Genomic DNA, 140,064 nt, shown 5'->3' with positions numbered 1-140,064 from the left:
GCACTTTTGATGTTTTTAATATGCTCCCCTTAATAAATATATTTCAGCTACACGTCCCTCTGTATCCTTCTTTCTTCCTAGGCACGTTGCACTTTAGTAGTTTTCACTACTATCCGCGACCCTTGCACATCACACCCTATGATATGATGTTTATTGCATTATATGCTTGCCTGGATGTATCATTTACTATTAACTGTTATATTCAGGGTCCATATTAACAAAGGTCCCTGTTTTTGTGTTTTGGGTTGTTTTTTTTATTAACATCATTGAATATTTATGTCTGGTTGTTATGCCCCCTAGATAGTACATCATATTAATTAACATATGCTATTTCCATGTGAATTGTCTATATGGGACGTGGGCACTTATTTCTGGCCAAGTGTATTTCATCTTATTATGATTAACTTTGTACTGCACGACATTATCCCCTTCTTCTCATGTATACACTTAGTTTAGTGCCCGCACACGTTATGTGCAATTACAGTCTATATTTGGGGTTCTTGCCTCCCGTTGTGCATCTTTTTTCCGTGACACTTTCATCTTTTCAGCTTGTCTAGCGTTAGCACGCATGCTCTGGGTCCGAATCCTCCGCGACTTCCGGAAGTGCTCGATCACGTGACCGCTGTGCGTTCCACATGCGGTTCACGGACCGCGATTCCGGAAGTCCCTTTCGCTGGGAGGAGGGACAGAGCTGCATGACGTCAATGATGACGCTGGACAATGATACACATACTCCCGCCTCTTGTAGGATCTCATTGGCCAGATGGGTGGGCTTTTCCTCTATCCCCATTGGCTATATCACGGCATTTATACCCCACACACACCCTCCCCTGGTATGACACGCCCCCGGAAGAAGCGACATTTCGAAACGGCGTCCGTCGGGTGTAGGGGGAGGACACGTTGGTCTCTGCTTGCCAGGATCCACTTCCTGAATCAGGTAATCATGTTTTCCTACTAGGTTCCTGCGTTGCTTCAGTATTTTTGCTTTGGCTTTACAGTCTGGACCTATGATAAGGTTTAAATAGAGCAAAGCAACAGCGAGCTTATTGAGATCTGAGATGCATTTAGTAATGACTTACTTCCCTTGTCGCACATGCGCTATACTAGGACACTGTAGTCCTCTTATAAGTTTATCTCTTTATTGCCTGGATTCTACCACATGAGGTGTGTTATCATGTAAACATATTCATGTATTATATATGCTAGCAGTGGACCTTTTAGTGTTTTCCATTCCCCCATTTTTTGGAGGTTTTCCCTTGTCTAATTTTAATGTATCTTTTATTCTTGAACTGAATAAATATTGGTTTTATTTTTTCATATCTTGTCAGAATCTCTTCTTGTCTGGCGGTTATGTGCCGCGGCAGACCTCTTTTGTGTTATTGTCCTGCATTCGGAGGAACCCAGGGCCAACTGCACCAGCATATGGTCTCACAAGGGGTCTGAGGATCTCATCCCGGTACCTAATGGCAGTCAGGCTACCTCTGGCGAGCATATGGAGGGCTGTGTGGCCCTCCAAACAAATGCCACCCCACACCATTACTGACCCACTGCCAAACCGGTCATGCTGAAGGATGTTGCAGACAGCAGATCGCTCTCCACGGCGTCTCCAGACTCTGTCACATGTGCTCAGTGTGAACCTGCTTTAATCTGTGAAGAGCACAGGGTGCCAGTGGCGACTTTGCCAATTCTGGTGTGCTGTGGCAAATGCCAAGCGTACTGCACAGTGTTGGACTGTGAGCACAACCCCCAGCTGTGGACGTCGGGCCCTCATACCACCCTCATGGAGTCGGTTTCTAACAGTTTGTGTAGACACTTAATGAGTTCAAGAGAGGCCTGGACGCCTTTCTTGAGAACAATAAAATTACATCTTATGCTTAGTGATAGTTAATTAATCCAGGGATTTAATCTGACTGCCAGATTGGAGTCGGGAAGTGAATTTTTCCTGAATGATGTAAATTGGCCTATACTGCATGGTTTTTTTTTGCCTTCCCCTGGATCAACGCTGCGGAATAGCTGCAGTGCACAAGAAATAGGCTGAACTGGATGGACGCTTGTCTTTTTTCGGCCTTATAAACTATGTAACTATATGACACATGCACATTTGTGGCCTGCTGGAGGTCATTTTGCAGGGCTCTGGCAGTGCTCCTCCTGCTCCTCCTTGCACAAAGGTGGAGGTAGCGGTCCTGCTGCTGGGCTGTTGCCTTCCTATGGCCCCTTCCACATATCCTGGTGTACTGGCGTGTCTCCTGGTAACGTCTCCAGCCTCTGGACACTACGCTGACAGAAACAGCAAACCTTCTTGTCACAGCTCGCATTGATGTGCCATCCTGGATGAGCTGCACTACCTGAGCAACTTCTGTGGGTGGTAGAGTCCGTCTCATGCTACCACGAGTGTGAAAGCACAACCAACATTCAAAAGTGACCAAAACATCAGCCAGAAAGCATTGGTACTGAGATGTGGTCTGTGGTCCCCATCTGCAGAACCACTCCTTTATTGAGGGTGTCTTGATAATTGCCAATAATTTCCATCTATTGTCTGTTCCATTTGCACAACATCATGTGAAATTGATTGTCAATCAGTGATGCTTCCTACGTGGACAGTTTGATTTCACAGAAGTTTGATTTACTTGGAGTTATATTCTGTTGTTTAAGTGTTCCCTTTATTTTTTTGAGCAGTGTATATTCTAAATATTCTCCAATTTACTACGACTGTCAAGTTTATTTTCAATTGTTTAAAAGGGATAGGATCCTACTTGTGCACAATATATAGGAGTGCCGATGGTACTCCTTTACTGACTTGTGCAAACTTGGACCTGAGGCTTAGTGGATCCACCTCACAAGGTGAGCCTAGACACTAAGGTTTACCTGCCTGACCAATTTTCATGTTTTCTTAGTATTGCACAGGTGATGGAATTATTATTAAGTCATCAGAAACTGCCACAGATTCTCTCACCTGTGAAATACTAAGGAAACCCTGAAAACATGATGTGTTGGGAGGCCGTGAGGACGGGGTTTAGGAAACACTGCTTTAGAGAAATCTAAAGGGGGGGAGGGGGGAGAAAAGGGGAGGGAGAGGATGAGAAAAGGGGAGGAGGAGAAAAGGGGAGGAGGAGGAGGGGAGAGGGAAGAGGAAAGGAGGAGAGGGAGGAGGAAAGGGGGAGGAGGAGTAGATGGCAAGAAAAGGTAAGAAAAGAAGGGACAAGGAAAAAGGACAAGGGAAGGGAAAAAAGGCTCAGAAGATCTTCCTAATTATATAACCGCAGGTAAAACTTATACTAGCAATAATTAAAAAATAGAAAAAAGCTTAAAATTATAATTATGTCTGGTGTGGTCGATCGACTCACTTGGCTTCTTAAAGAGGCAGACAAAGGAACCATTTCTAAGTGTGGCTGGTTTATTGCAGTCCTCATAAATCACGTCACCAGAAAAACGTGAATACAGCTTTTGTCCGGCAGAAGTTAAAACATAAAATAAGTCCATACAATAGTGCTGGTGAGCCCACCTGGCTTAGAGTCCAGCTTCCATATCCTTTAACAAAAGGATTCCAACCAGGAGACCTGCAATATCCATACATCCAGCATGTGTGAAACAAACAGTTAATAAAGTTCTTGAATGTGGTTTTGAGCACCTTGAGGGGTGCAGTTTTTAGAATGGTGTCACTTTTGGGTATTTTCTGTCATATAGACACCTCAAAGTCACTTCAAATGTGATGTGGTCCCTAAAAAAATGGTTTTGTAAATTTTGTTGGAAAAATAAGTAATCGCTGGTCAACTTTTAACCCTTATAACTTCCTAACAATTTTATTTTTCCAAAATTGCGATGATATAAAAGTAGACATGTGTGAAATGTTATTTATTAACTGTGTTGGGTGACATATCTCTCTGATTTCAGGAAATAACAATTCAAAGTTTTTAAATTGCAACATTTTTGCAAAATTTCCATTTTTTTTTAATTTTTTTACAAAAACACAAGTCATATTGAAGAAATGTTACCACTACCATGAAGTACAATATGTCACAAAAAAACAATCTCAGAATCAGGGGGATCCGTTGAAGTGTTCCAGAGTTATTACCTCAAAGTGACAATGGTCAGAATTGAAAAAATTGGCCCGGTCATTAACCTACAACGTGGCTTGGTCCTTAAGGGGTTAATGCAGCTTCAAGCTTTCGGCAGTGGGAGCCTGCGGTTGGTGCAGCAGCTATCTGTTGGGCTCGCACATTCTTTCCAGTGTTTTGCACGGTGACCACAATCTCGTTAGGTGAGCACCACTCACATTGTTATAATTCACTTGGTTGATCGGTAAACACATGGAGTGCTTTTCCTATTAGTTTAAAGTATGAGATCTTGAGACAATATACAAGATCTTGTATTTTGGCAAAATGGGCTGCTGTGAAGGGTTATGGCTCTTACTCAAGGTGCCGTGCTGTAAAGTCAGGTCCTTCAGAGGCTGTTTAAGGACTGTAAAGTTTTTCTTTAAATATAAAATTGTTTTCTTAAATAACAAAGGATAGCCACACATGGATGATAGCCACTCTTAACCCCTTTTTGACATACCTCCCTGTGGCCTGGTACTTATTGATCAGGGACGTATGGATACGTCTCATCTTTACTGCGGCACTTCGCAGTGATCGCATTAAAATTCCGGCGCCATCTTACCTCAGGGTAGATGGCATCGTTGTCCAGGGGGGTGGCGACGCCCCCCCCCCCCCGCAACTACGAACATTTTGATTGGCAGCGTTTCTCAGTGTTTCAGGTAATCTGATTGCCAGTAACACTGATGTCCAGCCTAGGGTCGGTGCTGTAAGAGCACTGATCATAGGCTGGTGCCATGACATCGATCGCACCAATCAGCGCACACACGCGCTGTGACCTGGCGGTGATGACCCTGTACTTCCACATTGTAGCTGCGGATTTGTACAGGGCAGTGACTCTGGCCCACTGTTCGCCATTCTGGGCCTTGTGGTGTCACAGAATCCTGTGATACCACAATCGCTGCTCCTGCTGCTGAAGAAAAAAGACAGACAATAAGATTTCTTGATCCCTGATCCTTGCCTGATCTCTCTTCATCCACCCCAATTCCCCTCTCCCCTCTTCCCCCCATGTCCCCTTTCTGCCACCAAGCGCTCATCAGTGCTTGATCGCTCGATTTTTGGCAGGTTTTTTTTTTCGTGCATCCTGCAGCGGCCAAGCGCTGATCAGTGACGCAAATCACTGATCAACGTCCGTGCTCGCTGTTTTCCAGCACTTTTTTTTGTCCCTGTCCATTCCCCCCCCCCTCTTTTGCATCATCTCCAGTTGTGCATCCAACAGCCGCCAAGCGTTGATCAGTGACGTAAATCACTGATCTGCACGTGTGCTCGCTGTTTTTTTTTCACTACTTTTTCTCCACCCACCCCTTTTCACCACTCCGTGTGTGCGTCCTGCAGCCGCCGACCAGACTTACACCACTGATTAGAACCGGTGCTTGTTTTTGCAAGGACTTTTTTTCCCTTTTTTTTTTTCTCATTCTTTTTTTGCACTACATCCGTGCAGCCATCTTACAGCCTTCGAGCGCTAATTACTGACGCACATCAGTGATCAACCTTCGGTTCTTGCTTTTTTTCTTTTAGCTTTTTCTTTTCAAAATAAAAAAAAAAAAGTTTACACCAAGCACTCTCACCCCCCCCCCCCCACACACACACACAACTAAATAAAATTTGTAAAATTTGGTACTCACAGAAACACCACATACATATAAAAAAATGTTGTCCCGCTCGTCCCAAACCCAGTTTTCAGCGGAGGAGGCATACGCTTTCCTTGTCTCCGACACTGACAGTGAGAGAGAGGATGCCACCTTCCTTTATTTTTCCGACTGACTCCTCTTCGTCCTCCTCCTCTTTCTACTGAGGTGATACCAAACCGCCACGCAGACATCCCAGGACAAAAACAGAACCAGCACCCACCATTACTGACCCTGTATGGACCTCACCCCCTGAAGATTATGAGCCACTGATTCCTGATTTTGTGATGCAATCAGAAATCAAATTTGACACCAGTGGCATCACAGAAATGGACTTTTTGAAAAAAAAATTGTGAGGATTTTGTAATCCTCATGGTGGGCCAAACAAATTTGTACGCCTTGCAATTTTTGGCACATAACTTGTGAAAAAAAAAAATTTGTGTCTAAATACATTTTTAGTGAAAAAAAGTTAAAATGTTAATTTTTTCATTTCACATTCCATTAATTTCTGTGAAGCACCTGAAGGGTTAATAAACCCTCTGCCATATAGTTGTGACACTGAGTCACTTCTCAAGGACAAGCCAATAGTCAGGGTAGCCAAAGAGTCCAAGGGCAAAAGCAAGGAGGGTACGTCATAAAACAAAGGAAAAGACAAAGGCGTAGTCAGGTAACGGTCTGCGGTCAGAGTACCAGGAGGAAAGCGGATCAGAGCAAAGGGAGTAGGCAAAACGGATGTCTGAAACATGTTCAAGGTCAGGCAGCAAAAAGATCCACAAGCAGAACACAAGGCACAAAAAGAAACCACACAGAGCTGAATGTACTTCTTGCAGAGATCTATGATAGACCGCCCAGCTAAGCAGCTGGGCAATCAACTGGGACCAGGTACATCTGAAGGCAACGCACCTCCTAGTCTCAGATTGGCTGACCAAGTCGTCAATCAACACACTGACAACTCAGCACGCCCCTGCACCAGACTGGGCGACTGAGCTGTCAAAGTATTGACAGCTTCAGCACGCCCATGCACCAGATTGGACAGCTGAGCTGTTAGTAACTGCATCCCACATTGAGGGTTGGAATCGTGACAATAGTACACTGCTGCCAAGAAGTGATGAATTGGTTAGCCACAATGCTTAGCTAAGCCTTAATATATATATGCAAAAAAAAAAGAGCATGGACCGCACCTCCAAAAATCATACCTTGATCTAATGCCTCTCGGCAAAAATTTACAAACTGAACAGGAGGTTCTTAGTTTAACATTCTGATCAGACTGTACAAAGCCCACTGCCACGTCACGGCGAACCTCTTAGTGGGTCCTAACTTTTGTCGTCTTAAAGAAGCGGCGCCGTGCACTGGCCACCATCGCAGCGGGGCGGACGGTCTGGTGCCTCACAGCACCCCTGCTGCAAGACTGAGTCCCCAAGACTCCAGACCACACCGCCCTACAAGCACAAAACCACAGCAATAATGGCCAACACACTACACCAACTCCACATGAAAGGAGCATTGTGACTCACCTTCCTCAAGCTCTCAAGTGAGAGTGAAAATAGGCTTGACCCTCTTTGAAGTCCCCTGCTAGTTAAAATCACGGGGCCAAATGGGAGGAGTACTGGTCCAAGAAAGGGGAAAGAATATGCAATGCAAAAAAAAGAGCATGTACCACACCTCCAAAAATCATACATTGTATATTTTTGCCAAGGCATTGTATATATATATATATATATATATATATATATATATATATATATACACACACACACACATATATATTTATTAATGTTTAACCACATAGTTCAGAGGACTCACTGAATGTCAAGAAAACATTCCATACAACCTTGCTACACCTCTATTGTTGACACTCACTTGACAGGGTGGATTTAATAATTCATCGGTTTTCAAGTTCTGGCTCTTGCATCAGCATGGTATGACAGAAATCTAGATTCACCTGAGAAGGCAAAATATTTCCACTGTTCGGACATCCAATTTTTGCCCACTTGGGTTTTGGCTTTTTTTTTTCGCTTTCTGGCATTAAACGCTGGTCATCTCCTGTTATAGCCTACAGTTGTGCTCAAAAGTTTACATACCCCGGCAGAATTTTTCCTTTCCTGGCCTTGTTTCAGAGAATATGAATGATAACAAAAAAACTTTTTCTCCTTTCATGGTTATAGGTTGGGTGAAGCCATAGATTGTCAAACTACTGTGTTTTCTCTTTTTAAATTTTAATGACAACTAAAAACATCCAAATGACCCTGATCAAAAGTTCACATACCCCAGTTCTTAATACCGTGTATTGTCCCCTCTAACAGCAATGACAGCTTGAAGTCTTTTGTGTAGTTGTGGATGAGGTCTTTATTTTCTCAGATGATAAAGCTGGCCATTCTTCTTGGCAAAAAGCCTCCAGTTCCTGTAAATTCCTGGGCTGTCTAGCAATTCCGCTGCAGAAACGCTTAAAAAACGCTTGGTAGAAGGTCTGCGGAATTGCGGAAAAATCCGCAGCACTACCAATTATTTTGTGGAATCGCGGCGTTTTCGCAGCCACTGACTCGCATTAGACCGCCTGACATCCGCATCACTGCATCTGCAGATGCGGATACCATGCGGTTCAATGTGCGGATGGTACCCGTGTTTGAAAAAGAGGAGACTCTCCTCTGGACCCAGGTACCATAGTACCTGTGAAAAAAAAGAATAAAATAAAAAATATACATTATACTTACCATCTGATGGCCCCCGGACTCCATAGCGATCCATCCTGGCTTGCCGGCAGCTCGCAATGGTCTAAAAAGGACCTGCCATGACGTCATTTAGTCATGTGACGTCGGCGGTCGCGTGACCCATCACATGACTAAATGACGTCATTTAGTCATGTGACGTCGGCGGTCGCGTGACCCATCACATGACTAACTGATGTGATGGCAGGTCCTTTTAGACCACCGCGAGCTGCCGGCAAGCCAAGACGCATCGCTAAGGACACCGGGGGCCATCAGAAGGTAAGTATAATATTTATTTTTTACCATTCTTTTACGATCACACTATATAAATCCATGCCGTTTGCATGGATTTATATAGTGTGACCAAGTTGTCAAGCACTTTCCAGGTGATGCTAAAATCGCTTGGAAAGCGGTTGACAACCCGCATGCGGAAAAGCATGCAAAAACGCTTCACATCCGCATGTCCCTGGCAGGAAAAACGCATGTAAAATCCGCATGTGTTTTTTCTGCCAGGGAGATGCAGAAACGCTCAGGAAAAATCCGGAGCATTTCAGCATCTTGGGCACATTGCCTGAAACTAATCTTTGGAAAATATACTCTTATCAGGGTCACATTTCTAATTTGTAAAGAGGGAAGCTCCAATGGTGTCTTTAATAAATTGGTCATCCAGTAAAAAGTAATAAGTTGTAGTAATTTGTTTTGTCCAAAAAGATGGAGGTAGGTGGTTTGCTATTCATCATGATGTACCCCTAGTTTTTCTGCTTCAAAATGAGCCCAGAATTGCTGTTATAGTTGGGAAATTGTCTTGAAATATCAGGGTTAAGCTGGCAGCATTTGACTGCAGCTGTCACTCCTGACTCATTTTCATTTGTCATATGGCGAGCTAAAACTACAAAACTTTATAATTCAAAACTACAACTCGTCCTTCAAAAAATAAGTTCTCATACAGTACCATCAATAGAAAAATAAAAAAGGTTATGTCTCCCAAAATATGGCAACAAAAACAACAAAAAAATATTTTTCTCTCATCCATGATAGCACCAAGGAGAGAGGGGATCTGCCCTTCAAGGACAGGAAACATACGGAATAAAAGGGCAGTACCTCTCCTTCGCATTAGTTTGTTTCATGTCCTTGATGAAGGGGAACCTGTCATCGGGCCATACCTGAAGAAAAGAAAACACGGCGCAGCATTCCTTCCCAGGCCTGGCCGGTCGGCTCAGGCAGCGATATTTTCCCTGCCTTGGCAGATGCTGGGGTCCTCAGATGCGCCATAATGGGTCTGGTGGGGCTTTCACGTGTGAGTGGGCGCAAGCAGCGGCACCACACTCAGTGGATTGCCGGTTTCTGCGCATCTCCAGCAACGTATGTGCGGGGACATGCCAGGAGGCGCACTCTAATAACGCGCATGCTGGAGACATGTGATCGGAAGTGACTTCCGGGAGATGCGACCGGAAGAGGCACCTTGAGGGACGCACGGGCTGGCTGGTCCTGCTTTAAAAAGCGGTTATACTGTCAGAAGAGCGGTTCCCTTTGCTCAGGCGGTCTCTCCAGGAAGTATGGAGCCACGGAAGCCAGAATAGCAGGTGCAACAGCATGGGAGTTCCCAGACAGTTCAGTGATGTCGTGGACATGGCAGCGGCGGAAGTGGCCTCTCGGACGGAAGGAGAAGCAGAACCACTCAGCAGAGTCAGGGCTCCAGCAAGGTGGATGAATCCTCAGTCTTCAGTTTGGGGATCTATGAGCTGATATGGTTCCTCCTCCGAATCTGGTAACCGTGATTACCTCTGAGTGCTAAGTTATCTTTGTAAAAGTTCACTTTGTAATGGGGTCCCCTTTCTTGACATTTTATTGTCAGGGAACAAAGTGCTTAGCGAAGTCCAAGCACAGGAATTGTGCGATTTGTAAAGAAGGGTTGCCAAATACCTGGGAGACTGTCAGTTTTGTATTGAACAGATGTTTTCATGAAAATCGGTGGTAGTATAATGATTTTATAACGTTTTATATACTTTGTCCTACCTGCTCGTATTCAGTCATAGGGGTGGGATTCTCAGATTCAGTCATGGGCGGGCACTGCGTTCAGTTAGTGCTGGCGCCACCCATGACATTTGAATACTGCTCCTGGCAGCGCTATGTTTGTGGGGCTCATGCGCATTTGCACACGTTGGGCCGCTGGTCCGGCGCGTGCGCACTGAGGCTGTGTGATCACCAACTTCAATGCGCATGCGCTGTGATCTGTGGCTGCCGGCGCGTGTGCAGTCAATGTGTCTTGCAGTCACCGCTGCAGTGTCACTGCGCATGCACAGGAGCTGCTGTGCATCGCAGTGGCACAGTGTTAGGAGAGGAGTGCATGTAATTATATGTGCGCACAGTACATTTGGCGCTATAATTACATGCACTCCTCTCCTAATACTGTGCCACTGCGACGCGCAGCAGCTCCTGTGCATGCGCAGTGACACTGCAGCGTTGACCGCAAGATACATTGACTGTGCACGCGCCGGCAGCCACAGATCACAGCGCGTGCGCATTGAAGTTGGTGATCACACGGCCTCAGTGCGCACGCTCCGGACCAGCGGCCAGACATGTGCAAATGCGCATGCGTCCCTCAAACCTAGCGCTTGCCAGGAGCAGTATTCAAATGTCATGGGCGGCGCCAGCACCGACTGAACGCGGCGACCGCCATGACTGAATGTGAGAATCACAGTCCTATGACTGAATATGAGCAGGTAAGACAAAGTATATAAAACATTATAAAATCATTATACTACCACCAATTTTCATGAAAACAGCTTGTTAGTGATGCACATTACATCACTAACAAACCAATGGGGGCAGTGTACATAGCAACTAGGACGTGACTGGTTCCCTTTAAGAAGTTGTCTACTACTATAGAACATGCCCCCCATCGATGTAAACGGTGGAAATAAGACTTTTAGCAAATACCTTGCACTGTCAATATTGCCTGTGAGCGGTGCTATTGCTGACCGCTCACAGGCATCACGGGACCCCTGGCTGCAGCCTCGTCTGGCATCCGCTGATGTTATGTCAAGTCAGATGTGACCCAGTGACTCGCTCCCCGCTGAATGATGGGCTGAGTTTCCCCGCGCGTCACACCCAGCATCCACTGCGCGCTTTTCCTCGCCTGCATTCTTTGGAAAGCACACAATGGATGCTGGGTGTGACGCGCGGGGAAACCCTGCCCACAGCCCATCATTCAGCGGGGAGTGCGTCACTGGGTCACATCCGACTTGACATGACATCAGCGGATGCCAGAGGAGGCTGCAGCCGGGGGTCTCGTGATGCCTGTGAGCGGCCAGCAATAGCACCGCTCACAGGGAATATTGACAGTGCAAGGTATTTGCTAAAAGTCTTATTTCCTCCATTTAGATCGATGGGGGCATGTTCTATAGTAGTGGAAAACTTCTTTAAGGGTATGTGCCCACGTAGCGTTTTACAAGCGTATTTGATGCGGAATTTCCGCAGCGGAAACGCTTGTAAAACGCTTGGTAATCCGCACCCCATGGTCCTCAATGAGAATCCGCAAGTTCTAACCCCATGCTGCGGATTTTTCTGCAGCGTTTTTGATGCGCATAAAAATCCACAGCATGTCAATTAATCTTGCGTTTCCGCATGCGGAATTGCCTTTCCAATGCAATAAAAAACGCAAGGCAATTCCGCATGTCGAAAACGAGCGAAAAACACGCGATAAACGCTTGCGGAATTCCGCAAGGGCTTTTCCGGGAAAGGATATGCAGAAATGAAGCAGAAATTTTCTGCTTCATTTCCGCAACGTGGGCACATAGCCTAAGGGTGTAATGGTGTTTGGATTGTTGTAATAACTATTGGAGGTCCTCTCGTGCTCTGTAATCTAACTGATGCGAGGGAGAGGTACCACCCTTTTATCATGTAGGTTTCCTGTCCTTGAAGGGTGGATCCACTCTCTCCGTGGTGCTGTTATTGGTTCTGAAAAATCCAATTACCGGTAAGTAATTACGTTTTTTTTTTCCCCCGAAGAATTTTTATTGTGCAAATATAGGAAAACATAAATAAAACTACATACATTTGAAATTCTGTTAAATTTTTACTTTGTGGGTCAGTACAATTAAGAACATAAACTGCAATTGAGAAAAAAGTGAAATGATCACCTTTTTTGCTATCTACCGCACATTTATTTCTTGGAGACACTTTTAGGATTAAAATAGTTGCTACCCCTTTTGATAAAATAGGGTCACTTTTGGTGGGTTTCCTTTCCTCTGTACTAATAATAACTTACATGCTCTGCAAATGCAACATATATGGTATTGCTGTACTTGAGAGAAATTAAATTATTTTCTACTCTTACTCCTTTTGAAAATGAAAAATTTTGGGCTAAAATTTCATTTTAATTGAAAAAAATCCAGCAAGTAGAAAACGCATGTGCGATTTTAGTGTGTTTCCACTGCAGAAATGCACTGAAAAAGCATGTAATATGTACATTACTATTCAATAAAGTTTTGCCACAACGAAATACCAGAAAGTATCCAACACAAAAAGAACGTTTTGTAAAAACACGTCACAAAAAAAAAAAAAAAAAACGCATGTAAAAAAAATGCATTCAAAAACACAATGAAAAAAAAACAACTGCAAGTTGGAACCTAACCTTAAAGCTATGTTCGCACGTAGTATTTTTGCTGCGTTTTTTGGGAAGCGTTTTTTTTTTGGGCAAATAAGGAAATTTTATGAGCTCAGAAATATTATTGCACACACATTTTTTTTTACCTAACTGGATTTGAGAACGGCAGCGTTTTTGAAATCTGCAGCAAATCACTTCAGGGGTTTTGTCACCGACAGGAATGCATTTTTTTCTGCCAAGAGAGTAGATTTTGGTTACAGGAAAAAACAAAACAAAAAAAAACACACACTACAAAAACGCTGCATGTGAACATAGCCTCGGTATTCTTACGCTGACTTGGCACTGTCAACAAAAAGAAATTTTACTGTTTGTACTCTGCACATTAAACACTTATTTTAAAGTGCTGTGGTGTATCTAATTTTTGGGGGACCATACTTTTAGACACAAGCATATATTTTTTTACAAAAAAATTAAAAGATTTCATTTTGATAAAAGATTACAAAAGTTGCCTGAGTGGCATTTTGACGATGTGCCAGGTGTCTACTGTACTTTCAGAAGTTATATTGATATTGGGGGGGGTTAATACGAGATCACTATTTAGTAACTTTGGTTTTATTTGTCCTGGCTGTAGAGGAGCAAATTGTCAAGAAACCATTGGCAGGGAATTGGGTTAAATGACATAACTTCATGAAAAATATCTTTACCTGATGGACACCTGAGTACACTCCAAAGCCTGCCATTTGTTACCATCTTTTTCGTTAGCTATTAAAAGGTATTAAGCACTGAGGAGTCTCACTTTTTAATATCTTCATGATAAATTCCAAAAGCGACCACAAGGTGGACCTCACCTAATACAGATTCCAACAGCTCCAATGCTATCTATCTACAGTGCCTACAAGTAGTATTCAACCCCTTGCCGATTTAGCTGGTTGACACATGCGGAATTAACTTGGCATTGTGACATTTGTACTGTAGATCAGCCTGGAAGTGGGAAATGCACTGCAGCAAATTTTTTTTTTGTTTTTTTGTTTTTGTTTTTAAAAACGTAAAAAGTTAATTCAGAGTGTCATTTATTATTCAACCCCTCAAACCACAAGAATTCTGTTTGGTCCCCCTAAAGTATTAAGAAGTAGTTCAGGCACCAAGAATAATGAGCTTCACATGTGTAGATTAAAGATCTCTTTTGCCAGCCTTTTCTGACTATTTAAGACCCTCCCCAAACTTGTGAACAGCACTCAGACATGGTCAACATGGGAAAGACAAAGGAGCATTCCAAGGCCATCAGAGACAAGATCGTGGAGGGTCACAAGGCTGGCAAGGGGTACAAAACCCTTTCCAAGGAGTTGGGCCTACCTGTCTCCACTGTTGGGAGCATCATCCGTAAGTGGAAGGCTTATGGAACTACTGTTAGCCTTCCACGGCCAGGACAGCCTTTGAAAGTGTCCTCCCGTGCCGAGGCCAGGCTTGTCCGAAGAGTCAAGGCTAACCCAAGGACAACAAGGAAGGAGCTCCGGGAAGATCTCATGGCAGTGGGGACATTGGTTTCAGTCAATACCATAAGTAACGTACTCCACCGCAATGGTCTCCGTTCCAGACGAGCCCGTAAGGTACCTTTACTTTCAAAGCGTCATGTCAAGGCTCGTCTACAGTTTGCTCATGATCACTTGGAGGACTCTGAGACAGACTGGTTCAAGGTTCTATGGTCTGATGAGACCAAGATCGAGATCTTTGGTGCCAACCACACACGTGACGTTTGGAGACTGGATGGCACTGCATACGACCCCAAGAATACCATCCCTACAGTCAAGCATGGTGGTGGCAGCATCATGCTGTGGGGCTGTTTCTCTGCCAAGGGGCCTGGCCATCTGGTCCGCATCCATGGGAAGATGGATAGCACGGCCTACCTGGAGATTTTGGCCAAGAACCTCCGCTCCTCCATCAAGGATCTTAAGATGGGTCGGAATTTCATCTTCCAACAAGACAACGACCCAAAGCACACAGCCAAGAAAACCAAGGCCTGGTTCAATAGGGAAAAAGTCAAGGTGTTGGAGTGGCCTAGTCAGTCTCCTGACCTTAACCCAATTGAAAACTTGTGGAAGGAGCTCAAGAATAAAGTCCACATGAGACACCCAAAGAACCTAGATAACTTGGAGAAGATCTGCATGGAGGAGTGGGCCAAGATAACTCCACAGACCTGTGCCGGCCTGATCAGGTCTTATAAAAGACGATTATTAGCTGTAATTGCAAACAAGGGTTATTCCACAAAATATTAAACATAGGGGTTGTATAATAATTGACCCACACTTTTATGTTTAAAATTTAATAAAATTCAACTGAGCAACATAACTTTTTGGTTTGTAAGATTTATGCTTCTGTTCATAAAACCTACTCTCATTTGCAGTTTGAAGGCTCTAACTTATTTGCATCTTATCAAACCAGCTAAATCTGCAGGGGGTTGAATACTACTTGTAGGCACTGTATATAATTGTCTTATCCCGTCTGTCTGTCTGTCCAGGAAATCCCGCGTTGCTGATTGGTCCGGCCGCGGGCAATCAGCGAGCGGCATTTTACAAAAAGATGGCGGCCGTTAGCGGCTGATCTGCCGCACGGAGGTGAGCGGCGATGAAGCCGGCTGCTCGCAGCATACGTCCCCCGACCGGAGGCGCCGCTGACCCCCATGCGGCAACTGTCGGGAGATCAGCGGCTACGGCCGCTTATCTCCGGACGGTAAAAGTGACGCCCCTCCCCTCTCCTCTCCTCCTGTCCCTCCCCCCGCTCGCTCAGGACCCCGGCACCCGGCGCCATACTTACCCCTCCCCTCCTCTCCTCCTCTCCCCTCCCCCCCCCCGCTCACTCTGGACCCCGACACCCGGGGTCATTCTTACCCCTCCCCGTGCCTGCACAGCAGCTCCTGTGCCTTCCGCTGCTGCTGTGTGACGTGTCAGGTCAGAGGGCACGGTGACGTCTTTACACTGCGCTCTCTCCTGACCGGTCACAGCGCACAGCAGGAACATGCCGGCTACACTGGAGTCCAGAGGAGCAGCTGACAAGTGAGGTGAGTATTGGATTTTTTTTTATTGTATGGGGCCATAGGGCATTAAATGGTGGGGTGGGGAAGTGTGACATCGTGGAGGGGCCATTATAAGGGAAGGGGGATGTGACATCCTCCATGGGGCACCATGGGGGGGATGTGACATCCTGCATGGGGCATTATAAGGGAGGGGGGGGATGTCACATCCTGCATGGGGCATTATAACGGACGGGGGATGTGACATCCTGCATGGGGCACTATAAGGGAGGGGGGGGGGGGGTGTCACATCCAGCATGGGGCATTATAACGGACAGGGGATGTGACATCCTGCATGGCGCATTATATGGGGGGGGGGGGGGGAAGGGGAGGGAGTCACATCCTGCATGGGGCATATTCTAGAATACCCGATGCGTTAGAATCGGGCAACCATCTAGTACCATAATAATTGTTTAGGTCAGTACTAAACAGGGTACAAACTGCTCATTGAGCCAAAAAGATGGCTGGGTCCTTAGCTACTAAGAAAGAAATAATACAGCATACTCACAGTAAGGCCTAATTTATACTTGTGTTGTTGTACTTATTCAATCCTTTTTTCACAAACCCATTATAGTCTATGGAGCTGCACACATGTCCATTTTTTGTTTTGGAAGCATTGGTCTCCCCTAAAAAGTTACATATCCAATTTTGATCCAATTTGCAGATCAAAATTGCCAACTCAAGTCAATGAGTCTGGAAAAAAATGGACAGCACACGGATGTTATACGAGTATCCTAGCGTGATCTGTTTTTCACTGTCTAATGCAGTGGTAGGGAAACTATTTTTTGCCAAGGGTCATTTGGATATTTTTTCCATCCTTCAGGGGCCGTACAAAATTATCAACTTGAAAATTACCCTGCTATATTTGGTCAAACATTTATTTAACTCACCCCGAATGTGATAGCTGGAAGTGGTTCTCTTTGGCGCGCCTGTCATGTTAGGTATTATGGATGATGTTGCTACTCGTAACTGATTTTCCATATTTGCGTTGGTCTAGAGCGCAGGCGACTATTTGCAATGATAAGTTTTGTAAAGAACTCACAGCAGTAAGTCTTACCGAACACAGATGTATATTACACTGCAGGTCTCCTCACAGTGGGAATTTCATCACTGCTCACATTACATTTATAGAACTCAAGCAGTGACTGATGTACATAAATCACAATGGATACACTGGGACTGGAGTATATCCATCACACAGGATACACTGGGACTGGAGTATATACATGACACAGGACACACTGGGACTGGAGTATATACATCACCCAGGACACACTGGGACTGGAGTATATACATCACACAGGATACACTGCGGCTGGAGTATATCCATCACACAGGATACACTGCGGCTGGAGTATATCCATCACACAGGATACACTGCGGCTGGAGTATATCCATCACACAGGATACACTGCGGCTGGAGTATATACATCACACAGGATACACTGGGACTGGATGTAACATACCTGGCTGCGTCCTTGCATAGTGGTCCATCTCCCACTGTGCAAGAGCGCGCACTTGATTTCCAGTCCAGACTATCACTTTGGCTTCTTTCCATATGGTCTGCTTTGCTCTGCTCTGTCTGCTTAGGGCGACGCCCGCTGAACTTCCTGTTTCTTGTAGCTGCTGCAGACACACCCCTGATGCTTCTTCAGCCTATTGGTGTCTGTCACCTGGTATTTAACCCAGCTCCTCCCTGGAATCCTTGCCTGAGCATCTTGTTCTATCAGTTGGCGTCTAGTCACTGATGTGCCAGGTCCTGTCTATGTTTCCTGCCTTGCGGTATCAGTTCCCGTGTCTGAACTGTGTCCTGACTGTGTACTCTAGCCAGCTGCCTTTCCTGGAGGCTGTAATTCCAGGCCCGTGTGAACACGCTCTTAGCCTGTTCCTTCTGCCCTCTAGGGGCCGCATACCTAGATCTGTTGTCTGTGTCCTTTCCCAGTGTCTGTTCCTGCCCTAACCATCTTCCAGCCTGTTTCCCATTTCTCTCTACGCCCATATCTTTCCTTTTTCTGTAGAGTCTGAACTCGTACCTAACTCTTGCTCGTTGTCACTGTACTTCCGTTTGTGAGTTTGTGGTCCACTCGCTACTTCACTGCAAGTACCCTGTGGGTATCTGGTTCTGCCTTTCCCTTCCTGTCTGCTCCGTGTTAACAGAGCCCTGTCCCCTCTGCTCTGCCTTGCTCACCGCTCCAGCGGTTCTTGCCTGCTCTGCCTTTGCTCGCCGCTCCAGGCGGTCTCGCTCTGCTCTGACCCTTTGCTCGCCGCTCCGGCAGTCTCGCTCTGCTCTGACCCTTTGCTCGCCGCTCCGGCAGTCTCGCTCTGCTCTGACCCTTTGCTCGCCGCCCCGGCAGTCTCGCTCTGCTCTGACCCTTTGCTCGCCGCCCCGGCAGTCTCGCTCTGCTCTGACCCTTTGCTCGCCGCCCCGGCAGTCTCGCTCTGCTCTGACCCTTTGCTCGCCGCCCCGGCAGTCTCGCTCTGCTCTGACCCTTTGCTCGCCGCCCCGGCAGTCTCGCTCTGCTCTGACCCTTTGCTCGCCGCCCCGGCAGTCTCGCTCTGCTCTGACCCTTTGCTCGCCGCCCCGGCAGTCTCGCTCTGCTCTGACCCTTTGCTCGCCGCCCCGGCAGTCTCGCTCTGCTCTGACCCTTTGCTCGCCGCCCCGGCAGTCTCGCTCTGCTCTGACCCTTTGCTCGCCGCTCCGGCAGTCTCGCTCTGCTCTGACCCTTTGCTCGCCGCCCCGGCAGTCTCGCTCTGCTCTGACCCTTTGCTCGCCGCCCCGGCAGTCTCGCTCTGCTCTGACCCTTTGCTCGCCGCCCCGGCAGTCTCGCTCTGCTCTGACCCTTTGCTCGCCGCCCCGGCAGTCTCGCTCTGCTCTGACCCTTTGCTCGCCGCCCCGGCAGTCTCGCTCTGCTCTGACCCTTTGCTCGCCGCCCCGGCAGTCTCGCTCTGCTCTGACCCTTTGCTCGCCGCCCCGGCAGTCTCGCTCTGCTCTGACCCTTTGCTCGCCGCCCCGGCAGTCTCGCTCTGCTCTGACCCTTTGCTCGCCGCCCCGGCAGTCTCGCTCTGCTCTGACCCTTTGCTCGCCGCCCCGGCAGTCTCGCTCTGCTCTGACCCTTTGCTCGCCGCCCCGGCAGTCTCGCTCTGCTCTGACCCTTTGCTCGCCGCCCCGGCAGTCTCGCTCTGCTCTGACCCTTTGCTCGCCGCCCCGGCAGTCTCGCTCTGCTCTGACCCTTTGCTCGCCGCCCCGGCAGTCTCGCTCTGCTCTGACCCTTTGCTCGCCGCCCCGGCAGTCTCGCTCTGCTCTGACCCTTTGCTCGCCGCCCCGGCAGTCTCGCTCTGCTCTGACCCTTTGCTCGCCGCCCCGGCAGTCTCGCTCTGCTCTGACCCTTTGCTCGCCGCCCCGGCAGTCTCGCTCTGCTCTGACCCTTTGCTCGCCGCCCCGGCAGTCTCGCTCTGCTCTGACCCTTTGCTCGCCGCCCCGGCAGTCTCGCTCTGCTCTGACCCTTTGCTCGCCGCCCCGGCAGTCTCGCTCTGCTCTGACCCTTTGCTCGCCGCCCCGGCAGTCTCGCTCTGCTCTGACCCTTTGCTCGCCGCCCCGGCAGTCTCGCTCTGCTCTGACCCTTTGCTCGCCGCCCCGGCAGTCTCGCTCTGCTCTGACCCTTTGCTCGCCGCCCCGGCAGTCTCGCTCTGCTCTGACCCTTTGCTCGCCGCCCCGGCAGTCTCGCTCTGCTCTGACCCTTTGCTCGCCGCCCCGGCAGTCTCGCTCTGCTCTGACCCTTTGCTCGCCGCCCCGGCAGTCTCGCTCTGCTCTGACCCTTTGCTCGCCGCTCCGGCAGTCTCGCTCTGCTCTGACCCTTTGCTCGCCGCTCCGGCAGTCTCGCTCTGCTCTGACCCTTTGCTCGCCGCTCCGGCAGTCTCGCTCTGCTCTGACCCTTTGCTCGCCGCTCCGGCAGTCTCGCTCTGCTCTGACCCTTTGCTCGCCGCTCCGGCAGTCTCGCTCTGCTCTGACCCTTTGCTCGCCGCTCCGGCAGTCTCGCTCTGCTCTGACCCTTTGCTCGCCGCTCCGGCAGTCTCGCTCTGCTCTGACCCTTTGCTCGCCGCTCCGGCAGTCTCGCTCTGCTCTGACCCTTTGCTCGCCGCTCCGGCAGTCTCGCTCTGCTCTGACCGTTTGCTCGCCGCTCCGGCAGTCTCGCTCTGCTCTGACCCTTTGCTCGCCGCTCCGGCAGTCTCGCTCTGCTCTGACCCTTTGCTCGCCGCTCCGGCAGTCTCGCTCTGCTCTGACCCTTTGCTCGCTGCTCCAGGTGGCCTCGTCTTGCTCTGCTCTTGCTCACCGCTCCGGACGGCCTCCCTCTGGTGTTTGTCCACCGCATCTGCGGTTCTCTCCCTGAGTCCCAGTCTGTACTGTGTCCTATCCACTCTGTGCTCCAACCTGTCGTACCTGCCAGTACCTCCCTGCCTGCATACCAGTAATGCTTACCAACATCAACCTGCCTGCATACCTGCCAGTACCTCCCTGTTTGCATAACAGTCGTGCTTGCCAGCATCCACCCGTCTGCATACCTGCCGTGTCTGCATGTACCCACCAGTCTGTGTGCCAGCCTAACCTGCCTGTTCCTGTATTCCCCGGTGTGGGTCAACAGCCGTGTCCAGGGACTGACCTGGAGTAGCACCTGGTCCCTCTGCTCGGTCCCTCCTTGGTGCACTGGCGTCGTATGCCGTCGTGCGACCTTGGTCAAATCGGGTGGATACTTAGTTACGCCCCTCCAGGCATTCAATCTCCGGTACGGTCCATTGGAATCACTACATATACACGCACACGCCAGTCAGTCCGGGCGTGTGCATTACACATCACACAGGATACACTGGGGCTGGAGTATATACATCACACAGGATACACTGGGCCTGGAGTATATACAGTACAGACCAAAAGTTTGGACACACCTTCTCATTTAAAGATTTTTCAGTATTTTCATGACTTTGAAAATTGTACATTCACACTGAAGGCATCAAAACTATGAATTAACACATGTGGAATTATATACTTAACAAAAAAGTGTGAAACAACTGAAAATATGTCTCATATTCTAGGTTCTTCAAAGTAGCCACCTTTTGCTTTGATGACTGCTTTGCACAGTCTTGGCATTCTCTTGATGAGCTTCAAGAGGTAGTCACCAGAAATGGTTTTCACTTCACAGCTGTGCCCTGTCAGGTTTAATAAGTGGGATTTCTTGCCTTACAAATGGGGTTGGGACCATCAGTTGTGTTGTGCAGAAGTCTGGTGGATACCCAGCTGATAGTCCTACTGAATAGACTGTTAGAATTTGTATTATGGCAAGAAAAAAGCAGCTAAGTAAAAAAAAACAAGTGGCCATCATTACTTTAAGAAATGAAGGTCAGTCAGTCTGAAAAATTGGGAAAACTTTGAAAGTGTCCCCAAGTACAGTTGCAAAAACCATCAAGCGCTACAAAGAAACTGGCTCACATGAGGACCGCCCCAGGAAAGGAAGACCAAGAGTCACCTCTGCTTCTGAGGAGAAGTTTATCCGAGTCATCAGCCTCAGAAATCGCAGGTTAACAGCAGCTCAGATTAGAGACCAGGTCAATGCCACACAGAGTTCTAGCAGCAGACACATCTATTCAACAACTGTTAAGAGGAGACTTTGTGCAGCAGGCCTTCATGGCAAAATAGCTGCTAGGAAACCACTGCTAATGACAGGCAACAAGCAGAAGAGACTTGTTTGGGCTAAAGAACACAAGGAATGGACATTAGACCAGTGGAAATCTGTGCTTTGGTCTGATGAGTCCAAATTTGAGATCTTTGGTTCCAACCACCGTGTCTTTGTGCGACGCAGAAAAGGTGAACGGATGGACTCTACATGCCTGGTTCCCACCGTGAAGCATGGAGGAGGAGGTGTGATGGTGTGGGGGTGCTTTGCTGTTGACACTGTTGGGGATTTATTCAAAATTGAAGGCATACTGAACCAGCATGGCTACCACAGCATCATGCAGCGGCATGCTATTCTATCCGATTTGCGTTTAGATGGACCATCATTTATTTTTCAAAAGGACAATGACCCCAAACACACCTCCAGGCTGTGTAAGGGCTATTTGACCAAGAAGGAGAGTGATGGGGTGCTACGCCAGATGACCTGGCCTCCACAGTCACCAGACCTGAACCCAATCGAGATGGTTTGGGGTGAGCTGGACCGCAGAGTGAAGGCAAAAGGGCTAACAAGTGCTAAGCATCTCTGGGAACTCCTTCAAGATTGTTGGAAGACCATTTCCGATGACTACCTCTTGAAGCTCATCAAGAGAATGCCAAGAGTGTGCAAAGCAGTCATCAAAGCAAAAGGTGGCTACTTTGAAGAACCTAGAATATAAGACATATTTTCAGTTGTTTCACACTTTTTTGTTAAGTATATAATTCCACATGTGTTAATTCATAGTTTTGATGCCTTCAGTGTGAATGTACAATTTTCATAGTCATGAAAATACAGAAAAATCTTTAAATGAGAAGGTGTTTCCAAACTTTTTGTCTGTACTGTACATTACACAGGATACACTGGGGCTGGAGTATATCCATCACACAGGATACACTGGCGCTGGAGTATATCCATCACACAGGATACACTGGGCCTGGAGTATATCCATCACACAGGATACACTGGGGCTGGAGTATATCCATCACACAGGATACACTGGGGCTGGAGTATATCCATCACACAGGATACACTGGGGCTGGAGTATATACATCACACAGGATGCGCTGGGGCTGGAGTATATACATCGCAATGGATACACTGGGACTGGAGTATATACATCGCAATGGATACACTGGGACTGGAGTATATACATCACATTGGATACAATGGGACTGGAGTATATAAATCACATTGGATACAATGGGACTGGAGTATATAAATCACATTGATTACACTGGGACTGGAGTATATCCATCACACAGGATACACTGGGACTGGAGTATATCCATCACACAGGATACACTGGGACTGGAGTATATCCATCACACAGGATACACTGGGACTGGAGTATATCCATCACACAGGATACACTGGGACTGGAGTATATCCATCACACAGGATACACTGGGACTGGAGTATATCCATCACACAGGATACACTGGGACTGGAGTATATCCATCACACAGGATACACTGGGACTGGAGTATATCCATCACACAGGATACACTGGGACTGGAGTATATCCATCACACAGGATACACTGGGGCTGGAGTATATACATCGCAATGGATACACTGGGACTGGAGTATATCCATCACACAGGATACACTGGGGCTGGAGTATATACATCACATTGGATACACTGGGACTGGAGTATGTGCATTATAGGAGGAGATGGGGCTGCGGTATATACATTATAGGAGGAGATGGGGCTGCGGTATATACATTATAGGAGGAGACATAGGGTTTGCAGTATATACATTATAGGAGGAGATATAGGGTCTGCAGTATATACATTATAGGAGGAGACATAGGGTTTGCAGTATATACATTATAGGAGGAGATATAGGGTCTGCAGTATATACATTATAGGAGGAGACATAGGGGCTGCGGTATATACATTATAGGAGGAGACATAGGGGCTGAGGTATATACATTATAGGAGGAGACATAGGGGCTGCGGTATATACATTATAGGAGGAGACATAGGGGTTGCAGTATATACATCACAGGAAGAGACGCTAGGGCTGCCGCTGCTGTGTTCTTCTGAGGGATGGGAGCGCATCACACGCTAACTCTGCCCACAAAATACATCCAGGCCAGGACGTAATATTTCACTGCGAGCGCTGCAAAGTTCAATAGTGAACGCTGCGTGCTTGTAAGAAAGTCCTTCCCGAGACCTGCTCACAGTGCAAGAATAAATTAAAGGGCTGGCAGCTGTCAAAACGCCACTCTGCAATTATAGGTTAACCTACCACTAAAAATCACAGTCAACTCTGTAAACAAAAATGTATAATATACTTGCCTTTTTAGTTCTTCACCATTCCATAGTTACTGGTGATCATGTCCCCCTTTTGCTTCCCAATGTCATTGCATAACGCAGAGTGTCGTTCAGCCACACAATTTTTTACATTATGGGCCAATTAACTGTGCTTTAAGGGATTGATAAACCACTTTAAAGTGAACCTGAGATACTTGCTGCCTGATCCATGAGCAGCATGCATCAGACACTGGCTGTATGATTTCTGCCCTGCGGTGTTTAAAGAGAAAGCCATACTTGGAAAGTCCTCTGACCCAACAGCACTTTTCTAAAACCAATAGGAGATGCAAGGGTTGAGGCCCGGATACACAGACTAATGTCGGCTGAACATAGCGATGTCGAGTCTAATATGTATGGGGTAGTCAGGAGAGGTACCTGTATCCTGATGATCGGCCAGTAATCTATTGGGTATGTGGAGTCCTTGCATCAGCGTGCCAGGGGGGTTGTTCCATGTAAATGCTGGTGTAATTGACTCTACCATTTAAGGAGAATGAAGATAACCTATCAGCTGATTCATGCTGTCCAATGGATGAGATGCTGGCTACGTTATGGCAGTCATGTATGTTTTACTCTAAAACATTGCAGCAATTCAGAGAAAATTTGGCTGGGGATTATGTGTCTCGGATGACTATTACAAGGGAGGTCCCCAGCAGCTTCTTTCCGCCCGGCTCCCATACACTGACAGGTCTCTCCTTGTGTATATACGGAGAGACCTGTCACTCATAAGTAGCAGGGCCACGTGAAGACTCCAAGGTTCGGTCTTGGGCTAGTCATCTGAAGTGCATATACCCCGGCTGACTTTTCAACGTATATTTTTTCTGAAATGTGGCAATGTTTCAGAGTAAAACATTCACAGCAGCAGTCATTCAGCCAGACTGATTCAGGCTGCCTGTGGGTTTGCCAGAAAGAATTGTAAAGGACATAGTGATACTCATGCTATAGCAACTCCATTTTGTCTGCCTGATTCAAAATCATGTTATTATACTCTTTGCATAACATACATTCTTTCCTTCTTTTCTCATGCATCTTTTCCCACACTAACCTTTTCTCACAAGAACATTCTGTGAGACACCCTGCTCCCGTTATCTGACTAGTCTGAGCCAGGATGGGTAACCTTGTAAATTTCCATCATGCGCCGAACTAGCGATGATACATGACCATATGTGTGTTTCCGTAATAATTGCACTAACATTGGCCTAAGCCTGTAATACTGTAGTACGGCTGTAGGTGACTGGCTATCGATATATTCAAAACAATATAAAATGCTAAGTAGAAATAAACGGGATTAGAGATTCTCTGAATCCTCCCATACAGAGCACTGTCTCCGTTTGGTTTTCTGTGGATTGCAATCAACCTTATAACATAATAATTTGACACTCACTTGGTCAACCGTGAAGGGCCATTGCCCTCCCTCAACAGAATCAGTTGCAGAGTTCCGTTTAAAAAGCAGCGATAGACGCTTGATCCATTCACTGATGTAGTGGTGGATGCTGGCTGTGTAACCTAGCCAGCGCCTGCTATGTGTGCAGCTGGCTGAGTACCTGAGCCTACTCCAGACCCCTGCACTCAGCATGTGTTATACATGTATGTTGGGTATCAAAACGAGTTTAAAAGGTTTTTTTTGGGCATAGGGATTTGATTACCTATCCTGTGGATGGGTTATCAGAAACACATCGGTGGGGGTCTGACTCCCCACCAATCAGCCAAATGGAATTCCTAAACGCAGTTCAGTACAAAGTGTAGCGGCCTTTGCTCGGTGCTGCAGCACTGCTACTGAGAATAGTACATAGAAGCTGCGCTGCAGTAACTGGAAGCAGCCAGTGCAGTACACTATGAATGGAGCAGCGCAGGAGTTCCGTCCAAAGTGTTTCCATTTGACAGCCGTCAGAGCAAATAACAGTTAAATAGGCGGACGTGCTGGATGTTGGACTTCCATCAATCTTCTATGGATGATCTATCCTGTAGAGTGGGCATACAGATTTGATGACCTGACAACACCATAGAAAATAACAGACACACCAATACCCACCCATGTCTTTGCTGCTGCCCTGGTCTTTGTTGTCATGACTACAGCATGTGTGACCACTGCAGCCAATTACTTGCCTTAGAGATATAATACACAGGAATGCTGTAGCCAGTAATCAGAAATATGGACCAAACAGGGAATAATGGGGGAGAACATCTTCATTCACACATCTGCATGACTGTTTCAATCTGAGAGAAAATAATTGATCATTTTTTACTCATGTATCATCTTATTTGCAGCAGTCTATTCCTTCACAGAAGCAGGTAGACTGAACGTTTTTTATCCCTTAGCGGAGTCTGATCCACAAACGGATGAGAACAAGACATTGTCTAAGTCTCATGGGCCGGAGACAAGAATCTGTTTTTAAAACTGATGCGTGAATGGCTTTATGACACTCTATGGGTCAGTATCTGTCCGAAAAAACAAAACAGACAGCACTAGGATGTGTCACACAGATTCCCTTGTATTGCGAGAAGCCGGGTGATGAGACTAATTGGCACATGATCACAAGAATGCAAATGGCATAAATACGGCCATGTAGCAGCACACTCACACAGAGCATACAGGGGAGTCATGACAGTGCGCACATCGCACACCATCATAATTCACAAAAAAAAGGGCCAAAAGAATACTGATTTAATCCTGGACAACCATTTAAAAAGCAAAGTAGTGAGATCAAGATATAGCTTTTCAAAACCTGCTTCCTTTTTGGTCGCTGATCACAAGCGATCTTTCCAGGATAAAATTCAATGTAAGTCACGTACATTCAGCAACATATATAACATATCATTTAATATTAGTCAATGGGGAGGTCATTGATTCCACAGACTTCAACGCATGTTGCACATGACCTGTCTGCAGTTTGGCAGCTTTTTGGTTTTGTGCCAAATTGCAATTCCAAAATAGTCGCAGACAATGTCTTCTTTTTTTTTATTTTTTTAAATTCTTAAAAACAGAAATTGTGCAGTGGTGTAGTATGATTTCTAATACATGCATTTGAACAAGAGAAGAAGGGCATGACATAACTTACAAATACATCGGTGAGTAGATACTGCCTCTTATGTACTTTAGAAGGCACTATTGATAACACTTGGGTACACTCTTTAATTACCAACACAGACTACAGATTTCCTTGCAGGATGCCAACTAGTCCGCATGAGGAGTAACTGCATCACTACAAGTGCAAAGCTCGTATGGCTTGGAGTCCAGCACTAGCAGCGACTGCAGGGCTGACAGCAGCAACTCCTCGAGCAACTGCTCGAGCTTGTACATACCGCACAATCCAGTTATCAATGATGTCCTTAAGTGGCACAGTATGGTTCTGCAAAACTTTATACTGTCTCAAAGCCATGTTACCACCAACCTGGATTGTTAGTTGAATGGCAGCATATAGGCTATTAACAAAGCTGGAGATCTTCATGTGGCCTTGGGGACGCTCTCTCTGAATCAATTCCCACCCTGCCCAGTGACCTCCAGGAGGAGCATCAGTAACAGCTGTGCTGACTGGCTGGGGTGCTGATGGAGGGGTGGCTATATATGCCCCATACTGCTGAATAGGTCCCAATTCATCAGTCCCTGTTTGAAGAACTATCAAATCAAAGAGTTCTTGCCATGGGAAGTCTTGGAAATCTTTGATCGCTCGAACAGTTGTCACAATCGGAGTTAACATCTTGAGCTCAGTTTGTTGGCACAAAGATGCTAGACACAGGGAAATTGGTCGGGCGGTAGCTTCAAGCAGTTGGAACAATTGTCTGAAGTCATCTCCTGTTGTCATCCCATGCAAACAATGCATGGAGAAAAAGTCCCATCCCTTCAGGACCATCTCTCGGGTGAAGTCAACTGTATCTACATTAGATTGTTTAATAATCTTCCGAATTTGTCCATTTGTGATATGCCCACCACTGGTCACAATTGTAATCCCTAACACTATTAAGTTGATGATCTGACCATGACGTGCAGCCGATCGACGGGAAAAGAGAGCAATGATCAATAACAATTCCAAGATGGCCAAGTCATCCTCAACGCGTTGTTTCATAGCTGCCCCAGTCACGATGTTAACATCAATGTACATTGCCACTGCCCAAGGATGAAGTTCCCCGTTGACAGGCACTGGTTTAATTCCGGCTGGAGCATTAGAGGCTTGACATGTGGCCACTAATCCAGTACTTCCAGGCACAAGAGTCAGTAACCAAGCAGCCCAGTGGGCAGGGTCAAATGAAATGATGTTGCTAACTGGTTGCACAGGGAAGTCTGCAGGCCAGGCATTTGTGATGGTGCAAATATCTACCTCCACGGGGACACTTATGTCATCTAATGCGACTGCGGCAGCACCTGCTGACTGTCTGATCAGCTCATTCACTGACACTTGGTTAAGGTACTTAGTGGGGTCCATCTTTAGCGCCCCTCCTACAGCACTGATGGCCATAATGCCTTCACGCACGTCTCCATCACGAATCATTCCCTCTCGCTGTAATTCTCGCCCAATCTGTAGAGACAACAGGCCACGGAGCCATGCATTAATGGGAGCGCCTCCTGGTAACGGGCTACATTGTGGAAGAATTCGGGACCAGCGACTGCACTCTACAACTAGTAGGTCTGCTATGCCAACAAGGTTGAATGGGTTTTTCCTCGCCATTATGCAGTTCACACTGGATGAGAATTCTGCGGGATTAGATAGACAACAAAGTAATATGGCTGCGGGATTAGATAGACAATAACACAGTAATACGGCTGCGGGATTAGATAGACAATAACACAGTAATACGGCTGCGGGATTAGATAGACAATAACACAGTAATACGGCTGCGGGATTAGATAGACAATAACACAGTAATACGGCTGCGGGGTTATAGACCATAACACAGTAATACGGCTGCGGGTTATAGACCACAACACAGTAATACGGTTGCGGGGTTATAGACCATAACACAGTAATACGGCTGCGGGGTTATAGACAATAACACAGTAATACGGCTGCGGGGTTATAGACAATAACACAGTAATACGGCTGCGGGGTTATAGACAATAACACAGTAATACGGCTGCGGGGTTATAGACAATAACACAGTAATACGGCTGCGGGTTATAGACAATAACACAGTAATACGGCTGCGGGGTTATAGACAATAACATAGTAATACAGCTGCGGGGTTATAGACAATAACACAGTAATACGGCTGCGGGGTTATAGACAATAACACAGTAATACGGCTGCGGGGTTAGATAGACAATAACACAGTAATACGGCTGCGGGGTTAGATAGACAATAACACAGTAATACGGCTGCGGGGTTATAGACAATAACACAGTAATACGGCTGCGGGGTTAGATAGACAATAACACAGTAATACGGCTGCGGGGTTAGATAGACAATAACACAGTAATACGGCTGCGGGGTTAGATAGACAATAACACAGTAATACGGCTGCGGGGTTAGATAGACAATAACACAGTAATACGGCTGCGGGGTTATAGACAATAACACAGTAATACGGCTGCGGGGTTATAGACAATAACAGTAATACGGCTTCGGGATTAGATAGACAATAACACAGTAATACGGCTGCGGGGTTATAGACAATAACACAGTAATATATAATATAAAAAGATTACACATAGCTCTGATTGTTCACTTTTGATAGAATTCACCTTTTCGTGTCTATACACAAGTCTCAGCCAGCTCCACCAGTTTGAAGAGCGGGCGGTGCCAGTGACGGAGCAGCCGACAGAATCATCATATTTATGCCACTTTTGTGATGTAAATTATACCCCGGACATCTGTAATAATTTATAGCACTTCTGTGTTATACATTATGGTGACTGTCGGGGGCGCTCTTTTAAATCTCTCCCCACGACGCTCCGCCCACTCTTCTGAGTGTTGGTGCTGCGAACAGGACTGGTGCAAAACTGGGCAATTCCCTAAAAAGGCATTAAGAAAAACATTAAAAAGCCATGAAATCATCATAAAGCTGGTATCTATATATATATATATATATATATATATATATATATATATCTCTATCTATATATACAGTATATAACGTAATTACTACTAAAGAAAACAAACCAGCTGTATTCTCAGTTATACCTGGGCCTCGTTATCCCCCTCACTGCAGTAATTCCATTCCAGTGACTAGTTACTAGTGGGGCTCTCCTGAGAATTGCCGTAGAGCGACACATGTCGCTATGTGACCGACTGTCCCGCAGCCCTCACCTACCTGGACACTACTGAGAGGAGCTACAGGACCACAGCCGTGTGTTGTACAGAGAGGTCATGTGACACAAGTCTGCACCCTACACGTCACCGCCACGTCCTCCGCGCATGCGCTAGTCGCCGACCGCTTCCTGGTCTCATTCCTGGATGCCCACGTCATCACTCCTCAGCCGTGTACCCTGACATCACCCTCCGCCCCTTCTTCACCCTTCACCCCGCCGCGTCTTCACAGCACCGGGGCCTGAGTGTCCAGTGCTGGGGCTCTGTATTCCCGATCCTCCGGCACGTTCTCACCTGACAGCAGCCTTCACCATGAATTTCCTGAGGGGAGTGATGGGAGGTCAGCAGAGCTCCGGGGTGCAGCCGTCTGGAGCCGAGACTGTGAGTGCTGCAGCCTGTGGCTGCTTCCTATACATTACATGACGTCACGGAGGTGTCCGATCTCGGCTTTATGAGGTGTGTGGCCGCCATGTTTTGTCCTGGCACTGCACTGAGGGGGCTGCACTCTGCCTCTGTCAGAGACCCCATGTATTCGCCTGGGTGGCTGGTACATGGGTCTGCATAGCTTCACCCACACTGCGGATGCCTTGGCACGGTGTCATTCATCATAGGGGCGGGGAATCAAGCACATACATGGGGGATCCCTCACTACCTGGGGGCCTAGGGTTGGGGCTATGCCAGAGTGTTCCACTGTAAAGTGAGGAGAGGGGGCCCCTGTGCCGGCAATAAGTATAAGGGGTTGTTCAGGACTACGATATCGATGTCCTGCCTTTAGGATAGGTCATCATTATCAGACCTGAGGGGTTCCACACCTTGCCCCCACCGAGCACTAGCCATCAGCTCTGGATGTGTGCAGAGTAGAAGACCCCGCTTCGGTCACTGCTGTGGCTGATCCCAGGTGCTGGATATGGGATCTGTTCTGTTCACTGTGTACATCTGGCCACCACCGGAGCTGAGAGCAGGTGATCATAGGGGTCTGGGTTTTGGACCCTCTCTTATCTGATATGGATCACCTCTTCCAAGAATAGCTTGATAAAGAAAAACTAACCGGCCAACCTGATTTTGTGGCGTCTCTGTGAGTGATGAAGAATCGCCACTCACGTATATATTATAAGTTCCTATTTTTTATGGTTCTTTGCTATGTTTTCCATCTTTTTAGTGTGATCAGCAGCGCCCTATAAAAGCCTGTTCATTCTCCTTTTTGCATGTTATACTATGACTTGGTCATTGATATCATGGTTTTGAACAACCCCTTTAAGGCCTCCCACTCACTGTCGTATTGCGCTTCCATTGTGTACCAAAGCCATGTTTTGTCTCTCTATAGGGCGCTGTATGTATATAGAGCTTTTCTTCATCAGAGCATTGCTTACATAGGAGATTGGCTCTGTACATATGGCAGCGCACAGAAGTAACCCAGCTTCAGATAGACCTGCACAGACGACTCTGCACAACACTTTTTGCCCTCATCGGACAGGATCAATATACAATTGTACTATATTCCCCAAGATAAGCAGTGTTGCTTGTGAGAGCGATTAAAGGAAACCTATCACTAGATTTGTCCTGTATGAGGTAAGGCTGATTTACAGCAATCTATAATGCTGTTTATATGCCCCCAATCCAGCCTGCAAGACAAGAAAAAGTCCTTTTAGTATGCTGATCTACGGGGCAGTCGGGTCTGATGGGTGTCGCTGGTCCTGGCTCTCTTCTTGCAATGCCATCCTCCTCTGCTTCATGTGGATGATGCATCCTATGTCATCCACACAGAGTCCTGCATCGTGCTCCTGCGCACTTCTCTGCCCTGTTGCGGGCAGAGTAAAGTACCGCTGTGCGCATGCGCCAGGTCTCTGTGGCCTTTTTCTGCACATGTGCACTGCAGTACTTTGCTCTGCCCCTTACAAGGCAGAGAAGTGTGCCTGTGCAGGAGGGCAATGCAGGACGAGGTAGGGAGCATCACCTACGCGAAGCAAGAAGAGCGGAGGCGCCGGATCAAGACGCCCATCGGACCAGGTGAGTATAATAAAAGAACTTTCTCTTGTCTTGCAGGCCACATTGGGGGCTTATATACAGCATTATAGAATGCTGTATATGAGGGTTTGCAGGTACTGGCCTTACTTCATACAGGACAAACCTCGTGATAAGGTTTCCTTTTAAGGTAAATATTTTAGACTGGTATCATACATTAAAGGGCATCTGTCAGTAGGATCACCCCTTCTAAGCCATCTATATGGGCATGTAGGTCATAGGAAGCTGAATAAAGTGATACCTTGAAATCTGCGATCCAATGTCTTATTCTAGAGAAATCTACGCCTTTTCTTATATTTCTGAAGCAGATTCTCAGGATCTATGTTTGGCCTATTGATCTTAACACCTTACTTACAATAAGAAAAACGTGGATTTCTCTGAAATAAGACATCGGATTACAGATACCAAGATATCCTTTTATTCAGCTTCCTACATGACCATATAGACGGCTTAGGAGGGTTGATCCTACTGACAGATGCCCTTTCATGTTTAACCCACCAACCATTTCATGCGTATAGTGATGTCCTTGATGGCTTTGGTAGGAAGGATCGGGTGGTGGATTATGGCTCTAATAAGATGATCAGTGGATGCCAGAAAACAAAAAAAACTAGATGACCTGCTTTTCTTCTGTATATTCCTGGCCATTATATGACTTGTATGCGAAATTTCTAACAATCGGGTATCGCTCAGAGGCTAATTTTTTTTATCATACTTGAAAAACTGATTTTTATTTTTTTCAGTGCACATTTTCTGTTGCAGAGGCTCGGTGATGGGGGAGGGAGCTGACTGATCCCTGTTCCATCATTGTATTCATTGGTATCTGCATTCCCAGGATGGAGATACCAGTGAAAGTGACACACTGAGCAGGGGCGGCGCATGGTGTGTGGCACTCCTGAATTCAGCCCTTTTACTGTCCCGTCTGCGGGCCGCATCGGAACATCCTTAGGGCCACATGTTACCCATGGGCTGTACTTTGTCCGAGTTTGCTACAGGTACGTCTTATATCTGTGACAAACACTGATGGAACACATGAAAGAATAATGGACATTCGTATGAGGTCTTATTCCCTCTGTATTAAAAGTCATAGCAGTTTCTTCTTGTGACTTCTGTCTACAGCCAGCTTCTCCTTTCCATAGATTTTTATAGCCAGCCAGTGTAATCTGATTCTTTATTGCAGACAGATTTGTAGACAGATTTGAGTAGTTTTAGAGAGTGAATCAGTGCTAGAGACAAAATGTGACAGTTAAGAGGAGAAAGAGACATTTTCTTTTAGTAGTAAATATCAACACTTCTACTGTTGTATAAAAAAAAAGTGTGGTTACTATTTAAACATCAATGTATATGTACCAAAAAATGGTTCCTATAGTGCATCTTGAGTATAACTGTCAGAATGGAAAGAGGAAAAAGGAAAAAAAATGTCCGTAGGGCCAAAATATTCTCTGCCTCAAAAGGCCCTCTTACACTTGTCAGCCAATCTTGCCGATCTTGATGGAATCAGCTGACCGTCTATAATATATCAATAGGTGATATGGGGTGGGAAGGGAAAAGGATCCAGACTCGTTGATTTTCTGCTGGACGATCCGTTTGTTCTTCAGGACATAAGCCACCGTCAAAGGTAACGACGCTCTCATAGAGGACACAGGAGGTCTCTGCCGAGAATTCCGGGGTCAGAAGAGAGAGCCCTTGGCGGAGCAATCAGCTTATTGTGTATGGGCATAAGGCGTTAGCTTTTGGCTAAGTGTGAATAAAAAAAAAAGCTTCTTGGACTTAAAATAGAAAAATAATAATTGCTATAGTAGAGTGATTGCGGAGTGCTGGAGCTTTTCCCCTATTTATACAGTAGGAGACGGTTATTGATTCTGATGCCAAATGCCATCATTCCTTAGCCTTCGTTCAGTAAAGAAAGCTTTTTCTGGCAGGATTGCATTATGTAATTGTATTTATAGTCTGTAATGTTATTCTGCTTGGTACAAATTAAAAAAAGAGCTGTAGACCTTTCTCGGCATAGTGAAGGGCTGTGTGCTTGTGCTTGCAGCTGTTGGGACAAGTGAAACCTTTCACTGGAGGATCACAGAAGGTTATGGCTGAAGTGCAGCCACTACACTGACTGGAGCTGCGCATTCAATGTTTGGGTGCACGCTCTAGTCCTAGCCGAGTATCTTCGGAGTGCTCGGAATATATGTTCGAATCACGAACTTGGAAGGATTGCCTAACAAACAGGCAATCCCTTCGTGTGTTGCGGCTGGCGAGCAGCTGCGAGACATGCAGCCGTAGCGACGCAAACATATTTTCCGAGCATTCTGAAGATACTCTGTTAGGAATTGAGCCTGCTCGGATAACACCTTATCCAAGCACGTTCGCTCATCACTAGTGCAGAGTGATCAGGTGGGTGGGTGCTGGGTGTTGGACCTCCACCAATCTGATATTGATAACCTATCCTACAAATAGATCATCAATGTCTTACCCTTGGAGAACACCTTTTAGTGTGATAGATGCCACTCTTAGACATCAATAACAGGCATTGACAACCCATACGATCAAATGCTATCCATTTAACACCATGAAAACGCATACCCATTGACTCAATATGAAAAAAAAGTATACCTTTGCTTTCTAAGTGAGTCCTATGGATGGCATAGCACAATCTACTACACTATTCCATGCCTTTTATTTTTTGTAATACGCTGACCTCCTCCAGTCAGATGGAGGTCTGAAGAACACTCTTTTGGTCTCCATTTGACTAATGAGGCTCCTCAGGCATGTTTATCGTGTACTTTTTGGCGTATACGCTAAACCTAAATGTATAACCTGATATGAATCCATATACATTAATTAGCTGCTGGCTGTGTCCCAACTCTGCCATAAACGGCCACAATGGACTCAGCCTAGTGTGTATGTGTTCTTAGCAGGAAGAGGTGAGTAAATTACTGACAGGCATCGGCAACATTTAGTTGATGTTTCATGTGTATGGTCACCACCTTTAAGTATTCCTGTGAGTATAAGATCCATATCGTGTCAGGTTTTGTTTTTCTAGTTCTCCTTGCATGGCTGGTGAAAACATTAAAATATGGCATAAGGCATAAAAAATGTCCTACACTGGTGTTTGTCATAATGAAGATTTCTGCACCGCTTTCTTTGCTAACTATATGGTCATTTTTACCTAACTAATCTATGGTTCATGTTTTCTATTGTACTTATAGGTATTAATGATCTCCCTATTAATCCGCAGATCCAGAAGCTTTGTGATCGAGTTGCCTCATCAACCTTACTTGATGACCGAAGAGATGCCGTACGAGCCCTCAAATCCTTATCCAAGGTATGTTATTGGCTAGGAACATGGATCATGTGGCTATGCTGGGTACTATATGCATATAGGCAAACTCCTCATGATGTAAAAAGTGAGCTGTTCCTGTAATTTATTAGCAATCCGATCTGTGTCTTCCTGTCTGCATGTTACTTCTCGTGTGACCACAGACAATACTAGAAATAGTGTCTGAAATTTGCGTAGTGCCGAAGAAAGAGGCATTAATTAAAAGTAACGTCGGAAAGTGCAGCCATATTGTCACTCATGAATGCGCTGTCACATATTCTGACTACTTCTGATTGTCACTATTCCAAACTTTGACAACTGTCTGATCTCTGACTTCCTAAACACATAGTAATTTTAACTTTTTGGTCCAAATCCTTTTTCACTGGTCAATTATATAAATAAACACCAATAAATCATTTGGGCCCAGTTAAGAATCAACAGCACCAATGTACCTAAAGCAAAGATTAACTACATGGCCTGAGTTAAAAATTCCCAAGACTTTATTGAAAACATATAAAGGACAAAAATGCACAAGATAAAAACAAGGCGCAACACAGATGACAGAGAGGTGGAGCACCTGGACCTATACAATGTATAGAGAATAACCAAAATATTATTCACATAGCTCCAACAGGTAGATGTACAACATCAAGTATATGGTATGATAGACATTTACATATAAAAGTGATTAAACAGCATTGAATACATAAATGGTAAGCCACATATAAAGAGAAAATATATATAAATACATAGAATAGTTCCATCGAGACCTGAATATGGGTAAGTAACTACTTTGTACATAATATCCAAGTGGAGCTGCCTATATACATAAGAAAGCCCATATTGGAACTACCCAATATAAACATAAAGTGGTCAATTATATGTGAAAAGTATTGATTGGCGCAGATCCAGATGCTCATAGCCTTTCTTTTGACCCTGTCTTGGATGAGAGCAGCACTCCTTTGTTTTAGTTAGCGGCAGGGGTCTCGGCATACAGACACTCATTGATCAAAACTTCTGACGTTACCTTTTATCATGTTTTGGACTTTTCTAATGGTAAAAAATAAATAAAAAGCACCATTGTTTTCACTTTCAACCTATTTTTTTGTAACAGAGGAATTAAAAGGAATGTGTCAACATGTTTTGCTATGTACTCTAAGAGCAGCATAATGTAGAGGCAAAGACCCTGATTCTGGCGATGTCACTTATTGGGTTGTGTTTTGCTGTTTCAATAAATTCAATGTTTTATTAGCAGGAGATTATCACTAGAGGACTAGCTGCCTTGTGCTTCTTGTCAACTGCTTTGTGTAACCCGCCCTCATCTCTGATTAGCAGCTTTCTGTCAATGTACAGAGTACACAGAAAGCTGCCAATCAGTGGTGTGGGCGGGGATATACAGAGCTCAGCATTCAGAGCACTCTAGGTCTTTTAAAGCTCTCTTTTGAGATATTTATCAACTGTTGAAGATCTGCTACATGAGATCTGGTAACATCGTGGACCCCCTCCAGAGTGTCCATTTGGCCTGCGAGGTGCTTTCTCAAGCATGCAATTTCAGATCTACAAGCTTCTTTTAAAGTTTTAAAGTCCTCCTTAGAGGGCAAATGACTTGGGTACTTCTTCCAAGTAGAGGAGGATGAAGGAGTCTCATGTTCCATCCATTCGTCATCTGATGAGGCAGGGGACGAGTTCCATTCCTCTGTGTCCTTAGTGTGGCCTAGTTTCAGGGGGGTTTCTCCCAGGTATGTGACCTTCCCATAGCCTGAATATGTGTGGGCCTTTTTAGAAAATGATCTCCCTGGTCTGGTGGGCTGCTGGGTGCGAGGACCAGAGTGCTGTGGGGTGGACTCAGGAAGGCCCTTGTATGCTCTATGCCCAGGTCCATTGTGAGCTGGCAGGCCTCTGTTCTGGGAGCTAGGCCCAGGGGCACACAACCCCACCTCACGATGCATCTGCAGGGAGTCGGATTCGGAGCTGGGACCAGGATTCCCAGCCAGGTCCTCCCTCTCCATTTTCGAAGGGACCGGAGCCTCTCCTGCAAAAGTCACCATAGTGTGGAATGCAGGCCATCTCCGTCATAGGCCAGGATGGCGCCGAGATGCCGTAGCCGGTGCAGCTGCGGTGGTGCATGCGGTCACAGGGGTCTTTGCCTTCCAGGGCCCATTCAGGTAGATCTGCTGGCCAGTGCTTTAGTGGGAAAGCCGTTATTTTAGCAGCACCTGGTGGGTGCTCCTATCACCAGGGCTGTGGAGTCGGTAAGCCAAACCTCCGACTCCTCAATTTCCATGACACCGACTCCACGACTCCGACTCCCTCATACATGGCTCATGTTTAAGTGATAAATTTACTGTAGCACAGATTCATCTCAGCTAAAAGTCTAGACCCTTAGATCAGGAATAGGACAGACATTTATAGGACATTTCATAACTTTCCCAAATTCTTATGAAAAAATATTCCCCACAAACTGCATTGAACTGCTGTACCCAATTTATTATATATTTTAGGAGTTGGAGTCTGTCCATTTTATACCGACTCCACCAAAATGGACTCCAACTCCACAGCCCTGCATCTCACATGCGTCCTCTCAGGTTGGCATCCCGGACACCTTTGTTTTTATATTGAAGCACATACAGTACAGACCAAAAGTTTGGACACACTTCATTTAAAGATTTTTCTGTATTTTCATGGCTATGAAAATTGTACATTTACACTGAAGGCATCAAAACTATGAATTAACACATGTGGAATTATATACTTAACAAAAAAGTGTGAAACAACTGAAAATATGTTTTATATTCTAGGATCTTCAAAGTAGCCACCTTTTGCTTTGATGACTGCTTTGCACACTCTTGGCATTCTCTTGATGAGCTTCAAGAGGTAGTCACCGGAAATGGTTTTCACTTCACAGGTGTGCCCTGTCAGGTTTAATAAGTGGGATTTCTTGCCTTGTAAATGGGGTTGGGACCATCAGTTGTGTTGTGCAGAAGTCTGGTAGATATACAGCTGATAGTCCTACTGAATAGACTGTTAGAATTTGTATTATGGCAAGAAAAAAGCAGCTAATTAAGAAAATCGAGTGGCCATCATTACTTTAAGAAATGAAGGTCAGTCAGTCCGAAAAAATGGGCAAACTTTGAAAGTGTCCCCATGTGCAGTTGCAAAAACCATCAAACGCTACAAAGAAACTGGCTCACATGAGGACCGCCCCAGGAAAGGAAGACCAAGAGTCACCTCTGCTTCTGAGGATAAGTTTATCCGAGTCACCAGCCTCAGAAATCGCAGGTTAACAGCAGCTCTGATTAGAGACCAGGTCAATGCCACACAGAGTTCTAGCAGCAGACACATCTCTTCAACAACTGTTAAGAGGAGACTTTGTGCAGCAGGCCTTCATGGTAAAATAGCTGCTAGGAAAGCACTGCTAAGGACAGGCAACAAGCAGAAGAGACTTGTTTGGGCTAAAGAACACAAGGAATGGACATTAGACCAGTGGAAATCTGTGCTTTGGTCTGATGAGTCCAAATTTGAGATCCTTGGTTCCAACCACCGTGTCTTTGTGCGACGCAGAAAAGGTGAACGGATGGACTCTACATGCCTGGTTCCCACCGTGAAGCATGGAGGAGGAGGTGTGATGGTGTGGGGGTGCTTTGCTGGTGACACTGTTGGAGATTTATTCAAAATTGAAGGCATACTGAACCAGCAAGGCTACCACAGCATCTTGCAGTGGCATGCTATTCCATCGGGATTGCGTTTAGTTGGACCATCATTTATTTTTCAACAGGACAATGACCCCAAACACACCTACAGGCTGTGTAAGGGCTATTTGACCAAGAGGGAGAGTGATGGGGTGCTACGCCAGATGACCTGGCCTCCACAGTCACCATACCTGAACCCAATCGAGATGGTTTGGGGTGAGCTGGACCGCAGAGTGAAGGCAAAAGGGCCAACAAGTGCTAAGCATCTCTGGGAACTCCTTCAAGATTGTTGGAAGACCATTTCCGGTGACTACCTCTTGAAGCTCATCAAGAGAATGCCAAGAGTGTTCAAAGCAGTCATCAAAGCAAAAGGTGGCTACTTTGAAGTACCTAGAATATAAGACATATTTTCAGTTGATTCACACTTTTTTGTTAAGTATATAATTCCACATGTGTTAATTCATAGTTTTGATGCCTTCAGTGTGAATGTACAATTTTCATAGTCATGAAAATACAGAAAAATCTAAATGAGAAGGTGTGTCCAAACTTTTGGTCTGTACTGTATAGTTTAACAAGACAACAAAAACATTTCTTTTCTCTTTCTATGACCAGAAATACCGTCTTGAGGTTGGCACCCAGGCAATGGACCATCTGCTGAGTGTATTACAGACTGACCGGTAAGGGACAATTACTTTTTTTTTATAAAATTAGAGTTGAAAAAAGGCGTTTGTTCATCATATTTTAACCTTTTTATTCTTCCATTACTACCAGAAACCTTGAACTTTATAGCTCTATTCAAATTATTAATGCCCATTTTTTCCATTTATTTGTCTTAGTGCACATGGGTAGAAAACAATGCAACAAACATGAAGTGAATGTTTTGGCTTTAATTTAGCAAAAGGCAGAGATCTCAATGGGCGACACCATTCTCTTTTCTGCTATCATTCTTCTAAATAGACACTTCTGTATATACTGTAGTGTTGACTCCTCAATCAGTGGCTATACCTCCACTTGTGTATCTAAGTTGCTGATGTCACACAAATTAACATTGTTTTCAGAAATTTTTTTTGAAGTATCAAATCAGTTCTTCTCCATATTATTTTATGTGTGAATTCTTCATGGAGATGTGTTCATAACATGGATATTTATCACCTATTTATAGGCTAGGAAATGTCTGATCGCTATCCTTGGTTTTCATGAATAGCACTCATACACATGTTATTCTCCTCTAAGTGGTCAGAGGAAAAAAATCAGTGACATGTCCGATTTTGATCCAAGTGTCGAATCAAGATTGGCAATGCAAGTCTATGGGACCATGGAAAACATTGGACCGCACTCGGATGACATCCAAGTGTGGTCTGATTATCACAAACTGACAGAATGGAGAAGATGGAGAATTTTTTTTTTCTCCACCTCTGAGAAAAACTGATCCCACTCTGATCAAAGTCTGATCAGCGTAATCCGACCATTTTTCTCGGATGGAGAGAAGAACGGCCGTGTGCACCTGCCCTTGGAGTGGTTGTGCAGAACCTCTTTTCTGGCAAGGAGACTTTCTATACGTATCTTCAGTTCTCCTGCGGAGGCAAAAGTGCCTTGAGAAGAGAGGAAAAGCATAAAAAAAAGATTTTATGTGCTCACACTGTGTCTTTTTCCAGCAGTCAAACATGTCTATTTTCCAAGCAGAAGACTCCTCAGGAAACTCTCCTCTTCTCAAGGACTTTTATAAACTTGAAGTATCTCTTGGTAGTTTCCTGAGCTTTTTCTGGCATGTTTTTTTCCTGAGCTTTTTCTGGCATGTTTATTTCAACTCCATCAATGAAAAAAACTGTAGCGTTATTTGCGACAGAAACGCCAAAATGCTTGGCGTCTTTTGAAGGCCAAAAGCGTTTGAAAGAAGCTCAAACATATAACTTAATATATACAGCAAGTTTTTTTTCCATAGAAATTAATATGTTCATTCTTTTGTGTAATTTTTTTGCTGTGTTTTCCACAAAACCGGCTGAAAAAGACGCAGTGTGAACACACCCTTACGCTTCTTGCACTTTAACCGATCATAATACTGAACGTTTTTTTCAATGAACATTGTATCTTTCAGTGCTGATTCTGAAATAATCGGCTATGCTCTGGATACACTTTACAATATCATGTCTAACGATGCAGAAGAGGCAGGTAAGTCACCAGTCTCTCATAGACGCTCCCTTATTACTCTCCTCTCTTGCACTTACCATTTGTGAATCTGAATGACGTTTTCACAGAAATAACATCATCATCCATTGAAATGTTTTCACATTATTCAGCTAACAGTAAGCGCCTGTCTTACAGCCAGAAGTTCTCTTTATATATTGTGCAATTATTAGTCTTGTGGTTGCCATCCCTTGTACAGAAAACACCGGGAATGTTCTCAATGAACATGACATCAGTGTGAAAAATGCCTAATGTACACAAGTAGTTACCTTTTAGGGTATGTGAACACATTGCAGATTTGGTGCGTTTTTGTTGCTTTTTTTTTCCTGCGCGTGTTTGTGACAAAACCTGATGCCAGCAAAGTGAGAAACCTGAAGTGTCATGCACACGTGGAGTATTTTTGACTTGCAAATTTGGTGCAGAAAATAATCTGCAGTATGTCAGTTCTCTGTGCGTTTTTTCCTGCGTTTTTCACCCATTAATTGCACTGAATAAACACAGGCAAAACATGCAGCAAAAAGGCAATGTTTTTTTGAGGCTGCGTATTTCTGCAATCAAATACTCAAGGTGTGCACATACCCTTAAACTGCCATTACCATAGTCTTTTAGTTACCTGTGCTGCTATTATTAAGTTATCCAGTGCATCTAAAATGAAAACATTAAGCAACTTAGCAAATAGTCTTAGCTGAAAGCATCCTACCGTTTTTTGCATAGCGTTCCTTCACAGATCGAAGTATCCACTATGATTGCATACCAGGGGTGGGTAATTAATTTTCCCGAGGGGCTGCATAAGAGACTGTGACTGTTGTGGAGGTCCAAACCAATAGGCTGAATTTTAATTCTTAATTCTGCTCAATATTAACATATTAATTGTAATTATTTATATTAATGTTAATTGTATCACTTAATATTGAGCAGAATTAAGTATGCTGACATCCCCCTATACATTGTTTGAGCCCTCACATAGCCTCTCTATATACAATGTGAGCCCTCACATAGCCTCTGTATATAGTGTGAACCCCACATAACCACAATATATACACTGTGAGCCACACGTAGCCTCCATATACACAGTGTGAGCCCCACATAGCCTCCATATGTACATACAAATATCCCATACACCTGAAGAAAAAAACAACACATACTCACCTCTCTCTCGCTTCCCCGGTGTTCTGCTCCTGTTTCTTGTGCACGGAGTTTCAGCAGCAGCGTGATGAGATTATGTCATCACGTCTGCTGTCTCACACACTGAATGGTGGAAGATGGGAGCGGTTGGCCCTGTCCTCCACCAATGTATTCACTGCTGTCTGCATCCTGAGGATGCAGATAACAGTGACAATGGGCGGCAGCATCGGATGAATGGCGTGCGGGTGAGTCCATGGACTTGAGCAGCCAGAGGGCAGGATGTGGCCTGCAGGCCGCAGGTTGCCCAGGTCTGTTACAGACTAGCTACCTAATTGCATAGCATAATCCTGTGTCCTTTTTTCTTGCACACCTAGTTTTCCAGGATGCCAAATCTGTTAAACAATTTAGAAAGTAATAAAGAAACAAGTATAATCAGCAGGTTTATGTTTCTGGGGGTCTGCCACAATAAGTTGATAACCTGTAATGGCTGCCACATTCTGTTGCCAATTTTAGAAATCAATGAAAATGATCAAATAGTTATAACTAAGTAACTGATGAATAGAATTACAAATAAAATAAAACCTTGAGTATCAAATATCACAGGCTGGGAAGTCGTACAGATCCACCCACTGTTATCTCTTTGTCACTAACAGCTCTCTGCTGCCCCCGATCGTCCAGACAATTACACGATTGACCGACTATTAAAGGAGGAGGTCGCAGGCAGTCTCCACTAATAGGCCTGTTATTGGGAAACTAACAGTGAGCGTATGGTATATACACCTCCGATTTCAACTCGTGGAATAGATATATACCCCGTTACTGTCACTGCTATCTCCACGATAACCCAAGAACTACTCGCTGCCACCACCAGTCATTTTTATACAGGCTGACTGGGCGCTTAATTTCTGGTAGCATATGACTTTTGGGTGCAATTTACAGAACAAAAGGAACAGAACTATTACATTTTATATTTAATCCAGAACACGATGGACAGTGTTTACAAAAAGTCTACAAAAGATTTTAAGATTTCAAATGAGAGGTTCCTTTTGAGCATTGTAAAATGTCTAATTCACAAACTGTTGGCCTGTTTCTGAATAGTTACCTTGAATGACTGTTAGGACAGGGTGCACATAAAGGCTATGGACATCCAGCTTATGAAAGATACTAGTGCATGCTTTTTTACAGACAGATTTGGTCAGTGAAAAGAAACACTCATCTGCACTTCCTCATTGAATAACATTGATCCTCGTGCTGTTTGTTTTTTTTACGGATAGCTCTCGGGTTGAAAATACAGTCGTGTGAACAAGCCCTGAAACTGATGGCACAATTGATCTTACAGTTTCCTATAGGAGCGCCTATGTTCCCTGCAGTATCAGTTGTGCTGTTGGCACCAGGCTGAGCTGGACCGAAAAACGGTTGCATAAAGTGTTTCTCTGCCTGGCTTTGTGCGCTAGACCATTGCACAAGGATTGTCATCAGTTGTATCCTGCTCAGATGGAAAAACAACTAGCAGAACACAACTCATGTGAAACTAGCCTGACAATATAAATTAGAAGTTGCGCTAAAAATATAGGTTTGTTGGACCGATAAACGTGAAATCTATTTGAGGACTTACTATATATATTTCGATACATACCAGTGATGCTGCTCTTGGAGCCAATTTTGTGTTCGCGACAATATTGACTTCCATACACATTAATAAGTAGAATTGGTCCATCCCTGAGTATTACATTGGGTTCACAGACTTGAATGTTCTTTAGGATATCTCCAAAAGAAGGAATAGATTATGACATTCCAAATTCCTAAAAGTAAAGCTTTCCCCAAACACTTGAGACCTTTTGGGTGTTGAAACATTGCACTTGATTTTTGAGTAAATATTCACTTGTAGAATGTGGCTGCTGCAGTCAGTTACCCCTTGTGATAATATATTCCCGAGCGACCAGGACTTTAGCCACCTGTTATCAACTACTGTATGGACTTTGCATCTGCTGATGGTTTAGTTTGTATACTTTGGGATATGTCATAAATGTCTGATAATTCCAGGTCGCTGCAGGAATTCATTACCGTAGCACAATGGGGTCACTTATCCCCTGATTGAGTGTGGCAGTACCTGGGCGGAAGGTGGAGGAGAAGCGGAGAAAAGTTGTTAGGCTGTTGTAGGATTGACCCACAGAGATTACAGTGGCGGTTTATGATTTTCTTCCCATTGTGGCCAGGCCTTATTGTTATTTATTATTATAGCGCCATTAGTTCCATGGCGCTTTACATGTGAAAGGGATATACATAGCACCAACAATTACAATAATTTTGAACAATAGAAGTCAGTGACTGGTACAGGAGGAGCGAGGACCCTGCCCACGAGTGCTCACACTCTACAAGGGATGGGTGAGGATACAGTAGGTGAGGATACAGCTAGTCGTGCAGCGGTATGGTGGAGCAATGGTTACTGCTGGTTGTTGGCTTGTCAGAAGAGGTGGGTCTTCAGGTTCCTTTTGAAGGTTCCCACAGAAGGCGAGAGCCTGATATGTTGGGGTAGAGATTTCCAGAGTAGGGGGGATGCACGGGAGAAATCTTGTATGCGATTGTGGGAGGAGGAGATAAGAGGGGAGTAGAGAAGGAGATCTTGTGAGGATTGGAGGTTGCATGCAGGTAAGTACCGGGAAACTAGGTCACAGATGTATGGGGGAGACAGGTTTGGATGGCTTTGTATCCCAAGGTTAGGGTCTTGAACTGGAGTCTCTGGGCAATGGGGAGCCAGTGAAGGGATTGACAGCGAGGAGAGGCTGGGGAATAGAGGAGTGACCAGTGGATTAGTCCGGCAGCAGAGTTTAGGATAGATTGGAGGGGTGCGAGAGTGTTGGCAGGGAGGCCACAGAGCAGGAGGTTGCAGTAGTCGAGGCGGGAGATGATGAGGGCGTGTACTAGTGTTTTTGCAGATTTGTGGGTGAGGAATGTGCGGATCCGGGAGATATTTTTGAGTTGGAGTCGGCAGGAAGTGGAAAGGGCTTGGATATGTGGTTTGAAGGAGAGCTCAGAGTCCAGGGTTACCCCGAGGCAGCGAGCTTGTGGGACTGGGGTGAGTGAGCAGCCATTGACTTTGATAGATGGGTCAGGTGGGGGGGTTGAGTGAGATGGTGGAAAGATGATGAATTCGGCTTTTTCCATATTAAGTTTTAGGAATCTAGCAGAGAAGAAGGATGAAATAGCGGACAGACATTGTGGGATTTTTGTTAGTAGGGAGGAGATATCAGGTCCAGAGAGGTAGATCTGTGTGTCATCAGCATAGAGGTGATAATGAAAGCCATGAGACTCTATGAGCTGTCCCAGGCCGAAGGTGTAGAAGGAAAAGAGCAGGGGTCCTAGAACTGAACCTTGGGGTACACCAACAGATAGGGGGCGAAATGAGGAGGTGGTGTGTGAGTGGGAGACGCTCTGTGGTATATGACATTGTTGCTTTATGGACTTTTGGACTATATGAGAACAGAAACCCGTATTCTGTTAGTCGGGGGTCGTAGATAATGCTTTGCCTTGAGTAATTGCAGTAGGTTGATCTTTTTAGTTGGGGCCTTAAGCACAGATTACATCTCTTAGGCTTTGTTCACACATGGCACTTATGCCTCAGGGTGACAGTAAAACAGTTTGATGTGGTTTCTTGGCAATCACTAGTGGAGTACATGTTTTTGGTTGTTCTACTTCACTGTTACTCACGATAGCAGTTGTTGGAGAACGGTGTGTGGTTTTTTTTTTTGTTTGTTTTTTTTCTTCCCACCCCAGCTTTGCTACTTTTGAACACACACGTAGGACATCTTCGAGTCGCTAATCGTTTACATTAGACCTGATAAGGATGTATGACTTATTTCGTTATGTCAGTCTTCATTAATTCAGGAATTAACCTCTCACTCCCTGCTACTCTGATTTTGCTCCCTTGCGAAATTGTTCATGCAGTTGGTCGATCCCCTTCGTGGAGCCTCCTCCCCAGAGATACAGGTGAACTAGCACCTATGGAAACACTGCTTCTGGCAAACAGACAGGCTGCTTTTGTTGGTGCAGTGACCCACCACGCATGCGCGTTTCGCTGACCGCAGCTGCATCGTGTCGGACATTGGATTTATCACATTTGCTGTGCGTGAATATTGTCATGTTGCTGTAACCCAGGAGCTCCGCCGTTGCAGTTCTGCGATACTCTGTCGTATATGACAGTGTTGCTTTATTAACATGGCATGCTCCCATCACCACTGATGTATGCCTTGTAAATTCTAGCCTTCATTTATCTGTCTTGTGTTGTAAACTTCTCTTTCTTTCTTTCATGTCTTTGCAGCCGAATCTGAAGGTAAAAATTGGTGTCTGCATGATGTTGACTTCTCATCCCGCATACTCCTCACTGGTGTTGGTTCAGCTCTGTCCGTTCCCATGTACTGTAGATCCCCACTGAACTAATCATGAAAATAATCAGTAGTTCCATGCAATTTTTCATTTTCACTCATGGTCGTGTATTAGAATCAAGGATTTCCTTTTTCTTTCCTCTAGTCTTGGTTCTGTCTGTCTATCATTGCTTTTTAACTCCTATTAAAGTCAATGCAATACCAGTCACAGCCTACGAACATAAGTGGCAATGGTTCTGGGAAAAAAAACAGACTTTTCTTGCTAATATCACTCACCCCTGTTCAAGGGGATATCCGGGACTTGCTACCTACCTGCCTGTTGTGCCCGGCGGCGTCCTTCCCCGGCACAGAGCAGTTACAGACCGCTCCTGCCCGTGATTCAGCTGCCTCTGCTGACGTCACTTCGACAGAGCAGCCGCTTCTTTTCCGCCCTGCCCTGTCGATGGGGCGGGACTGCAAACATCACGCTGATTGACAGTCGGCTCCCCCCAGTTAGGCAGCAGGGAGTCGGCTCCCCCCAGTTAGGCAGCAGGGAGTCGGCTCCCCCCAGTTAGGCAGCAGGGAGTCGGCCATCAATCAGAATGATGTTGGCAGTCTCACCCTGTCAACAGAGCAGAGCGGAAAAAAGGCCCCCGCTGTGTCGACGTGACATCAGCAGAGGCAGCTGAGTCTGTCTGTGACCGCTCTGTGCCGGGGAAGAACATCGCCAAGCACAACTGGCAGGTAAGTAGCAATTACCTGCCTGTAAGGGCTTAGACTCCTTTATTTACTTTTACAAAGTCCCAGATATCCTCTTTAAAGAGGACCTGTCACCAGATCAAAAGTGACCAATTTTTGCTATTATATTATTCCCACTGTTAACCTTAATATTCCAGTTTCTTCTTTCCACCATACAGTTCCAGAGATATAGGCTTTTTTAATTAATGCCAATTTTTATGATCTTTAGAAAGGGGGCGTGGCTCACGGGGGTAATGCGGAGCAGCGTAAAGCCCCACCCCCAGAGAAGTATGTGAGCCACGCCCTCTTGCAAAGACAATAAAAATGAGCACTAAATAAAAAGACCCGTATCTATGGAACGTTATAGCAGATTTTAAAATTAAAAACGTGGAATATTCATGGGAACAGCAGTGATGAAATAAGTGGAAAAATGACAACATTTCACCTAGTGACAGGTCCTCTTTAATTAAATAAGATCTAATTCTAGCATCTCCAAAAGGACCAATAACCAGATAATACTGAATGTGGGACATATTTGATCTATACTAACATACTACTACTAATAATAGCAATGCCTAATTTATACTTTTATGTGAACACATTCCTAGAACTATACTGAAATGTCCACTCTGTAGCTTTACGAAAAAATCAGCAGAATAGAATCTGTTGTTAATGGCGCCATTGTGTTCCTTTTAAAGTAAGCAATTCAGAGCATAAAAGTATACTGTAAGATTGCAGCTAATTCAGACACACATACACGATTGCCTAATTTTACTACATGGGAATGTCTTTAATTTGTCAAATGACTGTTTTTTGGATGATCGGGTGGCAGATTAAAAGCAAGCTCCAAAGTCATGCTTCACTAAAAATCATGAATTTAGTAACCTCACATTTGCAATACTAAGAACAAAGAGAGGCTGTTTCATAGATTAAATTGGGCCTATCTAGTGCCCACAAAGTGATACTAGAAGGTTAAAGGGACTCTGCCGGCACAGAATGACTGTTCAAACTAAGTATAGCCACTCGGTGCATCACAGCAGGGTCACACATTTAAATGGGATCTGTCAGCTGGTTTTTGCTACCTTATCTGAGAGCAAAGAGGAAAAAAACACTGGAAAACTATACAGATATGGAAATGTATGAATCCAGTCTCTGGCATAAAATCCAAGCTGTGGAGATCAGCGCAAGGACCGTAGAATGGCGGACCATTCGGTATAAATACATAGAGAAGGAGAACAACCGAACATACAGTCCATGGATCAATAGAGAATAGCAGAACAATTGATAAAATGAAAAAATACCTTTTATTAAATAGCACAAATGGTACACCATACACAAAAAGAGAAACACGTGCGCAGAACCTGGCATATTAATTAATTCATAATTTGGGCACATAGAACAATTGACCAGACGAAAGAGTGTATAAATAACATAATACGTCCCTTATCTACATATTCCTCATAAATAAAGAGGGATATATGCAATAACAATAAATACCAAATAGAAGTATATATATCAATATCACATGTAATATATGTGAAACATACAGGGTACTCCACAAGTGTGTGCAGTCATATTCCCCAAAACTAATGGTGCCAGAGCCACAACATGTCCTAGGCATGAGGAGGAGTGGACAGGGGTCAACAATCAATATGTCAGTTTAATCGTGCCCTATCATACCTGAAGGTAAAAGCCAGCCGTGTAGCGTATACCCCTTCTACCATGCGTTTTTTAAGCGTTTCTGCTGCGTTTTTGCCATTGCGGAAACGCTTAAAAAACGCATCGTGGGCACACAGCCTAATACTTTTTAATGACGCTGCCATTGTACAGTAAGGCTGTGTGCCCACGATGCGTTTTTTAAGCGTTTCCGTAGCGGCAGAAACGCTTAAACGCATGGTAGAAGGCCTGCCATGTTCCCCAATGATAATCCGCATGTGCTGTGCACATGCTGCGGAAATTTCCGCTGCGGATTATCATTGCGGAAAAAAACGCAGCACTACCAATTATTTTGCTGAAGTGCTGCGTTTTCGCTGCCATTGACTTGCATTAGACCGCATGACATCCGCATCACTAGATAAGCACATGCGGAATCCATGTGTTCTAATGTGCGGATGGTACCCGGGCCTGGAGAAGAGGAGACTCTCCTCTGGATCCGGGTACCATAGAAACTGTGAAAAAAAGAATAAAATAAAAAATAAAGATTATATTTACCTTCTGACGGCCCCCGGTGCGCTCTTCCTCCCTTGCCGGCAGCTCGCGATGGACTGAAGGACCTTTTCTGATGTCATAGTCATGTGCCGGCAGCCTGGACGGAGGGAAACAAGACACCGGGGGCCATCAGAAGGTAAGTATATATTTATTTTTTACCATTCTTTCGGTCACAGTACATAAATCCATGCCGTTTGCATGGATTTATATAGAGTGACCAAGTTGTCAAGCACTTTCCAAGTGATGCTAAAATCGCTTGGAAAGCACTTGTCAACCCGCATGTGAAGAACGCTTGACAAACTCTTCTACCTGGCAGGAAAACGCATGTACAATCCACATGTACAATCCGCATGCGTTTTTTCTGCCAGGGAGATGCAGAAACGCTCAGGAAAAATCTGGAGCATTTCTGCATCTTGGGCACATAGCCTCAGGGACTGATATTGCCAAATTTTGTGTCTTGACAATGGACACACCTTCCCATAAATTAGTGCCTAATCTGAGACATCAGCAGTCTATTAAATTAGACTAGGAGCTATGACATGTCACATGAGTCTGCTTAACGAAACCATGCTGGAGAAGAGGAGCTGCACAAGATATAGAAGACATAGTGCTGTGCCAAACTAAATACATTATATAATTTTTTTCTTTTCAAATGCAGACCTACTTGTCTCCAGTTTTGGAGGCTGGCGTTCCACCTTGGGTATTTTCAAGATTTTTGTTTTTACATGTCCAGGATCTGATTGTAGGGTAAAACCACTGAGGGCATTTTCAGGTTCACCATCTCTACCATTAACACAGATAACAAAACATTCTAGTCCTCTACCATTTTACTTCTAAAATGTTTCTGATTCATTTTACAGAGGAGAACCAGCAAGTGCAGACAGACGATCTGGGAGTCCAGTTCACAGAAATGTTCATTAAACAACAGGAAAATGTCACAATGGTACTATCTATTTTAGAGGTTAGTCTTTTTTTTTTTTTCTTCTTTTTGTCTCCAACAAGAGGCACTGTGGTAAAAAAATAAATAAAAAAAAGTAAGCTCTCTTTTTATTTCTAGATACCATATATCTGCAGATAAAATCTTTATATTTTTTATGGTGCCGGCCCAGCCCCTCTTTATACATTTTTTTTTCCTCCGGGGTGGGTGTTTTCCCTGGTTAGAAGAGCTTTGCTTTCTTATCCTTCTTCATTCAGTCTAGTATCTTGCTTCTTCCTGACAGTACTTGTCTTTCAGAAAATAAATCTTCCTTTTTTTTGATGATGTTCTCATAGAGGACCCTCAGTGACAGTCTTAGTGAGGAGATCCTGCTCATGTTATGTTATTGCAGGGGTAGAAACAGGCAGACAAGAGCGCAGACCCTCACACAGGCGGAAAAAGAAGCAGCTACTTCCACCATAAATTATACTCTAAATGGATAAGTGGTGAATGTGAAAATAATTGCATTAATGCATACATTATATGCATACATTGTGTCACATTGAGGCATTTAGACTGCTCCTGGATACTTCTTAAAGCGGATCTGTCATCCAATTTCACAATACAAACTACATATGTTGAACAAAGATCTGTTGGTTCTGATGAGACTATGGCAAAAGCCAGATCGGAACAGCTGTATAATTTAGTTTAAACTCAATCGCCACCTATCTTTCCTAATTGACAGCTCCTCAGTGTCCCTCCTGCTGAGCTCTCACACTGCTCAGTACAAGCTGCCGCTGTGTTGTCAGTCAGGTGGGTGGAAAATGAATACACTGGACTTCTGAGCTCTCAGTCTTTAGCCGGACTCCTAAAAATGCTCATTTTTAATATTCCGTCACGCAGTTATTCTGCGCATGTTCCTGCAATCTGCAAGTGATGTTACGTTTCAGCGTATGGTGGCTTTTTAAGAACCAAAAGATGTACACTTTTTGGAGACATGCGGTTATCCTTCATCAGGTCGTAGTTCCTCACAGGACTAGATCTTATGAGCGCTGCAGCTGGCACATGGGCAGATTGCATGGAAACTCTGGACTGGTTGTGTAACTGATGACTGTTAACTACTAAATGTGAGCAGTGTTTGTGTTAACAATGAACACATGTTAAAATTGCATTCAAATACACGATATTTAAATATTACAAAAGATAAAATAAACATTTCTTGTGCACATTATTAATTCCTCAAAAACAAAGTTTTTGCCACATAATCTGAGAGCAGCATAATTTAGAGACAGAGACTGTGATTCCAGCGATCTCCCTTACTACAATAGATTTGGCATGTTTTAATCGCTCAGTGGTTAGCACTGTTGCTTTGTAACGCTGGGGTCCTCGGGTCAAATCCCACCAAGGACAACATCTGTAAGGAGTTTGTATGTTCTCCCCGTGTTTGCGTGGGTTTCCTCTGGGTTCTCCGGTTTCCTCCCACACTCCAAACACATACTGATAGGGAATCTAGATTGTGAGCCCCAATGGCCCATAATGTCTGTAATGCGCTACGGAATATGATGGCGCTATATAAGTAGGCATAATAAATAAATACAAAGTTGGGCCCTTTACTTTATGCCAGCTCCAGGTTGGCTTACTAGAGACCAGGATTTTTCACCTTCTAGCAACATTTCATGACTCCACTAAGAAACTTTTTGAAAAGTGTCTAACAATGCAAGTGTCTACCTAGAGCAGGTAGTAAATGTGGTTTATGGCACTTGCTCCAATTCTGTGGTGCAGTACAAGCTTGGATTATGGCGCTGGTCTCCATAAATCTGCTCCATTATTTCTCTTTGCGTCATTTACTTTTACAGGAATTTGATTTCCATGTACGTTGGCCGGGTGTGAAACTACTGACAAGTCTTCTGAAACAACAGGGACCGCAAGTTCAGCAGATTATTTTGGTCAGCCCCATGGGTAAGGGTCATCCGCCACAATGACTGGTCTTTTATTTATACTTTTTGCATGCTATATATTTTATAGATCTTTTAAAATCATTAGATTTTTTTTTGAGTTTTACAATTTGTTACTATGATTGACTACATAAGTATAGTACTCCACTGGAGCGAGAACATTGACTGTAGTGGCATTTACTAAATAGCCCTCAAAGTGCCAAATAGGAAAGCTGAAACCAAAGATGTCTGTCATAGTGACAGATGCTTCATTTTGGGCATAGCTGTAACGTAATATCTATATATACTATAATGATGAAATCGTATTTTTCAGGGGTTTCCAGACTAATGGATTTGCTAGATGACTCCAGAGAGGTGATCCGTAATGATGTAAGTCAAAGACTAGGCTGTTCGATGAAAATATATAATCTACTGATATACATATGTAGCAAAGTTTTAATGCACTATATCTGTTTTATATGCGTTTTAGTTTGATTTAACCTGTCTATGTACAGATGCTTTTGTTAGGCCACCTTCACACATCTGTTTAAAAAAACTGACCACCTCACGCTTACGTTTTTTTAATCTGTGTAGTTTTCAGTTGGCTTTACGTGTGTACTCTCCGTGTGCCGTCCATGTAACGTGTACCAGAATAGAAATGACAGATTTTTAGGTGTTCATGATGTGCAAAAATATAGATAGATAAACAGGTGCCTTGCGTGTTTAGCTTACTGTACATGTATTAACCTGATAAATAAATAAATGAAAAAAATCACATGGGATGCCCCCTATTTTTGGTAACCAGTAAAGGTAAAGCAGACAGCTGCAGGCTGATATTATCAGGCTGGGAAGGTCCCTGGTTATTGGGCCATTCCCTGTCTAAAAATACCAGCCCGTAGCCGCTCCAGAAGTGGAGCATCACATGAGATGACATCAAGCCCTGCTGCTAGTAATGGAGAGGTGTATATCAGACACCCCATTACTAACCCAGTAATAAAAAGAAAAAAACACACACAAAAACACTTTATTTTCTCTGATGAAGACCCCTTCAGGCTGTTTGGCACACCTGGAAAAATGAATGTCTGGAGAAGTTAAGGTGAGCAATACCATGAGTCATCTGTCATGTCAACATTAAAGCATCCTGAGACTATTCATGTGTGAGGTTGCTTTTCATCCATTCACTATTATGCCTAAAAACACTGCCAGGAATAAAGAATGGCATCCAGTCCTCCTCCAAAAGCAACTTCTCCCAACCATCAAGGAGCAATTTGCTGATGAACAATGCTTTTTTTCCAGCACGATAGAGACATTGAAATTTTGTGTCCACGGCCAGAAAACAACCGAAATCTCAATCCCATTGAGAACCTTTGGTCAATTGTCAAAAAGCGGAATGCAGAAAGTGTGATGAACTCCAAGCACTGATTAGACAAGAATGGGTGGTTATCAGTCAGGATTTGGCCCAGAAATCCAACTGCCAGGACGAATGGCAGAAGCCTTGAAAATTAAGGGTCAACACTAAATATTGAGTCTTTGCAAAAACTTAATGTATTTGTCAATAAAAGTGTAAAAAGTTCTGAAATGCAGTAAAAAAATGTAGCAAACTTTTGGCCACAACTGTACAGACCTACATGCTTGACATATATCATGACTTGAACTTAATGAGTATTGTTCTCCGTCTAATTAGCTCTGAGTTTTCGCAGTCATTAAAATAATTTAGCGTTAGGGCAATGATGACCTGGCATGAACGTGCTCTTCTCTTATGTCCTGCAGGGCCTTTTGTTGCTTCAGCAATTGACAAAAAGCAACGCCGCCATACAGAAGATTGTAGCTTTTGAAAATGCTTTTGAGAGACTCCTCGACATCATTACAGAGGAAGGGAGCAGCGATGGTGGTAAGTGAGTGTGGCGTGGTGAATTACTAACTTTCTTTAACCTGATAACTTGGCTAATATAGCTCTGTGCGCTCCGTAAAGTGGACCTTCAGAGTGGTTGGTTTACTCCTAGGACCCCACATGTAGTTCACGCATCATAGTGTGAACCATTTTATTATGTGGATTGTGTTATTGAGTTTCAATATTACTTTCTTAGCATTTATGATGATGAATATGTTTCTGAAGCTGAGCAGACGTTCACAGTTCCATGCATTATATTAGTATTATTATTAATAATAATAAACTCTTGTTAATGGGTTATTCCCATACCCTGTCTTTACTTTTCAGCCTTCCTAATTGCTGGGGGAAAGTATTCTATATTAATAGTTCAGGCAATAGCATTGTGTTGCTGCTAGCCTAAACTGTGCGCTCTTGATACATCAGACAATATCAGAGGCTCCGGGACACTGAAGCTGGCCCGGGAACGGTGACCCCAGTGATCCCAGCAAGCCTTAGTTCAGTTCTTTCAAACTCGCTATGAAAGAGCTTGTAAGCACTGCACACTTTTAGCCACCGCTGCTAGACCACAGTGCTGGCCAGACCCCTTGGCCATGAGCAGCAAACAAAATAAGAGCATTTGAACAGTAAACACTAATTTCCTTAATAGTTAAATTGCAAAGTTGGTGGTCTTTACAAGCACGTTACATATGTCCCTATGTTTGTAGACGGGATTAACCTTTTAAAACTTCCTTTTCATCCTTTTATTGTAGGAATTGTAGTAGAAGATTGCCTACTGCTGCTCCAGAACCTGCTGAAGTATAACAACTCCAATCAGAACTTCTTTAAAGAGGGCTCCTACATCCAACGTATGAAGCCATGGTTTGAAGTCGGGGATGACAACTCTGGATGGTCTGCACAGAAAGTAACAAATCTTCATTTGATGCTGCAGGTAAATATCCTAAATTAAAGGGAATCTGTCACCAAGTTATTGCCAGCTAATCGGAGAGCATCATAATGTAGAGACATAGACCTTGATTCCAGCGATATATCGCTTACTGGGCTGCTTGCTGAGGTTTTGATAAAATCATTATTATATCAGTAGTTTATAACTAAAGGTTTAGAAGACCTGCTGCCGTGTAGTCCTCCATATTCATGAGCTCTTTATAATCCTGCCCCCATCACTGATTGGCAGCTTTATGTGAGTACTGTGCATAGGCAGAAAGCTGCCAATCATTGGTGTGAGCGGGGTTATACAGAGCTCAGCATTCAGAGTGCGGATAGATCTGCAGTACTTTAAATGGTGATTTTATGCAAACTGCAGCAAGCCGCTCAGTAAATAATTCATCACTGGAATTAGGGCATCTGTCCCTAAATCATGCTGATCTCAGATGGGGTAATGAAAACCTGGTGATTAAATAAGTAAGATTAACTGCAGTATATTATCCTTGGTAGTCAGCACTGACTAACATAGTTTCTGCAGAGCGGAGTTCTATGTAGTTCTTTACGGTGGTCCATTCAGCACCTTTTTTTCAATAAACAACTGATAGTCTGTTACATTTATGTGTCACTACTGTAAATATGCCCTAAACAATCGTCATTGACCTGCAGATTATTCTAGACATAATTTGAGCTTTGTATATTCTCATCCTGTCTAACCCCACAAATGTGATGGGAGTGGGACTCTTTTTCTTTTCTGACATGCTACATTTTTCTAACCATACGTACATTTGAGGAATGATGTCTGCCTGACAAGTCATGTGCTCCTGCTTGCAGTTGGTCCGGGTTCTGGTGTCTCCAGGGAATCCTCCAGGGGCGACCAGCAGTTGCCAAAAGTTCATGTACCAGTGTGGTTTACTGCAACAGCTCTGTATCATCTTGATGGCAACGGGGGTCCCTGCAGACATTTTAACAGAAGTAAGTCTCTTCGTGCCCAGGCTTTAAGCTGGTAATATGCCTAGCAATCTGAAACAATCCTGCTGTGCCATATAAGATACCTGGTGAGGGTATCTGTATGAAAATGGGCGAATGCAGGCTTCCAATTATGTAAATCTAAGGTAATCTGTCACCCGTAGAGATGAGCTAATCGATTTGCAGGAACATGGTCCAGCAACCATTTAAGTAGTTCATTGCCGCTGGTCAGGAGCCCTGCAGACCGCTTCCAGCATGACAACGCTCCCAGCGTCTTTTCTGATTGGAAGAGGAGCCAAGGATTCTGCAGGTGGGAAGCAGTTCATAGGGCTCCCGTCCAGTGGCCACAAATTACTGATCTGGCCTCAAGATCAGGGTCCTGTGAATCGATTCACTCTTCTATAGTTACCAGATTTTGCATTAGAAACTGCATATATTACTAACTAGATCTAATGGACTTGTTGAGGCTGGTGCACTTACTTTGAAAACATGTGCATGATGTCAAGAGGAGCATTAATATCAGGAGGGAATTCTTTCAGAAAAGATTATACAGTCATTCTGACTTGGGATTTACATAGTAAGTACACCATCCTCTTCTGGTCTAAGAGATCTATTTAAGGCTACGACCCCACTATCAGTGTTTGGTCAGTATTCAGTCAGTATTTTTTCTCAGTGAGAGCCAAAACCAGGTGAGGAACAATCAGAGAAAAGGTATAATAGAAACAAGTCACCAATTCTGTATTTATCACCCACTCCTGGTTTTGTCTCTGATAGTGGGGCTGTGGTCTAATAAGTGAAATCTGATGACAGACTTACTTTACAGAACTTATCTGCATAAAAAATCTGTATAATTTAGGATTGTACGCATCGCTAGGTCGGGGATCTCTACTCCTCTATGCTCTTCTGACATCATAACTTGGATCTCTAATTTTAGTGATAATCGAGTAATAAATGTTAGAAGTGGGAGGCTCTCAAGGCATTTTCTAGTCTCTTTTCATAGTACTTTTGTGCGTTTACCGCTTGAGCCTGGAAATCTTTTGGCGGTTACAGTAAACGACACCTCTGTAGACTCCTGTTCACACAGAGGACCTGCGTTCTAGTGGGAGAAGTATGAATTTCAGTCTTTGTACTGTATAGAATAGTGCATGAAACTGTATTATTCCATAGAGTTGCATCCAGTTGTTAAAAAAATAAAACTTTTTATTTTTTATATAATAAAATTAAAATGCAGGGCTGAGGAATTTCCCTGACTCCCGACTCCTTGCCTCACTACTGAGCATTTGCATAATGGGCAGCACAGATTCATCTCAACTAAAAGTCTAGACCCTCTGATCAGGAATAGGACAGACATTTATAGGACATTTCATAACTTTCCCAAATTCTTATGAAAAAATATTCCCCACAAACTGCATTGAACTACTGTACCCAATTTATTATATATTTTAGGAGTCGGAGTCGGTCCATTTTATACCAACTCCAACGAAAAGGACACCAACTCCACGACTCTGACTCTACAGCCCTGAAAAAATGTGCACCCATCACAGGCTTCTGTTAAACATAGACTTTTTTTCATATACATTTAACAGAAGCCAAAAAATCAATATGAAAATCGTCATATAGAACTTTTACTGTATCATGGTTTTTACCTTTGTCCTGACTGTAATTCTTACCTTGGTGCCACCCGGAGGCTTGGAACTGTGCAGGCCTCTCCCTGCTGCTGCACTGTCCTAATGGGGAACCTGAAAGCTGATAAACGCTGCCTGATCCAGGGGCAGCATATATCAGACACTGGATGTATGATCCCAGACAGGTATGTTTGAGAAAAACGTGCGCTGGGTAGCGTGCCTCACCAGAGACTAGTTGGACAAGCTGGTCCTCGGCGGCTTCTCCCTTCTGCTGCCAGTTCTTTCCCTATACACACGCAGAAAGAGATCTGTCAGTTGAAGGGAGCGGGCGGGAAGAAGCCACCGGGGACTGGCATTCCCGACTAGTCTCCTGTGTGTCTTGGCCCCTGCGGCTTGTAACATATGTTCATCTCTGAAACACCGCACTGTTCCAGGGTCAAACATACCTGGTCTAGATCATACAGCCAGTGTCTCATACCTGCTGCCTACAGATCGGGCGGCATCTATCAGCTGTCAGGTTCCCTTTAAGACTAAATATTATGAGCCTGATTTCCATATTCCACACACATTATGTTGTGTATATAGCGATTTCATTACGTATACCGTGCAATGATTTTTCTTTGCTGACTTTGCACATTTAATTGAAGTATTAATATGTTTCTTTGCATTTAAAAGACCATCAACACCGTCTCGGAGGTCATCAGAGGCAGCCAGGTGAATCAGGACTACTTCGCGTCTGTAAATGCTCCATCAAATCCTCCAAGGTAATCTTTATATTCTGATTACTGTTGCTGCTTAGCTCCTAAACTGAAGCACATGAAGAGGTGACCCCTTTTAGATTCCGTCTGAGATAAAAACACCTTCAGTGCCACATTCATTCCAGAAACTCTCCAGTGTGAACAGGACAACCTGCATCGAATTCTTATATTAGACTCGCTCAGCAGTAGCTGTGTGCAAAGAGGCGTCTCGTTTGCCTGATAACCTTAGTCATGTTTCAAGGCTTTTTAATGGGTCAGACATTGACTTACTGGATAGGTACCTGTAGGGGGCACTAGAGAGACAGTTTTCTGCTTTCTGTAGAAGATCTAATTTGCATACTTAATCCCAGGAGGCATTGCCAGTAAAGGTATGATCACACAACGTTTTTTTCACGCAAGTGAATCTGATAAGGTTTTCAAGCAGAAACTGCTGTAAGATATGCTGGAGGTTTTTTTGTACTTTTTTTCAGCGTTTCCTAAAGCGATTTGTAAACCTTTTTGGCTTTGCATTTTTGTGAGGGCTGTTTTTTGAGCATTATTTTTTTTCTCCTAGCATCTTTTGGGGCCATTTTTGTACATCTTTTTAAGTCCATTAAGCAATGATTAAAACTCCTGCTTATTTTTTACGCAAAAAGGCTCACAAAATGTTCCAAATGAGTCCCAGACATATATTCTGGGCGTTTTGTTTTTGTTTTTTTAAGAATTTTTAATATAGAAACAATTATGAAGATACTTATAAGCAGTTTCTGAGCGCTTTTTCTGGCAGATTTTAGAGCATCTGCTCAAATCCCACCTGAAAAAACGTTATGTGGAAATGCCCTAAGACATGATTACACACCCCAAAGTCCACAGCAAGATAACAGTTCAAACCCTCTTGCAACGAGCTTCTCATTTATAGTGCACTTTCCGCGTATCAACACGAGAGAGAGAAATTTGAATCCTTTGATACATTTTTCCCATTCATAAATAATTGCAAATTGTGCAATTTTTGATGCATTTTTTTGAGTGAGGTTTTTGCCAAGGAAATACAAAAAAAGCAGAAGCTATTGCAACACCCCAGTTTGTAATTAAAGAGGCCTAAAAAACCACATGCCAAAAAACGCCATGCCAAAAAACACCTCAAAACCGTGTTAAAAACCACATGTCACTAAAAACGTAGCAAAAAAACACGTTTATTAGAAAAGGTTTTTTTAAATGGATTTTTGAGCCTGAAAAATCTGTCAAAAGACATAGATCCATGTAAAAAAAAAAACATATCTTTACATTATAAGTCATCCTTTTAGAGAAATCAGCCAGTCATCAAGAGATGGAAAAACACAAAATAAGTCTAAAAATAATCATTCAAAATTCCTTATGAATTTCCTAAAGATTTTAAATTGCAGAAAATCTGAAATTTTAGGGATTTGTTTCATATGAATCCACAAAAATGGTGGCTTTTTTGTTGGATTCGTTTGACTGTTGAGAAGGGGTTGCTGCATTCCTTGACTGTTGCGAAGGGGAAAGGGGTTGCTGGATTCCTTGACTGTTGGGAAGGGGAAAGGGGTTGCTGGATTCCTTGACTGTTGGGAAGGGGTTGCTGGATTCCTTGACTGTTGGGAAGGGGTTGCTGGATTCCTTGACTGTTGGGAAGGCGTTGCTGGATTCCTTGACTGTTGGGAAGGCGTTGCTGGATTCCTTGACTGTTGGGTAGGGGAAAGGGGTTGCTGGATTCCTTGACTGTTGGGAAGGGGAAAGGGGTTGCTGGATTCCTTGACTGTTGGGAAGGGGAAAGGGGTTGCTGGATTCCTTGACTGTTGGGAAGGGGGAAGGCGTTGCTGGCTTCCTTGACTGTTGGGAAGGCGTTGCTGGCTTCCTTGACTGTTGGGAAGGGGGAAGGGGTTGCTGGATTCCTTGACTGTTGGGAAGAGGAAAGGGGTTGCTGGATTCCTTGACTGTTGGGAAGGGGAAAGGGGTTGCTGGATTCCTTGACTGTTGGGAAGGGGAAAGGGGTTGCTGGATTCCTTGACTGTTGGGAAGGGGTTGCTGGATTCCTTGACTGTTGGGAAGGGTTGCTGGATTCCTTGACTGTTGGGAAGGGGTTGCTGGATTCCTTGACTGTTGGGAAGGGGTTGCTGGATTCCTTGACTGTTGGGGAGGGGGTTGCTGGATTCCTTGACTGTTGGGAAGGGGTTGCTGGATTCCTTGACTGTTGGGAAGGGGTTGCTGGATTCCTTGACTGTTGGGAAGGGGTTGCTGGATTCCTTGACTGTTGGGAAGGGGTTGCTGGATTCCTTGACTGTTGGGAAGGGGTTGCTGGATTCCTTGACTGTTGGGAAGGGGTTGCTGGATTCCTTGACTGTTGAGAAGGGGTTGCTGGATTCCTTGACTGTTGAGAAGGGGTTGCTGGATTCCTTGACTGTTGGGAAGGGGTTGCTGGATTCCTTGACTGTTGGGAAGGGGTTGCTGGATTCCTTGACTGTTGGGAAGGGTTGCTGGATTCCTTGACTGTTGCGAAGGGGTTGCTGGATTCCTTGACTGTTGCGAAGGGGTTGCTGGATTCCTTGACTGTTGAGAAGGGGTTGCTGGATTCCTTGACCGTTGCGAAGGGGTTGCTGGATTCCTTGACCGTTGGGAAGGGGTTGCTGGATTCCTTGACCGTTGGGAAGGGGTTGCTGGATTCCTTGACCGTTGAGAAGGGGTTGCTGGATTCCTTGACTGTTGGGAAGGGGTTGCTGGATTCCTTGACTGTTGGGAAGGGGTTGCTGGATTCCTTGACTGTTGGGAAGGGGTTGCTGGATTCCTTGACTGTTGGGAAGGGGTTGCTGGATTCCTTGACTGTTGAGAAGGGGTTGCTGGATTCCTTGACTGTTGAGAAGGGGTTGCTGGATTCCTTGACTGTTGAGAAGGGGTTGCTGGATTCCTTGACTGTTGGGAAGGGGAAAGGGGTTGCTGGATTCCTTGACTGTTGGGAAGGGGAAAGGGGTTGCTGGATTCCTTGACTGTTGGGAAGGGGAAAGGGGTTGCTGGATTCCTTGACTGTTGGGAAGGGGAAAGGGGTTGCTGGATTCCTTGACTGTTGGGAAGGGGTTGCTGGATTCCTTGACTGTTGGGAAGGGGAAAGGGGTTGCTGGATTCCTTGACTGTTGGGAAGGGGTTGCTGGATTCCTTGACTGTTGGGAAGGAGTTGCTGGATTCCTTGACCGTTGGGAAGGGGTTGCTGGATTCCTTGACCGTTGGGAAGGGGTTGCTGGATTCCTTGACTGTTGAGAAGGGGTTGCTGGATTCCTTGACTGTTGGGAAGGGGTTGCTGGATTCCTTGACTGTTGGGAAGGGGTTGCTGGATTCCTTGACTGTTGAGAAGGGGTTGCTGGATTCCTTGACTGTTGGGAAGGGGTTGCTGGATTCCTTGACTGTTGGGAAGGGGTTGCTGGATTCCTTGACTGTTGGGAAGGGGTTGCTGGATTCCTTGACTGTTGGGAAGGGGTTGCTGGATCCCTTGACTGTTGGGAAGGGGTTGCTGGATCCCTTGACTGTTGGGAAGGGGTTGCTGGATCCCTTGACTGTTGGGAAGGGGTTGCTGGATTCCTTGACTGTTGGGTAGGGGAAAGGGGTTGCTGGATTCCTTGACTGTTGGGAGGGGGAAAGGGGTTGCTGGATTCCTTGACTGTTGGGAAGGGGAAAGGGGTTGCTCTGATTCCTTGACTGTTGGGAAGGGGAAAGGGGTTGCTGGATTCCTTGACTGTTGGGAAGGGGAAAGGGGTTGCTGGATTCCTTGACTGTTGGGAAGGGGAAAGGGGTTGCTGGATTCCTTGACTGTTGGGAAGGGGAAAGGGGTTGCTGGATTCCTTGACTGTTGGGAAGGGGAAAGGGGTTGCTGGATTCCTTGACTGTTGGAAAGGGGTTGCTGGATTCCTTGACTGTTGGGAAGGGGTTGCTGGATTCCTTGACTGTTGGGAAGGGGTTGCTGGATTCCTTGACTGTTGGGAAGGGGTTGCTGGATTCCTTGACTGTTGGGAAGGGGTTGCTGGATTCCTTGACTGTTGGGAAGGGGTTGCTGGATTCCTTGACTGTTGGGAAGGGGTTGCTGGATTCCTTGACTGTTGGGAAGGGGTTGCTGGATTCCTTGACTGTTGGGAAGGCGTTGCTGGATTCCTTGACTGTTGGGAAGGCGTTGCTGGATTCCTTGACTGTTGGGAAGGCGTTGCTGGATTCCTTGACTGTTGGGAAGGGGTTGCTGGATTCCTTGACTGTTGGGAAGGGGTTTCTGGATTCCTTGACTGTTGGGTAGGGGAAAGGGGTTGCTGGATTCCTTGACTGTTGGGAAGGGGAAAGGGGTTGCTGGATTCCTTGACTGTTGGGAAGGGGAAAGGGGTTGCTGGATTCCTTGACTGTTGGGAAGGGGAAAGGGGTTGCTGGATTCCTTGACTGTTGGGAAGGGGGAAGGCGTTGCTGGCTTCCTTGACTGTTGGGAATTCGGAATGGGTTGCTGCATTCCTTGACTGTTGGGAAGGGGTTGCTGCATTCCTTGACTGTTGGGAAGGGGAAAGGGGTTGCTGGATTCATTGACTGTTGGGAAGGGGAAAGGGGTTGCTGGATTCCTTGACTGTTGGGAAGGGGAAAGGGGTTGCTGGATTCCTTGACTGTATGGAAGGGGTAAGGGGTTGCTGGATTCCTTGACTGTTGGGAAGGGGAAAGGGGTTGCTGGATTCCTTGACTGTTGGGAAGGGGAAAGGGGTTGCTGGATTCCTTGACTGTTGGGAAGGGGAAAGGGGTTGCTGGATTCCTTGACTGTTGGGAAGGGGGCATGAGGGCATCTTCCTGATTTGTATTTTGGGAGATTCACTCATCTCTAGTGACAAAGTTAACAGCCCTTAGTAATCACAGAGAGCAGCATTGCTGTGACATTTGAAATAGAACAGCATTATTTTTTTAAATTTCCCAAAAAATTGAATTTGGGGTAAATATTGTGTTCCTTTTTGCCTGATATTTCCTTTTCCTTCCTCTCGTTTCTCTGAAGGCCAGCCATCGTGGTGCTTCTAATGTCCATGGTGAATGAAAGGCAGCCCTTCGTCCTGAGATGTGCTGTTCTCTACTGTTTCCAGTGCTTCCTTTACAAGAATCAGAAGGGACAAGGGGAGATTGTAGCAACTCTTCTCCCTTCCACCATTGATGGTAGCGCCTGTTTTATGTGTCGAGATAGTCTATATAGATATGATACCTGGCAAGGTGGCTGCACATACGTGGACTCTCTATGGTATAACTGGAGCTTTTCATATGTCTCTAAATTAAGAGGGTCCATTTATACCCCAGAGACAGGACCATTTTTCCAGATTGGTGGATGTCTTATTGGCAGTCTAGCAATTGGGTGATTGTCCTATCTATCCACTCTGAATAATCATTACTCTGTCATCCTCATGTATTTTGAGAATTGGTTACTGTATGAATTTTAGAAGGGTCCGCTTCCAATAGTTAGTATAAAACCAGGTCCATTTCATATTATCCAATTATTCGAATATCATAAGTTAATTTTTTTTGTCTAGTTTTATATTTAAGCCAACCATCAAATTCCAAATTGCTGGTTTTTAAATGTTCAGTCAATGTGATGTCCATGTGTGCAACTTTCTGCACATGACCAAAGGCGCGTGTATAACAAATGGTGCATGTAATGGCCGGCAGCTCCTGTACCCATCCATGGTGCGGATGAGCCTAAGCAGCTGAATACGGACCCAGTTATATTGGCTATTTGTGAACACAATCGGTCCGATTAATTTAATTGTACAACACTACTCCTAAACGTATGGTGATTAAGGTTATGGATTTATGGTGAATTAACTGCAGCCGTCACAGGGAATGGATGCATATTAATGTCTGCCCCTTCCCACAGCGACTTCATTGTCTGCCGGACAGCTACTCTGCGGAGGTCTCTTTTCTACAGATTCCCTCTCAAACTGGTGTGCGGCAGTGGCGCTGGCTCATGCATTGCTGGACAACTCTACACAGAAAGAACAACTGCTCAGAGTCCAGCTGGCTACAAGTATCGGCAACCCACCTGTATCTCTGCTGCAGCAATGTACCAACATCTTGGCACAGGTACCAGCATTCACTTGTCATGTGAAATAAGCCAACTCTTTTGTGGGGATTTCACAGTACTTCTAGAAAACTTTTAATAAATCGCCCTCTTTCCAGTGTTTCATCAATGGGAAGCTGTAAAGTAGATTACAGTTTGGGAAACCCATGTAGTGCTCGTGCTCAAATCCATCCAGATATTGTCAGGTTTAGTTCTTTTCAGTTTTAGGAAGTGAAGTAAGAGGGTATGCAACTGTACTAGGGTTACTGAGAAATATAGGGCCGGGAATGGTACATGGTATAAGAATTAGATGGGAGAATCGATTTGCAGGACTCCAGTCCATCAGCCAAGTTACTAATCTGTGACAGCTGGATGGAAGATCTGCGGATCTCCTTACCGCCCGGATCTTCTATTGATTAGGCAACAGAGCTGGGAATGCCAGGACATAAGGACATCTTGCAGACCTCCCATCCAGCGATCACAGATTACTGACCTGGCCAGTAATAGTGCAAATTTTTTGTAATTTGGAATGAATTCCATTACAAAGCTTAAAAGTGTCATAATAATAATTCTAATAACTACATTTATGACATAATTTACAGGGGGATAAGATCGACAGACGGGTATGTATATGTTGGCACTGCTTTCTGACACTGCAGGGCTTCTTTTACTTGCTTTTTCCGTATGGGTCTGGTTTTTTCCCCCCATTTAACCTTTTAATACCTGCTCTGAAGTGACTCCTACTCACTTGTTCTTTCCTCTGCTGGGGTATTCCCATTAGAGGGTGCTGGGCTCATCACTGGTGCTTTCAGTAAGCGGCATGACTGCTCCTTGATTCTAGAGTCCATGTCTGCTAGAATCAGGAGAGATGGACGAGGCACTTAATTCCTTATTTTAAGATGCATTCTGTATTACCAAAAAGATTGGCACAGAAGGTTTTCTATTTGTTATATTCATATTATTACATTTAATACATTATTTCTTGGACAGAACATCAGTTCTGGGTTGAATGCTGCAGTTGCATCTTTAAAGTGTTAAGCCAAATCTTATTTAAATGTCCTTCGCACCTTCCTTTTACTTAAGGGTGAGTTTCATTTTCTACATTCGTTTTTTCTGTCTTATTCCTCTTGTACCCCATGCAGATCCTTGCTTGTATGCGAGTAAAACCTTTGTCTAAAGTTGTCACTGTCCCAACATTTCATGAAAATGAACAGTTTGAATTGACCCCAGAGCCATTGCTGTTACCCACAGGTAGAGATGAGCGAATCAATTCGCAGGACCGTCATCAGCCTTACCGGAGCCCTGCAAACCGCTTCCTACCTGCTGGAGTCTCTTCTGATTAGTAAGCATTGCATGACGTCATATGTGCATCACTTTGCAACAATGATGTCACACCAGACCTACAAGTCAGAAGAGACTTCATAGATGTCAGCAGGTAGAGGCAGTTATCAGGGCTCTCGTCTGGCAGCCACAGAGTAAGTTGTGACCCCTGGACCAAGGTCCTGCGAATAGATTCCCTCACCTCTACCCACAAGTAATTCTTCATGTGCATGACCATTCCATGCCATCCAAAAATCTTCCAAAAAATCATTCATCTTTTAACTAAATTAATTTAGTTATTAAATTAATCCACAGTCCAAAATGTTTCCCTATGTCATTATTTTGTGGAAGGAAAATTTTATTTTTCCAGTCTCCCTTCCTTCAAAACAAATGGGTATTATTTGCCCCTCTTTTCCAATGACCTTTGCAGTCAGAATGGCTCATACTCGGCAGGCTAAGGCTAGGTTCACATTCTACAGTGCTCGCTGGCAGGCACTATGTTGGGGTTTATGTTGGAGTCCTCAAAAAAATCAATTTCAACGTGAAATGGACAGATCTATTATGTAGCCAATGACTGAAATGGAGCCGACAGAGTAAGTGTGGACACTGTCTGGCCTCCATCTTGTCTTTTTCAGACATTCACAAAACCAAGCAAGTTATGTTTTTGTGCATGTTGGAAAAAGGCAGATACTGCCAGGACGGAGAGGTTGGAGTAGCTCCATCAGCATCATTCAAGTGAATGGCTCTGTCATGGCAAGCACCAGAGTACAGATATTCAGTGATTCCTACAGAAACCCCCAATGCATTGCTTGGTGGAGAGCACTGTATGAGTGTGAACCTAGCTGAAACCAGTTCCTTATCAGACCGATATTTCTCTGGAAGCCCTTGTAAATTGAGAATCTCATAATCTTTGGGAGGCTACTGTATGTAGATGTAATTAAAGACGGTAGGAGATCCTTTGTACAAATAACAGGACATGCTGGCGGGTCTCCTGACATTTTGCATGAAAAATAAAAAAAAATTTCCCCCAAAAAAGTCTGTATTCTGCTTTTCCTCTGTTAATCCTTCTGAGAATTATTTAAAGGGGTTTTCCCATGAACAAAAGTACATTTTAATCAATAGATCTTGGCATAATAATAAGTTCCACAATTGGATGTGAATAAATAAAATGTTCCTGTGCTGAGATAATCTTATAAATGTGCCCCTGCTGTGTACTGTGTAATGGCTGTGTCTGACCCTACAGGAACATGGTCTAATCATACCACATCTCCTGGGCAGGGGAGGAAGCAAAAGAGTATACAGATATTACAACATGGGATCACAGCTGATTCTTTCTGTGAGGTAAAGCATTTCCCTGCCTGTTTTTAAACTATGTTTTACTTCAAAGAAAGAATCAACTTTGATCCCCTGCTGTAATGTCTGTATACTCTTTTGCTTCCTGCATGTCCAGGAGATGTGGTATGATCAGACCATGTTCCTGTACGGTCAGACACAGCCATTACACAGTACACAGCACGGACACATTTATAAGATTATCTCAGCACAGGAATATTTTATTTAAATACATTCAGTTGTGGAAATTATTATTATTCCAAGATCTATTCATTAAAATGAGCTTTTGTTTGTGGGAAAACCTCTTGAAAGCACCACTCCAGCGTTTTTTTTTTCAGCACTGGAGTGGCACTTAAAATGTAAGCCCCCTTGCCTTTGTTCTTGTACTCACCTTCTGGCGGCTTCACCTTTTACCAACGCCGCTCCAGTTCCACTGCGCCATCTTGTGCCCATAACTTCTGACTGGCTGGAAGTCAGAAGTTACATCACAAAAGATCAGTGCAACTTTATGAGAGCCAGAACGAGGCCATAATGAAGCTCTCATGGAGATGTATTGAAAAGTGACCTCTGGCGCGCTCTATGAAATACTGGCGCTGCCGGTAGGTTACTTTTCACCGGAGATCGTCGGGAGTTACGATGGAAAAGGTTTGAAGATGGCAGAGGCAGGTAAGTATGAGACAGGGGGCAGGGGACTTGCATGTAAAACACCACTCTGGCGGTGCAGTAAATAAAATGCTGCAGTGGTGCTTTAAATAAATGGATTCGTTGGCGGACAAGCAGTTCATGTTGTCAGTGGGTTGTCTTTCTACACAGTCTGACACGGTCAGCGCTGACTAGACAGTATCAGCGGGTGTACGGACACAGCCACTCTCCAGGAAAGGTGACAGATTCCATTTGTGCTCCTCTCCCAGTGGAGACTAAGTGACTCCCACCTGTTCATCCATATTGTTAGTATGCAAATGTTTGCAGTGTATTTTGTGGTTTAAGTTTCAAACAAGTGGTGCTAATCCTCTGTAGGACTAAATTACTGCCATTTTTCTTGTTGGTTTTGATAAAGGGGTTGTCCTTCCTTGGGCTACAAGTCTGCAGTTATTCTATATGGCTGCAGATTTGTGAATCTTTACATCAGGCACATTGCACGCAGTGAGAACTCTCAAGCGCCAGGAGCGGGTAAGTGATTTTAATAAATGCTATGATCACATGATGGCTAGATGGACACTGCCTTGCTCAATGCAAGTGTATTGAGGGAGGCCAGAAGAGTCTAGTCGGAATGTGGCTGGAAGTATGAAAATTGCCTACTTGCGGGCACAGGACTGCCCTGCGCTGGCACTAAAGAATCCTCACAGCATACATTGTGCACGATTTGAGGATTCATAAGTCTACAGTCACGTAGAGTGACTGACTGCAGACTTGTAGCCTAAGACCGGACACGCCTTTTAATATGAACAGTTTTAAGGTGGCCATAAATGTCTAATGTATGATGGAGAAGACCGGTAGATGGTGGAGGGGAGAAGGGTCAGGTATGTGCGATCTGATCTCAACTTGCCCGATCCTTTAATTTTCATGGAAGATAATGTCTTGCAGTGGCTAATACTCCTCTCCCCAATTAAAATACATTCATGCTCAACTGAGCATGAATCTGTAGGGGGATCGGGAGGAGTCGTTCTGACGACAAGTATATGGCCACCTTGAATAAATTTATAAAATTGACTTGCACTAACCTTATCCTAATAGTTTTGCTATTGCATTATGGAGTTACCTGAACAACCTACTAACTTTGTTACTGTCGGTACAATGACTGACCTAGGACCCGTGACTAATAGTCCTGGCATGCTGGGAATGGTTTCTATACCCCATTGTGTGCACAGAGAAGTCTTTTTCTAGCCCCTTTTTCTCATCTTTTTTTTTTTTTTTTATAAACAATTCGACAAATAACAATTGCTAGAAGAGGGACGCATAACTGTGCACAAATCTCTGTAAAACCATTGTCTTCTTTTATTTGCTCACGCATATTCTATATATACAGGTACGTTCAGAATTGGTCCAAATGATTTTCTGATGTCCTGTATAGATGGACGCAGATGGCGTTGGGAAAACTTATGGCTACCATGTATTTCCAGAATGGTGAACATATAGTATAATCCTATCCTAAGCCTATGGCTTTTGGGACTCATGTAGTGATAGCTGCTAGGCCTCCCACAGTCTGCAAAAAGCATCTGTAAAATGTAAAGGAAATGCCTCATCTGAAAATAACCTATTGGTTTATGTTAAATATATTTACATAGTTTTAGAGTGTTCATTTACATTTTCCATACACAATTTAAAAAAATAAAATCTGAAATTTTGCAGTTTTGTCACTGGCCACTAGGCTTTTTGCTATGCTCATCATACTCCTTGTTCTGCACAGATGATTTTTCAGCAGTCTCATTATCATCACAGACAGGATTATAATGATATATAACATCTCTGTGTACAAGAACAAGAGAGTAGGAGTCCAATTTTAGGCCTAGTGGCCAGTGCGGAAATTGTAAGATTTTTTTTTTCTTTCTTACGAATATGAAAATACACATCAATAATAAAAACATAAAAAAAACTAATTTAAACATTGTTATTTTTCTATTTTTTCATTGGTATTTATTGAATTCTTTTTTTTTTTTCATACATGCATGTGGATGGTCCTGTCCAAAGTGTTTACTTGACCCCAATAGACCCGTTGCTTCAGGACCTAAAATATGCAGTTCAGATATTTAACTCCTTAACAACATACAAGGTACATTTTTATCATGAGTTCCTAAGGAAAGTGGTGGTTGAACTCAAAATTGATGGACCGGAGTCTTTTTTTTAACCTATGTAACTATGTGTTAAACGCCAAAAACAACAAAAAAATAATCAGAATTGTAGAATTGCCATTTTCCAGTTGACACACTTCCTAAAAATGCAATTTAAGGCAATAAAATCTCATATTAACTCTAATAAAATGTCAGCTCCAGGTGCGATAAACGAGCCATCACACAGCTCCATCAATAGTAAAAAAAAAGTAAAAAAAGTTACAGGTGTCATAAAATGGCGACCAAAAAAATGATTATTTTTTTTAAATTTCAGAATTCGTTTTCATTGCTACAAAAATCTGGATGAGTTTAGTGTCTGCTTAACTGTACTGACCTGCAAAATCATGATGCCAGGTTGTTGTTATCACACAGTTAAGGCTGTAAAAAACAAGAGTCAATAATAAAGCAATGGTGGAATTGCTTTTTTTTTTTAAACTCCGTTTCAGTGCACTTGGAGTTTTTCCCGTTTTCCAGTACCTTTTTATATGGTAAAATGAATGGTGTAATTGAAAACTACCTCTCGTTCTGCAAAAAACAAGCCCTCATATGGATATGTCAAAAATAAAAAAAGTTATGGCTCTTTAGAACAGGGGGAGAAAACAAGAAAGCCCAAAAAAAGGAAGGTGGGTAAAAAGCTACTGGAGCAGTTCCAAAATCCAGAATGAGCTCCTGTGTCGACAGGAAATTCATGGCTGATACAATCATGGATCAGTCTCAAATCGCGTAGATTGGATGAATGAATGGGACAGTTAAAGGGGTTATCCAGAACTTTTAGTAATTTGTGTATGGGGCAAGTTGACAACTACCTGCCTGCTCTGCACAGGGACTATCTTTGCTGGCTTAGCCAGCGATTAACTTAACCTCTCGTCAGCAGAGCAGCATCTTCTCTTCTGGTCTGCTCTGTCAACGGAGCGTAACTGCAGATGCCTTGCTTATTGACAGCCGGCTCCTCCCAGTTAGGCAGCGGAACAGAAGATGCTGCTCTGTCGATGTGATGACAGCGGAAATCGCAGAATCACCAGCCGGAGAGGTCAGAGATTGGCAGGGACGTCTATGGACTCTGATCAATCACATGTTGTTGGCCTATCCTAAGGACAGTTTCCATAGTCTAATAATTATATTTTAGTTATCCTATTCAGTATAACAGGCTAGACCAGTAACAGCCGGGGGTCCCGTCTACGTGTCAGTCTGCCTTGCTGCTTCACATCACTTGACATTGTGGCCTAATCTCATAAGTGCTTGTGTATTGTCTCCTTTCTGCAGGGTAGTAAGGTGCAGACCAGAGTCGGACTGTTAATGCTGCTGTGCACTTGGTTGACCAACTGTCCCATTGCTGTTACACATTTCCTACACAATGCGGCTAATGTGCCTTTTGTATCCTTTTATATTCTGAGTATTTACTGTCCATATTCCAAATGCTGTTATAATTTTATACCAATGCAATAACCATACTGAAAAGAGAATATCAACGTTATATCCTTTGTTTAAAAGGTTATTCCCATCATTCACAAGGGCCATGTGTCACTAGATATGGCAAAAATAAGCAACTCGCCCATTGAAATGATTTCCTCAAAGTCTTCCATACTCCTGGTATTGTATCTCACCCACTTCGTTGTTTACAACTTGTCGTCAGGGATTACGGCCACCCCCTTTATCTAGCAGCGGTGGCCACACATCTGCTTCTCAGTCTGTTATTGCTATGTGGTCTGCCTGGTGTCTGGAGCGTACATTTCTGCGATGTCTCTCGTCCCTACCCACCTCTTACCTTTCCCATTCAGGCCCGTAAGATAGGTACTATGCATGTGCAATAGCTCAGATACCGTTCTGTAAAAGTGCCGACTTCCCTGCTGTCACAGTCTCTGAGCTTCTGATTTTTCAGAGGCTGCCTTATATAGCAACATCGCGGGCATGGTGTTTGGAGCGTACATTTCTGCGGTATATCTCGTCCCTAGCCACCTCTTTCCATTCCCATTCAGGCCCGTAGGATAGGTACTGTGCATGTGCAATAGCCCAGCTACCGTTCTGTAAAGGTGCCGACTTCCCTGCTGTCACAATCTCTGAGCTTCCGATTTTCAGAGGCTGCCTTATATAGCAACATCGCAGGCGTTTATGTTCAGCCTAGCTGCTGCCCTGGTGTGTCGAGCAGGAGTACGCGCCACCCACCAAACAGGTTGACGGTAGGCTGGGCAGCAAGACACTCCTGGGTTGGAATAACCCTTTAAGGCTGCGTGCGCACAAAGCATTTTCCAAGCGTTTATGCTTCAAAATTTACGCAGCGTAAACGCTTGGTAATCCGTCCCCCATGGTCCCCAATGACAAGCCGCAATGTCAATGCCCATGCTGCGCTCAAAAATCTGCAGCATGTCCATTAATTTTGCGGACACACAGCGTAATCTCCGCCATTGACTTGCATTGGACCGCGTGACATCCGCATCACTACATGTGCACAAGCGGATATCACACGGTTCAATGTGCTTATGGTACCCAGGTCTGGAGGAGAGGAGACTCTCATCCAGACCTAGGTACCATAGAAACTGTAAAAAAAAGAATTTAAAATAAAAAATAAAGATTATACTTACCTTCTGATGTCCTCCTGGTGTTTTCTCCCCTCCGTCTGGTCTGCTGTATGGGTCACGGTGTTGTGAAGGACCTGCCATGATGTCATTGAGTCGTCACTGCACGTCCTTCACACCACAGCAAGTAGTGCAAGAGACTGGACGCGGCGGAGAGAACACCGGGAGGACATCGGAAGGTAAGTAGAATCTTTTTTTTTTATTTTTTACCATTCTTAATCTTTTTTTTTTTTTAACTAACTTGGTCACACTATATAAATCCATGCCGGTTGCATGGATTTATATAGTGTGAACAACTTGTCAAGCACTTTTCCAAGTGATGCTAAAATCGCTTGGAAAAGCGCTTGATAACCCGCATGCAAAAATGCTTGACAAATGCTTCTATCTTCGTGGGCACATAGCCTTAGTCTACAATTGGAATAGTTGGGGGGGGGGGGGAGGAGTGATGGGTGTATGTGGACCTCTCAATTCACACAGGGATGTACTTCGAAATGATAGTGACTTACAGTCAAATTCCCAACTATGGTCTTTCCCCAAACCTTTCTTCACATGATCCATCTTAAAACTCAATTTTGACCTTGTACTTTAAAATACTACAAAAAGCTAGTGATATATAAATATTTTTTTTAGATTTTTTTTCTTCCTTAATGAATTTACAGCTCACAGGGCAGATATCCGAGAACCTTGGAGAAGAGGAGCAGCTTGTTCAGGGCTTGTGTGCTCTCCTTCTAGGAATTTGCATTTACTATAATGATAACTCATTTGAAAACAATACCAAGTATGTGATCGTATAGCATAGAGGTCTTACTCACTTTGATGTCACAGCACAGAGATAATCTGCTTAGTGATGTCACTGCACAGAGTTCTTGCACACAATGATGTCACAGTACAGGGATAATATGCAAATAATGTTACAGCACAGATGTATTACAGTGATGTCACAGAATAGGGATAATAATCTTAGTGATGTCACAGCACAGAGGTATTACACACTGTGATGTCACAGAATAGGGATCATCTACTTAGTGATGTCACAGCACAGAGGTATTGCACACAGTGATGTCACAGCACAGAGGTATTGCACACAATGATGTCACAGCACAGAGGTATTGCACACAATGATGTCACAGCACAGAGGTATTGCACACAATGATGTCACAGCACAGAGGTATTGCACACAATGATGTCACAGCACAGAGGTCTTGCACACAATGATGTCACAGCACAGAGGTATTGCACACAATGATGTCACAGCACAGAGGTATTGCACACAATGATGTCACAGCACAGAGGTCTTGCACACAATGATGTCACAGCACAGAGGTATTACACACTGTTGTCACATCAGAGAGGTATTACACACAGTGATGTCACAGAATAGGGATAATTTACTTTGTGATGTCACAGCACAGAGGTCTTGCACACAATGATGTCACAGCACAGAGGTCTTGCACACAATGATGTCACAGCACAGAGGTCTTGCACACAATGATGTCACAGCACAGAGGTCTTGCACACAATGATGTCACAGCACAGAGGTCTTGCACACAGTGATGTCACAGTACAGGGATAGTCTGCTTAGTGATGTAACAGCACAGGAAGTTTACAAAAAGTGATGTCACAGTACAGGGATAATTCACAAAATAAAGTCACAATATAGGGATAATTTACACTGTAATGTGACACAGGAAATACACAAGTAAAGATGATGTCATAGTACAGGGCTAATCTTCTCAGGAATGTTACATCACAGGAAATCTGTGTTTGTGTCTTTTTTCCAAGTGAGATTTTTCTTATGGCCCTTTGGGCTTTAGTTACAAGGCAAATATTTGTGAAATGTAAAGGGCTCACATTCTGTCCTGATGCATAATAAAAATGTGTTCACATTTTGTTTTTTGTTAAATGGGTTTTCTAGGATTCTGATATTAGGCATTAGGTCAGTTGTGGTTTGACACCCCCGCACCCCCACCAATTAGCTGTTATTAGCGCCACCAGTGACCATATGTAGACTGTGAACACGGCTCCATTTACTGTGACATGGCCGTTCACTGGTCCAGCAGCTCCGCTTCTATTCACTCAATGGAATGGCACCAGCTTCTTTCACTGTTTACATCCAGCTAACTGCTGATCATTGCTGGTGCCAAGTGTCGGACCCCCATCCATCTAATAGTAAGGATCTATGCAAAGGAGAAGCCATCAATACTGGAGACCTGGAGAACCCCTTTAACTTGAATAACTTGGTTCTTTTACTGCAGAGAGAAGTTGAAGCAATTAATAGAAAAGAGAATAGGGAAGGAAATCTTCACTGAAAAGCTGGGCTTTATCACAAAGCATGAATTTTATTCAAAGGCTGCTCAGAAACCTCAACCAATTTTCCACACTCCCGACCACATGATGTTTGATCACGAGTTCACCAAATTAGTGAAGGAACTAGAGGGTAAGACTCCTATCCATTTTAGTTTAGTGCCATGTAGATTATTTGTTACGTCATACGCCCAGTGATCCACTTGAAAGCTGTCTAAGATATCCACTCCAATGTGTAAAATCAAGTTTGTAATCTAGAATGAAAAATGATCTGCCTTATGATTGCTCACTAAGCTTTCCAAATCGGAAGAGTATGGGACGCATAGGGAACCTGTCAGTTGGTTTTAGGCCCACAAACTGCCATTAACCGGTTTTCTAGGAAAATAACTGGTGGACAAATGAGGTCATTCTAGATTCTGGTTGATGAAGCATAGGACATGGCTTGTGATGATGTACCAGGCCTGTGGGACAACAGTCAAGCCAAGAGAACCCGGCAGGGGAGAGAGCGGATCCACCTCTATGACTCCACTAAATCGATAAATTTACACATGCTGTTTTCAATCTTTTTCTTTTAGGCTGCATTGGCCAGAATATAGAAGGACACTTTGTCAACTTGGTACCATGCTAGATGAAGAATTAGTGGCGGTCTTGGGGCCTGAAACCTTCTGTCAATTTTAAAAACCCGCAGCCTCTTATTTCCTTCTGGCTGAGAGATGGCTAGCTAACTTCATATATAAAGAATGCAAAAATTACTGTTGAAATAAAATAAAAACCTTACCCAAGGAGGGATGGGCATGTAGGCTGACTGTGGAGAGGAATACTTGCTGGCTATTTAATTCCTGGGATCATAGCCATCATGGCAGACAGGCTGTTTTTGCCTCTAACTTTAGTGTGAGAGGTAAAGGAGGAATAGAAGGAAGTGTAATGTGAATGTAGACAGTGACCATGACTGTGCTGCCGCTCCACTGTATCTGTAACATGCCAAATAATATGAAAGAGAGGTCTGAAGCATGGCCGAAGTTTAAAGGGAATCTGACAGCAGTTTTTTGCTCTGTAATCTGAGGGCAGCATGAGGTAGGGGCTGAGACACTGATTTCAGCAATGTGTCACTTATTAGGCTGTGTACTGTTGTTTCAATACAATCCAGTGTTTTATCATCAGGAGATAATCCCTACCAGATCAGTGCCCGCATACATCCTGCTCCAACTCTGCCCCCACCACTGAATTATCAGCGTACTGTCAATATACAGTGTACATAGAAAGCTGTGGTGGGGGGCTGGGGCAGTTTTCTGAGCTCTGCTGCATGCTGCATCTAAAAACTCTGGGTCACAATTGATGCACCCAGTAATCTAAGTGATCCATTGCTGGAATCAGGGTCTCTTTTCCTACATTCTGCTGCTCCCAGACGAGGTTGCAAAAACCTGGTGTCAGATTCCCAAACCTACTGTGTCTGGGGATCTAAGAGCATTGTGAAGTTTTCACTTTTAACTACAGAAGCTCTTTTAACTACATTTAACTACATTTGCATTCACATAGAGAAATAACAGAAAATGCTGGTTTATACGCACCTTTATTTTTAGGGTTAGAGCCAACTTCAGCTGATGATGATCATTGTTAGATGAGTGGTAAAGACCATCTAAAATTTGATGGTCTGACAGGTGGTAGTGTGAGGAACACATTGTGCTTTTGAAGGCTATGAACATATATCTGACACTCTTACAAACACATGACCAAACTCTGATAACCATGCAGGTCCTATAAAAGGATTGTTCTCAATATTTCTGTAATGCTTTGCAAGTCACTATTTATTAATCTTCTGATAACATGTTTGTATGTTTGGATTTATTTGCAAATTGCCTCTTCAGAGAAAAAGAGGACTTGAACTCTATAGCGCCACCTATTGGAAGCAGCAATCCTACAAGTCACAATCAACCCTTTAACGAGTCGTGCAATATGACTTAGGATAAGTTGTGCATATTGCTATGCTGAGAAAATACTAGCCAGTGAAATAGATGGATTATTAACTCTTCCAATCTTTTTGGCTCCAGCGGTCATTATTAAAGCTATCTACAAATCTAGTGAAGAAGACAAGAAGGAAGAAGAAGTGAAGAAATCCCTTGAGCAGCACGATAACATTATATCTCACTACAAAAGTGTCATCCGAGAGCAGGTAAAGGAGAATAAGGGAAAATAAATGGTTCCTAAAATACAGCAGAACTTCAAGTTTTCCATTACACTTGATGAAATAATGGTACAAATGCCAAATTAAACCAAACAACTTCTTTTAATTTTGTAACTTTCCATAGGTAAGGGAAAACTATTATGGGGTTGGTTTGCTCACTATGACATTTGTTATATTTACATTGTTACATTTACATTCTTTTTTTGTGACTTAAAGGGGTTGTCCAGTCCAAATCGATAAATCCGCAGTACTGTGCGCTGTGGGGTTTTGCCCTTTTCTGACCCAGGACTGGAGGGTATGTATGAGTTATACATACTGCCCACCATAGCCCGTCTAGTGGGCGCAGCCTCGCTCCATACACTTGTATCGTGCGAGGCCATGCCAGTCTATAGGGCATTGCCTCACTCCGTACAAGTGTATGGAAGCAAGGCCGTATAATCCATACATACCCTCCGGTCCTGACTCAGAAACCGGCGAATCTCCACAATGCACAGTGCTGGGTTTTCTTAAGTCTCCAGTCACACAAGAGTTACTACCGACTTATTGATTTGGACCGGACAACCCCATTAATATTGACATTCAGTTTCTTGAGTTTCAAGTCAAGCCATGGTTAGAAATGATCACATGTCAGATGGACCAGGCACTCTTCATTCTCATGATATGTAAGTAGACATTTAGACGTCTGATATTTGTGTAAGAGTGCTATCTGTGGTTTTCCACGATACCATTCATACCTGTAATAGTCTATGGGGCCATTCACATGTCCGGCATTTTTCGAGGACCGTGCGGTCCGAGGACAATCGTGGAGACCTGTTCAATTTGGATCCAAGGGTCGGATCAAAATCGGCAATGCAAGTCTAATGGGTCCAAGAAAAAAATCATAGCATGTCAGAAAGGAGAAGTTGGAGAGAGGTTTTTGTTTTCTTCCAATTTCTCCACGTACGAAAAAAACGGATAAAGCACAGATCACACTCTGATCATACCCTGACCAGAATAAGCAGTCAGTTTTTATCGTACGTGGAAAATTCGGACGTGTGAATGAGCCCGATCGGTGTGCTGACACAAAAAATCTGAAAGACTTCACCAAATCGTGCTGTTTTTGGAACAGACATCACTGAGGAAATGCTGCAGGTTAGCGACGCAAAAGGTAAAGTCCACGGTGAAAATCCACAGCACAGATAATTTTCTCCTGCAGACTTTATCCACAGTGTGTTCATGACGTTTCTTAACATCTTTTCTGGTGCCGTAACATGGAGCAAAGTTACCACATGCAAATCAGCTTTGAAAAATCTGCCCCTTATTCACTATATGGCAACTAACCCTAAAGCTGAGAATGGGTGCAGATTTCTATAGGTCCCACCACAAGATTTGCTCAGTCTGTCTTAATTCTTCTGAAAGTGATCATGTTGGTTGAGAATGGGGTTCACAAGAAAAAGTCCATTATTATTCTAGAAGCAGTGACTCGCTTGTCTATGGGCTGTGCCTAATATTGTACCTTTGCTTCTTGTTAGTGAATGGTACTGATGAACAGACTGGACATGGCTAATAGACAAGAGGGACCTTGTTTCTGGGAAACTGCAGATCAATTTTGTGATTCCTATAAAACTCTTTTACATGGCAATGTTATGAAAAACTTTCCTTTTCTCTATCTTGCTACTCTACATCATAGCACATATGGCATATACTAGTGTCTCCACCAGCTTGTATAAAACTAAAATGACACAGGTCATCTTTCGGGATGGTTGGTCCTCCTCTCTGCAATCACTTATTGCCTTATGATGTACATATTCTAGTAAGCAGTGGATAGGATGAGTTAAATCCTTTGATTAAATAGGTTGGCCATTACTTTTTTTTTATTGATGGTCTATCCTTACAGTAGGCAATCAATATCTGGTCGGTGGCGGTGCAACAACCGTTGACAGTGCCGGCTGTGTTCCGGCAGCATCGGAGAACTTCCGACCTGCGCCGTTAACAGCTGATTGACGTGGGTGCCGGTTGTTCCCCCCGCCACCTATCAGATATTGATTGCCTACTGTGCCATCCATAAAAAAGTAGTTGCCAACCCCTTTAAGGTCAAATATTTAACTTTTCAGTATTTTATTCTATAGGACATACAACTGGAAGATCTGAAACAGTCAGTCTCTTCTTTACAAGTGAAAAATGAACAGTTCCAGACTACGATCTCCCAACAGCTTGCCCAGATTCAGCAACACAAAGACCAGTACAATCTTCTCAAGGTGCAGCTAGGTAAGATTCCCATAGTCCTATGTTCAGTAAATGGAATTACTCAGATCATAAATGTATAGAGGATCTTTTTTTTTTTCCTATCTGAATAAAACCATACTTTACTCTGTCGCCTCATTGGGGGACACAGGACCATGGGTGTTATGCTGCTGTCCACTAGGAGGCGACACTATGCATAATCTGAAAAAGATTAACCTTGGCACCTCCTCTGCAGTATACACCCCTGGACAGCGTCAGCCTTCTCCAGTTTTTGCTTAGTGTCGCATAGGAGGCACACCTAAAACTTTTACTCCGATTTCATCGACAGGATTACAGATGAAGAAAAGTGGGTCTCTGCGAGACTCCCGGCATGGCTCCTTCCTCGGCCCCTTATTACAGGGTGCACGGTTGAAGTCGAGATGGCTATTCCCCATGTCGCTTCTTCCCCAGCCCCTCGTGTGCTGGTTCGAAGTCGAGACCCCCCTCCTTCCCCAATTCCTTTTGGTTTCTGGGTTGAGGTTGAGGCGAGGATATAGCCCCCTGATGGTGACAGCAGCACCTCCCTAATCACCGTCTGGGGGTATTAGGTTAAAACGCCTCAGGTAGGGCCTGTACAGGCAGCACTCTGCAGCTCCCAGCAGCCAGCACACTGCGCCTGAATCCAGGGACCCCAGCCCTGCTGCGGGCTCCTGTTGGGGCCGGGGGGAGTGCAGGCAGGCATAACAACACAGGCCCCAGCGCCCTGTCTCTGCGGCAGCACCAGCTCTATGGTGCTTCAGGGGGACTCTTCACAGGGCCCCCCTTCCGCTTATACCCCACCGCTATCCTGCCTTTAAATCCGGGGGGGTCCGGTTCAGATCCGGCTCCCTCCCGGACTTCCTCGCCGGCTTGGAACCCCTTTTCGCATCAGGCATCTAATTTAGGCCGCGGCCTCCTCTCCGCCCCCCAATGACAAATATGACACTCTACAGTGTCATAGAGGGGGCCGATCGAGACTGAAAGGGCGCGATTTCACACAGCTCTGCCGCCCTTTTCAGCTCTCCGCCCCCCTTCTTTCTTAACCCTACTCCGGCGGCCATTATCTGCTGCAGGATAAGGGATTAACCCTGCAGCTACCGATCGGCCACAGACCAGGCCAGCCAGTCTCCGGGGGGCACAGGACTGTGGATCTTCGGCGCTGGACTCAGGGACACACTGGAGGATAGGCTCTTCTGCATAGCCACCCCAGTGCACTATGCCAGGCTCAAGGTCCAAGAGAACCAGGCAGGACTGCTATTATGCACTCTGTACAGCCTGCAGTAATACTCTCCCCAGTGGCAGCACGTAACCGCACTGCCAGGACTGCACCCAGACTACTGTGCCAGAGCCCCAAGAAGCCCCTGCCAATACCTTGGTGTCTAATGCCACGCCGGAATGGGTCACTCAGATGTCACAATCTATGATGCAGTTTATAGATAACCTAACCTCCACATTGCTTCAGGCTCTGCAGAGTCATGCCTCGGCTATAAACGCTACCCAGCAAAGGGAAAGCTCGACTCGGGGACATGACGACCCGGGCACATCCACGTCTAGGTCAGGACGCAAGCGGACCCACAAGTCACGTTCATCTGCGTCATCCCATAGCACACGGTCATCCCCTTCTAGGGAGAGACACCATAGTTCCAGGTCATCTAGACCGTCCCCTACCAGGGACAGACAATGCAGATATCCACAGCAATCCCCGACCAGAGAATCACCCAGCAGGAGTTACCTTAGCGATACACAGGATTCGGAAGGCATCTGTGATTCCGACTCAGACAAGGAAACTGAAGGGTCCCTGATCCCAATTCCCCCTAGCGATACAGCGCTAGTTGAGGACGTAATCTCGTCCATCCATCGGGTGCTGGACATTTCTGATCCGCCCCTGGAGGCACCACAACACAAGATTTCCTTTGAAGGAGTTCTGAAGCCGCCTAAGGTCTTCTTTGACCACCCAGAGTTTAAGTTGATCCTTAAAAAGCAGTTCTCACAGCCTGAGAAGAAGTTTACCAATCGCAAATATCTGGAGGCACAGTACCCCTTCCCACAGGAGGTCACCAAGGAATGGACAGATCCACCCGAAGTGGATCCCCCAGTCTCTAGGCTAGCAGCACAGTCACTCCTTTCACTGCCAGATAGCTCAACCCTTAGAGACACAGCAGACCAGCAGGTGGAACGCATGGCTCGTTCAATTTTCGAGGCCGCAGGGGCCTCCCTGGCTCCCGCGTTCGCTTCAGTTTGGGCTGCCAAGGCCATCCTGGCTTGGGCCCAAAGTTTACAAGCTGGCCTCCCAGTATCTGCTCCTGAGCTGTCGGACCAAGCTTTTCAAATAGCAGTTGTAGCAGATTACATGCTTCATGCAGCTATGGATTCTGCAAGGGGTACAGTGGGGATAGCATCAAACGCCATCACGATCCGGCGTATCCTCTGGCTGCGGGAATGGAAAGCAGACGCAGCCTCAAAGAAGTCCCTCACGCACCTCCCGTACCTCAGTGGTCGACTTTTTGGTGAACAGTTGGACACAATGATATCCAATGCCACCGGGGGTAAGACTACCTGTCTCCCCCAACTGAAGCCCAAACGCACTTACAAGAAGCGTAACCAAACTCGATTCCGATCCTTTCGGAACTCTTCGGGCTGCTCCGTCTCGCGGCCAGCACAAAATGGCAACCGCGCCCCACGCAGGGACAACTCGCGGTTGACGCAAAAGTTGGACAAGACCTGGCAGTCAAAAGCAGGCCAGTCAAAGTTCAAAGGAGGAAAATCTCAGACTTCCCCCTCATCATGACTCACGGACTCCGGAAGACACCCCACCTGTAGGCGGCCATCTTTTGCTCTTTCATCAAGTCTGGCTGCCTATTACAGAAGACAGGTGGGTCAGGGAACTAGTGTCTTCAGGATACAAAATAGAGTTCACTTCCAACCCACCAAACAGACTCTTTCTTTCTGTTCCCCCAAAACCGCCAGCCAAGGCTCGTGCCTTCCGCCAAGCGGTTTCCTCGCTTCTTCAAGCAGGAGTCATAGTACCGGTCCCCGCGCAGCCGAGCACTTCCGAGGGTTCTACTCAAATTTATTCGTAGTCCCCAAGAAAGGAGGCGGCGTACGGCCCATATTGAACCTAAAACAGCTCAATAAGTATGTACGGGTACGTCACTTCCTCATGGAGTCCCCTAGGTCCATCATTGCGTCCATGGAGAAGGGAGAATTTCTCGCCTCCATAGACATACAAGACGCATACCTGCATATACCAATTGCACCCGCCCATCAGAGATTTCTCACGTTCGCAATCGACCAGGACCACTACCAGTTCGTAGCTCTCCCGTTCGGACTCGCCACGGCTCCCAGAGTGTTTACCAAAGTCATGGCAGCCACCATGGACGTCCTGCACTCCAGAGGCATAGTAGTCATTCCATACCTGGACGATCTCCTTATCAAGGCTCCCACCTTCAAGGACTGCGAGTTCAGCGTCTCAATCACAATCGACACTCTGAGTCGCCTGGGCTGGTTAGTCAACCTACAAAAGTCCTCACCAACCCCGAGTCAGTCTCTGACCTTCCTGGGAATGCTATTCAACACCTTCAGGGGTCTAGTGCTCCTTCCCAAGGACAAGGCACTGCCTCTCCATCTAGGAGTTCGCACCCTCCTCAGCAAACTCCCTCGATCTCTCCGGTTTGCCAAGAGAGTCCTTGGCAGGATGGTGGTAGCAATAGAAGCGGTCCCATTTGCCCAGCTTCACCTCAAGCCTCTGCAACTAGCCATCCTCAAGTCATGGGACAGGAACCCTTTTTCTCTCGATAGGGAGTTCCAGCTGACGTCGTCAACCAGGAGGTCCCTGCACTGGTGGCTCAAGCCAACCTCACTAACAAAGGGGAAATCCTTTCTCACAGGTCAATGGAAGGTTCTGACCACCGACGCGAGCCTGACGGGTTGGGGTGCGGTGCACCTACACCACAGTGCACAGGGCAAGTGGTCCTCAGCGGAAGCGGCCATGCCCATCAACATCTTGGAAATTCGTGCCATCCTCCTGGCATTGAGAGCCTTCCATCACTTACTGGCAGCCTCTCACATCAGAGTACAGTCGGACAATGCCACGGCTGTGGCATATGTGAATCACCAAGGGGGGACCTGCAGTGCCCAGGCGATGCGAGAAATGACACACATTCTCCACTGGGCGGAAGACACAGGTTCGGTTCTCTCTGCGGTCCACATTCCGGGTGTGGACAACTGGGAAGCAGACTTCCTCAGCCGGCAAGGAATGGACTCGGAAGAGTGGTCTCTCCATCCCGAAGTTTTTCGCCAGATCTGCCATCTCTGGGGGACTCCGGACGTGGACCTAATGGCATCCCACTTCAATGCCAAGGTCTCCAACTTCATGGCCAGAACACACGACCCGCGGACGCTAGGAGCGGACGCCCTGGTTCAGGACTGGACCCAGTTCCAGCTCCTGTACATTTTTCCACCTCTCCGCCTGATATCCAGAGTGGTGAGGAAGATCAAGCAAGGGGGAGTTCCAACCATCCTAATCGCACCGGACTGGCCCAGACGTACATGGTACGCCGACATCGTACAGCTCACAGCAGACGTCCCCTGGTGTCTCCCCGACCGCCCAGGTCTTCTGTCACAAGGCCCGTTCTACCACCAGAACTCAGGGGCCCTCAATTTGACGGCGTGGCCATTGAGACCTGGGTTCTAACCCAGTAAGGGTTCTCGCCGGATGTTATTGGAACCATGATCAGGGCACGGAAGCCAACCTCTGCTAAGATTTATTACCGTACCTGGAAAGCCTTCTTTACCTGGTGCAAATCTCGTGGCCGAGTCTGGCCATTCCCTTATTCCCTCCCCAGGGTACTTGGATTTCTCCAATCGGGTCTGGAGGCCAGACTGTCCCAGGCCTCCCTTAAGAGCCAGGTGTCAGCTCTCTCAGTGCTTTTTCAGAGGTGCATTGCTAACAAGCCGCAAGTAAGGACATTTCTTCAGGGGGTTTCCCGATTTCTTCCCCCCTACAGACGACCACTAGAAACTTGGGACCTCAACCTCGTGCTAACAGCATTGCAGGAAACACCTTTTGAACCCCTTACGGAAGTCCCAGTCCGCCTTCTATCCCAGAAAGTGGTTTTCCTGGTGCCAATCACCTCGCTACGCAGGGTGTCTGAACTGACAGCACTCTCCTGCAGACTACCCTTCCTGGCTTTTTACCAGGACAAGGTAGTTCTCCGTACTGTCCCATCCTTCCTTCCGAAGGTTGTGTCCAACTTCCACCTCAATGAGGAAATTTCACTGCCATCCCTCTGTCTGGTCCCGGTTCATAGAGTGGAGAAGAGTCTGCATACGCTTGACCTTGTCAGGGCATTACGTATCTATGTGTCTAGGACTGCGCCCTTCCGGAAGTCTGATTCTCTTTTCCTTCTTCTGGAAGGCGGCCGCAAGGGTCTATCAGCTTCCAAAGCTACCCTTGCCTGGTGGATCAAATCCACCATAAAAGAGGCCTACCGCTTCAAAAATTCTCCTCTTCCAGCAGGTATTACGGCACACTCTACACGTGCGGTAGGGGCCTCCTGGGCCATTCGGCACCAGGCCTCGGCACAACAAGTGTGTAAGGCAGCCACCTGGACTAGCCTACACACGTTTACCAAACACTACAGGGTTCATACCCAGTCCTCAGCAGACGCGAGCCTGGGTAGACGTATTCTGCAGGCAGCGGTGCCCCAATTGTAGGGGCCTGTCTACACAATATTCGTCCATTGCTTCCCACCCAGGGACTGCTTTGGGACGTCCCATGGTCCTGTGTCCCCCAATGAGGCAACAGAGTAAAGGAGATTTTTGTGTACTCACCGTAAAATCTCTTTCTCTTAGCCTCTAATTGGGGGACACAGCTCCCACCCTGTTGCCCGTTCCGGGCCGTTGTTATGTTGAGTTCTCATATTGTTTTTTTTTTTCTTGAGCTCGTACACAGTTGCCTTCTTATAGGCTTGGTTATGTTAACCATGTTACGTTCCTCGTAATGCCTTTGCACAAAACTGGAAAAGGCTGACGACGTCCAGGGGTGTATACTGCAGAGGAGGAGCCACAGTTAATCTTTTTCAGATTATGCATAGTGTCGCCTCCTAGTGGACAGCAGCATAACACCCATGGTCCTGTGTCCCCCAATTAGAGGCTAAGAGAAAGAGATTTTACGGTGAGTACACAAAAATCTCCTTTTTGCTGTCAGTCTCATATTATTCTCCTTGTATATTGTTTTTTTTTTTTTTTTTTACTTTTGTACTACATTCATTCTCTCCTCTTTGTCGGTGACCATAATATATTTATAGGAAAGGATAGCCAGCACCACAATTCACATAACAGCAATGTACAGATGAATGGGTTCCAGTCGGAAGAGGTCAGCCGGTTAAAAGAGGAAATAGAAGAATTGACGAAACAGCATGGATTACTACAAGGGGAGCTTTCTGAAAAGAATGTTCTTCTAGAAAACTTGGTAAGATTTTCTAGACTATCCTGTATTCCTGGGCTAGAGTGTACAAAATAACATCGTGATTTATCAATCTAATATTCTGGCCAAAATCTACCTGTGATCTTCATCAAGGCATATGCATCTTGAACATTTTAATTGCTTCTTTGTGGTTTTGTCTACAGAAATACAGTCAAGCCGGAGGTCAGGCAGAGCAAAGCACCGGGGTATCGGAGCAAGTCTGTGAGCTCCAGAAGGTACGTCCTACTAACAAGAACAGGCATCTGCTGACCACACGGTTTGATCACAAAATCATTTGCAGATCTTCCACATGCACGTAACACCCATGCACAGTCTTAAAAAAAAATAGCAAAACTAATAAAATGTTTAAATTATTGTAAAACTTGATACTTTTTTTTACATAGTATCAAAATCAATATATATACTTTTTTGTTCTATTTATGTACAGGAAATGGAAACACTGAAATCTCAGCTCCTTGTTCAGTCTACAGAAATTAACCGACTACAAGCGGAAAGAATGGAATTGGTCCAAAAATTAGAATCCAACGTAAGTTGCTTTTGTATATTCATCATGGTGCAGTTGTTTGTAGCTGAAAGTGAATGTATCATTAGTAAGTAACCTTATTGAAAAAATCTTTTTAATAGAGGTTTAGATGTTATTTTTTTTTAATTCACTGTCCACATAACAAGCTTAAAATATTACAAATCCCCACTGTAGGAAACAAACTAGGTTGAGACTTTCTGAACCTTCTCAACTTTGCAGAATAGACTTCAGCAGAATGAACAGAGCCATCTCATTAACATTACAGGGTGGGTTTAATAACAGCTCTTTTGTACTGCTGAAGGCCTAGGAGGGGTTGAAAGACTCAAACCAGAAACAAAATTGTGTGCTTCTACAGATAACTTCAAGTACTTCAGATTGAATAAATTTGGCACAATTCTCACCAAGTAATGTTGGCCATTATTTCTCCTACATATTTACATCTAATTAATTAAACTTCAATGAAATACCTTAGACATTCCACTCCGCAATAACTGCAGGAAAAAATATCTGCCACCACCAATTATTTATACAGGCCGATTGGACACCCATTTCTGGTAATGTGGGGCTTCATGGGTGCGGTTTATAGAACAGAAGGAACTAGGCTAATAAATTTAATCCGAAAAGTTAGGCAGTGTTTTTAAAAATATACAAAAGTTATTACAAAGGGAACAAGACAATACAGTATATACAATCACATGAAATTAAAAAGGGATAAAAAAAAGAAAATGACTAGACCTGTTGTCACGGGAATGGCACAGATCTTTGCGGAGGGTAGCGCAGTGCATTCATACAGCAAGCTGTATCTCCCAGCACTAAACAATGACAGTAATTCAGAATCTTCTTTTATCAGGTACAGGCCACTCCCTTTGTTGACCTAATCTTAAGGTTATCAGGTCCCAGGTGAAAGATATTAATGCCATATTTCCTATCTCGATTTTAGCTTTGTATAGGTAGGAAACATGGCATATCCAACTTTATCCATCTGGCCGATATTAATTCGGTGCTGATGTGCAGACCGTACAGTTATGTAAAGAAAGGGAAAGTTGTCACCTCATGACCTGTTGTACAGACTTCACATCTGCTCTCCATCAGGTAACCTACTTCAATTACCTGTTCACAGCAACGGGTCGTAGAGCTACGGGTCAGATGGAGTGTTAGCTCTTTTTCCATTTATAATTTATGATAAAGCCATGCTTCTATGCTCAATGTGAGGGTGACAACACCCAACATAAAGGACCCGATTCTTTAAGACTAATGTTTATACACCAGTTCTAATGATGGAGGTGTAGCAGTAAGATGCGTCTAATTCATTAAGGAACATGCACCGCTTAATGAAGTAGGCATATCTTATCACTTGCATTTGCCTCGTCAGAAATACCACTGAAGTCAGGGACTGGAGTAACATTTCTGCTGTACCTTACACCACAACTTTTGATGAATTTATCGGGCGTGCTTCACCATGCCCTCGTACACCCCTGTACGGAACTGGTGTGAAAACGTCAGAAGTCCCAGTATTCTGGCGATAACTCCTTACTGAATCGGGCCCAAAGTTTCTTGTACCTTTTTTATGTTTTTTTTTTTTTAACCTTCTTCTTCCCCTCTGCATTCAATTTAACAGAGTTTAAAGGGTAGTCCTATCTTTGCTAAAACTACATTTCCCAGCAGCACATTGCTCTCGTGTGCTCCAGATAAAGATACATAGATCTCACAATGAGCAATTATTATTTTTTTTATAAAAGGACCATTGGTAGTTTACAGTCTCCACATTTCATTGGTGGTGGCATAGCAGTGTGAGCAAAGCATAGCTGAGCTGTGCTACAACATGGCTGTTAGGGCAGTGAAGATGCCGTGACAAGGTCTGGGGGATGTTTTTAGACAGGCTATAAATGCATCGGTTTTTCGTGAATTAGACAAGGTCATGAGATGCAGATGCAGCTGGTATCAGTGGGATCGTCAGCTTAGCTGTCAGATGCTTTATTGCACAGGGTTGTTAGTTGTATCTGAGCATGCTCCACCGACAGTATAAGAACTACTGGAGGACAGATCCTGTGGCAATGTCGTGTAAAGTCATCATTACGGGGGTGACAGCTACAAATAAGTACCATATTATTACCATACTAAGACCATATTATTACCATTTTAATGTGTGGCGCTACCAGAATGCTTGATTCAGAGATTTACCCAAAACAATGAGCTCAAATGGCCATATTGATGCATAGATTCTTTGTTTAAACACCATTAAATTAAAAAGTCATTACTTACCTTAGACATTTGTATATTTATTCAAAATTAGGGATGTTAATCACATGTATATTTTCCTATGTAAACCACAGGCCGCACTTACAGCTTCGGGTGACAGTTCTACTGTTGTTTCTAAAAATGAAGACTATGAACAGAAAATAGCAAATTTGCTGAAGGAGCTCAGCTCTTTAAAGGTTTGTCAATCCGTTTCCGTTTCTTATTGTTCTCCACGTTACTAAAAAAATACAATTAAAATTGAGGTTGACGTCAAGTGCATACTACAACTGTATATTAAGAACAGTAACAAGATTGGACTGTTGGGGCCCATTTAAACATGCGGCTAATCCTAGGAACACTTATTTACTGATTGCCAGCTTGTTTAGGCAAACTTATAGTCCCCTGACGCCATGGTGACTTTTATGCTTTATGCTACTCTGCGTTCAGTGACCCCGGTCTGTAACTTTACGTGGTAAATCTATAGTGGTCATCTATTTTTCCAGCTGTATGTTATTGTGGGATTGCAATATTTAGTAACGGAAAGACGGGCAAGTGCATTTGAAAATAACATTTGTCAAAAGTCCTGTAAAAAAAAAAATTGCAATTACCAGATTTCTTTTATTTTAGGATGAACATAAGGCGCTATCTGAAGAGACGTCTTCTTTAAAGCGGGAACTAGATGCATCTCAAAGCACAGCGGCCATTTTACAGGACGAGAGACAGAAACTGACGCAAGAAGTTTCTGAGTCCAAGAAGGAACAAGATGATCTTTTGATACTTTTAGCTGATCAAGACCAAAAAATCCTCAGTCTGAAAAATAAACTGAAAGATCTTGGAGAACAGGTTAGGCAGCTTGAGAGTAAAAGGCACATTGTCAGCACAGACATATGGCAAGTTATATAGAGGCGCCAGCAGAGTCATCAGTGAGGCTCCTGACTACAGACAGATGTCACGAGGCGTTTTACCTTGTGCCACTAGTCTGAGCTGCTCCATATGGAAATGTCATTTCTCATTTGTCATTCCCATATTGTGCAGTGTAGTAAAGGGAAATTCTTACCTATCTGGCCAGTAGCGTACAGGGAGACAAGTAATGTGTTTGATAAATTATGTGATGGACTAAGAGAGTGTCCAGCTAAAAAAAAATGTTACAATATGTGAAAAAAAGGATGAAACTTGCTAATCTGCTTGATTTAACAAAGTTGCCCCAAGATATCCAACGCTGCTTCTGGCACCTCCACCCGTTCCTCGCTCCTCCCGTGTCATTGACGTGTATACAAGTTACTGGCTGTCCAGCTAATTTCAGTAGCTGACCCAGCCCCCATCTCTTCGTTCATCAGCCGTGAAGGTTGAGAGGGTTGGCTTAGCTATTTTGATGAGCAGTGTGCCCGCCTGTAATCTATATGTTACTGACTCGGAGAGTTGGAGGAAGCTTTCTACTGAGTTGGGACAAAACCAGCAATGGAGCCTCTGGGACCAACACTGATATATGGAGGTCAAGTCAGCTTTCCTAATTCAGGTATATTAAAGGAGTTGTCCTCGACCTTTATACTGATGGCCTATTTTTAGGATGGGTCATCAGTATCTGATCAATGGGGATGCTTTTGAAGGACAGTAATGTCAAGCAGCAGGTATTCTGCAGTTAGTGGTGCCTCAGGAATGGTTTAGCACCCAGATTGGAGGGGTAATGCTCAATGTCAAGGCATTACACCTACCTTTTAGTGGTTCAACCATTTTCTCCACCAACCAATGAGATTTGTTGAACATTATTAGCTTTAACGCAACATCTCTACTCTTTAGGTGGAGGATGAAGATGACTTGGAGTCGGGAGATGCCGGTGATGATGATGATCTGGATGAAGAAGATAGTCGAGATGACGACATTTAGAGACATTCGTTGTGCAAACGGATATCTTAATTTCTTTTTTACAGTAATAAAATATTCTAGTAATCCCCCTAATTGAACCTATAACAAGTTATGAAGGCAATGTGAAGGTGAAAACTAAGCAAGTCATAAAGGTTCTCGTGCTGTTGCCATACACCTTCCATACTTCCATAGCATTCAAACATCATCATGCCTTTTATTTCATGACGAATATGGCTTGGAAAAGTGGTCTTTTATTGCTCTGCCAGTGTTATAAGCGCACCTTCTCTTCCGCGGTGCTCCCCTTTAACCTTGCCAAGTACAAAACATTGCTATGCAATGTCAGATGGTCCCCAGCCCTTGTGCATCTAGTTGACTCTGCTGAAATTTGCTGCTACGGCCTCTTCACAGCTCACACTGATTTCTCTCTTCATATAGAGACTGGAATAATAAGGGATGGGGTTGGATCAGTCCCTTCTTGTCTTTTGATACAAGTGTAGTAGGCATGAAATTGTAAGTCTAGTGCCTTCATGCCTGGAATAACTGCGTTCCTCAGTGGTCGTGTTCGGCGTAACCTGTGGAGGCATTCTGGTAGTTCACCCTTTCTTTTATTTTACACCAAAATATCTTTTTAATATGGAGGGAGAGTTACTTAAAAGACTTTTTCCACTTTAGAGGACCATTTTTTTTTCTTTTACTTAAATGCATGTATTTTTGGCTAAAAAATCATTTTTGCAATTTGGTTTAATTAAAAATGTTTGTTTTCTGTAGCTGCTCTGTTGTACTGCTTTGTTGCTGGCTGCAGAATGAGTTGTCTGAGAATCCATCAGTGAGCTTGTTTTGACTGACAAGGGAGTTTGTTACTCTTATCTGTCTTTTCTTAGCTCCTGTCAGCTGATGTATGACCAGACCACATAAAAATTGAATGTGCAGGGAAACCAAATGCCTGTAAAAGCCAAACAATGTAAAAATTTTCATAAAACCCAATTCCAAAAAAAGATTTTTAGCTCTAAATGCATCCAAGTTAAAAAAAAAAAAAAGAAAAAAAAAAAGAGAAGGGTCCCCATAGGTGGACAACCCACTCAACACAGTGATACCTATTTTCAAACTTGTTGCCATTGCCGCTAGTTCACTATACTGGTTATTTCCGACAAAGGTATATAATTTATTGGCTTAAGTCAGGCCATAGAGATTTAGCTGCAGAACGATGTTTTAAAGGAGTGAAAATATGAATTACATTAATTTCATGTTTTACAAATAAAATAATGCATTTACTTATCAATTTGTTTAGTGATTGATTCTGGAAATATCTAATGCACAAATCACATGACACTTCTGCATTTTTTTTATCTCCTGATTTTAGACTACAATTGTTTTTTCTTGTAATAACAACAAAAACATGTGATTATGATGGATCTATTGGTAAAATTATGTTCCTACCATCATTTATATAAACGGGTATTCTCAAGTTCTTAAATTGCTTTAATTAGTTACAGTATGAATATAAGCAAGTTTGCAATTTACTTTTTTTCCTATCACCACGATAGCACCCACTGAGAGAGGGGATCCGCCCATAGGGGCAGGAAACCTACAGATAATAATGGGCGGTCCCCCTCTCCTCTTCAGTTGCCTTCCTGTCCCTACAGGAAACTGCAGCATGGAAAATATTACCTTGGTCCTGATGCCTCAGTGCGGTGCCTGTGGGGATGGCAGAGTCCGAGTCTCCAGTTGCAGCGTCGAGGGAGCCCTGCCTGTCAGAGAGATTATTAGAATCCTCCCAATCATCGTCCTCATCCGATGAGGAATGAAGATGGTGTTTCCCTATTCAGGACATAGACTCCCTAGTAAAATCTGTCCATTCTCCTTAAGGACCCATCGGACCAAAAAACTGATACGTTACTAAAGCGAGCCTGGGAATCATCTGCAGGTGCTTTCAAGCGAGCAATAACCAGTATCTGCATTGCAAGATCTATGCTGGTATGGGTTGACCAACTGGAGGATCAGATTAAGGCAGGAACACCCAGAGATAGACTGTTAGCCTCTGTTCCCCAACTCCCCAGTGGTGCGGCCTATTTGGCGGATGCTTCGGCTGATTCGCTCAGGTTAGCAGCCAGAACTTCTGGCTTATCCAACGCTGCTCGTCGGGCCCTATGGTTAAAGGAATGGAAGGGGGGTGCGCACGCTAAAACCAAATTGTGCGCCATTCCATGCCAGGGTGAGTACCTGTTTGGCCCTCTGCTTGATGACATTCTGGCAAAGGTAGGTGATGTCAAAAAAGGCTTCCCTAAACCATCTGCTCCTAATTATAGGAAGGCTTTCAGGAAGCGGTCGTTTGCACGAAAAAAGCCAGACTCCAGATGGGAGCCCACCGAGCAGAAGCAGAAAGGTGCCTACTTCAGTGGTCCCTCCTCGTCAAAACGCAAACACAAGTTCCATTAATCCAGACCCCCCGGTTGGTAGTAGATTGAAATATTTCTATGATAAATGGAATCCAGTTACATCCAGTAAGTGGGTTCTCAACCTAATTTCATCTAGGTTGAAAATGGATTTTCAGAGAATCCCTAGGGATTCCTTTCTTCAAACTACTGTATCTAATCTTGTCCAGCAACGGGCTTTAGAAGCAGAGGTTAGGGATCTGTTAAAAAAACAGGTTCTGGTAGAGGTTTCTGGGGGTCAGGAAGGGGGGGGTGGGTTTATTCCCCGGGGGGGGGGGGGGGGGGGTGAGTTATTCCCCACTATTCCTGGTTCCCAAACCCGATGGTTCCTTTAGAACTATTATTAATTTACGGAAATTGAACTCCTTCCTTATATTCCAAACCTTTAAAATGGAATCCATAAAGTCTACTATTCGGCTTCTGTTTCCCAGTTGTTTCATGGCCTTCCTGGATCTAAAGGACACATTATCATCTTCCTATTCATCAAGACCACCAACAATTTCTAAGAGTTGCAGTGCATCTGGACGGCCAGGTCAGGCACTTCCAGTTCACTGCAATGCCATTTGGCCTATCCATGGCTCCACATATCTTCACAAAGGTGATTGCAGAAGTAATGGCCCATTTGCGAGAAAGGGATAATCTGGTTATCCAATATCTGGATGACTGGTAGTGGGAAAATCTGCAGCTCAATGTACTTCCTGACTAAACCATATTATATCGTTCTTCCAGGATCTGGGTTGGATCATAAACCTGCAAAAATCAAGACGGTCTCCATCAACCTTGCAGAGTTTTCTAGGTCTCAACCTAGATTCAGTGACTCGGCAGTGTTTTCTGCCGGAAGACAAACTTCAGAATATTATAAGCAAGGTCCGCAGGGTAGTGCACAACCCAGAACTGTCTCTGAGAGACGCCATGTCCCTGATGGGATCCCTAACCTACTGTATCCCGGCAGTCCAGTGGGCGCAATTCCACTCCAGGGATCTACAATACGATATTCTCAGGGCAGACAAGATTTTACAGGGTCATCTAGAAGGAAAGATGCGTCTGTCAGCTTCCACAGTAGACTCTCTATGTTGGTGGCTAGATCCAGCTCATTTGTCCAAGGGGGTCCCATGGGTCAGAACACCGGACAGCATAGTGACGACAGATGCCAGCCCTTCGGGGTGGGGGGCTCATATAGACGACCACATAGTCCAGGGACGGTGGACGACAAGCGATGCAATAAGCTCCTCAAATCTGAAGGAGTCAAAGGCAGTGAAATATACCCTCTTCAGATTCCTGCCCATCTTTCAGAATTCCCATATGCGAATATACACCGACAATACCACGGTAGTTGCCTATTTGAATCACTAGGGAGGTTCACGGTCACCTCTGATATCCGCTGCGGAAGAGATTTTCGTGCTGGCAGAAAAACATCTCTCCCTCTCAGCCCTACTCATCAGGGGGTTAGACAATATCAGAGCAGACTTCCTCAGTTGTCATTTTCTACACCAGGGGAGTGGGCTCTAAACAGACAGATTTTCCAGCAAATAGTTTGACTATGGGGGGTTCAGGACATAGACCTCTTTTCAACCAGAAGCAATAGACAGGTCAGACTGTTTGTTTCACTACAGCCATCAGATCTCCCAGAAGTAGTGGATGCTCTACAGACTCTGTGGTCTTACGATCTAGCCTATGCCTTTCCCCCGCTGTGTCTGATCCCAATAGTCCTCAGGATCACCCTCACTCCTTCCTCCCTGATCTTTATAATTGTTCCTTTCTGGCCCAGGAGGCCTTGGTTTTCGTGGCTGAAAGCCATGTCAGTAACCGACCCATGGATCCTGCCATCGGGTCCGGAGCTGCTCTCTCAGGGTCCATTCCGTCACCCTCAAGTGGAGGGTCTCCATCTGACGGCGTGGAATTTGAGAGGCTGCTTCTAAGGCAGAGAGGATTTTCTGAAACCGTAGTGTCATCTCTTCTTCAAAGTAGAAAAGAAGTTACTACAAAAATCTACTGTAGTGTGGAAGAAATTCCTACAATTCTATTCAGGCCACCTTACTACCCAGGCGCCTATCCCAGCTATCCTAGAATTTTTAAAGAAGGGTCGTGAGCTGGATCTATCCATCAGCACTTTAAAAGTGCAAATCTCGGCTCTGTGCACATTGTACAACTGCAATATAGCGGGGGATAGATGGGTCTCTAGGTTTATACAGGCTTGTGAGCATAGTGACCCTGTACACATAGCCGGACTTACACCCTGGGAACTAAACTTTGTACTGGATGCTTTGATGGGTCCCCCCTTTGAACCCCTGACTTCTGCCTCCATCAAAAATCTGACTATGATGACAGCCTTACTGGTAGCCTTAACGTCAGCCAGAAGGGTGGGCGATATACTGGCTCATTCAATAGATGCCCCCTACCTTTTAGTTTTTCACGACAAGCTAATCCTAAAACCAGATCCAGCTTATCTACCAAAGGTTTCCTCCAGATTTCATAGGAGTCAGGAGATATGTCTACCTTCCTTTTATGAAAACCCGTCTACACCAGAGGAACACAGGTTCCATACATTAGACGTCAGGAGAATAGTGCTAGAATACATAGCTAGAACTCAGTCCTGGAGGAAGAGTAGGGTCTTGTTTGTCTCGTTTCAGGGCCACAGAAAGGGGTCTGGTATCACAAAGAACACACTATCCCGATGGATACGGGACGTGATCTGCACAGCCTACTCGGCCAAAGGTGAGAGCCCTCCGGACGGCATAAGAACCTATTATACTCGGGCCATGGCTTCCTCCTGGGCTGAGAGAGCTGATGTCCCTATAGATTTAATTTGTAAAGCGGCAACCTCGGCCTCACCTTCCACCTTTTTCAGACACTATCGTCTTGATTTGTCTTCTTCCTCGGACCTTCAATTTGGGAGATCAGTTCTGAATACGGTGGTCCCTCCCAGATGGTCTCTGAAAGTCAGTGGGTGCTGTCGTGGCAATAGGAAAATCCGAGATTACTTACCGGTAATCGTATTTTACGGAGACCACGAAAGCACCCCCTCCCCCCCCCTCCCCCGTTATTGTTTACTCACCGGTTTCTGCACTTGGAAAAGGTGTTTGTTTGCTTTTTCACACTTATGGTGATAGTGTTCTGATATACTGGTTAGGATGTTCATGTATTCATCCTGTTATGGCGGTTCCTCCTAATTCTCTGTAACCAACTCAGGAGGCGAGGGGGAACGCCCCTTTTTATCTGTAGATTTCCTGTCCCTATGGGTGGATCCCCTCTCTCAGTAGGTACTGTCGTGGTCTCCTTAAAATACGATTACTGGTAAGTAATCTTGGATTTCTATCTGCTGTAATTTTCCTTACATGTTTTATCTTTTATAGTGTACAGCTCTTTTCCATGGAGCTTGGACTCGCGACCAAGTGCATGCAGTTTCTACATTACAGTAGACGGGTTAACTCCTTACATACCAGCCACCTCTTTCCAGCCCATTGAATTTTATACTGCATTTAGCTGCTCACTTACCTCCCCCTCCCTCTCATCTTCTTCAGCAGCTTTCAGAACATGTCTGGTAATATTGGTTCTGCTCTCTGTCCTGAGTGTGCTTCTTCAAATGCCCTTTTAGCTCTATACGTAACCATAGTGATAACAGTGTAGACTCCAGAATAAGCCACTGATAGGAGAACATGTTCCAGCAGGACTTGTGCTGAGCTTTATAATTCTACTAATACTACAGCTCTGCTACTCACCAGAGCTGTCGCTCAAGAAGGAGAGCCCGCCCTACGAGAAACCAGAAAGTAAGGAAACTGTAAGGAGACAGCATAGCTCTGAGCTGCTCAAGAGACAACTTGGGAATACCCCTATATTTACATCTGTCAGTTTCTGTCTTGATGGAGGAATTGAGAAACTAGTGGATCAATTTGATAGTCTCAACTAGGACTGATCAATTAATCAAATTAATTAGATTTATTTGTCAGCATGCACATCGATTCTCATTTTTTGAAAACTGAAAAAATCTAATTTTGCCCCTCACACACATCAACACTGTTTATCATTGATGTGAGTGGGGCTGCTGAGCTATTGATTAAACAGAGGAGCTGTCTGTCTTTAGTGGGGGCCGCCCGTGAAGCAGTGACGTGTACGGAGCTACTGCACATAACTAGGAAGCAGACAGCTCGCTGGTACTGGAGGAGATTCATCTGTAGACAGTGGTGTGCCAGGCTGTCATCTGTTGACTTAGTGCACACTAACTTAATGGGGTTGTCTCAGCCTGTATGTTTCCTCCTAGTAAAATAAGAACACTTTTACTCCCCTCCAGAACCAGCGCCATTCCAGTGATGTCGGCAATGGCCTTCGGCGATTGTGTGACACTGTTTGGACATATCACATACATCCGAACGCAACAGCACTGACTTCCTCCGAATGTATGTGATTTTGTCTGGAGACGGGCTGAGTGAAACCAGCACTGATTGTTACCTCACATGATCCCTGTGGCCAATGTCACGCCATACCCAGGAGTCGGTGCCGACACCACTGGAACGGCATCGGAGAGGAGTATAAGGCCACATTCCCATGTTCTGTAATTGGTCAGTATTTTACCTCAGTATTTGAAAGGCATTGGGTCATAAATACAGAAGTGGTGAAGTGTTTCTATTATACTTTTCCTCTGATTGTTCCACACCTGGTTTGGTTTACAAGTACTGAGGTAAAATATTGAATGTGTGAACGTGGCCTAAGAGTTATTATTTTTCAGGGGGCAAACCTACAGATTGAGAAGGGGTTGTCTGAGTAGAGGACAACACCTTTATCTCGCTAGCAGCTGGATCACAGCTCGGACGGGTGTTCGCGTGCAGGGAGAGAATATAATCAGTAGCTGCTGCATTTCTTTCCAGCAATTCTCTTCTCTCAACTCAGAAAATAGAATGATGCGCAGCTTGAACAAAGAAATTCTAAAATGCTCGGGTACTCGTTCCTCGGGTCGAGTAAATTGAAATGCTCGAGTGCTCGGTCCGAGCAACGAGACCAATGTAAGTCTATGGGAAACTCTAGCATTTTTCCGGCAGTCTGCAGAGGGCCTAAAAATTGCCCAAATAGATGGGAAAAGTGCTGAAATGACATGGGAACAGCATGGGGAAGACCCCTGGAAGCATTTTTGACTCCCAGGTCACTGCTGTCAACAGTGCTGTCAGAGGTATTTCGCCACTTTTACTGACTCACAATAAAACATACAAAAACGAAACCAAAATGAATTTTCCTGGGAAATATGTTAAGGAAGATCCTTTCCAGGGTAATGACTTGTATATAAGGCAAAATAAATATACCAAAACGAAAATGCTCCTCCACACCTTGATCTATGTTTACATGTAGTGTTTTTGATGCGTTTTTGCTCTTTTGCATTGCTTTCAACGGTAAAAAATGCATTCACCGGGAAATGTCATTTTAACATTTTACTACCTATCTGGCCATGTGGTGTGTGAGACATCATCAGACACATTCGGTTTCATTTATGAAGAAGGGACTCTGAAAGTCACAAAAAAACACTTTTTATAGGGCCATCAGGTGGCCCTTACTAATCTTAAAGGCCAGTCGGCTATGCTTTGTTGTTCCCATTATTATAGAGTGGGTCTCCTATACTGTTATTGCGTATGCAGTGACTGCAAGGGCTACGAAAAATTTGGGCGCACCCCAATACCCCTTTGAAGAGACATAGAGGAGGGTCTCATTAAAAAAAAAATGTTCCCATTATAAAGAAGTGGGTCTCCTATAGTGGTAATGCCCATGCAGCGAGTCCAACAGCTGTCAAAATTTAGGAAAAACCCCACTAACAATTTAAAGACACATAGAGCTGGGCCACAGTAACGAGTATGATATGTTCCCATTAAAAAGGAGAGGATCTGCTATACAGTTATAGGGTATGCAGTGAGTCCAACGGCTGCCAAAATTTAGGAAAAACCCCAATAACAATTTAAAGACACACAGAGCTGGGCCACAGTAACGACATGTTCCCATTAAAAAGGAGTGGGTCTCCCATACTGTTCTTGCATATGCTGTGAATACAACGGCTGCCAAAAATTTGGAGAAACTCCAATGCCCCTTGCAAGAGTCGTAGATATGGTGGTGGTGGATGGGGAGAAGGAGGACAAGAGCAAATAGACAAAATCAGGAAGCACATACCCATGTCTGGGTTTGAAGACAGAGGTGTATGGGAATAGTTAGACCTCCCAAAAAATACACTGTATTTGAGTTTGTTACGCTGCTATCATTCGGTGGTATTAAGAAGTCTGGCCCAATACAGTCCTTGTTCATTTTTATAAGAGTCAGCCTGTCCGCATTTTCAGTTGACAGGCGGATGCGCCTATCTGTTATAATTCCACCAGCGGCACTAAAAACCCGCTCTGGCAAAACGCTAGTGGCAGGGCAGGCCAGGACCTCCAAGGCGTAGAGATCCTGTTTATGCCACGTGTCTAGCTTGGATACCCAGTAACTATAAGGCACAGAGGAATCATGGAGGACATTGGTACAGTCGGCAAGGTACTCCTTCACCATCTTCCAAAACTTGTTCCCCGCTTGTGAGAGTACCCCGTGCATCAGGGCCTGTGCGATGGGAGGATCTGAGAAAACTGTCCCAGAACTTTGACAGTTTTCCCCTGCCTCTGCTGGATTGGATTTGTCTCTCTCTCGCCTGTACTCCTTGGTTGTCTAATAAACTGTGACCTCTGCCGCCAGCATTTTCAGATGGGAATTTTTTTTAATAATTCCGCAACAAGGGCATTCTGGTACTGCCCCATTTTATTAGGTTGTCCTATGCGGGAATAAGAGGCAGAAAATTCTCCTTGTAGTGTGGGTCTAGAAGTGTCACCAACAAATAATGACTCACCCAAAATTTGGGCAACGCGAGAATCACGGGAAAGGCAGTGTAACCAACTCAGTTGTATGTGCCAGACTGTTAACAGGCAAGACTTCCGTGTCCTCACCAAGAGGACAACTAACCATGCTCTCCTCATGCTCGCTCTCCTCTTCATCCTCCTCCCTGTCCTCAGGTCATCTATGCTGAACAGACAGTATGACAGTTGTGCAGGTAGTACTGTCTATAGCACAGGAAACTAACTCCTGTTCTTTCACCTCCTCCTCATTGTCACCCAATCCACATTGGAATGAGATGAGGCTGGGCTGTGTGGAGTCACCCTGTATGGTTCCTTGCTCCATCTGCAATGCATCCTCTTTAATTGTGAGCGGAGAGTGTTTCAGAAGACAGAGAAGTGGGATGGTGATGCTAATTATGGCTTTATCATCGCTCACCATCTTGGTGGAGTCATCAAAGTTTTGGAGGATAGTACAGAGGTCTTACATCCATGTCCACTTCTGAGGTCTTGTGTGTGGAATCTGACCTGAATACCGACGGCCTTGTTGATGCTGTTAGTCAACAACTGCCCTCTTCTGCTCAAATCCTTTCCAACATCTGCAATGTAGAGTTCCAACGCGTGGGGCCATCACACACCAGTCGGTGAGCTGAAAGCTGCAAACGCTGCTGAAGCACAGCAAGGGCGGCGGAAGCTATAGCTGACTTTCTAAAATGGGCACACAGGCGACGTACTTTGAGAAGCAGATCCGGGTAGGTTTTGAGAAACCGGTGAACCATGAGGTTAAGCACATGGGCCAGGCATGGTACGTGTGTGAGCTCGCCTAGCTTCAGAGCCGCCACCAGATTCCGGCCATTGTCACACACGACCATGCCTGGCTGTAGGGTCAGCGGTGTCGGCCACAGATCTGCCTGCTCTTTCAGAACTGTCCACAACTCTTCAGCATTGTCCGGTTTGTCAAGTAAGCATATTAGCTTCAGCATAGCCTGTTGCGCTTGGTCTAGGCAGTGCTGCAGTGCTTCCAGCTTGTTACTGATGTCATTTCGGAGATGGAGGCTGAAGAGGAGGAGGAGGAGGTGCAGGAGCTGTAGAACGTGGGAGCACCCCTGATTGACCCAGGGCCCGCAATCCTCTGTGTCAGGAGGACTTGTTCCGTCCCAAGGTCTGACTCGGTCCCGGCTTCCACTATATTAACCCAGTGTGCCGTCAGCGAGATGTACCGGCCCTGCCCACAAACACTTGTCCACGTGTCCGTGGTTAGGTGGACTTTCCCAATAACTGCGTTGTTGAGGGCACGGCTAATGTTGTGGGACACGTGCTCTTGTAAAGCGGGGACGGCACATCGGGAGAAATAGTGGTGGCTGGGGACCGAGTACCGAGGGACGGCCGCCGCCATCAGATTGCGAAAAGTTTCCGATTCCACGAGCCTAAAAAGCAACCTTTCGAGTGCAAGCATTTGTAAAATGTGTGAATTTAGTAGTGTGACCTGTGGGGCGTTGGCTGCGTATGTGCTTGCGTTCCAAGGACTGGGGTAGGGACAACTGAAAACTGCACTGAGACAAGGATGGTTGAGAGTGTTCAGGGCGTGAGAGATCATGGCATGTGCCATGGACAGGGGATTGGTGTGCATGCACAACAGCGGAAGAAGCAGTGGTGTCACCCGCAGACACTGTTGCTGGACCCTGCGGTTCGGCCCACAAAGTCGGGTGCTTTGCTGCCATGTGCCTGATCATGCTGTTAGTTTTGCTAACCCTGCTGATAGTGGCCTGGCAGGTGGTGCAAATGGCCTTTTTGGGGTTATCTGCAGAGTCTTTGAAAAATAACCAGACTCGGAAAGACCTAACAGTTGTACTGGCAACTTCCGTCATGTTGGCGTTACAGGGAACGCTTTCCCGCCTTGTGTCCGCGGCCACCAAACTGCTGCATCCTGCATGTTGTGGTGCTATGCCTCCCTCCCCCTGTGTGCTGCTGTCCTCGCTCTGCATGTCCCCCTGCCAGGTTGAGTTAGTTGCTAATATCATCCACCAGCTCGTCTTTCACTTCCGCACCCTGGTCCTCCTCCTGACTTTCTGGCAATTGTGTCTCATCATGATCATCCACCTCTTGCGACAGTAATTGCACTTTCCCACCGTTGCCTTCGTGTGACCGTGGTTGCTCAAATATTTGGGCATCACTACACGTGTTCTCCTCTTGACTCACTTGAAGCTGGCTGGGCAAGAGGTACCTGAATCTACAAATGAAAAAGTGAACAGCTCTTCTGAGTGTCCAAGTGTGGGATCAGTTGTCTCCGGGCTTTCAGCATGGTGGGAGGAAGGAGGATCAGGGTGAAGAATATGCGGTCCAGACTCACGGCTACTGAGACTTGACTGTGTGGAAGACAGGGTGGTGGTGGTGGTGGTGGCAGAGTGACTGGAAGCATTATCTGCTATCCAACCAACAACTTTTTGACACTGCTCTGTGTTCAATAGTGGTGTGCTGCAGGCCCCTAGTAATTGGGACAGGAAGGTCGAGCGACAAGATGTGGGTGTTTGTTGTGGCACAATTTCAGCATGGCCATGGCCATGTCCTTGGCCTCAGCCTCTGCATGCACCATCAGGTTCACTTCCCCGTTCCTTGCCATGCACCTTGTCCATTTTAAATGGAGGACAATATTTTCAATGTTCACTAGAAATGGCTGATTTTTTTATCGCAGTTATATGTGATACGTCTGACAGAGAACCACAGTTTTAAATAGCAGGCCTGTAGTTTACTAATACTATTCTTCACAGATACCTAGTGTGAATAGCTTGACTGACACACTGCAACAAAATGGAAAAGGAGGCCAATATTTTCCACGTTTAGTTCAAATTTCTGGATTTTTATCGCTGTAATATGGAAAAGATCTGGCTGTGTTCTGCAGTGCTAACAAGAAAATGGAGCAGAAAGTGGTGTACTCTGGATTGCTTTTTGAGCAAATAACCATAATTAAGATAAAAAATTGTCCTGGCCCCTGATATCTGGGTCCATGTCTACAAATATCTGTAAGAACAGCAGCAGCAGTAACATTCAATGGACCCTCTTGCAGTATATGCACTGCAGTCTGCCACATACACTGCCTGCCTAACTCCTGCTATCACAACTGAATATATGCAGCTGGATTAGTCCTCAGAAGGACTGTTAGTTCAGATGGAGGTACAGACCAAAAGTTTGGTCACACCTCATTTAAAGATGTTTCTGTATTTTCATGACTTAACACTGAAGGCATCAAAACTATGAATTAACACATGTGGAATTATATACTTAACAAAAAAGTGTGAAACAACTGAAAATATGTCTTATATTCTAGGTTCTTCAAAGTAGCCACCTTTTGCTTTGATGACTGCTTTGCACACTCTTGGCATTCTCTTGATGAGCTTCAAGAGGTAGTCACCGGAAATGGTTTTCACTTCACAGGTGTGCCCTGTCAGGTTTAATAAGTGGGATTTCTTGACTTATAAATGGGGTTGGGACCATCAGTTGTGTTGAGCAGAAGTCAGGTGGATACACAGCTCATAGTCCTACTGAATAGACTGTTAGAATTTGTATGATGGCAAGAAAGAAGCAGCTAAGTTAAAAAAAAAAAAAAAAAAAAAAAAAAAAAAAACGAGTGGCCATCATTACTTTAAGAAATTGAGGTCAGTCAGTCCGAAAAAATGGGCAAACTTTGAAAGTGTCCACAAGTGCAGTTGCAAAAACCATCAAACGCTGCAAAGAAACTGGCTCACATGAGGACCGCCCCAGGAAAGGAAGACCAAGAGTCACCTCTGCTTCTGAGGATAAGTTTATCCGAGTCACCAGCCTCAGAAATCACAGGTTAACAGCAGCTCAGATTGGAGACCAGGTCAATGCCACACCGAGTTCTAGCAGCGGACACATCTCTTCAACAACTGTTAAGAGGAGACTTTGTGCAGCAGGCCTTCATGGTAAAATAGCTGCTAGGAAACCACTGCTAAGGACAGGCAACAAGCAGAAGAGACTTGTTTGGGCTAAAGAACACAATGAATGGACATTAGACCAGTGGAAATCTGTGCTTTGGTCTGATGAGTCCAAATTTGAGATCTTTGGTTCCAACCACCGTGTCTTTGTGCGACGCAGAAAAGGTGAACAGATGGACTCTACATGCCTGGTTCCCACCGTGAAGCATGGAGGAGGAGGTGTGATGGTGTGGGGGTGCTTTGCTGGTGACACTGTTGGGGATTTATTCAAAACAGAAGGCATACTGAACCAGCACGGCTACCACAGCATCTTGCAGCGGCATGCTATTCCATCCGATTTGCGTTTAGTTGGACCATTATTTATATTTCAACAGGACTATGACCACAAACACACCTCCAGGCTGTGTAATGGCTATTTGACCAAGGAGGAGAGTGATGGGGTGCTACGCCAGATGACTTGGCCTCCACAGTCACCAGATCTGAACCCAATCGAGATGGTTTGGGGTGAGCTGGACCGCAGAGTGAAGGCAAAAGGGCCAACAAGTGCTAAGCATCTCTGGGAACTGCTTCAAGATTGTTGGAAGACCATTTCCGGTGACTACCTCTTGAAGCTCATCAAGAGAATGCCAAGAGTGTGCAAAGCAGTCATCAAAGTCAAAAGGTGGCTACTTTGAAGAACCTAGAATATAAGACATATTTTCAGTTGTTTCACACTTTTTTGTTAAGTATATAATTCCACATGTGTTAATTCATAGTTTTGATGCCTTCAGTGTGAATAGTCATGAAAATACAGAAACATCTTTAAATGAGGTAGTATGTCCAAACTTTTGGTCTGTACTGTGTATGTATGTGTGTGTATATATATATATACAGTGCTGGCCAAAAGTATTGGCACCCCTGCAATTCTGTCAGATAATACTCAGTTTCTTCCTGAAAATGATTGCAATCACAAATTCTTTGGTATTATTCTCTTCATTTAATTTGCTTGCAAGGAAAAAAACACAAAAGAGAATGAAGCAAAAATCAAATCATTGATCATTTCACACAAAACTCCAAAAAAGGGCCGGACAAAAGTATTGGCACCCTCAGCCTAATACTTGGTTGCACAACCTTTAGCCAAAATAACTGCGAACAACCGCTTCGGGTAACCATCAATGAGTTTCTTACAATGCTCTGCTGGAATTGTAGACCATTCTTCTTTGGCAAACTGCTCCAGGTCCCTGATATTTGAAGGAAGCCTTCTCCAAACTGCCATTTTGAGATCTTTCCACAGGTGTTCTATGGGATTCAGGTCTGGACTCATTGCTGGCCACCTTAGAAGTCTCCAGTGCTTTCTCTCAAACCATTTTATAGTGCTTTTGGAAGTGTATTTTGGGTCATTGTCCTGCTGGAAGACCCATGACCTCTGAGAGAGACCAAGTTTTCTCACACTGGGCCCTACATTATGCTGCAAAATTTGTTGGTAGTCTTCAGACTTCATAAGGCCATGCACTCGGTCAAGCAGTCCAGTGCCAGAGGCAGCAAAGCAACCCCAAAACATCAGGGAACCTCCGCCATGTTTGACTGTAGGGACCGTGTTCTTTTCTTTGAATGCCTCTTTTTTTTTCCTGTACACTCTATGTTGATGCTTTTTCCCAAAAAGCTCTACTTTTGTCTCATCTGACCAGAGAACATTCTTCCAAAACGTTTTAGGCTTTCTCAGGTAAGTTTTGGCAAACTCCAGCCTGGCTTTTTTATGTCTCGGGGTAAGAAGTGGGGTCTTCCTGGGTATCCTACCATACAGTCCCTTTTCATTCAGACGTCGACGGATAGTACGGGTTGACACTGTTGTACCCTCGGACTGCAGGGCAGCTTGAACTTGTTTGGATGTTAGTCGAGGTTCTTTATCCACCATCCGCACAATCTTGCGTTTAAATCTCTCGTCAATTTTTCTTTTCCATCCACATCTAGGGAGGTTAGCCACAGTGCCATGGGCTTTAATTTCTTGAAGACACTGCGCACGGAAGACACAGGAACATTCAGGTCTTTGGAGATGGACTTGTAGCCTTGAGATTCCTCATGCTTCCTCACAATTTGGTTTCTCAAGTCCTCAGACCGTTCTTTGGTCTTCTTTCTTTTTTCCATGCTCAATGTGGTACACACAAGGACACAGGACAGAAGTTGAGTCAACTTTAATCCTTGTTAACTGGCTGCAAGTGTGATTTAGTTATTGCCAACACCTGTTAGGTGCCACAGGTAAGTTACAGGTGCTGTTAATTACACGAATTAGAGAAGCATTACATGATTTTTCAAACAGTGCCAATACTTTTGTCCACCCCCTTTTTTAGGTTTGGTGTGGAATTATATCCAATTTGGCTTTAGGACAATTCTTTTTGTGTTTTTTTCATTGAAAACAAATTAAATGAAGAGAATAATACCAAAGAATTTGTGATTGCAATCATTTTCAGGAAGAAACTGAGTATTATCTGACAGAATTGCAGGGGTGCCAATACTTTTGGCCAGCACTGTGTGTGTGTATATATATATATATACATATACATGTGTGTGTATGTATGTATATATATATATCTATCTCACACACACACACACACACACACACACTGCTCAAAAAAATAAAGGGAACACTCGAATAACACATCCTAGATATGAATGAATTAAATATTCTCATTGAGTACATTGTTCTGTACAAAGTTGAATGTGCTGACAACAAAATCACACAAAAATCATCAATGGAAATCAAATTTATTAACCAATGGAGGCCTGGATTTGGAGTCACCCCCAAAATTAAAGTGGAAAAACACACTACAGGCTGATCCAACTTTGATGTAATGTCCATAAAACAAGTCAAAATGAGGCTCAGTATTGTGTATGGCCTCCATGTGCCTATATGACCTCCCTACAATGCCTGGGCATGCTCCGGATGAGGTTGTGGATGGTCTCCTGTGGGATCTCCTCCCAGACCTGGACTAAAGCATCCGCCAACTCCTGGACAGTGTGTGGTGCAACGTGACGTTGGTGGATGGAGCGAGACATGATGTCCCAGATGTGTTCAATCAGATTCAGGTCTGGGGAACGGGCGGGCCAGTCCAAAGCTTCAATGCCTTCATCTTGCAAGAACTGCTGACACACTCCAGCCACATGAGGCCTGGCATTGTCCTGCATTAGGAGGAACCCAGGGCCTACCGCACCAGCATATGGTCTCACAAGGGATCGGAGGATCTCATCTCGGTACCTAATGGCAGTCAGGCTACCTCTGGAGAGCACATGGAGGGCTGTGCGGTCCTCCAAAGAAATGCCACCCCACACCATTACTGACCCACTGCCAAACCGGTCATGCTGAAGGATGTTGCAGGCAGCAGATCGCTCTCCATGGCGTCTCCAGACTCTGTCACGTCTGTCACATGTGCTCAGTGTGAACCTGCTTTCATCTGTGAAGAGCACAGGGCGCCAGTGGCGACTTTGCCAATCCTGGTGTTCTGTGGCAAATGCCAAGCGTCCTGCACGGTGTTGGGCTGTGAGCACAACCCCCCATTAGTGGATGTCGGGCCCTCATACCACCCTCATGGAGTCGGTTTCTAACCATTTGTGCAGACACATGCACATTTGTGGCCTGCTGGAGGTCATTTTGCAGGACTCTGGCAGTGCTCCTCCTGTTCCTCCTTGCACAAAGGCGGAGGTAGCGGTCTTGCTGCTGGGTTGTTGCCCTCCTACGGCCCCCTCCACGTCTCCTGGTGTACTGGCCTGTCTCCTGGTAGCGCCTCCAGCCTCTGGACACTGCGCTGACAGACACAGCAAACCTTCTTGCCACAGCTCGCATTGATGTGCCATCCTGGATGAGCTGCACTACCTGAGCAAATTCTGTGGGTTGTAGAGTCCGTCTCATGCTACCACGAGTGTGAAAGCACAACCATCATTCAAAAGTGATCAAAACAGCCAGAAAGCATTGGTACTGAGATGTGTTCTGTGGTCCCCACCTGCAGAAGCACTCCTTTATTGAGGGTGTCTTGATAATTGCCAATAATTTCCATCTATTGTCTATTCCATTTGCACAACATCATGTGAAATTGATTGTCAATCAATGTTGCTTTCTAAGTGGACAGTTTGATTTCACAGAAGTTTGATTTACTTGGAGTTGTATTCTGTTGTTTAAGTGCCCTTTATTTCTTTGAGCAGTGTATGTGTATATATATATATATATATATAATAAAAAGTTTGGACACACCTGTTATGCACACGCCCGGGCTAAGCGGCGTGTGCGTGTGATTGGTAGTGATTCCACTGGACCGTGCCGGAGAGTGAATGCCTGGAGGGGCGTGACTAAGTATTCACCCGATCCGACCAGGGTCGCACGACGGCATACGACGCCAGTGCACCAAGGAGGAACCGAGCAGAGGGACCAGGTGCTACTCCAGGACAGACCCCGGACACGGCTGTTGACCCACACAGGGGAATACAGGAACAGGCTGGTAGGCTGGCACACAGACTGGTGGGTATAGGCAGGCACGACTGGTATGCAGGCAGGCGGGTATGCAGGCAGGGGGGTAAAGGCAAGCACAGCTAGTGTGCAGACAGGGAGGCACTAGCAGGTAGGAACACAGGCGGGATAGGACCCAGTACACACCGGGACTCAGGAACAATACAGGCAGAGGGTTACAGGCAAGCACAGCTAGAGTGCAGACAAGGCTGAGCAGGGAGGACAGGGCTCTGTTCACACGGAACAGACAGGAAGGGAAAGACAGAGCCAGATACTCACACAGTACTTGCAGAGACAACAAGCAGGAGTTAGGTACGAGTTCAGACTCTGCAGAAAAAGGAAGGGAACGGACATAGAGGCGAAACAGGTAAAGGACAGGAGAGAGTTCAGACTGGAACTGAGTGTACGGAGGAGACCGACACTGCAGAGGGATACAGGAGCGGGTCTGGGAATACGGCCCCCAGAGAGGCGGGACGAACAGGCAAGGAGCGTGTTCAGACAGGACAGACCAGACACAGGAGCGGGTCTAGGAAATCGGCCACTAGAAGGCGAGAGGAACAGGCTAGGAGCGAGTACAGACAGGTCAGACAAGATACAGGAACGGGTCTAGGTAATCGGCCCCTAGAAGGCAGGAGGAACAGGCTAGGAGCGAGTTCAGACAGGACAGACAAGAGAACACAGAAAGGACTCAGTTCAGACACGGGAACTAATACCGCAAAGCAGGAGACATACAGGACTTAGTTCAGACACGGGAACTAATACCGCAAAGCAGGAGACATACAGGACACAGTTCAGACACGGGAGCTGATACCGCAAAGCAGGAGACATACAGGACTCAGTTCAGACACGGGAACTGATACAAAAAGCAGGAGACATACAGGACTCAGTTCAGACACGGGAACTGATACAAAAAGCAGGAGACATACAGGACTCAGTTCAGACACGGGAACTAATACCGCAAAGCAGGAGACATACAGGACTAAGTTCAGACAGGCCTGGAAATACAGCCTCCAGGAAAGGCAGACAAGGAAACAAAGACGGGACCTGGCACCTTCAGAGTGCAAGCACACACTGAAGGAAAACACTATGCTCAGGCAGGGATAGAAGGGAGCTGCTGAGCTATATACCAAGTGTCAGACAGCAATAGGCTGAGGACGCACAAGGGGTGTGACCCACAGCAGGTACAAAAAGCAGGAAGTGATCGGGCGCCGCCCTTAAGCAGCAGAGACAGACACAAACAGACAGCATGGAGGGAAGCCAGAGAGACATTCCGGACAGGAGATCAAGTGCGCGCTCCTGCACAGTGGGAAATGGACCACTATGCAAGGACGCCGCCAGGTATGTTACAACACCTTCTCATTTAAAGATCTTTCTGTATTTTCATGACTATGAAAATTGTACATTAGCACTTGTTGGCCCTCTTGCCTTCACTCTGCGGTCCAGCTCACCCCAAACCATCTCGATTGGGTTCAGGTCTGGTGGCTGTGGAGGCCAGGTCATCTGGCGTAGCACCCCATCACTCTCCTTCTTGGTCAAATAGCCCTTACACAGCCTGGAGGTGTGTTTGGGGTCATTGTCCTGTTGAAAAATAAATGATGGTCCAACTAAACGCAAACCGGATGGAATAGCATGCCGCTGCAAGATGCTGTGGTAGCCATGCTGGTTCAGTATGCCTTCAATTTTGAATAAATCCCCAACAGTGTCACCAGCAAAGCACCCCCACACCATCACACCTCCTCCATGCTTCACGGTGGGAACCAGGCATGTAGAGTCCATCCGTTCACCTTTTCTGCGTCGCACAAAGACGCCGTGGGTGGAACCAAAGATCTCAAATTTGGACTCATCAGACCAAAGCACAGATTTCTACTGGTCTAATGTCCATTCCTTGTGTTCTTTAGCCCTAACAAGTCTCTTCTGCTTGTTGCCTGTCCTTAGCAGTGGTTTCCTAGCAGCTATTTTGCCATGAAGGCCTGCTGCACAAAGTCTCCTCTTAACAGTTGTAGAGATGTGTCTGCTGCTAGAACTCTGTGTGGCATTGACCTGGTCTCTAATCTGAGCTGCTGTTAACCTGCGATTTCTGAGGCTGGTGACTCGGATAAACTTATCCTCAGAAGCAGAGGTGACTCTTGGTCTTCCTTTCCTGGGGCGGTCCTCATGTGAGCCAGTTTCTTTGTAGCGCTTGATGGTTTTTGCAACTGCACTTGGGGACACTTTCAAAGCTTTCCCAATTTTTCAGACTGACTGACCTTCATTTCTTGAAGTAATGATGGCCACTCGTTTTTCTTTACTAAGCTGCTTTTTTCTTGCCATAATATGAATTCTAACAGTCTATTCAGTAGGACTATCAGCTGTGTATCCACCAGACTTCTGCACAACCCAACTGATGGTCCCAACCCCATTTATAAGTCAAGAAATCCCACTTATTAAACCTGACAGGGCACACCTGTGAAGTGAAAACCATTTCCGGTGACTACCTCTTGAAGCTCATCAAGAGAATGCCCAGAGTGTGCAAAGCAGTGATCAAAGCAAAAGGTGGCTACTTTGAAGAACCTAGAATATGAGACATATTTTCAGTTGTTTCACACTTTTTTGTTAACTATATAATTCCACATGTGTTAATTCATAGTTTTGATGCCTTCAGTGTGAATGTACAATTTTTATAGTCATGAAAATATAGAAACACCTTTAAATGAGAAGGTGTGTCCAAACTTTTGGTCTGTACTGTATACTGTATAGTGTGTGTGTGTGTGTGTGTGTGTGTGTGTGTGTGTGTGTGTGTGTGTGTATATATTTATATACACTGCTAAAAAATAAAGGGAACACTTAAACAACAGAATACCACTCCAAGTAAATCAAACTTCTGTGAGATCAAACTGTCCACTTAGGAAGCAACACTAATTGACAATCAATTTCACTTGATGTTGTGCAAATGGAATAGACAATAGATGGAAATTATTGGCAATTATCAAGACATACTCAATAAAAGAGTGGTTCTGCAGGTGGGGACCACAGACCACATCTCAGTACCAATGGTTTCTGGCAGATGTTTTGGTCACTTTTGAATGTTGGTTGTGCTTTCACACTCGTGGTAGCATGAAACGGACTCTACAACCCACAGAACTTGCTCAGGTAGTGCAGCTCATCCAGGATGGCACATCAATGTGAGCTGTGGCAAGAAGGTTTGCTGTGTCTGTCAGTATAGTGTCCAGAGGCTGGAGGCGCTACCAGGAGACAGGCCAGCACACCTGGATACGTGGAGGGGGCCATAGGAAGGCAACAACCCAGAGGCAGGACTGCTACCTCCGCCTTTTTGCAAGGAGGAACAGGAGGAGCTCTGCCAGAGCCCTGCAAAATTACCTACAGCAGGCCACAAATGTGCGTGTGTCTGCACAAACGGAAACCGACTCCATGAGGGTGGTATGAGGGCCCGACGTCCACAGATGGGGGTTGTGCTCACAGCCCAACACTGTGCAGGACGCTTGGCATTTTCCACAGAACACCAGGATTGTCAAAGTCGCCACTGGCGCCCCGTGCTCTTCACAGATGAAAGCAGGTTCACACTGAGCACATGTGACAGACGTGACAGAGTCTGGAGACGCCATGGAGAGCGATCTGCTGCCTGCAACATCCTTCAGCATGACCGGTTTGGCAGTGGGTCAGTAATGGTGTGGGGTGGCATTTCTTTGGAGGGCTGCACAGCTCCATGTGCTCGCCAGAGGTAGCCTGACTGCCATTAGGTACCGAGATGAGATCCTCAGACCCCTTGTGAGACCATATGCTGGTGCTGTTGACCCTGGGTTCCTCCTAATGCAGGACAACACCAGACCTCATGTGGCTGGAGTGTGTCAGCAGTTCCTGCAAGATGAAGGCAATGAAGTTATGGACTGGCCCACCCGTTCCCCAGACCTGAATCCGATTGAGCACATCTGGGACATCATGTCTCGCTCCATCCACCAACATCACGTTGCACCACAGACTGTCCAGGAGTTGGCGGATGCTTTAGTCCAGATCTGGGAGGAGATCCCACAGGAGACCATCCGCAACCTCATCAGGAGCATGCCCAGGCATTGTAGGGAGGTCATACAGGCACGTGGAGGCCACACACAATACTGAGCCTCATTTTGACTTGTTTAAGGACATTACATCAATGTTGGATGAGCCTGTAGTGTGTTTTTCCACTTTAATTTTGGGGGTGACTCCAAATCCAGGCCTCCATTGGTTAATAAATTTGATTTCCATGGATGATTTTTGTGTGATTTTGTTGTCAGCACATTCAACTTTGTACAGAACAAAGTATTCAATGAGAATATTTCATTCATTCAGATCTAGGATGTGTTATTTGAGTGTTCCCTTTATTTTTTTGAGCAGTGTATATATGTTGTGAAATACCTATATTAACTCTAAACAAGCAAAGCTTTCTCTACTCTGCCTGTTTGCAGGGTATACTGTGACGAGCATGGCGGCGCCAGGTCTTAAATAGACCAGATAATGCTGTGCAGCCAGCCAATCACTGTAATGCCCACAACCAACATGGCTAATGCCAGGGATGTACATATAAATCATGGGGCCCCGTAGCAGAAGCTCTAATTGGGCCCCCCCACAAAAAATAAATATTTGTCTGTGTTACAGAAGAGCAGATCTCACAACTTTCCAGCCTTTACATAGCAAATTTTCTCCTTCTGAAGTCCTAGATTCCTCTTTCATTGCCCCATAAAGTATGATGCCAATAAAAGTGTCCCCCAAACACAGTATGATACTTCCATGGTGCATTCCTCCACATTAGCCTCCACATGCACAATATGATGAACATACTGTACCCCACCTCAACTCCAAAGGCAAAGTATGGTGACCCCAACACAGTATGATCCCCTAACTGTGACTCCAACACAGCTCTCCATACAGTATAATGGGCCTACATACAGTATAATGGCCAGCACTAGCCCTCCAAACAGTATGATGGACCCCACACAGCCCTCCAAACAATAGGATGGACCCCACACAAACCGTCACACTGTATAATTGCTTTCATACAGTATAATGCCCCCCCCCACATAGCCCTCAAAGTATTATAATGGCCCCACATAGCCTTCCATATAGTATAATGCGCCACCCATAATCTTCCATGTAATATAATGCGCCTCCCATAATACTCCATCTACTATATAACCAGGGATGTGTCCTTCTGTCCGAAGCCTCTATAGACTGAACATGCTCAGTGTGGAGCCATGACAACAATATGTCCAGAACAAGATTGAGAGAGACAAATTCATGAGTCCACCCCCATATTATCACTACATTATATATACAGCAGTCAGCATAAGTGAGTACTTCCCCTGTATTCTCAGTACATTATATATACAGCGCTCAGCATAAGTGAGTATGTAGCGCCCCGAGAGTTCGGCCGCTACAGGGGTATTGCACCTCTGCCAGAGGTGTGGTATTCCACCCCAGGTAAGGATGGAGTATGGACCAGGGCTCAGTTAGCTGCATGCACCACACACACCCCATTTCCGAGGGACAGCTCAACGGTGCTCCCACTAGACAGAAATGCAGGCACGACAGCATCTGTCCCTGGCTGGAGTGGGGAGGGGGGAGGAATACCCAGTGAAGTAGGAGCAGATAGGGGTTGGGTCCTGAGCGTAGATAGGAGCCCATTGGTTGCTGGTCACCTGGGCTCATGTTCTAGGGGAAGGTATATAAGGTGGGCACCATCTTAGTTCTGGGTCTTGTCTTGTCTTGTCTGGTCAGTGAGAGAAGAAGTTCAGCCAGAGAGGGCTGACATGGAGCTGTGACTCAGTCTAGGCCCAGCTTCATGAGGCAGGCCTAGGGTGAAGGCCGGGAACAGAAAGGAACAAGAACAGAAAGGAACAGAAACAGCAAGGAACAGCAGGGAAAGAGAGAGAGAAGAACAGAAGCGCTCAGGAACAAGAAGGCAGAAGGGACCCTAAGAACCCACGAGAATACAGGGTGAAGGGTCAGGCAGATTAAGGGTACCGGATCCCAAGTTGGTGGAGGAGAAACAACCCTCAGCCAAAGACCGGAGGTCGTGATCATTTATTGGTGCGACACCTCATTAAACCTGCTAGGAAGGCACCATATAGAACAGCGGGGAACGGGATCCACGTTTACCCGCACAAGTTCGCGGCAGCTGGACAAAAGTGGGTCACTGGTGAGGCAGGCCAGAGAAAGGATAGAAGGGGGTCCTGGGCCATGCTCCTGAACTACCTGGGGGTTGACCGAGCCCCTCACCTGGTGGACACCGCACGGCTTGGGTGGTCACTACCTGTACAGAAGTGACCCGGAGAATCTGAACTGTGAGTAAAAGGCATTGGACGGTAATACGTTGTCTGTGTACTCTTTCGCTCCTCCAGCACTAACGGCACTGGGACTCTCTTCACCATCATCCCCACCAGCCACCGCGCTGCCCTGGGGTTACACTCTTCCTGTGGGGAGTTATACAATCTCAGCTGCACACACCATCAACCTCAGGGGACTGCCTTGCAGCTGCGGTTCCTAATAACCGCAATCCACGGGTGGCATAGTCGGACATCACTTAAAACATCTAAGGACTACCACTGGTCTGACCACCCTGAGCCACGGGACCGGGTTGCCACTACTACCCCCATCGTCTCCCTATTGCCCGGTTCCGAGTGCCCCACGGCCCAGGGGGCGAGTCAAGTACACCCCCTGTATTCTCAGTATGTTATATATACAGCACTCAGCGTAAGTGAGTACTTCCCCTGTATTCTCAGTACATTATATATACAGCACTCAGCATAAGTGAGTACACCCCCTGTATTCTCAGTACGTTATATAGACAGCACTCAGCTTAAGTGAGTATGACGCGCCCCCTGGGACATATTCCTTTTTGAGGGGAATACCCGGCACCGGATCAGATGGGGGGTTGTAGTCTCCGAGCGGCTGTGACCCGGTCCCGTGCCCAGGGCGTCAAGCTAAGTGTTATGTGGCAGTCTTTACTGATGTTATTAAAGTTCGTTTTGTCGACTACGCCACCCGTTGTGATGCGGTCACTGTGGCCGCCGCTGCTGCAGGGTCCGCTGAGGCTGATGGTGGGTGCGCAGCCTGGTGGGATAACCCCCAACGGGAGGGGTATAGCCTCAGAGGGGACAGGCGCAGAGGATGGGGGTTGTGGTGGTGCGGTGCAGCCGGTAATGATGACAGACTCGGGTAGTGCAGTTAAGGGTCTTTACTTACTGCAGATGTTCCTGGTCACTCTAGCTCCAAGTGACCTCCCGAGCCGTGCTGCGTCCACCAGGTCCTGGATCCGGCCAACCCCCAAACAAGTCCGGAGCGTGGCCCTGAGCTCTCCCTCTGTCCTTCCTTCAGCCGTCCCCACCAGTGATCCGCCTAGGTCCAGCTCCCTCGGGCCTTCTGTGGGGCAACCTTTGGCCTCAGGTTCCCTGACCCTTCATGTGGTAAGCCTTCAGGGTGGATGTAGTGGGTGGCCGTGGCAGATGCTGCCCACAGCCTCCGGTCTCTGGCTAGGGATGTGTTTTCTGCCCCCACCAGTTTGGGTTCCGGTACCCTTGTGCTGACTCCTCACCCGGTGATCTGATTTGGGTTCTTGGGTCCCTTCTTTGTCCCCCTCTGGGTCTTTCTGTACTCCACTCTCTCTCCAGGGCTGTTGTTTCTTTCTCTCTCTTGCTGCAGGCTTGTCCTCTGCATCTGACTTCCTCTCTGCGTCTGACCCTGATCTTTGATGGTGCCCACCTTATATACACCCTCTATGTGTGAGCTCAGGTGACCAGCACCCAATGAGCTCCTACCACTACCCAGACTGCTCCCCCTATCTGCCCCTACACTACATGGGATGTTCCTCCCCCCTCCCACTCCAGCCAGGAACAGGCTCGGTCGCACCTGCACATTTCTAAGTGGGAGTGCCGTCGGCCTGCTCCTCTGGAATGGGATGTATGTAGTGCATGCAGTCTATCTGAGCCCAGTTCCACACTCCTTCCTTACCCGGGAGTGGAATATCACACCTCTGGGTTGAGGTGCAATACTCCTGTAGCAGCCGAATCCTCAGGGTGCTACATTCCCCCCTGGTAAATCACAGCACGTCCTCGGGCTGCAAAGACAAAAAACACCAAAACATACAACATTTTTATAAACATGTAAAACATATTAAATATTATACGAAATACTATATAAATATATATATAAACTTTTTCAGGTAAACAACATTCTCGTCGTCTCTTTCTCTCTTCTGTTCCTCTGGTCACCGTGCAACTCGTGACCAGGTAGAGTGCGACAGTCTTTTAGAAAAATGGTTTTTCCTATAAAACCGGTAGGGGGCGCTTTAGCAAGCGCAACTATGTACAGGGAAATTTTGGCCGTTCTCAGTCCCCGGCCAGGTAAAGGGAAAGGGATGGCTGCTCACAGTCCTCAGCCTGGTATGGAAAGGGTTACAGGTAACAGTTCGCTGGTCCCAACGGGGACTATTTTAGCAGCAACAACAGTTCCAGTTTCAGTTTCAGTTCCGATTCACTGTGCCCCGACAGGCAACTATATACAGTCTCCTGCTCTGCCGCACTCAACGGCGTCTGCCTCCTGCTCTTATCTTACGGCTGGTGGTTTCTTCAGACCCGTCCGGGTCCTCTTGCTCCTCCTCCTCGCACCGCAACTCCTCCTCCGTCAAGCGATGCACGTGGAGGGCGTAAGGTCCCTTGGCACACTTGTGCCGGGTGAACGTTACCTCATCACCGACGTAGAGGTCACGGCCTTTGTGACCCTCTGGCAGGTGGGACTCGACGTCCCGTCGTGTAACGAAGACGTCACCCATGGTGTTCCGGTCCCCTATGAAGCCCCACCCATGCTGCGCATTAAACTTTATTACCGTCCCGATGGTACGGGGACGATCTGCTGCACGGGGGTCCCTTCTGGTCCGACTCTTTTGCTCCGCGCTGCGGGTCTGGGCCCATTGCTCTTTGGCCTGCCTCTCCTCCCGCTCTCTCTTGAACTCTGCCAGCTGTTGACGGCAACACTCTGTGCGCGCTGCTGCAGCTGCCCGAGTCTCTCCGGTGAATCCCATCAGATCTTCTCCCTTGGGGTCCCACGCAAATTGAGCCTCTTCTAGGGGAGGCGAGACCCGAGTCACGGGCTTTGGAGCCGGGATCAGGGGCTCACACAGGGGACCTAGTTGCTTCTGCCGCTCCAGCTCCAAGAATCCTTCGGGCCAGATGAAAGGCCGACCGTCCGGCCACGTTAGCTGGCTGAAGGGGTCCTCTCCCAGATGTGGCACCCTAGGTATTACGGGCGCGGGCGCGGTGGTGGTGGCGCCCGGGTTGCCCAGGCCTTGCGGCCAGGCCTGGGGCACCTGGAAGGTGAAGGGCACCGTTAGGACGGCGGCGCCCTGGGTTACCTGGCCTTGCGGCCAGGCCGGAGGCTCCGCGGAGGTAGGGGGCGCTGTTGGTGGTGCGGCGCCCGGGGGTACTAGGCCTTGCGACCAGGCTGGTGGTACTTCCTGCTTTGTCACGCTCCGGGTCGGGGCGCGTGACGTCACAGGGGTCGCTGCGGCGGCTTCCAGTCGGGGCCTAGTCCATGGCGGTGACCTGGCGGCTACGGGCACAGCAGGGGGACTTTCGGGCTCTGCGACGGGGAGCTGGGGCAGGTGAGCGGTGTCACGGCTTGGGGTATAGGCGTCCCCTTTACCTGCCTCCATGCGTTCGGCTCCCTCCTCGGCGCCGTCTCCGGCCTTGGGTCCTCCTGCGCCATCCTCAGAGGCGGTCTGCTTCCTCTTCCAGGGTAGCGTGCTCCGCTGACTGGTCTCTGCGTGCTGAGCCATCTCCCGGCTCCACTCCGCCAGTATCTCCCGCTGTACCCGGGCCATCCTCCTTGCGAGGCCCTCCAGGGCTGTTTGTGCACACTCCCGGTCTCGGGGGAGCTGCGCTAGGATCTCCGCTAGACCTAGCGGGGTTGTTGACTCCAGCAGGCTCCTGACCATCGGGTCGGTGCTGCTCTGCTCTGCTTCCGGCAGGCTCCTGGCCAGCGGGCCGGTGCTGCTCTGCTCTCCTCCTTCTTCCTCCAGCAGGCTCCTGGCCAGCGGGCCGGTGCTGCTCTGCTGCCGCTCCATTCCCGGGTCCACTCTTTCTCTCCTCGACTCCGGGTGAGCTTCTCCGCTACTCCTCATTAGACCTCTTGCCTCCGGGTGCGCTCGTTCTACACTGCTCCAGGCGACACCCATCTTCTCTCCTTTCTTTCGTCTCCTCCCACTTCGAGGGCGGTCCCGGGGCAACTCGGTGACTGTCAGCTCCAGGGGGAGTTCTTTCACGCTGACAGACACCTCCAGCATCACAGTCTCTGCCGGTGGGGGCGGTTTCCACTTCCGGCGCCATTTTCTGTCCTGGCCCACGATGGGAGGTGGCCTCTTGCCCTCCTTTGGCACGCCCATAATGGCGTCCGCTGCTCTTCCAAGGCGGGAAATCTGCGGTTTTGGCGGGAAGCGTCGCCCAGTGGCGGGAAACTCTGCAGATGGCGGGAACAAGCTGGAAATGGCGGACAATCGGCGGGAAACGACTGGTGATGGAGTCCGATGGCGTGGACCCTCCGGAACCGGCAGGAGTCTTCTTTCTGAGGTAAACTTGCACTTTTCTTCAGGCACGCAGTACCCGGGTGTTGCGTGCACGTAATCCTGCCGACTACGCCAAAGTTGACGCGCCCCCTGGGACATATTCCTTTTTGAGGGGAATACCCGGCACCGGATCAGATGGGGGGTTGTAGTCTCCGAGCGGCTGTGACCCGGTCCCGTGCCCAGGGCGTCAAGCTAAGTGTTATGTGGCAGTCTTTACTGATGTTATTAAAGTTCGTTTTGTCGACTACGCCACCCGTTGTGATGCGGTCACTGTGGCCGCCGCTGCTGCAGGGTCCGCTGAGGCTGATGGTGGGTGCGCAGCCTGGTGGGATAACCCCCAACGGGAGGGGTATAGCCTCAGAGGGGACAGGCGCAGAGGATGGGGGTTGTGGTGGTGCGGTGCAGCCGGTAATGATGACAGACTCGGGTAGTGCAGTTAAGGGTCTTTACTTACTGCAGATGTTCCTGGTCACTCTAGCTCCAAGTGACCTCCCGAGCCGTGCTGCGTCCACCAGGTCCTGGATCCGGCCAACCCCCAAACAAGTCCGGAGCGTGGCCCTGAGCTCTCCCTCTGTCCTTCCTTCAGCCGTCCCCACCAGTGATCCGCCTAGGTCCAGCTCCCTCGGGCCTTCTGTGGGGCAACCTTTGGCCTCAGGTTCCCTGACCCTTCATGTGGTAAGCCTTCAGGGTGGATGTAGTGGGTGGCCGTGGCAGATGCTGCCCACAGCCTCCGGTCTCTGGCTAGGGATGTGTTTTCTGCCCCCACCAGTTTGGGTTCCGGTACCCTTGTGCTGACTCCTCACCCGGTGATCTGATTTGGGTTCTTGGGTCCCTTCTTTGTCCCCCTCTGGGTCTTTCTGTACTCCACTCTCTCTCCAGGGCTGTTGTTTCTTTCTCTCTCTTGCTGCAGGCTTGTCCTCTGCATCTGACTTCCTCTCTGCGTCTGACCCTGATCTTTGATGGTGCCCACCTTATATACACCCTCTATGTGTGAGCTCAGGTGACCAGCACCCAATGAGCTCCTACCACTACCCAGACTGCTCCCCCTATCTGCCCCTACACTACATGGGATGTTCCTCCCCCCTCCCACTCCAGCCAGGAACAGGCTCGGTCGCACCTGCACATTTCTAAGTGGGAGTGCCGTCGGCCTGCTCCTCTGGAATGGGATGTATGTAGTGCATGCAGTCTATCTGAGCCCAGTTCCACACTCCTTCCTTACCCGGGAGTGGAATATCACACCTCTGGGTTGAGGTGCAATACTCCTGTAGCAGCCGAATCCTCAGGGTGCTACAAGTACACCCCCCTGTATTCTCAGTATGTTATACATACAGCACTCAGCGTGAGTACACCCCCCTGTATTCTTAGTACATTATACATACAGAGCTCAGCGTAAGTGAATACACCCCCTGTATTCTCAGTACGTTACATCTACAGTGCTCAGCATAAGTGAATACACCCCCTGTATTCTAGTATGTTATATATACAGCGCTCAGCGTAAGTGAGTACGCCCCCATGTATTCTCAGTAATTTATATATACAGCACTCAGCGTGAGTACACCCTCCTGTATTCTCAGTACATTATACATACAGCACTCAGCATGAGTACACCCCTCTGTATTCTCAGTACGTTATACATACAGTGCTCAGTGTGAGTACACCCCCTGTATTCTCAGTAAGTTATACATACAGCGCTCAGCATAAGTGAGTACACTCCTATGTATTCTCAGTACGTTATACATACAGCTCTCAGCGTAAGTACACCCCCTGTATTCTCAGTACACTATATATACCACATTCAGCGTGAGTACACCTCCTGTATTCTCAGTACGTTATATATACAGCTCTCAGCGTAGGTGAGTACCCCCCCCCCTGTATTCTCAGTACATCTTGTATATACTGGACACATCCTTCTGTCCAAGGCCGGGATGGGTGGCGCCTGCGCAGTGAGGCGCCGGAGTTAGCACATGTGCATACCACACTACGGCGCTATTTTATTGAAGACACTGTATATGCGAATTCACCGTCAATGTCTTTAAAAAAATGGAGCAGGATAGCAGGGTGTGCGCACGTGCTGACTCCGGCACCATTAATAAAATTAAAAATGTACCAATAAAAATGCTCGCCACCCGGGCGTAGAATGGGTTCAATAGCTAGTATAGTATAATGAACTTCCCATGGTCCACCATAAGAATATAATGCACTCTCCATAGTCCTCCATACAGTATATTACACAACCCATAGGGTAAAATGCAGCCCCCATATAGTACAGTTATATGAAAAAGTTTGGGCACCCCTATTAATCTTAAGCTTAATGTTTTACAAAAATTGGTATTTTTGCAACAGCTATTTCAGTTTTATATATGTAATAACTGTTGGACATAGTAATGTTTCTGCCTTGAAATGAGGTTTATTGTATTAACAGAAAATGTGCAATCTGCATTCAAACAAAATTTGACAGGTGCATAAGTATGGGCACCTCACCAGAAAAGTGACATTAATATTTAGTAGATCCTCCTCTTACAAAAATAACAGCCTCTAGTCGCTTCCTGTAGCTTTTAATGAGTTCCTGGATGAAGGTATTTTTGACCATTCCTCTTTACAAAACAATTCCAGTTCAGTTAAGTTTGATGGTCGCCGAGCATGGACAGCCCTCTTCAAATGATCCCACAGATGTTCAATGATATTCAGGTCTGGGGACTGGGATGGCCATTCCAGAACATTGTAATTGTTCCTCTGTATGAATGCCTGAGTAGATTTGGAGTGGTGTTTTGGATCATTGTCTTGCTGAAAGATCCATCCCCTGCATAGCTTCAACTTTATCACTGATTCTTGAACATTATTGTCAAGAATCTGCTGATACTGAGTGGAATCCATGCGTCCCTCAACCTTAACAAGATTCCCAGTGCCGGCATTGGCCACACAGCCCTAAACCATGATGGAACCTTCACCAAATTTTACTGTGAGTAGCAAGGGTTTTTCTTGGAATGCTGTGTTTTTTTGCCGCCATGCATAACGCCTTTTTGTATGACCAAACAACTCAATCTTGGTTTCATCAGTCCACAGGACCTTCTTCCAAAAAGAAATTGGCTTCTCCAAATGTGCTTTTGCATATCTCAGCCGACTCTGTTTGTGGCGTGCTTGCAGAAACGGCTTCTTTCGCATCACTCTCCCATACAGCTTCTCCTTGTGCAAAGTGCGTTGTATAGTTGACCGATGCACAGTGACACCATCTGCAGCAAGTTGATGCTGCAGCTCTCTGGAGGTGGTCTATGGATTGTCCTTGACTGATCTCACCATTCTTCTTCTCTGCCTTTCTGATGTTTTTCTTGGCCTGCCACTTCTGGCCTTAACAAGAACTGTCCCTGTGTTCTTCCATTTCCTTACTATGTTCCTCACAGTGGAAACTGACAGGTTAAATCTCTGAGACAGCTTTTTGTATCCTTCCCCTGAACAACTATGTTGAATAATCTTTGTTTTCAGATCATTTGACAGTTGTTTTGAGGAGCCCATGATGCCACTCTTCAGAGGAGATTCAAACAGGAGAACAACTTGCAAGTGGCCACTTTAAGTAGCTTTTCTCCTGATTGCATACACCTGGCTATGAAGTTCAAAGCTCAATGAGGTTACAAAACCAAAAAAAGGGCTTTAGTAAGTCAGTAAAAAGTAGGTAGGAGTATTTAAAACAAGAAAATGATAAGGGTGCCCATACTTATGCACCTGTCAAATTTTGTTTGAATGCAGATTGCACATTTTCTGTTAGTACAATAAACCTCATTTCAAGGCAGAAACATTACTGTGTCCAACAGTTATTACATATATCAAACTGAAATAGCTGTTGCAAAAACACCAATTTTTATAAAATATTAAGCTTAAGATTAATAGGGGTGCCCAAACTTTTTCATATAACTGTATAATGCACCCCACAGTCCTGCAGTATTATGGGCACCACGTACTCACTGATTTTAAAATACTGTATATTTTAAATAAGCCAATCCAAGTATAAGCCGAGGTACCTAATTTTATCACAAAAAACTGGAAAACTTATTGAGTCGAGTATAAGCCTAGGGTGGGAAATGCAGCAGCTACTGGTAAATTTCTCCATCCTGGTACGCATTGCTCCCTCATCCCCCAATCCTGGTATGCATTGCTCCCCTCATCTCCCAGTCCTGGTATGTATGGCACCCCTCATCTCCCAATCCTGGTATGTATGGCACCGCTCATTCCCCAATCCTGGTATGTATGGCACCGCTCATCCCCCAATCCTGGTATGTATGGCACCGCTCATCCCCCAATCCTGGTATGTATGGCACCCCTCATCCCCCAATCCTGGCATGTATGGCACCGCTCATCCCACAATCCTGGTATGTATGGCACCCCTCATCCCCCAATCCTGGTATGTATTGTCCCATCACCGCATACATAAAAAAATAAATACTCCTACTCACCTTCCTTCCTCACCTCTGTTCCAGCGCTGCCTCCTGTTCTGCTGCAGCAACTCATGTAAGCATCTGAACAGCGCATGGCGTCACTGCCATGCGCTCTCAGACGCTGATATGAGCTGCCGGCATATTCACTCCTCTCCACGCCGGGACTATGGGTGTGGAGAAGAGTGAATATGCATTCTCTTTAGTAGGGGGGCATTGTCTGCAGTAGCTGTGGCTCAGCACTCCTCTGTGCCCGCTACTAAAGAGAATGAATATTCATTCTTCTCCACACCCATGGGAGTGGAGTAGAGGGAATATTAATTTCCCTTTAGCAGCGGGTACACATTGTAGCTGCAGCAGCGGTTACTGCGTGTGCCCCGCTCCTCCGCCGCGGCAACCCCACCACCACCCCGGTAAATACAATACTCGCCTATCCTCCTCGTTCACCCACTGCTTCGGTTCACGGGCCCCATAGCAGTCACGTGGCCTGCCGCCATTGGTGGTACGCCACTGGCTACGTCATTGCAATGCATGGCAATCAATCCCTGCATGTTCATTGGCTCTCTAAAGAGCGCCAAACATGCAGGGCGGGGACCCGAGTTTGTGTACCGAGCAGTGGCGAGCACGTTTGCTCATCACTACTGGTGACCACTCAGCTCAGCAGGGAAGCACCTCAACTCATGTCCTCTATATGCAGCCTCCTCCATTCAGTAAACTCCTCTTCTTTCTAAGCCCCCTCCCAATGAGTAATACAGTTGTGCTCAAAAGTTTACATACCCCGGCAGAATTTTTCCTTTCTTGGCCTTGTTTCAGAGAATATGAATGATAAAAAAAATATATATTTTTCTCCACTCATGGTTATTGGTTGGGTAAAGCCATTTATTGTCAAACTACTGTGTTTTCTCTTTTTAAATTTTAATGACAACCATGCAAAAAAAAATCACCCGGGCGTCTTTTTAGCCTTCACATTGACGTCTATTGTAAATTAAGTATTGAGCATTTTCCCCGCACATGACAGCTGATTTAATCAACTGTCATGTGTATTTAACAGCTGCGGGTGGATCGGAGCTCTACCCGCTGCTGTTAACCAGTTAAATCCTTCTTTCAATCTCTGATAGTGGGATTTTACAGCGCCAGCCGAAAATGCATCACAAATCTCGCTCATCGACTCCCCTGTCACATCGGGGGGTGCCGATGGGTTATCATGGCAGCCGGAGGTATGCAGAAGACCCCTGTGCCTGTCATTATGATACTCCTGTGAACGCCAGCTCAGAAAAAAAGTAAAAAAATATGACACAAAATCTAAAAAACACAAGTTTGCAGATGAGGGGGGTGTCAGTACAGGGGTAGCACTGTTGCAGCAAGGCATGTCCTCTGAAAGCCGGAGGAGTGTTAGCTCCAGTAAGGAGGGTAATAAGAGAGCAGGGCAGGCCAGGCAGGTGCTGGTAGTGGGGGACTCAATTATTAGGGGAACAGATAAGGCAATCTATCACAAAGACAGGGATCGTCGAACAGTGTGCTGCCTACATGGCGCTCGAGTCCGGCACATCACTGATCGGGTTGACAGATTACAGGGAGGGGCTGGTGAGGACCCAGCGGTCATGGTGCACATTGGCACAAATTACAAAGTTAGAGGTAGGTGGAAGGTCCTTAAAGATGATTTCAGGGAATTGGGCTGCAAGCTTAAAGCAAGGACCTCCAAGGTGGTATTCTCTGAAATACTGCCTGTACCACGTGCCACGCCAGAGAGGCAATGGGAGATTAGGGAGATAAATAAGTGGCTCAGGAATTGGTGTAGGAAGGAGGGGTTTGAGCGCCTGGAGAACTGGGCCGACTTCTCAGTTGGCTACAGGTTCTACGCTAGTGACAGGCTGCACCTCAATGGGGAGGGTGCAGCTGTGCTGGGGGAAAAAATGGCTAGAAGGTTGGAGGAGTGTTTAAACTAGGGATTGGGGGGGAGGGTATTCATTTTATAGGTGGGGAAGATAGTGCAGATAGTGACCTGGGCACAAATAAAGAAATTGGGGGTGGGGTTAGAACAGTCAATATAGTAAGAAGGAATAGAGGTACAGAGAGATACATAAAATGCATGTACACTAATGCCAGAAGCCTCACCAACAAATTGGAGGAATTAGAATTAATTTTGTTGGAAAATAATTATGAAATGGTGGGGATATCTGAGACATGGCTGGACGAGAGCCATGACTGGGCAGTTAATTTACAGGGTTATAGTCTGTTCAGAAATGACCATACAAACAAGCGAGGGGGGGGTGTGTTTATATGTAAAATCATCCTTAAAACCCATCTTTCGTGAGAATATATGTGAATCTAATGAAAATGTAGAGTCCCTGTGGGTGGAGATAAGGGGAGGGGGAAAAAATAATAAATTACTGGTGGGGGTTTGTTATAAGTCTCCAAAAATAATGGAAGCAGCCGAGAATATCCTCATAAAACAAATAGATGAAGCAGCAACTCAAGGAGAAGTCATCATTATGGGGGACTTCAACTACCCTGAAAATACATTGGGGAACAGAAACCTGTAGTTCAAGCAAAGTTAATAGGTTTTTGACAATCTATGAGAGACAATAACCTTTCGCAACTGGTTCAGCACCCAACAAGAAGATGGGCACTGCTAGACCTAATATTAACCAACAGGCCAGACCGCATATATCAAATATACGAGTTGGAGGTCACTTGGGTAATAGTGATCACAAAATAATAAGTTTTCATGTATCCTTTAATAAGATGTGTAGTAAAGGGGTTACAAGGACACTAAACTTCAGGAAGGCAAATTTCCAACGGTTGACAGATGATCTTAGTGCAATAAAATGGGACGATATCCTGAAACATAAAGCTACACAAAGCAAATGGGAGACATTTATTAACATCCTGAATAGGACCTGTGCACAATATATACCCTATGGGAATAAACATGCTAGAAATAGGAGGAAACCACTATGGCTAAATAGAGCTGTAAGGGGCACAATAAGTGACAAAAAGAAAGCATTTAGAGAACTAAAGCAAGTAGGTAGTGACAAGGCATTAAATAAATACAGAAAATTAAATAAATTCTGTAAAAACCAAATCAAGGCATCAAAGATTGAGACAGAGAGACTCATTGCCAGAGAAAGTAAAAATAATCCCAAAATATTCTTGAACTACATAAATAGTAAGAAACTAAAAAATAATAGTGTTGGCCCCCTTAAAAATACAGTGCTGGCCAAAAGTATTGGCACCCCTGCAATTCTGTCAGATAATACTCAGTTTCTTCCTGAAAATGATTGCAATCACAAATTCTTTGGTATTATTCTCTTCATTTAATTTGCTTGCAAGGAAAAAACACAAAAGAAAATGAAGAAAAAATCAAATCATTGATCATTTCACACAAAACTCCAAAAAAGGGCCGGACAAAAGTATTGGCACCCTCAGCCTAATACTTGGTTGAACAACCGCTTCCGGTAACCATCAATGAGTTTCTTACAATGCTCTGCTGGAATTGTAGACCATTCTTCTTTGGCAAACTGCTTCAGGTCCCTGATATTTGAAGGGTGCCTTCTCCAAACTGCCATTTTGAGATCTCTCCACAGGTGTTCTATGGGATTCAGGTCTGGACTCATTGCTGGCCACCTTAGAAGTCTCCAGTGCTTTCTCTCAAACCATTTTATAGTGCTTTTGGAAGTGTGTTTTGGGTCATTGTCCTGCTGGAAGACCCATGACCTATGAGGGAGACCCAGCTTTCTCACACTGGGCCCTACATTATGCTGCAATATTTGTTGGCAGTCTTCAGACTTCATAATGCCATGCACACGGTCAAGCAGTCCAGTGCCAGAGGCAGCAAAGCAACCCCAAAACATCAGGGAACCTCCGCCATGTTTGACTGTAGGGACCATGTTCTTTTCTTTGAATGCCCTTTTTTTTCCTGTACACTCTATGTTGATGCTTTTTCCCAAAAAGTTCTACTTTTGTCTCATCTGACCAGAGAACATTCTTCCAAAACGTTTTAGGCTTTCTCAGGTAAGTTTTGGCAAACTCCAGCCTGGCTTTTTTATGTCTCGGGGCAAGAAGTGGGGTCTTCCTGGGTATCCTACCATACAGTCCCTTTTCATTCAGACGTCGACGGATAGTACGGGTTGACACTGTTGTACCCTCGGACTGCAGGGCAGCTTGAACTTGTTTGGATGTTAGTCGAGGTTCTTTATCCACCATCCGCACAATCTTGCGTTAAAATCTCTCGTCAATTTTTCTTTTCCGTCCACATCTAGGGAGGTTAGCCACAGTGCCATGGGCTTTAAACTTCTTGATGACACTGCGCATGGAAGACACAGGAACATTCAGGTCTTTGGAGATGGACTTGTAGCCATGAGATTGCTCATGCTTTCTCACAATTTGGTTTCTCAAGTCCTCAGACCGTTCTTTGGTCTTCTTTCTTTTCTCCATGCTCAATGTGGTACACACAAGGACACAGGGCAGAGGTTGAGTTAACTTTAATCCATGTTAACTGGCTGCAAGTGTGATTTAGTTATTGCCAACACCTGTTAGGTGCCACAGGTAAGTTACAGGTGCTGTTAATTACACGAATTACAGAAGCATCACATGATTTTTCAAACAGTGCCAATACTTTTGTCCACCCCCTTTTTTAGGTTTGGTGTGGAATTATATCCAATTTGGCTTTAGGACAGTTCTTTTTGTGTTTTTTCATTGAAGACAAATTAAATGAAGAGAATAATACCAAAGAATTTGTGATTGCAATCATTTTCAGGAAGAAACTGAGCATTATCTGACAGAATTGCAGGGGTGCCAATACTTTTGGCCAGCACTGTAGTCTGGGTGAAATGGTGGATGAGGATGAGGAAAAAGCCAATATGCTAAATGATTTTTTTTCAACAGTATTTACACAAGAAAATCGCATGACAGAAAACAAGATTAGTGATAACAAAAATTCTCCATTAAATGTCACTTGCTTAACCCAGCAGGAAGTACGGCGGCGTCTAAAAATCACTAAAGTTGACAAATCCCCGGGCCCGGATGGGATACACCCGTGAGTACTGCAGGAATTAAGTAAAGTCATAGATACACCATTATTTTTAATCTTTAAAGATTCCATAATAACAGGGTCTGTACCATAGGACTGGCGTATAGCAAATGTGGTGCCAATATTCAAAAAGGGGACAAAAACCGAACTTGGAAATTATAGGCCAGTAAGCTTAACCTCTACTGTGGGTAAAATCCTGGAGGGTTTCCTAAGAGATGCTATACTAGAGTATCTGAAGAAGAATAACCTCATGACCCAATATCAGCATGGGTTTACGAGGGACCGTTCCTGTCAACTAATCTGATCAGCTTTTATGAAGAGGCAAGTTCCAGACTGGACCAAGGAAATGCAGTAGATGTTGTGTATATGGACTTTTTAAAAGTTTTTGATGCGGTTCCACACAAAAGGTTGATAAATAAAATGAGAACAATGGGGATAGAGGAAAATATATGTATGTGGGTTAAGAATTGGCTCAGTGATGGGAAACAAAGGGTGGTTTTTAATGGAACACACTCAGACTGGGTCACAGTTAACAGTAGGGTACCACAGGGGTCAGTATTGGGCCCCCTTCTTTTTAACATATTTATTAATGACCTTGTAGGGAGCATAAAGAGTAGTATTTCAATATTTGCAGATGACACTAAACTCTGCAGGGTAATCAATACAGAGGAGGACAATTTTATATTACAGGAGGATCTATGTAAACTAGAAGCTTGGGCTGATAAATGGCAAATGAGCTTTAATGGGGATAAATGTAAGGTAATGCACTTGGGCAGAGGAAATAAAATGTATAATTATATGCTTAATTGTAAAACACTGGGCAAAACTGTCACTGAAAAAGACCTGGGTGTATTGGTGGACGACAAGCTCACGTTTGGTGGCCAGTGTCAGGCAGCTGCTGCAAAGGCAAATAAAATAATGGGATGCATTAAAAGAGGCATAGATGCTCATGAGGAGAACATAATTTTACCTCTATACAAGTCATTAGTGCGACCACACTTAGAATACTGTGTACAGTTCTGGTCTCCGGTGTATAAGAAAGACATAGCTGAACTAGAGCGGGTGCAGAGAAGAGCGACCAAGGTTATTAAAGGACTAGGGGTCTGCAATACCAAGACAGGTTATTACACTTGGGGCTATTTATTGTGGAAAAAAGAAGGCTTAGGGGTGATCTTATTACTATGTACAAGTATATGAGGGGACAGTACAAAGACCTTTCTACTGATCTTTTTACTCTGAGGCCTGAGACGGGGACAAGGAGGCATCTTCTACGTCTGGAGAAAAGAAGGTTTAATCATAATCACAGACGCGGATTCTTTACTGTAAGAGCAGTGAGACTATGGAACTCTCTGCCACATGATGTTGTAATGAGTGATTCACTACTAAAATTTAAGAAGGGCATGGATGCCTTTCTTGAAAAGTATAATATTACAGGTTATAAATACTAGATTCCTTGATAGGGCGTTGATCCAGGGAACTAGTCTGATTGTCGTATGGAGTCGGGAAGGAATTTTTTCCCCAATGTGGAGCTTAGTGTTTGCCACATGGTTTTTTTTGCCTTCCTCTGGATCAACATGTTAGGCTATGGGTTGAACTAGATGGACTTAGTCTTCCTTCAACCTTAAAAACTATGTTACTATGTATGTTACTAAGTTCAACTCACCTCCATTGAAAAAAGCAAAAAAAAAAAAAAAAAATATATATATATATATTTGGTATTGCGTACAGAAATGCCCAATCTATCAAAATGTAAAGTAAATAAATCAGATGGGTAAACAGCGTCACAAGAAATAAAATTGAAAAGCCAGAATTGCGTTTTTTTTGGGCACGGCAACACTGCAATAACGGGCAATCAAAACATTGTATCTACTCCAAAATGGCACCAATAAAAACATCAGCTCAGTGTGCAAAAATATGGCCTCACCCGGCCCTATAGCCCGAAAAATGAAACTGCTACAAGTCTCGGAAAATGACGAAAAACACAAAAACTTTTTTTCGCACAAATTTCAGAAATTTTATTCACCACTTAAAGATGTTGTCCACTACTTTTACATTGACCTATCCTTAAAATAGGCCATCAATGTCTGACCAGCTGGGGTATGACACCCGGCACCCACACCGATCAGCTGTTATCGGCAGCCACAAGTACTCACTTGCCGAGATGCTCCGTCTTCTGATAGTGGCTGAGACTTGGTACTACACATCCACCTCCTATTCAAATCAATTCAATAACAGCTGATCAGCAAGGGTGTTGGGTGTCGGACTCCAGCAAAGCCAATTGGTCATCAATGTAAAAGTAGTGGACAACCTCTTTAAATAAAAAATAAACTATATATGATTGGTATCTGCGTACTCGTACTGACCTGGGGAATCATATTATCAGGGCTGTTTGAACATGGTAGATTAAAAAAAAAAAAAAAATATTGTGGAATTGCCCTTTTTTTTTTGCAATTTCACCTCTCTTGGAATTTTTTTTCCCATTTTCCAGTACACTATTTAGTACAATCTATTGTGTCATTTAAAAGTACTACTCGTTCTGCAAAAAACAAGCCCTTATATGGCTAAATTAACAGAAAAATAAAAATGTCATGGCTCTTGGAAGGTTAGGAAAATGATCATGGCGTGAAGGGGTTAAACACTTGCTTTCCTTTTAAAAGACACTCAGAAGACTCAACATTGCACAATATGAACAGCAAGTCATGTTTGCATTATTGTTCATGTTCATTCTTTTGAATTTTATTTTTCAGTGTTTTTTTGCCGCATTTTCCGTTCTAAAAACATTGTAAAAAGACAGTGTGAACACACCCTACAAGATTATGGGCTTTTGTTATGTCAGTGTTCAAAAATAAAAAGTAATTGAATTTCAGCAAACCAATACACATTATTCAGTCAGAGAATACCAAAATGTGAGGCTCTAGCTTGATAAAACTTCTGTGAAACTTCATGTTATTGCTGAAGGCCAGGATATAGAGACTGTCAGGAAGCACTGCAGGAGGGAATTATAGGTTTGGTTTTTTTTTAGTTTAAACTAGTTTGGACTAAGTTTAGCTATAAAAAAAATCAAGATTTTATTTGAAAATACAAACAAAAGAAAATCTGGGCAACAAAATTCATTATAGATCAAGACTCATTATATTACCTACAAAGCACTATTATTGAGTCATTAAGAGATCCAAACCATTAATCATGATAGAAATAAACATAATTTTATCAAGCACTAGACATACATAAATATCAATAAAAGAGCTGTGCTTATTAGCAATAGCACAAGAGAAAAATTCCTCAACAGTAATGAAATATAGGTCCAGATATACTGTAGGCTCATGTAGCGCCCCGACGGTTTGGTCGCTACAGAGGTATTGCATCTCACCCAGAGGTGTGATATCTCACTTCCAGGTAAGGATGGAGTGTGGCTCAGGACCCTAACACCCACATGCACTACACCACATTTCCGGGGGGCAGGGCGACAATGCTCCCAAGAGTGAGCACAACTGTCCCTGGCTGGAGTGGGGGGAGGGAACACCTAGAAAGGGGGAACCCGGTAGTGTGTGGGTGGGGAGAGTAGATCCAGGGTGCACTTTAAAGGGGAGTATATAAGGTGGGCACCATCTTTGAGTCAGAGAGAAGTAGAGGGAGCTGAGTGAGAGAAGGAGGCTGGAGCAGGGGCTCTGTATGGGCTCTGCTCCGCAGGCAGGCCCAGCCTCAAGGCCTGAGCCTGGAGAGAGAATAAAGGAGAGGAGAGGAACGGAGGAGGCTCCAGGAGTGGAGTGAAGGGACCCCAGGGGTACGGACCGGCCAGTCGCCACCGCACGCCCGCCGCTACCAGGCCAAGAAAGGGAACCAGATCCCTCATCTAGTGGAGGAGAGCAACTACCCTCAGCTAGTAACCGGAGGCTGTGGCATTGCACGTGTACGGCCCCTCACTACACCCGTTAGGAAGGCACCATATAGGACCAAGGGAAAGGGAACATAAGTTTGCCCGCCAAGGCCCGAGGCAGCTGGACAGAAACGTGGTCAATTGTGGGGTACGACAGGCCAGAGAAAGGACACACGAAGGGGGTCCTGAAAAGCATTCCAAAGGTACCTGGGAGTTGGCCGAGCCCCTCACCTGGTGAGCACAGTACGACATGGGCAGCCATTACCTGCAGAAGTGGCTTGGAGTGTAAAACTGTGAGTAAAGACCCTGGACTGCATCACTGGACTCTGAGTCATTACTGTTTCTCCAGCGCACTGTAACGGGTCTGGGAGGCGGAACCTCTGAGCTACTATACAAGGGGGCGGTCCTTGTAAGGGAGCGGGTGGCGACCAGGCAGGCAGTCACAGCAGGTGACCGGGACAGTCTCTAGAAGAACGGGCAGGAGGTCACGGCAAGTGACCGGGGCAGTCTCTGGATGAACGGGCAGATGGTCACGGCAAGTGACCGGGGCAGTCTCTGGGTGAACGGGCAGATGGTCACGGCAAGTGACCGGGGCAGTCTCTGGGTGAACGGGCAGATGGTCACGGCAAGTGACCGGGGCAGTCTCTGGGAAAAGGGTTGGTACGACCTGTGGCGGCTGATGGTAGACGTGAGCTCCCAGGTGAGCAGGCGAGAGTCTCTGGATAAACGGGTGGTCACAGCATGTGACGGCGGAGCCTCCAGGAAGACCAACAGACAGGCGGCAGATGAGCGCTCCCAGGTGAGCGGGCAGAAGTCTCTGGACAGGCGGGTGGTCACAGCACGTGACGGCAGAGCCTCCAGGTAGGCTAGCAGACAGGCAGCAGATGAGCGCTCCCAGGTGAGCGGGCAGGAGTCACTGGACAGGCAGGTGGTCACAGCACGTGACGGCAGAGCCTCCAGGTAGGCTAGCAGACAGGCAGCAGATGAGCGCTCCCAGGTGAGCGGGCAGGAGTCACTGGACAGGCAGGTGGTCACAGCACGTGACGGCAGAGCCTCCAGGTAGGCTAGCAGGCAGGTAGCAGATGTGCGCTCCCAGGTGAGCGGGCAAGCTGGTCCATAGACAGACTGACAAGAGTTGGAAGGCAGACCGTCGGACCTCAGGCAAGCAGGCAGGTAGTTGATGTGCGCTCCCAGGTGAGCGGGCAAGCTGGTCCTTAGACAGACTGACAGGAGTAGTAAGGCAGACCGTCTGACCTCAGGCTAGCAGGCAGGTAGCAGAATATCAGGCAGGAATAAGACAGCAAGCTGGCAGGAATCTAGCAGGTATCTGGCAGGTAACTGGCAACGGGACCTGAGGGCTGAAGCAGAGTAGTGAACAGTGCAACAACATTGCTCGGGCACCTCCATTTTGGAGGAGGTGCCTTATATATGGTGAAGTCCTCCGGCCATTGGCCGGGGACTCCTTGGGACGGCGCGCGCGGCCCCTTTAAGAGGGAGGGAGAGCGCTGCCAGCAGAGCGGGAGGAGGACGCCGGGCACGGAGCAGAGAGGTGAGGGGAACAGCGTCCCTGCCTAGCAGAGGGCAGGGACGCCGGCGCTACAGTACCCCCCCCTTTAGGCCCCCCCTTTTTTAGGCCAGACAGAAATTTAGCAAGGATGAGCGGGGCATGGATGTTCTCCCGGGGCTCCCACGTTCTCTCCTCAGGACCAAACCCCTTCCAATCTACTAGAAAAAAGGTCTTTCCTCTTACCCTTTTGGTGGCAAGAATGTTCTCTACCTCAAACTCGTCCTCAGCAGAAACCGGAGCAGGAGGCGTACCTGTAGACTTGGAAAAAGAGTTAAGTACCACAGGTTTGAGGAGAGATACATGGAAGGAGTTAGGGATCCGTAAGTTGGCCGGGAGTTTCAATTTATAGGCCACCGGGTTGATCTGACTGATGACCTCCAGAGGACCGATGAACCGAGGCCCTAACTTGTAAGAAGGTATCTTGAGTCGGACATATTTAGATGAGAGCCAGACTTTATCTCCAGGACGAAATTGTGGAGGATCCAGGCGTTTTTTGTCAGCGTGTCTTTTCATCCGTTCGGACGACTGAAGGAGTGCGGATCGGGTACTCTCCCAAATGGAGGAAAATTTGCTAACGAGAGATTCCGCAGCCGGGTTGTCCACAGAGGTGGAGACAGGAAAAGGAATCCGAGGATGCTGACCGAAGACTACAAAAAACGGGGATTTGGAGGAGGATTCGCTCTCGTGATTGTTATAAGAGAACTCGGCCCATGGTAGGAGATCCACCCAGTCTGAATGATGGGCATTAACGAAGTGCCGGAGGTAACTGGTCAGGTTCTGATTGATCCGCTCCACTTGACCATTGGACTGTGGGTGGTAAGCGGAAGAGAAGTCCAGGGTGACGTCTAGCAGTTTACAAGTGGCTCTCCAGAAGCGTGAGGTGAACTGTACCCCACGATCGGACACGATGTGGAGGGGCAGGCCATGAAGACGAAAGATGTGACGAATAAAGTCTTTAGCTAGCTCGGGTGCAGACGGGAGGCCTGGCAGGGGAACGAAATGAGCCATCTTGGAGAAGCGGTCAGCGACCACCCAAATGACCGTACAACCGGCAGAGACTGGGAGGTCAGTTATAAAGTCCATTGCTATATGCTGCCAGGGGGCAGCAGGTACAGAAAGCGGAAGGAGGCGACCGGCTGGCAGATGTCTCGGAACCTTGTTGCGGGCGCAGGACACACAGGCAGAAACAAAGTCTATTACGTCCTTGTGCAGGGTAGGCCACCAGTAGTGCCGGGTAATAAGCTGGAGGGTCTTTTTCTGACCGGCGTGGCCAGCCAGTTTAGACGAATGACCTCAGTGAAGGATCTTCTCCCGATCAGGTACTGATACGAACGTCTTTCCGGGAGGGAGACGATTTAGACTCACGGGAGCCACCTGCATTACTCTGGCGGGATCGATGATGTGTTTCGGATCTTCCTCGAGATCAGACACCAGAAAGGATCAAGACAAGGCATCCGCCTTGACGTTTTTGTCAGCCGGGCGAAAATGAAGAACAAAATCAAAGCGAGCAAAAAACAAGGACCACCGGGCTTGGCGCGGGTTAAGTCTCTGGGCATGCTGGAGGTAAGCCAAGTTCTTGTGGTCAGTGTAAATTATTACCGGGTGAAGAGCCCCCTTGAGCAGGTAACGCCACTCCTCCAATGCCAGTTTGATGGCCAATAACTCTCGGTCTCCTATGGAATAATTGCGCTCTGAGGAGGAGAAGAGTTTAGAGAAGAAGCCGCAAGTTACCATCCCCCCGGAAGATGATTTTTGAGTAAGTACCGCTCCGGCTCCAGAGGAGGAGGCGTCAACTTCCAGGAAGAACTGCTTGTTGCCGTCCGGGCGATGCAGCACCGGAGCGGAAGAGAAGGCCTGTTTTAAGGAAAGAAAGGCCTCCTCTGCTTCAGGCAGCCACTCTTTGGGATTAGTACCCTTACGGGTGAGCGCGGAAATTGGGGCAGTCCGGGAAGAGAAGTGCGGTATGAAGAGGCGGTAGTAGTTGGCGAAGCCCAGGAACCGCTGAATGGCCTTCAACCCCTCCGGTCGAGGCCATTTCTCGATGGCAGACAGTTTCTCTGGATCCATTCGTAGGCCGGTCTGAGAAATAATGTAGCCCAAAAACGGAAGCGAGGTCTGCTCAAAGAGGCACTTCTCGTATTTAGCGAAGAGGTGATTCTGCCTGAGCCTGAGCAGGACCTGATGAACGTCCCTCCGGTGAGTCTGGAGATCCGGAGAGAAGACCAAGATGTCGTCCAGGTACACCACTACGCAGGAGTAGAGAAGGTCCCGGAAGATGTCATTGACCAACTCTTGAAAGACGGCAGGAGCGTTACAGAGACCAAAGGGCATTACCAGATATTCATAGTGGCCGTCCCGGGTGTTGAATGCCGTCTTCCATTCATCCCCCTGACTGATACGAACCAGGTTGTACGCCCCACGGAGGTCCAGTTTGGTGAAGATTCTAGCCCCCCTCAGACGATCAAATAACTCCGGAATGAGCGGAAGGGGGTACTTATTCTTCACCGTGATCTGGTTAAGGCCTCTATAGTCTATACAGGGACGGAGAGAGCCGTCCTTCTTTTTGACGAAAAAGAAGCCTGCTCCCGCCAGGGAGGTAGATTTCCGGATGAATCCCCTGGCCAGATTCTCCTCAATATATTCGGACATCGACCGGGTCTCAGCAGCGGATAATGGATAAATACGCCCACGGGGAGGAGTAGTACCAGGTAACAGGTCGATAGGGCAGTCGTATGGTCTATGAGGGGGTAGTGTCTCTGCCTCCTTTTTATTAAAGACATCAGCATAAGACCAATAAGGAATCGGAAGTCCAGGTAGATTAGCTGGGGTAGGAGAAGGACGGACGGGATGGACGGGAACCAGACAGGTCTTATGGCAGTCCTGTCCCCAGCGAAGGACTTCTCCGGTCTGCCAGTCAAGCACGGGTGCATGTCTCTGGAGCCAAGGTAGACCTAGCAAGAGGGCGTGAGAGAGTCCAGGCAGAACATGAAAGGAGATACTCTCAGAATGCAGCATTCCCACCTGCAGAGTAATGGATTCGGTGATGAGTTGGATGGGGTGTGGTAAGAGACCCCCATCCACGGCAGCAACAGACAAGGGTACAGCCAGAGGTTTGGTGGGGATGCGGTATTTCTCTACCAGGGACTGTGAAATAAGATTCCCGGCTGCTCCAGAGTCAAGTTGGGCTAGTTCGAAATAACGGTTCTCCCCGCAGACAATTGAGACTGACAGCAGCAGAGATGGAGAGGATTTATTCTTGTCTAGGTCGACCTCTCTGAGCGAACCTAGACACAGGCGTTTCCTGACCTCTCCGGGCAGGCACGGATCCGGTGCTCCTTACTGCCACAGTAGAAGCAGCTCCCCTCGGCACGGCGTAAGTCCTGACGGGTTTTGACCATCTTGGTCTGGTCGACCTGCATAGGCTCAGGAGAGTGTACCTGGGGAGAGACGGATTTCTGAAAAGTAGGAGCTAGACGTGGAAACCTCCTCTCACGGGTGACCTCTTTGGCACGCTCCTGGAACCGTAGGTCAATCCGGGTGGCAAGAGTTATTAGGTCATCGAGAGTGGTAGGAATGTCCCGACCGGCAAGTTCATCTTTAATACGGCCGGACAGACCCTCCCAGAAGACGGATACCAGAGCGTCGTTATCCCAGGCCAGCTCCGAGGCAAGGGTACGGAACCGTATGGCATATTGGCCCACGGTGAGACTTCCCTGACGGAGGCGTAGCAGTGATGATGCGGATGAGGTCTTCCGTCCGGGTTCGTCGAAGACTTTCCGGAAAGCCATGAGAAAGGCAGGCAAGTCGGACACCAGGGGGTCTCCTCTCTCCCATAGAGGATTTAGCCAGGCCAGGGCCTCCCCGGTGAGATGGGACATGATGAAGGCAATTTTGGCCCGGTCGGAGTTAAACTGGTGGGACAGGAGTTCAAAGTGCAGGGTGCACTGATTTATGAAGCCCCGAGCCTGGGCGGAGTCGCCTCCGAAGCGAGGAGGTGCAGAAAGCCGGGGTCCGGGGTAGGATACCATGGTATTAGTGGACAGCGGAGCTGCCGGATTGCGAGTCATGGCACTGGCGGAGGTTGCTGGCGGGGCAGTCAGAGTGTCCAGGCGAGAATTGACATTCCGCAGGTGACCCAGGATGGACTCCTGTTGGGACCTCTGACGGGACAGTTCATGACACAGGTCCGAGAGCGAGGGAGCTTGGGTGCCACCGGGTTCCATGGCCCGAGCAAACTGTAACGGGTCTGGGAGGCGGAACCTCTGAGCTACTATACAAGGGGGCGGTCCTTGTAAGGGAGCGGGTGGCGACCAGGCAGGCAGTCACAGCAGGTGACCGGGACCGTCTCTAGAAGAACGGGCAGGAGGTCACGGCAAGTGACCGGGGCAGTCTCTGGATGAACGGGCAGATGGTCACGGCAAGTGACCGGGGCAGTCTCTGGGTGAACGGGCAGATGGTCACGGCAAGTGACCGGGGCAGTCTCTGGGTGAACGGGCAGATGGTCACGGCAAGTGACCGGGGCAGTCTCTGGGAAAAGGGTTGGTACGACCTGTGGCGGCTGATGGTAGACGTGAGCTCCCAGGTGAGCAGGCGAGAGTCTCTGGATAAACGGGTGGTCACAGCATGTGACGGCGGAGCCTCCAGGAAGACCAACAGACAGGCGGCAGATGAGCGCTCCCAGGTGAGCGGGCAGAAGTCTCTGGACAGGCGGGTGGTCACAGCACGTGACGGCAGAGCCTCCAGGTAGGCTAGCAGACAGGCAGCAGATGAGCGCTCCCAGGTGAGCGGGCAGGAGTCACTGGACAGGCAGGTGGTCACAGCACGTGACGGCAGAGCCTCCAGGTAGGCTAGCAGGCAGGTAGCAGATGTGCGCTCCCAGGTGAGCGGGCAAGCTGGTCCATAGACAGACTGACAAGAGTTGGAAGGCAGACCGTCGGACCTCAGGCAAGCAGGCAGGTAGTTGATGTGCGCTCCCAGGTGAGCGGGCAAGCTGGTCCTTAGACAGACTGACAGGAGTAGTAAGGCAGACCGTCTGACCTCAGGCTAGCAGGCAGGTAGCAGTATATCAGGCAGGAATAAGACAGCAAGCTGGCAGGAATCTAGCAGGTATCTGGCAGGTAACTGGCAACGGGACCTGAGGGCTGAAGCAGAGTAGTGAACAGTGCAACAACATTGCTCGGGCACCTCCATTTTGGAGGAGGTGCCTTATATATGGTGAAGTCCTCCGGCCATTGGCCGGGGACTCCTTAGGACGGCGCGCGCGGCCCCTTTAAGAGGGAGGGAGAGCGCTGCCAGCAGAGCGGGAGGAGGACGCCGGGCACGGAGCAGAGAGGTGAGGGGAACAGCGTCCCTGCCTAGCAGAGGGCAGGGACGCCGGCGCTACAGTACCCCCCCCTTTAGGCCCCCCCTTTTTTAGGCCAGACAGAAATTTAGCAAGGATGAGCGGGGCATGGATGTTCTCCCGGGGCTCCCACGTTCTCTCCTCAGGACCAAACCCCTTCCAATCTACTAGAAAAAAGGTCTTTCCTCTTACCCTTTTGGTGGCAAGAATGTTCTCTACCTCAAACTCGTCCTCAGCAGAAACCGGAGCAGGAGGCGTACCTGTAGACTTGGAAAAAGAGTTAAGTACCACAGGTTTGAGGAGAGATACATGGAAGGAGTTAGGGATCCGTAAGTTGGCCGGGAGTTTCAATTTATAGGCCACCGGGTTGATCTGACTGATGACCTCCAGAGGACCGATGAACCGAGGCCCTAACTTGTAAGAAGGTATCTTGAGTCGGACATATTTAGATGAGAGCCAGACTTTATCTCCAGGACGAAATTGTGGAGGATCCAGGCGTTTTTTGTCAGCGTGTCTTTTCATCCGTTCGGACGACTGAAGGAGTGCGGATCGGGTACTCTCCCAAATGGAGGAAAATTTGCTAACGAGAGATTCCGCAGC

General features: G+C 45.9%; 2 protein-coding genes across 6 annotated transcripts; one reads left to right on the top strand and one right to left on the bottom strand.

The window, feature by feature from the left end:
- Positions 1-27,061: 27,061 nt before the first annotated feature.
- On the bottom strand, positions 27,062-30,519 carry LOC141152996 (uncharacterized). Of its 4 annotated transcripts, none has more exons than XM_073637682.1 (3): positions 30,236-30,466; positions 29,797-30,066; positions 27,062-28,809 (listed from the first exon to the last, which is right to left on the bottom strand). In XM_073637682.1, exon 3 carries the CDS (start codon positions 28,781-28,783, stop codon positions 27,323-27,325), a length of 1,461 nt encoding a protein of 486 aa, XP_073493783.1. In that variant the 5' UTR covers positions 28,784-28,809; positions 29,797-30,066; positions 30,236-30,466; the 3' UTR covers positions 27,062-27,322. The 4 variants fall into 4 exon arrangements, with proteins under 4 accessions (XP_073493783.1, XP_073493788.1, XP_073493766.1 ...); XM_073637687.1 differs by having other exon boundaries at positions 30,366-30,442; XM_073637665.1 differs by lacking the exon at positions 29,797-30,066 and having other exon boundaries at positions 30,366-30,519.
- USO1 (USO1 vesicle transport factor) lies at positions 30,483-92,221 on the top strand. Of its 2 annotated transcripts, XM_073637646.1 has the most exons (25): positions 30,483-30,742; positions 35,613-35,699; positions 39,995-40,059; positions 41,478-41,551; positions 50,859-50,959; positions 52,771-52,873; positions 53,183-53,238; positions 54,619-54,739; positions 55,489-55,667; positions 56,492-56,632; positions 58,927-59,015; positions 64,006-64,160; positions 64,873-65,078; positions 65,658-65,678; positions 71,799-71,909; positions 73,768-73,886; positions 75,364-75,545; positions 77,461-77,582; positions 79,703-79,841; positions 86,144-86,307; positions 86,466-86,537; positions 86,750-86,848; positions 89,179-89,280; positions 89,711-89,926; positions 90,881-92,221. In XM_073637646.1, exons 1-25 carry the CDS (start codon positions 30,674-30,676, stop codon positions 90,965-90,967), a joined length of 2,880 nt encoding a protein of 959 aa, XP_073493747.1. In that variant the 5' UTR covers positions 30,483-30,673; the 3' UTR covers positions 90,968-92,221. The 2 variants fall into 2 exon arrangements, with proteins under 2 accessions (XP_073493747.1, XP_073493755.1); XM_073637654.1 differs by lacking the exon at positions 65,658-65,678 and having other exon boundaries at positions 30,484-30,742.
- The last annotated feature ends 47,843 nt before the right edge of the window (positions 92,222-140,064 follow it).

This window comes from Phyllobates terribilis, unplaced genomic scaffold (assembly GCF_046119375.1).
Source record: "Phyllobates terribilis strain yellow unplaced genomic scaffold, ASM4611937v1 Scaffold_1__5_contigs__length_1240528914, whole genome shotgun sequence".
NCBI classification, from domain to species: domain Eukaryota; kingdom Metazoa; phylum Chordata; class Amphibia; order Anura; family Dendrobatidae; genus Phyllobates; species Phyllobates terribilis.
The sequence above is the reverse complement of the archived record's forward strand: the minus strand, read 5'-3'. Positions and strand labels throughout refer to the sequence as shown.

Bases quoted from the DNA above. Each gene is read 5' to 3' on its own strand.
- LOC141152996 (XM_073637665.1), bottom strand. From the start codon at position 28,783: ATGGCGAGGAAAAACCCATTCAACCTTGTTGGCATAGCAGACCTACTA.
- USO1 (XM_073637646.1), top strand. From the start codon at position 30,674: ATGAATTTCCTGAGGGGAGTGATGGGAGGTCAGCAGAGCTCCGGGGTG. The intron at 65,079-65,657 runs GTACCAGCATTC...CATAATTTACAG, and splicing joins GTACCAACATCTTGGCACAG to GGGGATAAGATCGACAGACG. The intron at 89,927-90,880 runs GTTAGGCAGCTT...TCTACTCTTTAG, and splicing joins TGAAAGATCTTGGAGAACAG to GTGGAGGATGAAGATGACTT.